At 46.3% G+C, this 144,179-nt stretch overlaps 1 protein-coding gene and 1 long non-coding RNA gene across 2 annotated transcripts; one reads left to right on the top strand and one right to left on the bottom strand.

Annotated features, from left to right (window-relative positions):
- Positions 1 to 5,176: 5,176 nt before the first annotated feature.
- LOC139060420 (uncharacterized) lies at positions 5,177 to 8,975 on the bottom strand. The gene is made up of 3 exons (XR_011514800.1): positions 8,842 to 8,975; positions 6,205 to 6,347; positions 5,177 to 5,247 (listed from the first exon to the last, which is right to left on the bottom strand). It is a non-coding gene; the product is annotated as an uncharacterized lncRNA (long non-coding RNA).
- Positions 8,976 to 32,558: 23,583 nt separating this feature from the next.
- On the top strand, positions 32,559 to 100,431 carry LOC135909528 (decapping and exoribonuclease protein-like). Its single transcript, XM_065441508.2, has 6 exons — positions 32,559 to 33,165; positions 60,061 to 60,290; positions 89,819 to 90,040; positions 97,169 to 97,304; positions 99,016 to 99,101; positions 99,693 to 100,431. The coding sequence occupies exons 1-4, from the start codon at positions 32,747 to 32,749 to the stop codon at positions 97,177 to 97,179; spliced, it is 882 nt and encodes a 293-aa protein (XP_065297580.1). The 5' UTR covers positions 32,559 to 32,746; the 3' UTR covers positions 97,180 to 97,304; positions 99,016 to 99,101; positions 99,693 to 100,431.
- Positions 100,432 to 144,179: the final 43,748 nt, after the last annotated feature.

Raw genomic sequence — 144,179 nt, forward strand, 5'->3', positions numbered from 1 at the left:
GAAGATGCATGGCTAGAAAAGTTCTGTCCCCTCGTACTTGTTAAAAAGGTGTAAGTACGACACGTTCTTTTTTTCCGCAATTATTGCATTAATGGACACCCGGGAACCTCGAACCCACAAAAAAAGAAGATACTGCTGTGTTAATAGTGTTATGAATAATTTTTTGTGAAAGCTTTTTACAGACAAGTTGCAGTCTCGTTTCTGGAGGTTGAGCTGTATCATGCAAAATAACATGGAAAGTGGTCACATGGGAGCATGACACTATGCCATAATGTTCGTTTCAGTTGGCTCTCTTGCCCTACAAGTCACTGCTCACTGTGACCAGTGATGGAACAACAGTGTCTGTGTGATTTTCATCACACTTCTGTCCTATGCCATCCTTACCAGAGTTGGCGGCACATAGATACCCAAATTTCGGTAGTGTTGCTTTCTCAGGTGGTTGTTTTTGATTTGCTCAACATCAGTTGGCACTTCAGCTGCATCAAACTGCTTTTTTACCTCTTCAACGACAACATAAACAACAATCTTATGACACCTGTGTTGTCCTTCTAGTTGCCTACAAAGACCAGTTAATCTAGCTACAACACCGACAGTCTCTACTATCTTTTAATGGGAAAGAGGTGTGTCCCACCATGTGTTCCACATTGTTGTCGCTATGTGGGCTGGCTGGGGAGGCAACAACTGTAATATGTTTGCGTATCATAAAGTGATGCTTGTACTGTGTTATATCACCTAACTTAGTCTTGCACTTGCTGCACAAGAACACTGGCTCACAGTCGTGGTGAAAAGCTTTTGTATGTTGAGCAAATGAGTTGTATGCACTACAAAAAAGTCACAGTGATAGCACACATGTTGCTCTACCAGGCCTGGTGTGGTCCCTTCTCACACTGCTGCTGATGCTGACACACTGCTGCTTGCCTCGTACACTGTTGCAGCTACAGTAGACATGGCCGTCTCTTTATCTATTGCTGCCGTGCCACCTGTCATGGTAACTTCAGGTGGTGTCGGGCTCACTTCTGCAACAGAGATGTTTGCCCCTTGAGGGCTGTCGTCATCAGGGCCAATAATTTCGTAGGCATTGTCTCCTGCATCGAAGAACCAATAAAAACAGCTTGAATTAATAAACATAGCTCTAAAATGTACGGAAATCAAAACTTAACCACAGGCTTTGCACATCAGTGACCAGGCTTAATGAATAATACTTGCAGGAGGAGTTACACAATTGTGTGTGTACATTACACTTAAGCCTCATAGAAGAGATACTCAAGAGGCACGGGAAACATGTCTCTCGAAACCAAAAATTTTAAAACACTGAGGAGCCAGACTAGATGACTTTTTTATGCATCATCACTAAAGTATGTTTAGATATATCTGAAGGAATAATTGCTCAGGGTGGCTTAAAGGGCCCCTAAACCACTCCTCGACATTTTTTGAACATTTCAAGTAAACACGCGCATCAAAATCAGAATGCCGTCACAATTGATGATGCCAAACGCCACAGTGCGTAGCACTATGGGACCACCACAATACGAAGACAAAGACCCCGTGCGCCTCTCTGGACCTATCCTGCACCCCCCCCCCATTTTGTCCTGACATCACCAGGCTGTCTCTGTTGATGTCACCCGTTTCCGGTGCTGTCGATTGTTCGAACGAAAGTGTACGACTGCCGGCAAGGCCTGCAAGCAAATACACACTCCTTCTTCCTCGTCGCGTTGCTCGCGATTCCATTGTGGGCAGCCAATGGGGGCAAAGAACAGAAACGCCAACAGAATGGACTCCCTATGAGGCTCTTCAACTAGAGTCACCATACAGTTCCATTGTATTGGCGAGGTCATTAGCGCCACCCCTCGCCGGACGACGGGCCTGCGCGGCAGCAACAGAGCTCGTTGGCGATGGCCTCTCCCGTAACATTTGGAGGTGTACTAGGCGAGGAAAAGACGATACTGTCCAGATGGCGTGTACCAGATGAAGGAGTAAAATGAGCGGGGACTACTTTTCGATAATCAAACACGTAGCTCCACTATTACTGCACCGTTTCGAAAAATTATCGTGGCTACGTGTTCGTTGACTTAACATGTACAACTGCAACACCGCAACTAAATTTCAACCTCGGTGGTTTAGGGGCCCATTAAAGAAGACATTCACAGCTTTTTAGTGACTGTAGATTGTGTTAGCTTCCTTCCTCACTTCTGGAAGTTAAACACTTCACTTTGCAAGCCTTGTGGCTCGCAGTGCCTTTGAGGTGCTCTTAGACGCTCGTCAGCTTCAACTGTCGACACTTTCTGCCCTGCACTGTCCTCGTTGCCCTCCTTTTCTAGTACATGCTAAGGAGACGTGCGCAATTGACTTGTGTGAGGATTGCGTGATCTTTACGACCTTCGGAGCACACAAGGTGCATGAAGTGAATGCGTCTGGGCTGTGTCCCTTCGAAGTAGTGAATGCTTAAAAAGTCGTTAGTAACAAAGGTGTCTCTTGTGTACAGTGTTGTTAACGTGGCAAACATCGGAAAACCAACCAAACCATTTTCAGATGTCTCTTACAACCAAGTGTATCTTGTAATGAGATTCTACTGTACTGAATATTTTTCATCTATGGATCATCTGCATGTACATATAGTCACAAAGACATGTTGTGTGGAATGGCGAATCAGGAAAAACAACGTACTCCTACTTTTTGTCCCTAACATAAGCAGCTGATAACAATATGATAAAAAGCAGGTAATGAGGCTAGCATGGAACATAATCCTTCAGCTCTAAACAGTTTCTTGGGCCCACATCATTCCCTCATGACATAAGGAAACAACTTGATTGCAGTAATGGCTGCATGTGATCTGAGTTGATTGAAACAAACAATACGTAAGGTTGCCCTGCATGTAATTTTATCAGTGTGCTTTTTAGATGTCCTGCTGGCGATCCTGGCTGCACGATGTTTCTCATGCTTTTTGGCACGATTCCTTTCTTTTCCACTCCACTCTTTTTCCTGGTTTTGTCCCCTTTCCCTTCCCCCTGGCGTAAAATAGCACACCTGAAGTATCAAATCTGTTGAATTATTGTGTGTATCAAACCTGTTAACATGCGGGCTTCTCTGTCGTCTGTGTAGTATTTTTGCGCTGTACAAGTCAATTCAAAATGAAAGATGGAATCTGCCTGCCTTTAGCCTAATTGTATATATATATATATATATATATATATATATATATATATATATATATATATATATATATATATATATATATATATATCATGTTTTGAAATGTATGTACATTCAGGAGTGCCTGCATGCTCTTCTCCCCTGCTCCAGTGACGAAAAGGAGACCCTTTTTATTTACCATAGTACAACATTCACAGGTTTTCACTGTGCCCATTACATCACTTATCATATGGATCTGTCACAATACAGAGTAGCAGTAGTCCATAATACTAACCCATCCCAACATAACTATAAATTAGCACATACCAACATGCTGTGAAACAGCTGTTGGAAAGCCGCTGGTGCTGGCAATTTCCACAGCACTGCAGTGGTACAGCCGAGTGCCACCTGTATAGTGACAAATGCATATGCATGTTAGTAACTCACTAGTTGCTGATGGTTTAATAAGCTTTACACTACACAATAAAGTAATCTAGACAACTTTGTTGGAACAAATACACATAATTAGGACACCATTTAAAGACTAACACGATTAATTGCCCCCAATCTCTCGCTCACTAAGGGATAATACTACTGAAACATCGATGGAGAGCTCAGACTAACACAGCCCATAAAGGACAAGCTTTCTTTGAGGAAAACAGCTATAACAGCGGTTAGGTTTCTTGATCATTTTATGTGCTAGCTTTGATTTAAATGTCATGCAGTACTATAAAATATGAAGTGCCGCATTTCTAGCAGCAGGAGGCATCGTCAGCCTCATGGTACAACTGATTTTTGCACTGTTTGTGTCAGTGAGCCAACCCATACAAAGAAAACCGAATTCACACATACATATACAGTGCCAAGTGCACTCCTCCTTCTGAAAACGCAGCCGCCATTTCCAATGGTGCTGAAAGGAAAGGTTATATAGAGTGCGAGACTGCATGGAACTACCACTTATGACTGTAAATGTATGATCTGCTGATTGGAGAGGTAGTCACATGCTATTTCTAGTCTCTTTTAGTAGCATTACTAAAGGATGAATTAAAATATATTCATAAGTCACAAATTTCGCGCATCCACAGTTTGGTTAAATACCTTGTGAGAAAAAGACATGTTTACCTGGAATAGCAACCTTTTTTCCCGCTGCAAAATTTTCCTTCGAATTAATGAAATAACTTTACAGCGTCATAATATATTGTGTTTCTCGCAACTACTTGCCGGCAGTGGCGAGTTACAGTGTTTATATCTGACTCATTGGGCGACAAACTGCCAAACACAAATGCTTCACGAACACGAGAACTCGTCCCTCGCAGAGAATAGCAACCATATATGCCTCTGTGAGACATGATCGCACCTTTGTGCTCAAAATGTACATTAGAACGACACCACCATCTCATTAAAAAAAATGGCTGTGGCTTAGGTAAGGTTAAGACCAGGATGCGAAGCATACTAGCCTTTATTTTAGTTGTTGAACCACTGTTTAGCCTGGTGAACTGCTGTTGCTTGGCTATATTTGGTTCGGCTAGACGAAGAAACAACTCATGCATTACTTCTTCGCCTTCAAGAGTGGAACGCGACAGCGTTCCCGTCGACCCGCCAAGGAGTGTAAGACAATGGGCTACAGGGCAGCGACTACGCGCCCCGCATTGGACGCGGTGAGCGTCGAGCAAAGCAGCGTTCGGCGCGGCAACGAAATGTGCGCCTGAGCAAGAGACGCACGCCTTAGAAACAGCGCGTTTCTAAGGCAACACCGCATTCACTAGAGGCGCTTTTGTACCGCTTTGAAGCGTTGTACTCGTGGCTCAGTGGTAGCGTCTCCGTCCCACACTCCGGAGACCCTGGTTCGATTCCCACCCAGCCCGTCTTGCAAGAGTTGAGCCAAAGCCACTTCTCCTCTGTCGTGACGTCACGGTGTCACGTGATTTCATGGTCACCGCCGCGCCTGAGGAGCTGGGTTGAGCCCTCGTAATATGCTTCGCATAAAAAGCCTCAGTACAAGGCAGCAGTCAACTTCATAATGTGAAATTGCAACTGATGTCCACTTACTGGTGGCCTGTGTTCGAGTCACTTCTGGCAGTTGACTGGGTGCTGAGAAATGCACGTTCTGGGTTGTCCCTACAAACATACAGGGTTATGTCAAATGTTGAAAATATATATACACCGGCATTTCATAAGTTGCAAAACAAACGAGTAAACTAATAAACTGTAACGTAAACAGAGTACACATGAGGCTGTCAACAGGTAATGCATTACGCAAAAAACCTAATGCATAGGAATGATTTTATGTATACACACGAAGCTGACACACAATTTAATTCGCTCTAGGTTTTTCCGTGCAGTATATTCAAATCATTATGTCTTGTGGTTAGAGCAAAATTAGTGTAAATGACGCACTAAATTATGTACCCTGGAAAGCTTTTCTTCAATATGCGCCTGTGCGCGCTTCGAACGAGTAGCGTTGTAAAATTTACGTACATGGAATTTAACATAGTTGCTGAACACGGATTTCCTTTGCCCTGTGTCGTGTGCAGTGAGCTACATATATCTGAGCCTCCCCCCCCCTTTTTGTGCTAGCCATACTGCGTGCCATTGCACCTATACGCACGTAAATAAACCTCACGACACAGAAATAAAAAAAGTGCCAATCACCCATGCCTGCATGTTGTAGTGGGCCTAAACTAACCAAGCATGGGCTGTTGCTTTTTGTAGTAAACACAGGCACCATGCTCATTGCAAGTATGTATCATGTCACTAAGCAAATATGCAATTTCATTGTACCACTATTTTTTTATCACATGGATGTATCTGTTGAGAGGCAAGACAAAAAGCAGTCGCTTCTCAGAACTAATCAGCTTTTTTGAAACACATTTCTAACTTTTCAATGACACTTGCTGCTATGTGTTTGTCTCCAGAGAGCATACTTGATTTGACTTTCCAATCGGAGACATTACATAAATATACCATGTTAAGATGACTGCCTGGAGCATGTAAGAATTTTCATCTTGGTGTAACAAACTGTATCTTGATTTTGTTTACATTTGGTCAAATGGTACACCCAATATACCCACATACTAGTTTTCTTGTCCAAATTGCATGCCAATGTGTTTTGATTTTTTGGCATTGGCTCCTCTGCACTGGGTGAAGTCGCGCTGCACTGGCTCTTTCACATCCTCGTGTCCTTGCAGCTGCTTTCTTGCCTTATATAAAGCGGGTGCCTGAAAAATATTGTATGCAAAAGTCAACAAAAGGGCATGGTGCAAAACAACATCAAGACAGTCAAGGCCATGGCAATAAAAGAAAGTCTTAGCTCTTATCTTCTTAGTGAAATGCATGCAAAACATCCAAATGACTGCAACAGTCAACTGCTAAATTAACTTCAATTTTAGATTTAAACAAACAAGAAATAACGGACAGTTCATACTCGTTTGGCACGAATGTTAGAATACTCCTGCTAATGAATAGAATATTGGTCATTCTCAGACATCATAGGTCTGTCACGAGTCTGGTGTATCGCAAACACCACCTGTGAGACATCTTAAGCACGTGCCCAGTGTGCCCCCCGCACCATCCCTGGTTGTGCCACTGCTGAAGCCATAATTTGAGGATTATAGCTGCAAACATGATGCTCAGTAGGGATGAAAATATTGTCCTTCAGTTCAATGAATATATGGATGTGCCTATAAAAAAGGGCAACAAGGCTTGTTATGGCAAGCTTACCCACATTTCAATACTAACAAGAAAGCTCACTGCGGCCTGCATCTAAGCTTAGTAAAAGGCATGAACTTATTTTCATGTATGAGGTGTGCAATGGAGTTCATTTTTGACAGACCTGACTACTGCTGCAGTTTGAAATCTAGCATTTTAGATTCTTGAAGGCATGTAAAAGTTGCAGTTAAACCGCAGTTATTGGTTTATTACACCAACCTGTTGTTCTGTGTACGACAGACTGGTAACATGGAATCAAAGCAACATTTTATCTTGATATTATTTCTCTACTAAAAATATTCAAGCGATAAACACATTTTGACCTGCCATGCAATAGCAAAATACACACATTACGCTTGTAACCCCCAGAGGAAGGCTGATTTAGCTATTCATATGACATAACTCTGACACGCCAACTCATATTAGCAAATGCACAGGCATGTCCAAAACAATAAGCGTATGCAAAGCGCCCTTGCAATTGTAATTCCACACAGCAGCCGTTATATTCAATGCCGATGCATAACTAGCTGCTCGACAATTCACCGAGTTCGTAGACATAAGCATCCTTTCAGTTTCGCACCGTGCACGAAAACCGCAACAGGAGACAAAACCAGACCTACCTATAATCACACCATTTCAATACATGAGCAAAAACAGTTCAGTCTTAGGGATAAACACTGTGAGAGCGATTTAGTGCGCGACGGCGACGAGCGACGGCTTCGAGCGACAAAACGGGCCGTCACTTGAACAGATGGCGCGGTTCTGGAAATCTAGAAATCGTCGCTCGTCGCCCGAAAGTGCTATGAGCGACTAGCCAATAGCGCGAAGCCGGAACTGGATGTACAGTCGCCCAAATCTTTAACTGGTGTGCGGGAGCGGCGACTTTTCCGTGCGTCAGCGTCGTTTGACGGGGCGAGGCTGGAAACAGCCTGAGGCTAAGCGCATGCGGACAAAGCGCGCTCAGCTGGGCCCATCGTCTACTAGGCTGTTTCCAGCCTCGCCGCGTCATACGGCGCTGACGCCCGGAAAAGTCGCCGCTCCCGCACACCAGGTAAAGATTTGGGCGACTGTACATCGCTCAAATACTACCGATTGTCGCGCGAAACGAGCGAATAATTCAATTTTTATACTTGTAAGAATAAGAACCTACGGCAAGACCTCCGCAAATATTTTATGGTACTTTTTATAGTAAAATACATCAACGTAAATTACTAAAGCACGCGTCACGCGTGATTGCAGCCCTCATGCCGGCAACACCGGGGAGGCGTCGCTCAATATCGTCGCTCGCACGGAGTACGATTTGTAGGCGACGAGCGAACGCGACAGCCATCTCCATCGCGTCGCTTGTAGCTGCCGCGCGCAAGATCGCTTATATATGGGGTTTATACTTTTTTCAGCATAAAACATGGATTCCTCATGCGTTTGCAGAAAGTTCAAGATAACGCACCTAACTGACCTCTTGCAGCATGCAGCTGAATGCCTGCGGCAAAGTTTCTAACTAGCACTGGTGCTGCACGTAACTTCAGTGGTCGCAGATTCCCCCTGCACGAAACACCGTCAAGCGCGCGGTTTATTTATAAAAAAGCATGCTGCCAGCAAAATGACGCCTTCTGTTATGTGATTCCTTAGTTCAACAGCGTTCCGTACACAGTAGACTGCCAAACTGAATAAATTCAAATACACAAAACGCACGCTAATCACGCTCCGCATAGGCTCGGAATCACGGGCTGGTGAACGAACCATTTTAAGCGTCCTCTCGACTGGCGTCTTATTGAACATACCATAGTTCTGGCAGCGTTTGCGAACTTTAAAGCTCTTACGGACAACGGCAAAGTGATAAAATCACATGCAGTTATCGCGACGACTGGCTTTTTCGATTGACATCGAGAGACACAGCGCGTATGCCTAGTCCTTTGTCAATCGCGTCGGCTAAGCGCAGCGACGACTTCCTGGCGATAGCATGACATATACGGAGAATGTGCACCTAAGTTAGAATTCACTTACCGTGGAGGATTTGTTGTTATATCCAAGGCATGACGAACGACTGTCGTGTTTTCGTGGCAACGCGAGATGGCTGATACACGATCTCCCTTGGCTGCAGGCCTGCGTCGCTGCTCGCTGTACGGATCACCTTTCTCCGGTGCTGTGTTGTTCCGCGATCTTGAGCGCGCGCGCGCGCGGTGGAGAACTCCGAGTGAAAAAGTAGAGCGCTCGCTACGCGTTCCTTTGAACTGCGGCGGCCTGTTCTCTTAGAAGCAAAACGATGTGTTCTTTGCTCAGCGTGCATGAATGATACATTGCCATGTTCGGGGCCAGCCACCTACAATTGAAGCAGAAGATTACGCTACGTTTTGTTCTCTATTGCCGCAAGAGTAGAACTACTCTCTCTCTCTGAAGGGGAGAGTGAAAAGCACATTTCACTCTCTCCTTGGTGAGAGAGCGAACAATGCATTTCACTCTCCTCGACATTTTGCGAGAGTAAAACGACGCTTTGAAGAGTGAACCGGCCGCTTCACTCCTGCGATACCCTTCCTAGTTTTTAGAGTGTACCTTATGCGTGTTGGTTTTATTACTTATTGCGTAGGATCAAAATTAAGGCAAACGTCAGTAAAATAATTTGCTACGGAGTTACTGTGGAAACTTGGTTACGTCATTGAATGATTGGATAGTAAACATCAGCGAAACGAAGGATGTTAGCATTAGGGTGCGCTCCAACAGGCTGGCCTAATATATTATTATGTTTCTCTGGGAAGTTTGGGTTAGCTGCGGGTGGTCTATGGCATGCATTCAGTACACCTGTTTTTGGCGTAGCGCAACATAATAACTATACTATTTCTAGGTCGGACACGGTATTATCAAGGTGGTGCATTCTTTTACCGGTTGACACGAGACGTCAAATTTGTAACGCTTCGATCCGATGAAAAGAGCTTTGAGTCGAAGGGAAAACGAAACAGATTTGGACTTGGCAATTGCAAGAAAGTGTTTTCATGCGATGCGGACGGCACGGGAAAATTCTTCACCCACGCTCTAGTGGGTTCCTTTGAATGTACGACCACGGAAAATGACTGCGCATTTACTTTGATGAAAACCGAAATTAACTTTTATAGGCAGGATTCGATTTTGAGTGAATTCATGGAGGTGGTGTGTCCGATGAATATCTTTCGGGTCTGTGTTGGCATTTGAGCGCTTCCGACAAAGGTCAATAATTCGTTGTTCCGATTGGCCAAAACTTTCTTTTGTGTTGGTCTCAGGAATGCACTAAAATATAAGGTTGTTCCTGAGCTAGTGACTTTCAGTAACATCCTAGTAGGCTTCAAGCTCGAAAACCAAACTAGCTGTTTGGGCAGGATCTCCCCGTAGGCTATCATATTTGTACTAGTTGATAGAAGACTTTGGTAATGATTTTCCAAGTCGATTAGGCGTTGACTTACGGCTGTTAATGTTTTTTGCCGTCAGTAGCTTGTTTCTAGGATCTTTAGCCTCTGAAATCATCTCTGACTGTCGGGTTGTTAGTTATCACGATTCAACCAGTACGGCTGTGACATAGTGACGCGGGCTTTAACCGTGGGTCCAGCAGCGGCACTAAAAAGTAATTGCTCCTCCTGTTAGAAAACAGAGAATACTGTTTTCAGGCCTGTGTGGCGAAGACGAGTGAGTCATCCTCATTGTTGTGGCGCAGCCACCAAAACCACGGGTAGGGGGCTGTAGATGACAATGGCGCCTCCCAAGTTGGACCGAGGTACATGTGCTCGATAGACAGCGTGTTGGCAGGATCAGTCTAGCGCTGCTTAATTCCATGGCGCGTTCAGTGCGCACTAGCGCGCTTGCCCTACAGCGGGTCAGGTAAGTATTCCCAAGAGTAGGGAAGACAATCTGGCTGATTATCGCAACAATCACCTGTGTGACGAAGACGAGTGCGTCATTCGTCATCGTTGAGGCGAAGACGCCAAGCCCACTAGTAAGGAATGTACTTTTTAAATAAAATTTGAAATATGTAATTTTAACCTAATATTCTACCGACCACTCGCAGCTACTCCGAAAATCAGATACATTGAAAGCCTTGATAAGCAAGATGTTGGATGTGGAGAGCTATCAGTTTCTAACCGCTAGACGGTATTTGGCAAAGTTAGGAACGAGGGCAGATGAACTAGTGTGGTGCGGGCGCACGGAAACGACTATCAGCCGTCTTTCTTTCTCATTGACCCTCCTCTACACCTGTCATACACGTGATGATGTGACTTAAGGTCATCGTCTATGTCTTGGGTGTGCTGTGCTGAACTCCCAGAAGCGCTTCTGATTAAACTGATAATTTACAGCGATGACTTCACTGTTTATTTAAATATATCTAAATTACCATAATTCTATGCGATGGGGTACTGACGGCGGATCCGGATCATGAGACGGAAATAATCAGAAGAATAAGAATGGGCTGGGGTGCATTTGGCAGTCATTCTCAGATCATGAACAGCAGGTTGCCATATCCCTCAAGAGAAAAGTGTATAATAGTTGTGTCTTACCAGTACTCACCTACGGGGCAGAAACCTGGAGGCTTACGAAAAAGGTTCTACTCAAATTGAGGACGACGCAACGAGCTATGGAAAGAAGAATGATGGGTGTAACGCTAGGGGATGAGAAAAGAGCAGATTGGGTGAGGGAACAAACGCGAGTTAATGACATCTTAGTTGAAATTAAGAAAAAGAAATGGGCATGGGCAGGACATGTAATGAGGAGGGAAGATAACCGGTGGTCATTGAAGCTCATTGAAGCAATCTGACACATTCACAAGTAGGTTTGAGGAAATGGCGAACAGTGCAACTCAGCTACTGGTGCAAGTAGTAGAAGCCATCGCCTCATCATCAGCAGCAGCAGCAGACTGTTTATGCCCACTGCAGGGCAAAGGCCTCTCCCATACTTCTCCATCAACCCCGGTCATGTACTAATTGTGGCCATGCCGTCCCTGCAAACTTCTTAATCTCATCCACCCACCTAACTTTCTGCCACCCCCTCCTACGCATCCCTTCCCTTGGGATCCAGTCCGTAACCCTTAATGACCATCGGTTATCTTCCCTCCTCATTACATGTCCTGCCCATGCCCATTACTTTTTCTTGATTTCAACTAAGATGTCATTAACTCACGTTTGTTCCCTCACCCAATCTGCTCTTTTCTTATCCCTTAACGTTACACCTATCATTCTTCTTTCCATTGCTCATTGCGTCATCCTCAATTTGAGTAGAACTTTTTCCTTAGCCTCCAGGTTTCTGCCCCGTAGGTGAGGACTGGTAAGACACAGCTAATATATACATTTCTCTTGAGGGATAATGACAACCTGCTGTTCATGATCTGAGAATGCCTGCCAAACGCAGCCCAGCCCATTTTTATTCTTCTGGTTATTTCCGTCTCATGATCCGGATCCACCGTCACTACCTGCCCTAAGTAGGTGTATTCCCTTACGCCTTCCAGTGACAAAGTGCTAGTACGCTGTGAACATGAAAAATTGTCATAGTAAATAGTAAATGCTTTTCGAAAATTTGGGCAATGCACGGTAGGATTGACATATTTCTGGAGCTTCCCCTACACAAAGGTGTAAATGTAGCAGCTTTTATTTAGGTCGCTATTATACCCCTAAATATTATACTGTTCATAACAGCTAGCAGGACACCTTTAGTCAATTCAAAATTTCTGCACAAGTGTGAAACCATCATGTCATTATGACCGCGATATTAGCTACGTTTAAGGCAAAAATAATAAACCATGGTTCACTTTTGGTTACATTAGAGAGGAAAGACAATTCCATCACACTGGGAGGCATAGGTCAGTTGGAAGGTGAAGTGCGATGTAAACCACAAAAGAGAATAACCAGGTTGTTGAAATTGTTTGCTATGCTCTGTCCATCTTTACAAAAAATGTGAGATAAAATTGGTATCATTGTCCCTATCAGCGGTCATTCCTTTAAATCTATTCACCAGCCACTACGTTGTTCTGCTGTTAAAACGCCCATCATTATATTCAGCACGAAAATGGTTGCGCTTAGCCAGCCAAATCATGACATCCACACAATTTCGTGCGTGTTTAAATTTCACTTGTAATTCAGAACAGTTTAGGGCACACTTTGATCTAACGCAAAGTAGATTTTTCGCTCTAATAGCTTTTAGTTATATGGGTGACAGCCACCTGTTGTTTAAATTTAGTTGCTCAAAGAGACCCTGAAACGATTTTGACGATTTTCTAGAAACGTACTGAGTCGTTAGAGTAGGTCCTTCTGATAGGTAATTGACACATCTAAGTGCTCGGCGCAAAGCGTGTAATTTATTATAAGGTTTTAAAAATGCGCATCACTGCCGATAGCAGCACACTGCTCGGCGGAATGTTAAGCCGCCCCTACCCATATGGCGGAAAACGCCCACATCACGTCAGTGGGGCGAGTTATCCGATTGGCTGACCATAATAATAATAATATATGGGGTTTTACGTGCCAAAACCACTTTCTGATTATGAGGCACGCCGTAGTGGGGGACTCCGGAAATTTTGACCAGCTGGGGTACTTTAACGTGCACCTAAATCTAAGTACACGGGTGTTTTCGCATTTCGCCCGATTGGCTGACCAGGGCGCATGATCGATAATTTTTCCAACTTCACGGTAAACAAATGATGCTTGTAATGGTTGGAATGTTAGTTAATTTGTTTCTACAAAAAGGAAGTAACATAAAAAGAATGCACAATAACAATTTTTCAGTGCACTTAAGCACTTCCGGCTCACAGCAAGTGTCGTCTGCTTGTGTTACAACGTGCTCCGTTTTTGACGAGAGCTCCGCAGTCAGTGTCGGTCTGTCTTTTCGTGGGCGCTATGATTCGACTTTGTTGCGTTGTAGACTGCAAACGTAGCGACTGGCAATATGTCAAGCTGCGACATCGTGTCCTTCTGCAAGCCAGTAGACGAGGGGACTGGCTGCAGCGCATTGGACAGCCACTATCCGATGGGCGCCAGGATTTGCTCGATTGCGGCCGTCACTTTACACCAGAAGATTACTAACCCAATAGCGTCTAGCGAGTCCGGTATTAGGGCAAAGGCAAACGCAAGGGGACAGGGCCTGGCCGTGTCCCCTTGCGTGTCGTTTCAGGTGATGAACAGATGCGAAAATGTGAATGGCCTGCACGGTGCACCCACCTGGTGGCATAGAGCTCAACCACGCACAGTAGCAGCAACAAAATGTATTCTTCTTTGCTGCTGGTGTAAATTTTTCGCAGGAGTGTCATCGTTAACACGTTGTTTTTGTAAATGTTTAAAATGTTTTACACTTGGTTAGAGCAATATTAGCTCTTTCTTTAGCCGGTTAAGCTCTACGCCAACGGGTGGCTGGAGCGTGGAGACCGATCAGGCAGCTCACGTATGTCTACGCTAAAGTTTCTTCATCAGGTTGAGTTTATGCCTTCACCGTTCTGTCGAAATGTTCTGCTAGTGTGTGATTACCGGAATACCAGACACGTTCGGCGCTACGACAAAATGCTCGCAACGCACGCTGCTTCGATAGCTCTCGCTTGGGGTTAACGGCCAAGCCGCTAGCGGAGACGTTTCGCGTGGGTAGGGGTGGGCTCCAATACAACCGGACGTGGATGATGTGACGTCGCATCTTGACGCAGAATCAGTGAAGGCGCAACTTGGCCCAAATCGCTCGGCGAAGGAGTTGAGGCGGAAAAGCATGGCTAGGGAGGTAGGGTAACTTGTAATCGCTTATAGTTCCATTAACACGTAACCCTTTACTTAAATTGTGCTCCGAATGTTCTACTTAAGCTGAACCCTACGCGTCTACAAAATTTGTCCGAACAGCTTCAGGGGCCCTTTAATAATAGCATACGAGAAGGCTCAGTTTTGTGTGAACGAACAACTTCGGCGAACCTATTGTCCAAGTCAGCAAGAAACACTTTCTCGACTAAATAATTCCAAATATGCTTTCGTTTTTGCTCATCGAGACACTTATGATCAAGTACCGATATCTTTTGCTGGCTGTGGATAGGTCCCAAGTGGCGAGATCTGTCCCTTATCAAGCAGTAAACGAAAACGTCATCGGCAAGCTTTAGCTCAACCACAGCAGGCCACGAAAGGTTCTGAGAAGGCAAATTTATGTGGTCGATGCAAGACGCGACCAGTTGCCCAGATAAGAAATACTGACGTGTTTGGCTGTGGATTTTGGTCTATAGTTCCCATTTAGATAAAGTGTCCAGATAATCTGCGATCATTACCATTGTGGGTTGATGAAAATCGATATTGATGTCGTCAATTCTGCAGGCGTGCTTTTCTCGGAAGAATGCTGGTAATGCGGAGTAAAGCCTAGCTACAAAGATTCGTTTGTTATAATATGGAGGGCAGTAAATTGTGAGTATCAGTAATGTCAACCAGGGTTAACTTGGCTGCAGCGCAACTACTTCATTTTGAGTAAAAGCGAAACTAATTTCTGCTATGGTCCAGGTATTTTTAGCAAAGACTGCGATTCCTCCTCCTATTTCTTCTGGACGAGTGTAAGAAAAACTTTGGTAACCTGGTAGCGAGAAATGTGCTAACGCATGCGCTGTAATGTTCATTCCCGCGACATCAAATACGCATGAAATTAAGGGAAATGGAGAGCTAGCGCAATAAAATGGTCCCAGTGTTTCTGTATATTGCCAGTATTAACAAGAGTACACTGAAAAGAATAGCGTGTGTGCTGTTGGAAGAACCTTCGGGCTTCATAAATATCCAAGCATTTCATGAAACTAGTATCAGACATCAATATGTTAGTTTTTCTGGGTCCGTAGACCTATTGATGCGATTGATATGTGCGTTTTCAAACTTTTCTTTTTGCTAGAGGGCCTTCACAATTTCGGCCCAGATGAACTTGAATAATTTTCCTTTGCCCCGAGACCTTGTCACTCAGGACAACAATTTCACAACTAGGATTGTTGAGGGACTGAGCAACCATTGAGTAGTTTATCACGTTTTTTTTCCCCAATCAGTGATTACTACATAGACAGTTTGGAACAACCCTGGAGACGCTCTGGCAAAATAAATACTGTGTTAAAAAAATTCAGCCTGATGTTTAGAAGCACCTATCACGCCAGCACAATTAATCAGAATTCCTGGCTTTTTTGTGACAAAATAAAGGATATCGAGTGCGCTTACAAACCAAAGTTAACAATGGAAATAGTGACCATGCTCCTTCGTTCACCGCAAACAAATCTCTAAATAGAAAGAAAATACATATGCCGCAGGGCCAAGCTAACAACCACAGATCATGAGTAGGAAGACTATAAGAGAGCCACGACTAAGGCAGAGGCTTCAATTAGAGCGTCCAATGGTCACTATTTATCAACATTGCCCCAATGTAGTCAAAACTGAACCATCCGAATTTTTCGAAGTGATAAACCTGAACTCCTAATTCACGACGCCTGCGCTGAAGGATGAAGATGATGGTGTCCGTTTTATGGAAGCTTCAAAAAAAATATTTAACAACCATTCCGCGCAAGTAAATACAAAACAGGCTCCACTACACGAGTTATCTGATGACGTTGACTGAATAATATTTTACCTATCCCAAATAAAACTCGATAAGCGATTATGCTGAATTGCGTGCTATGCACGCAAGACCTTTAAGCAAATAAATGGTTCTCTCTCACACATGAATACGTATTTTGGCATGGTAGTTTACTCAGCTGCCCAAAATACATGTGTAACTCCGATATGAATGCGCTATGAACAGTTGCGCGCGTGAATGAGCTATGAACGATTTACTTTTGGTGACGCCGTACGGTGGTGCTTAGAAGCGACAATATCGCGTCCGGTAATGCGCATTTTATTGCCATGAGGACATGGCTAGTGCAGGCTCGTACATATGCAGAATTGCTGTTTTCACATGTGCAGTTGTAATAAACTGAGTACATCTATGTAAAAAGATTTCGTTGCGTTGTAGCAGCCATAGAAGTTAATAGGTGCTTCGCTGGAAGCTTTGTTCTGAATACCTAAAACATTACCAATTATCCTTAACCAACTGGAGTTTTGTTCAATCGATAAACACCGAGGCATTTGTGACGTAAAACTTTGTTTCTTTCCATCATTTCTTTACCCTAATGAATATTTCTATAACCGCTAAGTTAGCATACCCAAAGCATAGCTAGCAGGGCAGACCCTCATTAATAGATTGCTCAGATTATTCTCTCTGCTTAGACATCTCCAGAGAATACCTGCATCGTACAACTTTCGAAGGACCGATGGTTTTGAGAGGGAGTGAGAAAAAATCGGCATATGTACAGGCACTGAAACCACTATTACCGGCAGGATGCTCACACATATTCATAATATAATAATATTTGGGGTTTTGTGTGCCAAAACCGCTTTCTGATTATGAGGCACGCCGTAGTGCAGGACTCCGGAAATTTTGACCACCTGGGGTTCTTTAACGTGCACATAAACCTAAGCACACGGGTGTTTTCGCATTTCGTCTCCATCGAAATACGGCCGCCGTGGCCGGGATTTATCATATTCGTCATCTTGACGGATTACTTACTAATCAGGTGGTAAGAGCTCTTTGGCGTTAAGAACGAAGAGGAAAAATTTCCGCGGAACCCAACTCACAATGAATGTCAATGGTAATGCGAGTACCACTGAAACAGTGTAGCGGCACAACGTACTGTCATCGTCAAAGCACCTTATGGATAAGGGACTCCTCTCTCGGCGTTTGGATGGATAGATGGATGGATGCTATCAATGTCCCCTTTGGAACTGGGCTGTGGGTTGTGCCACCAAGCCCTTGTCATTACGTTGCCTATGTGCTACCCCAAGAGGAATTTTCATCACCAAACTTTCTGAGCCCTTTTTGGGAACTTTGATTTTGTACGCCTGCGTTGTTTGTCGTTTCCTTACTTTTCAGCTGCCAACCTTCCAATCGCCTTACTAATGTTTACTCCAGACATGTTTACTTTCCCCCCGCTCCGACTGAACCCAAGGGCTTCAAGGAGGCCAGAGGTGCCTAATCGACCACTGGGCAGATATCTTCCCATTCTGATAAAACATGCTCCATCGCTTCCACAACTTTACCGCAGCAAGCACATGCTTCTTGTTCCTTGTTGTATCTCGCTCTATAGGGGCGTGTTCTAAGGCATCCTGATCTCGCGTCGAAAAGTCGTGAGCTTGCCTTTGCGTTATGACAAATCTTTTTCTTCCCTGATTTCGTTTTTTCCGCTTTAGTAGTTACTCATGGCAGGTTTCTTTTGCATTGACGCCACTCACGAAATTATTTCAGCCCCTCTGATTTTCCGCTTGACGTTCTTTGTTACAGTGTTGCTCACCCTACTGGCCGCATACTTTCTGGTAAGCTTCCTAGTTCTTTTCCTCCACTGTCAATCAACGTTCTTCCTGTACAAATATATCAGCACTTCCCCAGCCCGTTAACTTTTTTCCATATTCCTCAGTCGTTCTTCATAACCAATTTTTCTGTGAGCTTCCCTCACTTCAAAACATGTCCAGCCGATACCACCCTGCTCAGCCAGCTTCACTTCTAGTCTTCCCTCGAGCGCCCAATGCGAGTCGTCAAAAACCTGCGCCTCCTAGCATCTTCCAGCCATCCTAATATCTGGTAAGCTAGAATAGCTGTTGTGGTTCGCATTTTTTGGCAGTCAGTAACATTTATAAATGAAGAAAGCTGAGTGCATGGGAAAGACCACGTCTTCTTGGTGTCTCATATTGCCTACTTGCCAATTCAAATCGGGCTTCACATGGGAAATAGCTGACGGTGTGCGCCCGTCGTGCTTGCCACCGCTCGTCCTTTCTCTGCTTGCACACCGATACCGCAGATAGCAAGTGACCCACTTTGGCTGTCGTGGTAAGTAAAATATGTAAAAGATAAGAAGCATAGGCTTGATGGGCATAAAGGAAAGGAAGTCCCAGGAAAGCAAGCCAACCAAGCATTTCACGAACATAGATGAATGGACATATCATACGCGCAAGTGCAGTGCGTGTCTCCAACACCACAATTTTGAGTTCTGCAAGGTTTTCAGATTTCCCAATGACGACGAATAATGAGAAGTATTTTATGACTTTTTGGAGCAGCTACTTGTCTTCCATAAGTACAATAACCTTGTAGAGCACTAAATTTCTGCGGGAGCATGAGAGGCATAAGAGCAGTTTGGTTCTTTTCATTCTTTATGACGCTATCTAGTTTTTGTGCTGTCGATGAAGTACTCTTAATCATAGTTTCAGTTCGTGTAGGCAATTTTATTTGTCCACGTATATTGCCAACACTAAAATAGATAAAAGACAACATTGATATATTTCGTCGATGTTTAAGAGGCGTGACGCTGAAATCGTGGGGGGATGTAATTATTAGCTCAATTTGCATGTGCAGCTACTGCGACATTGGTGGAGATACACGCAACCTCTTTTTACCAAATTTTGTACCACCGACTGCTGTAGGAGCCCCCAGAAGAAAGACAGCTTGAGCCATTTTTAAGGGTAGGTGTTTTCTCCCATGGTTGCTTCTTCCGGAGACTAGAAAAGGACCAGAAACTTAGGTGTTAGAAGGGACAATCTGGCAAACTTGCTCGCTTCATATGTACAGGCTCGTCCGCCCTTAAGGCCAAGATATAGTCCGGCGTTCTCGGCGCGCCAGGCCGCGGCAGGCGAAGTCGGATACGCTGCGCTAGCGACGCCAGGGGTGCAAGAAATTTGCTTGCTCTAGAGTTCGGCGTGCGCGCGCAGCTCGAGGCTGGCGCCATCTGTGCGTCCGGGAGCGCAACTTCGCCGCGGCGAACAGCTGTTTACATGGCGCATGCGCGTCGTTCGGGTAGCGCGCGCGCTTCTCGTTCCGCGCGCTGTTTGTGCGCTAAAATGAAAACTTTTGCGGGATGGCGTTAACTTGTCCTAACAGCCAGAAAAAAAAAACAAGGTTTTACGTGCGAAAACCACTTTCTTTCTGACCTGGGCTCTTTAACGTGTACCTAAATCTAAGCACACGGGTGTTTTTCGCATTTCGCCCCCATCGAAATGCGACCGCCATGCCTGACAGCCAGAACATCGCACTCATATTGCTAGTACTTCGGCTACGTCAAAAACGGAAGCGGACCATGTATGTACATGTGAAAGCTATTCGACAAGCGCCCTCAACTCGGCGACTACCACCAGCTAGTACAGGAGCTGCGAAATGCAGCTTACCTGTGGCGAGACCACACTGCTTTCGTATAGCTTCCCACGCGTTGTTCTTGCGCTCTGTGTCGCGGTGGTCCATGCGTTTCACATCGTATACACATGGAAGGTTGCAAATCGCTTCAAGTAGGCGTCCTCACTCGCGCTGTCATCCCACACGGAAGTTCAAAAAACCACAGCCGCACTGTCAGTACGCGCACCGCAGGCCGCCATTCTGCCTTCTGCTCGCTGCCGCTACAGCGCGCAGTGCATTCTGGTCTAGCGGCAGCCGCGTGAAATAGAACACGCTCTATCTCCACGCCGGCGGCGTTGAGTTCGCCAAGCGCGCCTGGGCACGCCGGCTACGCCGTGACGCCGAACTGTAGAGTGCGCGTTTTTCACCGACGTCGCTTTAAGCCTGTTTCACATGATGCGATTTTCGTCGCACCGGAAGTGCGATTTCCGTCGTTTGCGATGAAAATCGCAGTCGCAGTGCCGACCCCCCGATTTTCGGCTGCGACCAACCGGTTGGTCGCACAGTCGCACCGATCGCTGCGATTTTCCGTCGAAATTGCGCGGAGAGCTGTCAACGGAGCTATTTCGCCGGTTTGTTTTGATGGCGTCTCGCACGAGCAGTGCAATCGCGGAGACGTGGATCGTCGAATTAGGTACGTGCGCGAATTAAGGGAGAATAAAAAACTTGTACAGATTGCATTCTCCTATTGCTATGCGTTTGTTGACACGCTACACAGCAAATGAAGTGCATTTTCACCTTTGCTTCGTGCGCCTTTGCGAGTTGTCAGTCCTAGGAGGTGTTCGATCCCCAGCAGACGACGAGGTCGTCACAATTTTCTTTTGTTGAGTAGCATGCAAAAATCGCGCTTACGGAGCAGCTTGAATTATTTCAACCTCGGCAAGGGCAAATGACAAGACAGCAAAGTACCCGAAGTTTCTACGTTGCGCTGAACGCGGTACCGTTCAGTTGCATTTTCTTGTCGGTTTTCAAGCATGAATTTCCCGATTCATCTTGAAAGCTTATCTTGCCTCTTATTAAATTTGACAGAGCAAAAGTGTAGGCTATCGTAATGAATTTGCTACGGTAGTATTAAATCCGTGGCTTGAATAAAATATTACATGTACGCTAAGTTGCACCTCTTCTCTGGAGATTTTTTTTTTCTTGCACAGAAACCAATAAACATAGGCTATGTTGCGGACTTTGTATCCTTACTGCATCTGTATGAACACTTGCTCTGCAAGGTAATCAACTGTACAGCTAGCAGATTAATTAAATTGCTTGCTATAGAGGCAAAGTGACAACGTACCCTCCAGCACAATTATGTAGAACTCGTGCAACAATGCGAAAAGCAGGCAAACGGCCTGTTCTTGTGGGGATAAAACAGTATAAAACGACACGCTGAAGAAAAGTAAATCAAAACTGTGCAGTGAAGTCAGCCAGTACAAGCAGTTCTTGCACATTCACAGCGGATCAAGTGTGCAGAAACATGCCTTCCATGTTTCTAGTAAGTTTCTAATAAGTTTGTGATCACATATATTAGTGTGTAAATCCATATAACGATATCCGCTGCGATTATTATTTTTATAAGTAATGAAATACCATGCTACTTGCAAGAACATATATCACCCAAGGATTTCAGAACAAATTTCTGCATTTCAACTATACACAATATGTGGCTTATTCAATAAAAGACCATAAACTGGGCTTTTTTGCCATGACAAATTTATTCCAAACTTTACTTACATACAGGCAAGAAAAAAAATTATAGACAGAAATATTGTTCTTCAATTTGTTCACCTGCCACTGTGGCTATAGCATTCTCCTGCCAACACAAGGCGAGGGGTTGATTTGCCAGCCATGGAAGTCGCATTTCGATGGGAGTTGTAGGTGAGAAAAAAAGCTCTTGCACTTAGATTTAGTTCATCACCTTTTATTGAACCCTTACACTTCAAAATACTATTGCATAGGGGGGCATGCTTATGCAAAATCTAACACCAATAGAAAGCAAAGGGCAGAATTGTAAACCAACCATCTTTCGTGATAATTCGAGTGTGTAAATATTCATTGCATCGATATGTATTGTTCAACAGCACTGCACAAATAAGCATGAGCAGGTGTAGCAAGTACTCTGTCAGGAAGCTGGTTCTACAGATGTATAAAAGGCATGAATGCTCATACTACGTCGCACACATAGCACAAAGAAAACCTTTTTCGAGAGTTGTCCCTTCTGGCAGATATGAGTGGGACATAAGCAGCAGAAACTTTATTGCAGGACATTGTGTAATACTGCTTATGAAAGAGTGAAGAGAGTGAAAAGGCTTTTAACAGCAGTACCTCATGCTGCTCTAATAAGAGGAACGATAAGCAAAAACATTTCTGGTAGAGCACTTAAACAGCAACTTTCTGAAAGACAGAAAATTTCAGGTGAGAGTTGGAGGTACATTTGGCGCACACACACCAACAACACGGGCATACTACAGGAAACACTACAGCCTATGGTGTATTACAGTCCATGGGAAAGCTATCTTATACAGAAATCAAGAATGATGCAACAAGCCCTCGACAACACTGCAGACTTTCTTGGCCAGTCTGGCCTCTCGCTTTCTGATAAGTCAGCTCATATGGACGTCGGAAAAAAAAGAAAGACTAGAATCAAGAACTACCCAAGATTGCACATTGTGATCCACATAGCTGGACAAATATGCCCGCAAGTCAACATCCACAAATCCTCAGCTAGTGTAAGCCCGTGACGGCAGAGCCAGCACGTGGGTGAAACAATTATGCAATGCCTGGACGCAACTTCCACACCTGGTGAACAGAATAATCTCGAAATAATGGGGGTGGACTAGTGCATACTATAGAAAATTGCAGATGCTGTGCTTGTGTCCAAGGTATGGCACGGTATGAATTACCAGCAGCACACAAAAAAGACAACTCATCGAATACAGGCATCGGGTAGTAATAACAGGTCTTTCCAACTGTACCATGCTTGATGACCTCTATGAAAAAGAGCTGACGAACAAGCTCCTAGACGGAGTAGAGTTGCAGCCTGCAGCACAAATTCTTTGTCTCAAGAGCTCAGAACCTCGTCCCAAGATACTATGCCAGCTAGCATACGAGATGCAAAGATGACTACCCCTCCCTTCAGAAACACAACCTCGGGAGTACCTGAACTTGAAACACAACAGGCCCATACCGTGGAATATGGGGGCAAACAATTAGGGCAGGAGACTATATGCAACTGCCAAACACACAGAGGAGGTTGCTAATCATGAAAATGCAAGCAAACATAAGGCACATATAGTACACTCATCTGGCAATACCAGTGTAACAGTAGTATGACACTACATAAAACTAAACGCCATATAAGTGAGTACCATTCCAGGTCATCCTACACCTAGAAAAGCTGAACTGAAGGCAATCAAAGCAGCACTTGTAGTGCAGATTACACCCTGCATGGATTCACCAGAAACTGTCTGGGCCTGCACATCACACAAGATTGTCGGGAAAATCAGGAGATTGACACGCGACTTGCAAGCACATAGCCAGAAATTAAATTACAGAATACATAGCCATGCAGATATTTCAGGAAACAAGCGGGCTTATAAGCCTGACATAATAACTGAGAACTAGATGAGTTTGTGTATATTCATTATTAACTAAAGTGCTACAGATAGACAACAGACAAGAAAGAAGTACTCGGTGTGTTCACTTCGTTCCTGTCCATCGAATTTCTGTTGCAGTATAGTTAATGAATTCATAAGGCTGCACAGGAGAAGAATGATACCTCTGCCCAAGGGCCCGATCTCACATCCAAATCCACGCGTGTGCACACACACACACAAATGTTGCAAGAGTGGATAGCATGAAGCAGTATCAACAGGATGACACTAGGTATGGATGAGGACGAACTTTCAACTGAGGTTCATTTGTAAAAATGTGGCGAGTTATATAAATTAGCACAAAAAAAAGGACGATGAGCAAAACGAGAACAAGGTGAAAGCAGGAGCCAACGTTTCGACAAGTGGACTTGTCTTCTTCAAGGTCCACGTGTGAAAACGTTGGCTCCTACTTTCACCTTGTTCTCATGTTGCTCATCGTCTTGAATTTCCATCTCCTGCCTTCCCCGAGTTTTCCCCAGAAAAAGAAAGACATCTTTGAAGGATAGATAAAAATTGGTGCTTGATACAGGCAAACATAAATAAAGATGCTACAGAAAGAAAATATAGAAAAATTCCAAGTGCAAGAAGAAAAAAATCATTACAATTGCCAATCCTGCATGCCAGCACCTTTCAAGAAACTTTGTTGTTATTCCAATAGACGGACTGACAGCTTGTTTATGCAAGCACATACTTCCAGTTCCATGCCACTGGGAAAAAAAATGAGTTTCCTGGAAGGTAGCCACATGCACACTTGATGATCACAATGTTCTTTTTTCCCTGGACTTGTATATCTATATGTATTTTCTCCCTTTCCTGCTTTTATGTTTGGTTTCATCAAGCACTAGTCTTTATCAGGTTTTATTGCTGTACTACTTTGTGGTAACCTTTATAGATCACTGCATTTTCACAATAAACCTTTTAATCAGAAGTTAGCATACCCTGTTCTTACTGCTTCACACTGTACATTCTTGCTACATTGGCCAAATAAAAGATTTTATAAGGTATCATGAGGGCCATTAAAGTGACTTGTTGCAGTCTAAAAAAAAAAAAACGAATAGCCTGGCTGCAGATGGCACCAGAGAACACATAGGACAAACAAGAAAACCGGGATGATCTAACAACCAAAAGTTTAATGTACACACCGAGTAAATGCTCGCTGACAAGCAATAGACTGAACATGCACAAAAAGGAGAATCAAAAATTCATGTGTGTTTCCCGAGAGGAAATGCATCCATTTCTAACGGAGGCCGTGCTGACAGGATTAACCCAGCATTTTTAGATCTACAGCTTGCGTAATCTCTCTAGGCAGCTGATCTGCACAGAATGCTAGCTTCTTCCTCTACAATGCACGCTCAGATGTGGAGAGTGCATTGTAGAGGAAGAAGCTAGCATTCTGTGGAGATCGGCTGCCTAGAGAAATTATGGATGTTGTAGATGCAAACACACTGGGAGAATCTTGTGTCAGCATGGCCACTGTTACACTTTCAGAGATGGATGCGTTTCCTGTTGGAATCTGTATGGACACACATCAGATCTTGCTTCTGCTTTTTGTGTAAATTCGGTTTATTGCTTGTCGAACAGCATTTACTCGGCATGTTCAATAAACTTTCATATATTAATACACCTCATGATTGCCTTGGTTTCTAGCAGAAAGGTGTTCATTCTTTTTACAGTGAAGCTGTATATGCCTAGGCGAAACACTCATGGTCCGATCCCAAAAACCCTAGTGTAGGGGTATGAGCCATTGTTTAAGGGGGTGTGAGCCATTGCATTCGTCTTGCATGATGGACGGCGACATTTCTTTTTGGGTAGACAGAAATGCTTATGCATTTCAAACATACATTTATCTGCGTATTATTGCAGGGAAGGGACACAGAGGGGGACGGGGTTAAGACAAGATCATGATGTCATTATTATCTCACAGCAAAGGTGTGGTGGGCCATTGGCTAGACCGATAGTGACGTCGTTTCTCTCTAGCAGCAGAGCACGCGTGCAGCAGTCTCTCTCCGACTTCCCAATGGGTTCGAAAATGTGTCCCTGTATTTAATTAAATGAAATGTGCAGCCCCGGTGTGTCACTTCGTAACTGCAGTGCATAACTGAGTCATAAACATTATGATTAATGCATTAAAAAACACAAGTGTGTAACATAATTCAGAAAGACTTTGATGGACCCGCTGGAATACCACAATGAACCACTCATTGCACTTTCCATGATAGTGATCTTGCAAAGTGCAATGTGTGGCATTCCAAATAAACAATGTGATAAACCCAAGCCAAACATGTGCATAACCTCATTAAGAAACACAGACATAACCAATAATATAGAAAGACTTGAATAAACCATTGAAATTAACCCAGTGATAAACACCGGGGCTGCACATTTCAGCTTTGCTGGTTTACTGTCTGTACAGGGTGCACGGGCAGTAACTTTTTCTGTTATTGTTTGTTAAGTATTGTATAATGTTGTGCCAGTAAAACACGGACTAGTTGGTGCAATGTATTGGCACTGCTTTTTTTGATGTTTTTTTTTATGTTGTGCCCTTCTTCCTTCTGTAGCTACTTTTCTATTCCCCCTCGCATAATACTCCAACCTTGCAGCCTGCGAGGTATATAAATAAATATGTATATAAGCACATGTCATTCATTTATCTGCATATACCTCGCATCATTTCTTGCTCAACAAACGTCACTGCATTGATGTCTCGCAGCGTGCATCTACATTAACTGCCATTTGCGTTTCGGTATGGTTTGTGAACAGTGTAATGCATAAAAATTACATTACATTAAGGTTGTGACCTATGCGGTGCATAAGCAAACCTTGCAAAAGATGACATGTTGGATTGTTGAAAATAAGACAAATTGTATATATCGCAGTTACTTTAACAGTATTTAATTGACCACTTGACAAAAACTTCACTTCGCATAGATTCCAACACGTACACTGAATCTGCAGTTTTCTTCTGTGCTTATTAATGCAGTCCTTACTGCATGGCCACATTGTAGATTTGAAAACAAAGTGAAATAAATTTGTTTGTTGCAATATAACAATATGTGTAGATCACTGCGATTGTAACACAAAAACTTGATACATACATGCACACTATAGGATGCAGATAAATGCTCAGGACAAACTCCAGAATGTTTGCATCCGGATACTTATGAAAGTGAACAGTTTCACTCCATGGCTGTCAATGAGAGGGAGAGAGAAAACTTAATTGTGTTCGTAGAACAAAAATGCATTGATAAGCTTAGACATATAGTCATTGCTTAACACTTTCGAAATGAATAATTATAGCTTGCTATCGACATTGAAGCAGCCTTTCGACAGCAAGAAAAGGAATAAGTTTCTCCAGCTCTGAACATTGAATTGCAGGAAATGCACGCAGGCATAAAATTCTGCCAATACAATCTGTTTAGGAATACCAAATTGGAATAAACACTGAGGCTTGCATTTGTTCTTTCTCTGGCTGAGCAATCTAGTTTTAAATGACTCCCGTAAACACGTCGTAACAATGTTGATCTAATACAGGTTAAATGCATGACTAGCTTAAGAAATCCGGATGATTGCTATAAATTACAGTGAAGAAGCTTTAATATGTAATAACATTAATAATATAATAATAATATTTATTTCCACAAAACAGGCTAACCTTGAGAGGCGTGCGAGGCTGAGCAGAAAGCTGAAAAATTCTACGGCAAGTCCGCCTGCCGTGGGCCTACGATCCTGCGTTATGAATAGCGCGTATTGATATGGTCTTCTTGTTAGAAGTTCCTAGTATACTACCAGCGCGAGACACGGGACAACAAAGTGGACGAGAAGCGTGTCTTTTAGAATGCTATGTTACAACGTACAGGTTTTTACAAAAGTGACGGTAACTGCTCGAAACATTTGATGCGTCGGCTTTTGCGCCTTTAGAAATATTTAGAGAAGGCTCCCATATATACATTCGCAGCGCGAGCGCGGCGATGGACGAACCAGGCTAGCGCTAAGGTTGAATTTCACAACACAATTTTCATTCCACGTCGTAATCACACAGATCGTTTGAGGCTTCGTTCAGGGGCACACGCGGGCGTTCGGGTTGGTGCTTCTTGTTGCGTTTGGCGTAAGAATATGGCTAGGAGCAGGCACCACATATGCGCAATGACGGGCAATATACACGCATCATTTCTCCAGAAGCTGACGCCGAGCACGGGTAGCGCGAGGATCTTGTTGGGCTGACACGACAACTTCGTGGCAGCCGAATTCCGAATACTGCATATACGGTGAGGGTAGCTATATGAACTTGTCGATAGGTCATCTTGTATATTGTTGTAGCGCAGGCAGAACGAAACGGTCATAGAAGGTAGATAAAATAACACACAGCGCTGAACCATAGAATAAAGAATCGCTGAACCACCTGCGAACAGCTGTTTACCATTGTTTACGTGCGCGATGTCGCACTGAACTACAGAAACCGCCGTCGCGCACTCCGAAACAAATGTTAACTTCAACACGTTTTTAAATTACAAAACAAGCATATTATTTGCTCCTAATAAAGAAAAGTCAACAATATTATAAGTTAAACGTTTTATTCATTACAATAAAATAATTGTGCAACGTGTGCCATGAAACCTGGCAGTAAGCAACCCTGGGAATCGCACCAGTCGCATTGTTAAAATCGCAATCATGTGAAATGGGCCCTCTAAAAATCGCTCTGCGACGCGTGCGACAGCACCGATTTTCGTCGTTCCAGTCGCAGCATGTGAAACAGGCATAACCGCGACGCGCGTGGCCGCGCGCGCGCGTTACGCCGGACTATATCTTGCCCTTTAGGGTGAACACGGCTCACCGTGGCCGCGCTCCGCGGGGCGCCAGTGCGTCCGGTACGGCGGCGCATCGCAGCGAAGCGGCGCAGGCGCACACGGACCCAGGGGAGGTGCTTCGCGTCGTCTGCTACAGCGCTGGAGCGTACCGCCTCTTGCTTTGCTGTACACTTCGCTAGTGACTGAGTGACCGAGGCGGCATTGTGGGAAGGCGTACTTCACTAACTGGAGCATTTTCCAGCTGGTTCCGTCTACAGCTTGTGAACAGCCTGCTTAATCAATATACATAAACAGAAACAAGAATCACACCACATAAATCACTTAGCATGTTTTTTATAAGTGATGAGGGTCAAAATACAGTCATTTTCTTCGCGTTCTTAATTAGGCTGGGGCCTAGAGGCGACGCTCGATAGTCGTGTCAGGGACGTCACTCAGCCTGAAGCTGTTCTTAAATTCTCCAATGGTGGAGGTCGGGTTTGCAGCAGCCGCTGCAACAATGGTCACTCTTTGCCGGGTTTACGGGGAGCATCCGCAATTCTTCCATCCTACTTTTAAGCCTGGGCGATTCTATTTACAGTTTTCAGTGGCCTTTTTGTCATCTCCGATATAACGCGTTGAGAATAGTTTTGTAGGCACAGATCTACAGTGCGTCGTCTTTCTTTTTCTAGTACCCGCGACATGGCTAGTTTCCAAAGCACACCGGGGAAATGAAATTATCCTGCACTGTTACAGCGTTTTTATTGCCGAAGTGCCATGGCAACCAGCAACCGAACAAAATGCGATTCATCATGCAAGTCGACGAAAATGCGTTTGATGGAAGCACCTCTGGTGTCTTTCGATTTGGCGAGTCATCCCAGAATCTGTAACTCCTGAGTGGCCAGTCACCCAGTTGAGTAGTCGTTGGCTGCACCGGATCATCGTATTAAGCTAGGATGGGGTAGCATGACCTACGCAAAAAAGAGGGGGGGAGGCTCAGCGGTTGATCGGGCTGACGCCCATGGTCAGATAAAAATTAGACTGGTCTTAACAAAGCAATCTGGCTTCGGCCGGGCTTAGCGTTTACAAACGGCGAGTCCGTTTGCCGACCACCGGCATTCTGTGGGCAGACGACACCATGCCGGCCTCATGACCGTCGGTTTAAATGTCGTGGCCGCCTTCGTCCAACACACGGACCAGCCACTTCCCCACGACGGCAACAGCATCGCTTGTCCGCGGCAAGGGTTCCTGCACCGTATTCATATTTGGGTTTTACCTACTCAGCCCAGCCCACCCCCGCCTACCCCCCCCCCCCCAAAAAAAAGAAATAAATTCCTCCTAATCTCCAAATTTATCCGATGCCCACCTATATGGCGTAACTCGATGTGTCGCTTCGGGACGTATACCGCACAATTAGCAAATTATTATATGCTAGTGAGAATATGCATATGGCCCATTCTGAGGAAGTACTGAAATGATATAGAAGCAAATAACGACTTAATTACCCGGCAAGACGTAATTTAAACCAGAAAACAGACATGTAGATTATAGATTTACTACTTTAATTACCGATTCGAAACGAACGGAAACAGCATTCGCATGCGGCGTGCATTGATTCCAAGGAGGAAAAAAAACAACAAAAAAAAACGTCGGCGCCATATGTTTTACTTCACCTAATCAATGTAATCAAATAATTGACCGACGATTCCTCTAAATGAGAGTGCAACATCTCGCATCAGGTAGCCGTCAGAGGACCGGCACCGCTTCGGTGATTTTACACAAGCTGTGACAGCAAAAATGAATTTAGTTTTTTTATAGGATGTAGAAAGATGAAAAAGGGGAGTAAAATGGGCGCCAAATCAGTTGCTATGCCGGGGAGAGCACTTCTTTACATCGCGTAATCACTCCATGCTCTCCTACCAGCGGCATTATAGGGTCAATAAGAGAGTGCGAAACAGCGGATATCACTTCTTAGTTGTTGTCGAAGTAATAGTATTGCCCTCCTTAATGGTAAAATCCATAGCAAACATGATGATGCGTGATTGAACAATCGCTCTCTAACTTTCTGCGAAATTTATAGCGGGTTTCGGTCGTTTTCTTAAGTCAATTAAGCACATTCGTTCTAGCATCAAGACATGCGCGAAACGGCGCGCCAGGCTCATCACATGATGACTCCAACCAAGAGCGCGCCTAATAGGTTTCTCAGTATGCACTACACCAAGTGCTGTGAAAGTAAAATAAGAGGGCCCCAGCCTAATAAAGAGCGCGAAAAAATGACTATTTTTACCCTCATCACATATGAAAAATATGCTAAGTGTCTTATGTGGTGAGAAGCTTGCTTCTGTTTATGTATATTGATTAAGCAGGCTGTTCACAAGCTGTAGACGGAACCAGCTGGAAAATGCTGAAGTTAGTGAAGTGCGCCTTCCTGCAATGCCGCCTCGGGCACTCAGTCACCTGGGTCTAGCGAAGTGTACAGAAAAGCAAGCGGCGATGCGCTCCAGCGGTGTAGCAGACGACGCGAGGCACCTCCCCTGGGTCCGTGTGCGCCTGCGCCGCTTCGCTTCGATGCGCCGCCGCGCCGGACCCACTGGCGCCCCGCGGAGCGCGGCCAGGGTGAGCCGTGTTCACCCTAAGAGTGGACGAGCCTGTACATGGCTTGAGGAAAATTTGCTTGTGTAGCTTGAGATTTTTACCTTGCGTTGAGTGATGTCACCGTAGCGAACGTGTGAATAAATATGAGAACTTTTAACGCTTAAGTGCGCGCACGTTTGACCGACTGAGATATGAGTAATCGGTATTTACTCCACACTTTTGTGGCGAAGCCGCGCACTGACAAGGACAAGGCGAAGACATACAAGAATGTGCGACACTCGCTGTATTCTTGTCTGCCTTCGCCTTGTCTTTGTCAGTGCGCTGCTTCACCCCCAAGGTTTGAGGATTAATCACCAACTAACCCAACTTTTTACATTACTGAACCTTATTTGCTCCACTTCTAAATGCGTGATGCTAGAAGGATGAAGACGCTGCGGAAGGGGTTTCCTGCTAACATCAGTGAACTTTCTGCATTTTATTAACTAAATTTATCTTACGGAGGGAATCACACACAAGGAAAACAAAATATTCAAGATATGGCACATTGTTCATGCGTACGCAACGGCCGCGCTAGTGACGCTTGTCATGAACGCCCGAAGAAATCACACCCACATGAAGTGGAAAAGAGTGTCTTGCAGGCATGTTCCTCTCCCCTTCCTATTGGACACGTCACGAGTGGCGTCATGAATGCTTCGTTTTATTTTGTATGTGGTTTAGTTCGAATAGCATGCCCGGCAACCATCAATGGCGAAGCCTGAGCTGGCGTGTGACGGCGGCATGCGACCATGGGCAGTTTCGTCTTCACAATGAAGGTATAGAATTACTGGAGGGAACTGTGGCACTAATGCCGATGGAAACTGTAAACACGGTGGTTCAACCAGCATGGAAATGATGGATAGTGCATGGATTTCCATAAACTTAATCCTTCTAGCTTCGAACGGCTTTCTGAAATTGCAAACTCATCAATTCCAACAAAGTGCTCAGTTCTAGATAAGTAGATAAACAATTTTAAAATGGTCCCAGCACAGGATTCGAGCACAAGGCTTGGAGCACACAAGCCCGATAATAAAACTATTAAGCTACGAAAGCCTGCTTCGTGAAGCGGTATAGCGGCTTTATTAATTGCCTCCGGCTAAGCCAGCACCTGGAGACGCTTGGCGCGTTTTGATTTGGCAATTTGGCCACCTGGACAGGCAGCAGTGCTGCAATTAGCAGTGAGCATGCGTGCTCGGAATGTCCTAATTCCTTGCGTATTTAGAAAAATGGTAGAAAATTTAGGCCACTCAAGGTAGATAATTAAGCACAATGCAGAAAGTCACAAAACACCTGATGCCAGAAGGACGAAGATCAGACAAATTCACGCAGCAACAGCAATTGCCATGGTGGCTAAATAATTGCACCCCCCCCCCCCCCCGGAGCCATATTTCCTTCTAGCAATTATTCTCGGAAACAGTGCCCCATAGAGGGTTTCCAACCCGCGTCACTCGCATTCGCAAATCAGATTCCTGGTGGGCCGACGCACGACAGACAGGATTGTCTGATCGCTTTCAGATAAACTGCTTGCCTACTTGCAGGGCGGGCACGCTGCTTGGTCACTGAGCACGCATATCGCGGCGAAGCGTAAGCCACGCAGGTAATGCGTTGAAGAACAAACGCTAGGAGCACAGCGGCCTAGTCTACATAGCGGCTGAAGCGTAGGTGTTTAAGATGATAGGCGGCAATTTTGGAGCTCCCGCAGGTTCGGCAGCGGCAGACACACCTCACCATGGGTTATGGCTCACCGCCGTTGGCGAAACCACCGCGGTCTCAACCGTGTACGACGCACTCTCAGTTTGTACGGAAGACTGTTCCGGATACGACGTGCTCTGCGAGATTGGCAGTTTCTCCGTGGACGGAGTAAGCTGCGCATATGTCGACGGTGCTGTTAAAAAGAGGTACCTGCGGTTTCCCACCTCGTGGTGTCCCCGTTGGGATCTGAAAACAGAAAATGAAGATGCAGTGCTCAGAAATAGGCTATCCTCGCTACCATCACCAGGGCTACTCCACTGGGTTATTCGCAACAAAGACAAAGTGGGGACTCGTTCAACGAATGAGGACGTACCTTCGTCGGTGCAAGGAATGCGCAGGTGAGTGTCGTGTTTTGCGTCGTCGTCTAAAGCGCTCGTCATTACGAAGCGACTCGTTTGTGCTTAACTCACGGTATATACTACCCTGCGTGCGAGGCGCATTGGGTTCAAGGGTGTAGCAAGCGTCGGCTCACAGGGCACGCCTCCGCCCCGCCGCCTCAAAGTTTATCTGTACCAAGTTTTTGAGTTAATGCCACACTTGCCATCGCGGTTGCGCACACGACAGTACCACGCGATGTGATGCAAACGGGCACCCAATCACTGCGACGCGACAGGAGACGTCCCTCGAATCTGCGGGATACCAGGCATAAAATGCAGTGCGACAACACTGACGTGGCATCCCCTCGCCAAAACAAGAAAAAAAAGTGTTGTCTTTTACACAGGTTGCGTTAGCCAGTTTGTTCCCCTTTTCACGTCGCAGGCTGGCTGAAGGGAAAATGTTTGATGAATTATCAGCGTGAATATTTCGGCTATTTGAGTATCAATTACCTTGGGGATACAGAGCAACACATAAACGGGGACGTAGAAAAGATTAGGAAAAGAGTTAACTTGCAACTGGGCTTCTGTACCTAACCTCTAAAAAAATCACATTAAGGATTCATCATTAGACTGTTATCGCATATCAATAATTAGTATACATAGTAAAATAATTGAATGCGTATTATTTTCGGACAGTGCAAGTTGCTTGATTTAACAGTTTTTTTGGGTAATGCGCAACATGGTTCTGGTAACAATTTATCGCGTGAAACAGTCCTTCCCCAAATACTTTCGTGCCATTTTCTGTCCTCCCTAATATTTTAATTGAATGTTCCTTCAGCAGAGCGTTCGATAACATTTGCCGTAAACTGCTTTCTAAAGTTAGTTTGCCAACATGGGACTGCAAGCTAATAACCTTTACAGCGAATAACATTATTCCTTCGTTACGTCGCGTTAACTCTAGATTACGATGAGGATAGATTGCAGGGCCTCATTTTATTAATTTACATTAATAATTTGCCTCCTTGTGCGTCCTGTAACGTTCACTTTTTCCCGGGCGACTGTTCTATATACTCAGAAATAATGGCCATAGCGATGCTAACATTGCGACACGACATTGACGCCATGAACAAATTGCCATCTCTGGCTATTCAAGCTGCACTGGACTAAGCACAAATCTTAGATATTTCGAATGATTCTACAAATAATGCTTCATATTCACCTCACAACTCTTTCTTGGAGTCTGTTATATGCTACCGATACACTGGCACTCATATTACTTCTGAGCTTAACTGATCAGTTCACGTTACCAGCTTCAATGCCAGGGCTAACGGTAGATACATTTGTCGCAACCTGCACTCATCCCCTAGGTGTCATGAATTCATGCTGTATAAAACATTAATCCAGAGTCAACTACCTACCCTGCTGCTATCTTAAATCTTAAAACGCACACACGCATCAGCAGGGGTTTGGTGTGTTGCGACACCACGTACCCGAGCACACGAACGTTGGACCCTTCCGCGTGTAGCCGTGTGCGGTTTAGCCGTGTCCGCGGAAAGGGGGATCCTGGTGGTTCAGCCGATGCCGGGTGTTCAGACCTTTAAGCCCAGTTGAATGTTCAGTTGAATGGCTTTCGATACTGTCGCCGTCACCGTTATATCGCATAAGACCATCACCATCTGTTCACTTTAGATTCCGCCCTCTACTCATTTTACTACTAGACAACTGGAAAATCTAATACAGCAGCTGTCGGAGCCTTTTGATTTAGTAGGAGATTTTAATGCCCATTGTACCCTTAGGGCCAGCGATAGAACATACCAAAGAGGGCCAGTAATCAATCATTTTATTTTGTCTAACAGCATATGTCTTTTACATTTGGATTCACCAACGTAGTTTTCACCAAGCTCAAGCAAATTTAGCTGTCTCGATTTAGCCTTCCTGCTCACAGTCTGTCTTTAGTGATCTTAAGTGGGAAGTCCTCGACACCTCGTATGGAACTGATCATTTACCGGCATTTATCAAGGTAATATCCACATTAGCTACCATAAACTCTAAACTACGTCTCTGTAAAATACATCTAGCCGACTGGCCGCTTTTCGTGAAAAATGCAAAACTCGAAGAAGTGTTGAACTCAGCGGAAATGAAATTATGAAAAGTTCACTGCAATAATAATTTCAGTGACAGAAAAAGCAATACCTCAGGCATCTACCTTTCTGCGCAAAAAATTTACCCCTGGTGGACTCCTGAGCACACAGAGGCAAAAATATTTCAAAGTAGGGCCTGGGGCATATTACGAAGACACCCAACCTATACCAGCCTCTAAAACAGGCCAAAGCGAAAGCACGATTTAGCAGAAGGCAGGCAGAACACTCTCCTTGGAAGAAATACATATCTTTAATAAACAGTTCAATCACATCTAAACAAATGCTGGAAGAGGTTGTGAAGTTTCGGGGAGATTACTCATCTTACACAATACTGTCACTGACAAGTCAAGGCACCCAAACAATCCAAGAACAGGCAGATATACTTGGAGAATATTTTTGTGATGTATCCAGTTCAGTGAATTATACAAAAGAATTTTTACAGTACAGTCTGCTCAAAAACACAAGCTGCCCACTACTAGCGCGTCAAATGAAACACACAATTCCCCCCTCACACAACAAGAAATAAGCAGAGTTCTTTCTTCAGGGAAACATACAGCGCCAGGTGACGACCGTATTCACTACGCCATGCTGGCTGATCTATCTCAAGCACCTGTAGCAGCTCTCCTTAAATTTTGCAACATAATCTGCGAATCTGGTATAATGCCAGAAGAGTAGAAAAAGGCAATATTAGTTCCATTTCTAAAAGCTGGTAAATTCCCAACATCCACAAGCAGCTACAAACCCATTGCCCTCACAAGCTGTTTGGCAAAATCATATGAAGGCCTTCTCAATATAAGACTCTCATTTATTTTATAATCAAGAAACCTTATAGACCCCCTCCAGTATAGATATAAAAAAGGGTTGTTCAGCTACTGACAATTTTGTCCATCTAGAACATGAAATTCAATATGCATTTTTACACAAACAACACTGTCTTGCAGTTTTCTTCAATTTAAAGGAAGCCTATGATACCACATGGAAATATAAGATTTTCAGCGACCTGGCTGACCTCGCATCCGTGGTAAAATGCTAAACTGCCTAGCTGATTTTATGTCACGACATTTCAGGTACATCTGGGCTCGGTACATTCCAAAACATTTATACAGAAATTGGCGTTTCGCAAAGGCTGTGTTCTCAGCACGACACTCTTTATTGTAAAAATGAACTCGGTTAATAAGATAATACCGGCGTCTCTTATGCACACTCTAGACGTAGACGATGTCCAAGTGGCTTGCCGCACCTCAAAATAAACTTACACAATGGGCTAACAAAAATGGTTTCTGGTTCTCCACACTCTCAGAAACGAAGGCTACACAGTGATCCAGTTCTAACATTGAATAACCCCATACTGCCGGTGAAACAAGACTAAGTCTTTAGGAGTTACCTTTCACACCAAAGAAAACTTCTTAGCTGACATAAAAGCAATAAAGATTAAAAAAGATAAAGCGCTAAATATCCTTTATGTTCTGTCTCGTAAGCATCGGGTTCCGACCAAACGTGCCTTTTACGTATCTATCGGTATCTTGTACGCAGCATTCTAGATACGGCTGCGTAGTTTATGGCTCAGCCAGGCAGTCTTACGTTCGACGACTTGATCTAGTACATAACCTGGGACTGCGATTAGCAAGTGGTGCCTACGGAAAATCACCTGTCCAAAGTTTAAACCTTCAGTGTTATGAACCTCCCTTACAGCAGCGCAGAGCGTTACTCACTTTTTCGTATGTGCTGAAAGTTCAGTCCTCACCACAACACATATGCTGCAACATCGTCACACAGCTCAACTCACGATTACACTACACAAATAAACCGAACATTATTAAGCCACTTGTCCTGCGATAGGAGCAATATTTTTGGGGATCCCTCTCGAAGTCCTCCAGATTGCCAAAAAACCACGACGATTGCCCCCGTGGTGTGATTTCACACAGTTATGTGACTGGACATTGACATATTTAAGGAAAAGAGGCAATCCACACCAAAATATACAAGAATTCTGTGCTCTTTAGGACAAATATCAAAATAACATGAATTCTGCACTGATGGCTCTAAAACAGAACATGAGGGTGTTGGGGCCGTAACAGAAAATTGGGAAACAAATATTCGTCTACCAAAATATGCCTCTGCTTTCACTGCTGAAGATTATGCCGTATGGGTTGTAGTTAAAACGATTATCACGGGCGAACACAAAAACAGTCATATACACTGATTCCTTGAGTACGCTGAAGACTCTACGTCTGAAATCTGAGTGTGAACCCGTGCTAGGGGATATACTACACATGGTCGCGCTTAAAAAATACGGGAGATCAATTCATTTCTGCTGGATAATAAGTCATGTCGGATTACAGGGTAACTAAGCAGCTGATAGATGTGCATCGATGGCAGCCTACAAAGACATAATAAACACAACACTTCCATATAAAGATAATATCCGTGCCATTAGCAAGGCCTTAACGTCAAAGTGGCAACACGAATGGGACCATTTTACAAACAAGCTGCATCCCACTAAACCCGTACTTGGCGAGTCGAAGTCGTGTAACCACCAGGAGCAGTTCTTCGAAGTAGTACTATGCCGACTACGCATTGGGCACACACACCTCACAAAAAATTATTTACTTACGAAAGAGGACGCGCCAACCTGCCAAAAATGCCAAGGACCACTAAAAGTCATGTATATAACTCACATGCATACATATTGAAGTACAAAGACGAAACATTTTGCACAACCTATATTAAATACACATACCTTTACATCTTGCTTTATTTTAGATGATTCGATGCTCGCATTACCTGACGTACGTAAATTCCTAGACACTGGCTTTTTATACAAAATATAGATTAACAGAACCTTTCGCCTATTAAATAGTATTATAAAGAACCTCGTGTTTGGCGCAACATAGCCTTAGCCGCTTTTGCGCCACTAATCTACATTGAACTAACTTAACACATACCAATTTTATAGTACTGAAATTGATCAGAATAACTTTTCTCGTTTGGTTCTCAATTACTATCGCCGTACAGCAAGCATAACAGAAAAGAAAACTAGCTGCAACGTACCTCTGCAGCAACTCATCGTAAATTTCCACTTTTATGCTTAATCCATAAAATACACTACCATCCAGCACAGGGCAATCATATAATTAATCTCCTTTCGTAAGTGTCTACCAGCCTCATGAAGTGAGAGCTGTGTTGGGCCAAGCACAATCAATCCCATCAGCAGGCTCTCATCCTGCGTGTTTCATGGAACGCACTGCGGCGTTGCATCGAACGCGGCGCGATAGAGTGCCGTGACTGGGATGGGGAGTGTTTCCCCTGGGCATGTGCAATGCGAGGTGAGAGTTTTCTTAGTTGCTGTGAGGCGGCCTGCAGCTCCAAGAGGAGTTGCAAGGACACCTGCGATGATTTTGCTTTTGTGCGCTCAGTGCGAGGTGAAGTTATTAAATAGTCGCCCGGACAAGGGGGCGGGGGGTGACACGAATGAAATCGCCATTTTCAAAGCGGTCCACTGTTAAAAGTAACACCGGTGTGCGTGGCGTCTGCTCTGCTCCACCACGAGCCGGCGGCGGCAACGAGTTTCGCGCAGGCGCAGTGATCGCAGTGGGTGGTGCTCTTTCGTTGTCTGCTAGGGTGCGATCTTGTACGCGTTCCGAAATAGAACGGAGGCGGTCCGCTCCACCGAGCCGCACACGATTGGTCAATTTGAACCGTGACGAATGCCATGACGTCAATTGTGGCGTGATATCTGCTGTCAATCATTCTGTGTCGTCGGCTATCGGACGAATGCAATGGAACGGACTGCCTATTTCGCGACGTAAAGAACGGACCGCCTCCGTTCTATTTTGGAACGCATACAAGATCGCACCCCTACTGTCTGCCGCCGTGCTTCGGATCGTCTCAAAGGAAACCGTTCACGCGTTGTTAAAGTTGGCCGGAGACTGCCTCGTCACACTTGGATAGCTAGCCCTTGCAAGGCTGAAAGATAATTGGACGGTGCAAAATATTACCTCGGTTATTTTTGCCATTTAAACTCACGAGGCAAACACGAGAACTTTTCCAGCCGTGGTTTAGTGGCGCAACTATAATAGAGAGCATTAAACTGTGTATAGTGGCCATCTCATGCGCTCTACAGCATACTTGCGTCGCTTATGCCTGTAGGCTGAACAAGCGCCTTTAAAGAGCGTTCAATAGAAATCACAGTGGTAAACTTGATGGGGAAACGTATTAGTGTGTGTAATGTGTTAGGCTACCGCAGTTGCAGTAACGCTACCAACTAGTGGATGCTGAAGTATAGCATCATGCTGAATTGTCCTAAAGATTTAGGTTGTTAACGTTTACAAATGGTGCCATTCTGATTGTGGTAGCAATTTTAGGGTATGCATTCAAAATACTGACTGCTATAGGGAAGATGCCCACCCTTCCACGTGATCACCACGAAGTAGTTATCAGACCACGGGACGGCTTGAACGTTGCGACAGTCGGGGTCATCCGCCTCGCTTCGGCACCATATAGTGCAGCAAACGTATCTCCACAAGACGCCACGGAAGACATTGTCTGCCCAAATATGCAGCAAAACATCATCGTTGGGAGTACCTCTCACTCTCCTAATGCAGAACGGTACCGCCGACTCGACAGCTTTGAGCTCAACGGACACGAGTTCGAGATACGGGCATATGAAACTGCGCCCGATTATACAGTCAAGGGAGTCGTCCGCGGCATTTCTCTCGAAGAAGACGCGAAGGACATTCACCTCAATATCGTCAACAAGAGGAACCCGAATGCCTTAGCGGCCAAAAGACTCAGCAAGACCACGTCGGTCATCATCGCCTTCGATGGTGGCCGTGTCCCAATGTGGGTGTACTACAGGGGTGCAACGCTCAGATGCACATTGTACAGAAAGCAGATTGACGTGGGCCACCAGTGCGGACGCGTCAGCCATCGCATGGAGGTCTGCCCGAACCCTCAACACCGTGTGTGTGTGTGTAGAGGCTGCGGAGCCTCGAACCTAGACTCCAAGTACACATGCGCGCCAAGGTGTCACCTTTCTGGGGGAGCGCATCCCACTGCGGACAGGACCTGCAAGGCTAGACTTAAGACTCCCTTTCTTAAGAACGACGCGTGGACCGACAGAGCGCAGGCGAAGGCCGCCCTCGAGCTACAGCAGCAGAACTACGATGAACATTTCCCAACTGCCCCCCGCTCCCGCTCTCGAGGCCGGGCGCGGTCTCGCTCGGCAGTGGGGCCTCAATCCCGCCGCAAAACAAGACTCGGAGGCAGGCGCGCAGCAAAACCCCCGGACGAAGCCATGGCCGTTTGAGATCGAGGCTCCCGAAGCAAGCCGGCCAGCAAGATTCGGACCCACCTGACAAGGTGAGCTGGGCAGATGCGGTTAAGGGCTCGCTGAGGCGCAAGGCTCAAGGAGCTACTGCCTCCGAACCCAGTAATAAGAGGGACCCTAGGGTTGTGGCATTAGAAGCAGTGCAGTGCGAAAACAGTTACGCACGGTCGTGCTACAATTAACCCAAGAAATTCGAGAGATTAAACAGTTGATGGCGCAGACATCTATACCTAAACCTGCTTTAGTCCCGACTCCCGTCACGAACAATAACGACATTGCGGCACCGCCCACAAAGAAACGCGCGGCGGCCAGTTTCGAGTCTCAACAGCATGAGAACCTCGAATCAGCAGTAAGTGATTGGCGCAAAGCACATGTCACGATAAATGACTAACGGAAAGAACAATAAGAATGGAGGAAGCTGCTTTCTGAAATTCAAACCGGGATCCGCAACACCGGCGTTGCGGTCAATAACCTCACTGCTCGAACAAACAGGGTTGAAACCCATATCGGTAAAATCGAGACTCGCATAGGCCTTTGACCAGGCATGGAAATAATGTCCACCATGGGCCCTACAGTCTTTCACCCTAGCCCTATCTCAAGTAACGCACAAGTACAGAACCCCGAAGGTCAGCCCCACTAGCGAGATCATGGTGTGGCAGTGGAATTGTCGGGGCTTCACTAAGAAGCAACCACTGCTGCAACAATACGTGCAACACGCGCAACCCAAAGCCGACGTCATGACACAAGAAACAGTAGGTACCGTTCCAAAGCTGCCAGGTCACACTGCGCATGCCTCAACGATTCCCGTTGATCGCGGACTTGCAATTTTATTCGGAAAGGGATAATAGTGCAAGAACACAGCGTAAGCGGCACACATCCGGGAAACATGCTTGCAGAGCTCCTACCCAATAGAACACGCAACCGCAGTGTATTTTTCCTCAACGTACAAGTAATCCGGCTCACTGAAGGGCTCGTTTCCTCTCTCTATTCCGAGGGGCACTTGCCTGGGTGGGCGCAGGCCCGTTTCTAGTGGGGGGAGACTTTAACGCCCCTAACGAGGCCTGGGGCTATGGCTACACTACCGCCAAAGGTCGATGCCTGTGGCAGGACCTGTATGATGCCGAGTTAACTCTTATTACCGATGCCATGGCACCGACCCGCACGGGCACATCTACGGCACAGGACACGACACCAGACCTGACGGTGGTCCGTAACATCCATCAAGCAACGTGGTGCAATACCTTTGAAGATCTCGGTAGTGACCACATGATCATAGAAACACGAATTCCTCAGACGTGTACGGCCCCTTTTGCTAAGCTATTCAAACGGAACAACTGGGACAAATTTCGAAAGCAGCGAGTTGAACAGAGAGGTGAGGAGAACATCGATGACATCGAGGCATGGATGGAAACGCTCAACGACCACATGAACAAGGCGACGCAGACGCTCGCACCCGAAGTCCAGGTTGACAAGATCTACAGCCGGTTAGGCGACCTCTGGGAAGCCAAGGCGTCACCACACGCAAGATGGAAGAAGCAAAGGCACAACCGAAAGCTTCGTAAGAAGATCGCACATATATATCGCCAGCTGGAACAACATTGCCGGACCTTAAGCCGCCAACAGTGGTATGACATCTGCAACGCAGTCGATGGGCAGCTACACAATGGCAGAACGTGGCGTCTCCATCGTCACCTCTTGGGGGAAAAGCAGAACAAGTCTGCTCAGCGCGCAAACCTGCAATGCCTTTTGCACAAGGAACAGGCTACCACGAGTGATCACCAGCTCGTGACACGCCTGCTAGACAAGTAGTTCCCTCAACGGCCCGATGTTCAACACGGAGATTACACTGGAGAGACAAATGTGACACTCGATGAATAATTTCACGAGTCAGAGATCCGCGCAACTCTCCACAATCTTAATGGCAAATCAGGACCTGTCCCGACAAGGTTACAAACAAGACTTTACGAAACCCCGATGATGCTTCGACAACCGCTCTTACGGCATAAATCAACAAATGCTGGCGAGCAGGTCGCATCCCAAGGCGTGGGAACGCTCCAAGGCAGTCCTGATACCGAAGCCAGGCAAGCCGTCCAGCCTCGATCACTTGCGGCCCATTTCCCTCACATCCTGCGTTGGCAAGATGATGGAGCATGTGTTCCTCTTCCGCGCCAATCACCACCTCGAGGACACTGGAGCCTACCCAAGCACTATGGTGGGCCTCCGGTCACACCTCTCCACTCAAGACATCATGCCCCAACTCTACCACCAGATTATCAGTCACTCAACTAGTGCCAACCGGGCCAACCTCGGCCAACATCTGGAAAAGGCATTTGACAATGTAGCCCATGCAGCAATCCTGGGCCACATAAACAAGCTCAACTTGGGTGAGCGAAGCTACTGCTACGTCAGCGACTTCCGGTCGCGCCGCACAGTCACCCTCGCGGTCGGCAGCATGACATCCGACGAACATGCCCTAGGAAGCACCGGCACTCCTCAAGGGTCGGTCTTGGCACAAGTACAGCGCCACGAAGGTCAGCCCTACTAACGAGATCATGGTGTGGCCGTGGAATTGTCGGGGCTTCACTAAGAAGCCACCAGTGCTGCAGCAATACGTCCAACACGCGCAACCCAAACCCGACGTCATGATACAAGAAACAGTAGGTACCGTACCAAAGCTTCCAGGTTACACTGCGCATGCCTCACCGATTCCCGTTGATCGCGAACTTGCAATTTTAATTCGGAAAGCGATGATAGTGCAAGAACACAGCGTAAGCGGCACACATGCGGGAAACATGTTTGTAGAGCTCCTACCCAATAGAACACGCAACCGCAGTGTATTTCTCCTCAACGTACACAGTAATCTGGCTAATTGACGGGCTCGTTTCCTCTGTCTATTCCGAGGGGCACTTGCCTGGGTGAGCGCAGGCACATTTCTAGTGGGGGGAGACTTTAACGCCCCGAACGAGGCCTGGGGCTATGGCTACACTACCACCAAAGATCGACGCCTGTGGCACGACCGTGATGCCGAATTAACTCTTATTACCGATCCCATGGCGCCGACCCGCACGGGCACATATACGGAACGGGACACGACACCAGACCTGACGGTGGTCCGTAACATCCCTCAAGCAGCTTGGTGCAATACCTTTGAAGATCTCGGTAGTGACCACACGATGTTGAAAAGGAGCGGTACATCCCCACCCCTTTTCAACCTCGTGATGGTGGGTCTCCCAGCCTACCTCGACGAGATCCATGGCCTCCATCACACCTTGTATGCAGATGACATCACCCTGTGGGTCAACAAGGGCAGTGATGGTCAGATAGAATGCATCTTACAAGCAGCGGCCTCTGCAGTCGAAACTTACCTCCAAGACACAGGTCTTCCACTATCTCCACTATGATCGGAGCTGCTCGTCTACCACCCGCGCCACCGGCCCAAGCCTACAGCCGAATCACGCCAATGTGACGACATAATCCTCTACACGCCAAGACGGCTCCTGCATTCCCCGAGTCCCGAAGATACGCATCCTAAGCATGCATAAAACAGCCAACGGGTCAAACATGGAAGCTATTCGCAAAATTGAAGGCATGGTTAGAGCACCTACCCGCCTAATCAAACGCATTACAAAGAAGCACACGGGCACGAAGGAGGACAGTGTCATGTGCCTCATACACACTTTCGCAATCAGTCACATCACTTATGTGGCTGCGTTCGGCAACTGGAATGTCACTGAAAGGGAGAAAATCAGCGCCTTTATACGCAAGGCTTACAAGGATCGCCCTTGGCCTACCGGAGTCCACAAGCAGTGCTCGTCTGGTACAGCTGGGGGTATACAACACGCTTGAGGAAATAGTGGATGCGCAAATTGCCTCTCAACTAGAACGCATGTCTCTGACAGCCAGGGGCGGTACATCCTGCAGAAACTGGGATTCAGCTACCACGTCCAACACGGTCAGAAACAGGTCATTCCCAACGACCTCAGCGACACGCTGATTGTCGCCCCTATCCCTCGAAACATGCACCCCGAATTTAATCGGGGCCGACGCCAGGCCTGTGCCAAGGCACTGCTGTGCTCCTTAGGTGGAAAGAGGACTACGCGCTTTGTAGACTCCGCAGAATACACATGAGAACACCGGTTCCCGGTGGTAGTCGCAGACGTTAGCTCCCGGCTTACGCACGCGTGTAGTGTCGCAACGGAATACCCCGAAACAGCGGAAGAGGCAGCGATTGCACTTTCGCTTACCGACCCCCTCTGCGGAGTAGTTTTTATCGACTCACAATCCGCAGTTCGCAACTACGCGCGGGGGTGCATTTCCTCCGAAGCTCTCTAGATTCTAAGGAAAGCCGGTCGACAGCACTTCGATAGCACCGCGATCATGTGGCTTTCAGCGCACGTCACCACCCCCACCGATGAGGGCTCCCCTAACTTGAACGAGGTAGCACATCGCTCTGTGCGAGAACTGACCCGCCGCGCAGAATCGGAGACAGCCTCTTTGAGTTGAGAACACCTGGTTCAAAACATGCCAGAACGCTTGGTCAGGTACACTGACACCACCAAGCACTACCAGCTAGGCAGGCGGTTGCTGCTCCCACCTCACCCCATGCTGAAACGTCGCCAGGCAGTCGTCTGACGACAACTGCAAACACAAACCTTCCCCAGTCCGGTGCGATTGCAGCACATTTTCCCCGGGCAATACCCGACTGCTCTTTGCAAATTATGTCAAGGAACTAGAGGGTCGCTGTCACACATGTTGTAGGAGTGTCGCAATGGCAGTGGCTCCGGAGGCTCTTGAGTCGGTGTCTGCGCAGCTCCAACCTCAAGACACAAGAGTGGGCTGTCCAGCAAGCCCGTGAGGCGGCGACGAGGCAAGGCCTCGAAGTCCCTCCATGGGAGACCCGAGCCCGGGTCGTCAAATTTTCGGGATTCAAAATAAAGTTGTTTTCATCCATGCATAACCTTTTTATTAGGACTTCACGTCAAAGGTGCTGTTACAAACTTCTGCCGTCTTATTGGGCTTTAAGAAAAAAGGCAAAAGGGTTATCCTCGTGCGTCGCTCAATATCTAGTCACGTCGCCATTTGCCTCCCACACTGCTTTCATTCTTGAAGGAATATTTGCATACAAGGCTTCTCAGAAGGACGCATTTTGGTTTAAACACTCCCATTCAGCCTTGACAGCGCTCCAAAGCCTGTTCGCGGAGAGTCCATGCAGGCACTGACTTGCTAGAGCCTTTTTCCTATTCCACAAAACGTTTTCTATGGGGTTCAAGTCAGGAGGGTGCGATGGCCAGCTCAGAACTTCCACTTGGTGTCGCTGGAGAAAAGTGATAGAGCTTTTTTTGCGGTGTGCACAGGGGAGTTGCCGTGCTGAAATTGGAAGTCATGTGGCTGGGAAGGACCATTTGCAGCATGAGGGAGGGTAACTTGTTCGATGACGTCACAGTATTTGACTGCCCTGAATTTTCCTTCCAGCCTGACGAGAGGCCCGAGGCCATCCTTTGCCATGCAGCCTCACATGCTCACGACTGTCACTTCGCTTGCAGCGAGCCACTGGATGTATTCCGGCCTGTAGCTGAAGTATGAAATAACGGAGGTTCAGTAAACACATCCTATCATCTGCAATGCGCGCAATGAGGCAATGGAAGTCGTAGACCTTTACATTAGACTGGAAGTTCTTGCGTGCTCAATGCTGCATCAAGTTCAGTATCGCTCCACTATATATAAAGTTCAGCTTGTTACACGCAAAGCATTTTACAGAATGGAACTACAAATTGATTCGGAAAATTCTAACCACAAGAAATGACACTGCTCTTCCTGGTTTGTTTCCGGCATAAGAAGCTCCTGGAATTTAATGCAGGGTAATGTGCCATAATTGATGTAATTGCTACATATTAGCCACCACTTCTATTTATTGCGACCAGAAAAAATCGTCCGCGCGTTTTTCAGGCTACTATTCAAATAATTATTTCGGAGCAGTTTGCCCTATTGTCAACCGTGATAGGCGCCGTGTCATATGACAGGTAGGATCCCGTAAATGACACTACATATTATTTTGAAACATCGTTCCCTTTTACAAACGCTTCCAGGAATTCTCAGAACTAGAGAGACGAGTTTACAATATATATTATAATATAAGTTACAATTATAATAGTAAAGGTAAATATTACCGAGGCAGTCAGGGCGTTAATGCGTCTCCTGGGGCCGTATTCTCAAACGCTCACCTTCGGCGATAGTTTCGCCGCCGCGATAGTCGCATTCAATGAATCAAGCGAATGCTTACCCGTGACGTCAGCGTGCACTACCAATACGCGCTGAACAACGCTTCACATCGCATGAGAGAGCGCACCGTGCGAGTCCAGAGCAGTTTGGGTGTTTTCGAGTGTAGTGGCCGCAGTACGGCTTCTGCGCACTGTCTACAATTTGCTGCGGCTGCTTTAGGTAAAATAAATTGTATAAAGAAGTGTAAAATGTTTAATTTTCAATTTATCAACAAATATCGCCGGAGAACAATGCGTGTAAGGCGCCACCAATAAGGCTACTATAAACTACCACCTACGTTATCCCTTATCTCTACTACACTCCGCCACCAACTGAAAGCCAAAAGACGTGTTCTTTAATTCAATATATGCCAAGAGCACCCATCGACACCACGATGTTAAAATGACATAGGCCGGAACTGCTAGATGGCTCTGTTTATTTTCCGGTTTTGCTAAAACTGCAAATCCGGGCACGCTGTTGGCGGAGGCGTGGCCAAGGCGATAGTCTCGCGGAAGGCGTACGTTTCAGAATACGGGCCCTGGTAGCAACAGGTGGTGAAAGTAGACACGCCCGTAAAGACGACCCTCCTCCAATCCTGCGGCGTCCAGCCTGCGGGAAGCTGCGCAAACTGAAGCTGCTTGTCCTTGTTAGCGGTGGGAAGAAGCTTTTGTGCAGCGGTCCTACTTTTTATCCCCGCTTGATACAAGCGGGGTTCAGTTGTTTTGGAAGTGTTTAGTCCAAGGCTTTCTTTGATGTCTTGAACAGAAGCGCGAGGTCTGCAGCCACTGCAGCTACAATGGCGAGGTCTTGCGCATGGCTCGTGGCCCGACGCCGTGGCTTCCTAGGAGCGTCGGTTGCTCTTATAACACTGAACAATTCTATTGACTGTTTTGAGCGTCCGCTCATTTAACCTTAAAATAGCGCGTTGACTGCACTTCCCTAGCCACAGTTCAACAATACGCTTACTTTCATCGTATGGCACTCGATCCATCGTGGAATAGCGGGAGTCGAGTTGCGTGGTATACGTTTTCTGAAGCGGGCATTTATTTTGTATTGATAACGCGAAGAACATACGGCAGTCTCATAGCGGCATTCGGCTGATTCTAGATCAATACCGTCACTTTTATTCCAGCTGCAAAAAGAAAGTGGATGCTTTCATGCAGGAACTACGCGAGCAGTAGCTCGCGTAGTTCCTGTATGAAAGTATCCGCGACGATCAAGCATTCTTCGTGACGATCCGAAGCGCGGCTGCAGATGCTAGCAGAAGACAAAACAGCACCGCCAACTGCGCTCACTGCGTATGCGCAAAGCTCGTGGCCACCGCCGGCCGGTGGTGGAGCAGAGCAGGCGCCCCGTGCTCCGGTGTTCCGTTTCACAGTGGACTGCTGTGCACATATTTGGTACTCGTCGGAAGTCGTGTGCGATACGTACATACATGCCGATCATTTGAGGTCTTTTCTGAAAACAGACAAGAACTCTGACTATGGTGAAACTGATTTGCCGCATGCTGCGGAAGTGCTTCAGCCAAGTTCACCGGAACCACCGGATGCCCCTCTGGTACACAAAGCAGAAGCAGCACCGAGCCCTGACACTTCCGCATCGATAGCCGTCAGAAGGTGCCGAGAGCAATGACCTCCGGACCGTTAGGGTTATAGCCACTCGTAAAATAGGTGGGAAGGAGAGTTGAATCGAACGCGCGGCAGCGTTGCATCGAACGCTTGGTGGCCTTGCATAGAATATGCTGCGGGATGCCTTATATCACGCTTTATAGGTGCGTGTTCTAAGAAGGAAGAAGCATGTGCTTGCTGCGGTAAAGCTAGAAAAACGATGGAGCATGTTTTATTGGAATGTGAACACGTCTACCCAGCGGTCGATTTAGGCACTACTGGGCTCCTTGAGGCCCTTGGGTTCAGCGGGAGCAGTGGTAAAGCAAACATATCTGCAATGGGCATTAGTAAGAGGCGATTGGAGGATTGGTGGCAGAAAGGTGGGGAAACGACAAAAGACGGAGACGTACAACAGCATAGTTCGCAATAGGGATCAGAAAATTTGGGCATCGTAGTTCATAGTGTTTTTTTTTTCTTTTTTCATTGTTTAACCTAGGTAGGTCATTAGGCAGTGTAATAGCAAGAACTTGGTGGCGTCACCCACCGCCCCGTTCCAAAGGGGACGCTCATAGCATCCCTCCATTCGGCGTTGCATAGAAAGCGGCGCGAGAGTGCCGCAGTGCGTTCGATGCAACACCGCGTAGCCGCTATGGTGACGTAGTGACTTTGTGCTGATAAGTCAAAATTTACTGTAATTTAAATCGCGTCAATGCGCGTGCGCATTGAAAGTGCGGGCAAACGAAAGGAGCCTGCAAAATCAAGCATGCGAAAGAATACCTTAAAGGAACACTAAAGTGAAAAATGATTTCTTCTCCATCAGTAAATTACCGTTCTACAACACTCAAAAACACCACTCTTACAAAAATAAGACGTATGGTAAGCCAGAAAAAGCTCAAAAACGAAGTACGGTTGGCGACGCCTGCTTAAGTTCCGGCCCCTGGGGGTGGTGACGTCTTGGATTTTGATGGCATCGTCTAGGGCCTACTAATTATATATAGCGGTACAGATTGACTACATTGTGTTTTAAAGGAACCAAATATTAAACATCGCAAGTTTCGGGAACCTTTATTTAGCCAACGCGGCCCAAACTCGAAAACATAGTTTATAAACCATGCGTCACGCTGACGTACCGGCGCTGGGGTTTCGGCGCGAAATTCAAATACTGATACTTGGATCTTCATTTTCTCATCTAGTAATCAAACTACTTTTTTAAATGAAGGCCTGTAGGGTTCTCAAACAATGCTTCATTAGTCTAAACTGGTTTATTGTTTCGCTTTAGTGTCCGTTTAATATATAGGGTGTTTCACGTAACTTCTGCCAAGCATTTAAAGGAAATGATTAGCTGCAGATGGAGGAAACAAACGGCATGTGGTTTGGCGGCATGTGGCTCTCCTTATAGTACTCTTAAATTTGGCGTAATAAATGACTAATATGAATTATGCAACACCTTTATTCATTTGATGGCCAAGTGCATTTCGTTGGGTGTTACAAGGGCTTCAGAAACGATCGATCCACTTTTTTGTCGCAACGCATACATGCTGTTTCGCGAACTCTTTCTGTGTTTAAAGAAAGCCCGTGAAATAGGACGTAAAGCCACGTGACTGCGCTCGTGCGCTATCGTATTGCAGCGCTCTCAACCAAGTGTCTAGCCTGTCGCTTATCTGGGACGTCGGCGCTTCATTTTGGTGTGCCACCACCAAAGATGCTGACCCACTGTGAAGCCGATGCCTAGAGCCGCGGCCGCTCACTACACTTCAGTCCGCATGCACGGTTCTTCGCACGCGCTATGCGAAGGCGCAGGTCGTTTCCCACCTCCGACAAGTTGCCTTTTCATCCACTTTCACTGCCTATAAAATGTAATTTCTTCAATTCAGTTAGTAAGCGCAATTAACTTACCCTATGTTGTCCATTGGTTTCTTTCTTGGCTTCTTATATGATTAATAAATATCGGGCTCCTTGGTTAACCCCCTTTCTCGTTCACACACACACGCGCATATGCATATATGAATGCACACGCCCGCACGCACGCGCACTACTGACGGTGGTACCCTCCGGACAACTGCCCACTAATATATTCTGTAGAACAATGACGTGGAAATTTCTGTAAAGATAATCGCGAGTGAGTCCTAAGGGGCGCGTTTTATAGTCGGAGTCACTCGATGAGACGCTATCGGCCACTAGATCTGCGTCTAACTCGAGCCTAATAGTCTAAGTAGGACTGAGTCTTGATTAACCTGATTCCAATAAATTTATGCGATGCCAAACTGCCACTGAGGAACTCGCGGTAAGAATGAAAGGCCGTGCATGTCCTTCTAGCAAATAAATGACGATGAGAAAAAAATTATGGACGACCGGTGACGATGCCACCTTGAAGTTAAGATTGAAAAGGCTCAAGCTAGTCAACTGTTTAAGTTCGAGTTGCACCTCATGACATATTGAAAGAACATGATTCAAACTAGAAAGTTCCAAAAATTGCTCGTGCACAGGAGCAGTTTTTGAAACTTTTTGGAGTTTTGAAGCAGTTTTTGGCACGAGCAGCCCATTTGTGCTTATGTAGTGTAATCTGTAACGTGTCATGACGTCGACGTTCTCATATTTAAGGGGAAGCATTGAGCGCAAGTCTGGGGTATTCATTTGCTCCATTGCTGGTAAGGTTTTCCCAGATGAACAAATGAAAATTGTATGTAGTCAAACTATTTTACGGGTTTAATGCTACTTAATAGAAGTATTTGTTTTATATTAAAGCATGCTAGAATATACGGCGGATATACAAGCCAGGCCAGAAATATTGGACAATTTTGTGCAGACCATTTATTTCCCATTATTTTTGCTGTCGTCATTGGCTCGCTAGGAGCTTGACCGCATAGTTGCTGGAAAAAGCTACTCGGTAGCTTAGCTAATAAACTAACGTAATGAAGCAGCAGTTATCGTCAAAAAATGGAGCCTGCGCTCCTTCAAACATATTCGCGCACAATTCAACTTATTTTCTGGAAACCATGCCGATCGCAATAGGAATAACCTTGCGGCCTTTAATAAAACGTGAACAACTTAAACTGGCTAAAATACTAACGTAGCATTGATATTTTCATTCTTAAATATTGGTAGAACAGGAGCAGCAAAAAGAAAATTTACAAAAGAAAACACTGAAAAAACATGAACAACACCGTGCTCTATCGTGTCATCTTTTGTACTTTTTCCAATGAATGCATGAATGAATGAATGATGTTTTTATATCTTTTCACATTGAAAAGGAGGAGACAGGACTAAAAGCTGGGGTACAGCTTGACGAGGGTCCCGCCCCCTTATACGTTTTACAGCAGAGCGCTGCACAAACATCACAAAAGATGCAACACTTGCAACAAAGTAATATTGCAAACAAACGCACTTGTAACGAAAGAAAAATCCTTGTATGAACATTACACAAAATACATACATACTCGTATACACATACAATTTCACATTTATGCATATATACACACATTCAGATACATACTATATGCACAAGCAATGCACACATATGTAGTGGATACACATATGCACATTGTGTAGTGAATACAGAATGTGCACTATTCCTGCTAAAAATATTGAGCTTCAACAAGCCCATCTCTCCTTAGTTGTTGAATGTTTTTTCGGTTTACACATAGCAGGGAGTCCGGTCAAATGTTACTTAGTAGCTGGTTCTACTTCCGATATTATATTGTATTGTCCCTTGCGTATATTATTTGCTTAATAATTCGTATTTCATGTGTGATGTATAATTCTTTATCGCACCCAACCGATAATAAAAGGTACAAGTATGAGGCCTTCCAAAGCTACATGAGGCTTGACTGGCAGTGACGGGCAGGCAGCACGAAATTGCTACGGGTACGAGAGAAGGGGCCGGGTAAACTTATTCTAATGGTGAGACAGAATACGAACGTATAATAAAAGAAAACATAGACAAAGCAATGAATGCGCAGCTTGTAGTGGCTACTAGTACATGTGAACATGCGACTCCGATGTTCGAAGAGGGCGTGGAAAGAAAAGTAATTCTGTCTTAGATAGGTCTTACTGAGCATGTTATATTGTGCTTAGTGCGTGTGTGATAGACGCTTGGGGGCAAAGTGTTGAGAAAGGACGGAACATATGAATCGTGTGTTCTTTCGCCATAATTAGTGATCGGCTAGGAACACGATAGCGTAATTTAGGTCACACGGACCCCGCAGGGGCGTCTGCGTCAGCAGGCGTTTGGTGTGTTGCGACACCACGTACCCGACCATACGAGAGTTGGACCCTCCCGCGTTTAACCGTGCGCGGCTTAGCCGTGTCCGCGGGGAAAGGGGGATCCTGCGGGTTGAGCCGTTGCCGGGTGTTCGGACCTTTAAGGCCCCCCGTCGGAGGCAACACACCTCTTTGGCCTCTGCTTCACGTAGACGGCACCCCCGGATTGACCCACCCGGGGGAAATCGGTAGTTGCCTTTTTCTGTCTCCCACTCTCCCTCGAACTTTCGTCTTTCTCTCACTTTCCATCTTTCCTGTCTTCTCCTCGCTTCTCTTTACTTCCAATTTTTCCAGGCAGCAAGGGTTAAGCTTGTGTGAATAACCAACCTAGGTTATTTCATATTTGGTTATTGTGGTAATGTACAGCTGGCGTTTGCAGGCTGTGTTTCACAGGCCCTGCAGCGTCCCCTTGTAGGACTCCACGAAGGGTGGTTGGCATTACTGCGGAAATTACAATCTCCTATGGCTACTTCCTGTCCCCCACTACCTGATCGCTCCCTGAAGAGGGGGCTCATCGATGATGTCTTAAAATTTTTTGCCTGTCAAAAAGAATTTTTTCCTCGCTTCCGTGTAGTCCACTCCGAAACACCAAACCCATGCGAAGAATCTCTCCATTCCTCGTGTCCAAGTCTCTGACCCATGTTTTTGGCACAGGTTACAAAGCATCCAGAATGGCAAGCGGTGATCTTTTGGAGCTCCGCAACCTAAGCAATATGAAAAGCTGCCCAATCTAGTATCATTTGGCGACGCCAAAATAACAGTAACTCCGCAGCGTACTATGAATGCAACCCGTGGCGTAGTCTCCGATGATGATCTCTTGGAGCTGACTGAGGCTGGGCTCTTGGAGGGTTCAGTGAGCAAAATGTCATTAACGTTGAGCGAATAAAGGTGAGGCGTGATATTAAGGAAATACAGACCAAACATCTGATGCTTACTTTTGGCACAAGTGTTCTGCCCGAGTCCATCGAGGCCGGGTATATCAAACTCCGTGTTCACCCATATGTTCCTAATCCCCTGCGTTGCTTCAAATGTCAGCGTTTCGGTCACAGTTCACAGAGCTGTCGAGGCCGCCAAACCTGCGCGAAATGCAGTGCTCATGAGCACACCTCTGAATCTTGTGAAAACTTTCTCCATTGTGTAAACTGTGAAGGGGAACACGCTGCATATTCGCGGTCGTGCCCATCATGGAAGAAAGAAAAAGAAATAGTTACAATTAAAGTAAAAGAAAACCTAAGTTTCAAAGAGGCGCGCAGGCGGGTATCCTTCCTGCCAAAGAACACCTTTGCCGAAGTGGCGCGTTAGGGGGCAGAGCTCCAATGGTCTCCGGTGGCTGTCCGACCCACAACCAGTAAGCCGGCAGTGACGCCAACCCCCCCCCCTCCCCCCCCCAGCGGATGCAGCTAGTGCTGCTACGCCAACCCAGCAGACGGGGCCATTTACCTCCGGGTAGGTGACCTCAATGGCCTCGTCCAAAGTGCCTAGGCCTTCATGCCAAACAAAGGGCTAGCGCGTGTCCAGCGCCTCGAAAGAGGCGCTGGACACAACCACCAGCAAGACGGCGCCATCAGCGCCTAAAGAGCGGCGAGGCACTCTCCATCGCTCCAAAAGAGACAAAACTCCCGTCACGGCGCCAGAAAAAGGCCCATGAGCTAACCTCAGTCTCCTAAACTCACAGAACTCAACACATACAGCATAATGGATACACAAATACTACAGTGGGGTGTTAGAGAACTTCTCTAAACCTTGCCGACATTAAAGAGCTACTGCACAAACACAATCCCAAGTTGCTGTGTGTTCAAGAGACACATCTAAAACGCACACAAACTTTCTTCCAATACACCATCTTCCGCAAGGACCATGATGAGGCTAATACCTCGTTCGGCAGTGTAGCAATCCTTGTAGACAGGTCCGTAGTTTGTCGCCAGGTAGCATTACAGACACCCCTCGAGACAGTGTCAATTAGATGGATTATTTTCAAGAAGTTAATAACCGTCTGCTCCATTCATATACCTCCAAGCGATCATCTCTAAAAAACCGATTTCTATAACCTGATAAATCAGCTGCCGGAACCCTGAATACTTGTAGGTGATTTTAACGCACATAACACGTTGTGCGGAGACGCGCGTTGCGACGCAAGAGGCCGACTTATTGAAAATTTTATTCTGACCTCTACTGCCTGCCTATTTAATAAGGAACCAGCATATTACAGCCTTCAACACAATTCATATTCGTCCATAGACCTAGCAATAGGCTCTGCTTCCCTTCTGCCTCATCTTGAATCGAATGTGATCACGAATCCTTTAGGAAGTGACCGCTTCCCTATAACTTTAAAATCAATAACGCAACATGACAACCCTCCCCGGTTTCCCATTTAGAAAACAGTACCGACTGACTGGAAGTATATTAAAGAATCTACTCATTTACTACTCGATTTTGTACGCAATTTTGGTATAGATCAAGCCGTCGCATATTTTACCGCTCTTATTATTGATGCTGCTGAAAAGTTTATCGCGCAAACAAATGGTGGTTCACCTAAAAGACGTGTTCCCTGGGGGAATGATGACTGTAAAATGCCCTAAAGCGACAGAATAACAATGGGGAATATTGCGTAGGTCGTCGAATGCAGAAAATCTTATTGAATTTAAACACATAAAGTCACAGGGAAGGCGCATATGGCGTCAGGCGAAGAGAGAGAGCTGCGTGAGGTTCCTTTCAGGTATCAGTTCTTACAGGAGGCGAAAGTGTGGAATGGTGTAAAGAAGCTAAAAAAGAAGCAAATAAATCCGTTGCCTTTGGTGAACGATCAAGTAAATAGCTTAGAAGAACAGGCAGACACCCTAGGGGAGCACTTTGAGCGTGTGTCGAGCTCAATCCACTATTCCCAATCCTTCCTTAAACATAGAGAAATAGAGGAACGAAAGCCAATCACGCGAAATTTAGACAGAATGAACCGTATAACCGGCCTTTTAGTATTGCCGAGCTGAGAGCCGCCTTGAACACATGCAAAAGCTCTGCACCGGGACCTGACAGGCCATGTATGACATAAGAAACTTACACACTGACACACAAGTCACACTACTCGCACTTTTTAATATAATTTGGGCTGCGGGATACCTGGCATCCACATGGAAGGAAGCTGTCATAGTACCTGTTCTGAAGCTAGGAAAAGACCCTTCCTTGGCGGCAAGTTATCGTCCGACAGCTCTAACAAATTGTGTGTGTATGCTTTCTGAAAAAGATTATAAATCGCCGACTTATACATTTCCTTGAGCTCAACAGTATGCTCAATCCTTATCAGTGGGGCTTCAGAGAAGGGCGGTCGACAACCGATCATCTTGCGCGCATTGAAGGAAATATCCGCGATGCATTTATACATCGACAGTTTTTCCTACCGATATTCCTCGACATGGAGAAAGTGTATGACACGGCATGGCGTTACGGGATCGTGCGAGACCTGTCGGAAATGGGTATACGTGGAAATATGCTGAACATAATTGAAACGTATTTGTGAAATCGTATCTTCCGCGTGAAAATCGGAAACGTACTATCGCGTACCCCAGGGAGGAGTACTCAATGGCACTCTCTTTATTGTTGAGATGAACACACTTTGTTCTTCACTGCCACCAGCCATTTTTTGTTGCGTCTACGTAGACGATATACAGATAGGTTTCAAATCCTGCAACCTTACAGTCTGTGAAAGACAGGTACAGTAGGGCTTAATCAATGTGTCCAAGTGGGCAGACCAAAATGTATTTAAAATCAACCCCCAGAAAAGCTCTTGTGTTCTCTTTACGAGAAAGAGAGGTCTAGTCCCAGATCCTTGCGTAGAACTGGGCGGACAACAAATATCTGCGAGCAATGAACACTAATTCCTAGGTGTAATACTTCACTCGAGGCTTACTTTCATCTCACATATAAAATGTCTTGAACCAAAGTGTCTAAAATCAATGAATTTACTTAAAATCCTACCCCACACAACATGTGGTAGCGACAGCAAGTGTTTACTGAATGTTTACAGGGGCCTAGTTTGATCAAGATTAGACTATGGTGCCGTTGTATATCACTCTGCCGCCCCGAGCGCGCTTAAGATTTAAGGCCCCGTTCACCATCTCGGTATCCGCCTGGCCACTGGCGCATTTAGAACAAGCCCTGTAGAAAGTCTATAGGTCCAGTCAGAAGGGTGGTCTCTCCATTTTCAGAGAACATACATCAGCTTAACGTGTTTTCTCAAGGTTCGCTCTAATAAGGAACATCCGTGTTTCACAACCGTTAACGACTTGACGTGTGAAACACTTTTTGGAATGGACTCTCTATATGACTTCCTTTCTCACTGCGTGCAAGAGTACTTAGCACGGAAATGGATGTCCCAGTTCTCGAACATCGCCTAATGCCTCCAGCTAAGTTATTACCACCCTGGGAGTGGCAGGTGGTAGACTGTGACACATCCTTTGTAGAGGTCACAAAGCCTGCTCCAGACCTCGAAATCGCTATGCATTTCCGTGAACTCCAATTAAAGTACTGCTGCTGCAAATCCTACACAGACGCGTCAAAATCATATGGTGGCGTATCTTACGCTGCCCTTGGTCCCTCTTTTTCTGAATGTGACGTGTTCAACCCCCAAACAAGTATCTTCACTGCAGAAGCGTATGCAGTACTGTCTGCGGTAAAACACACAAAGAAACTAAAACTTGACAGAGCAATCATATTCACAGACTCATTAAGCCTTGTAAAGCAGTCATTTCTTCACAAAAAAGATACAAATCATGTCTTCAATGAACTCTACACACACTTATGTAACATGTACTTATCACATAGACATATAGTATTATGTTGGGTTCCTGGCCATAGAGGAGTCGAGGGAAATGTGCTTGCTCACGAGATGGAGAAATCAATGGCATCGCAGGGTATTCGTTCTGCCGCAGTCCCTGCCACAGACATGAAGCCTTTCCTCAAAACAAACTGCGAAGCCACTGGCAACGCTTGTGGGACGCAGAAACGAGTAATAAGCTTCACGTAATTAAGCCTAAGTTAGGTTTCTGGCACCCAACACCGAAAACACGAAGAACAGACGTCCTGTTCACTAGACTAAGAATAGGACACACATTCGGCACTCATAACTTTCTCCTGACCGGTAACGAGCCACCAACCTGGGGTAGATGTGGCGACAGGCTTTCCGTCCTCCACGTCTTCCTGGAGTGCCGGGAAGCCGAAAGAGACAGGAGAAAACATTTTCTTTTGCATACAGCCATCACGTCCCTCTGCATCCGGCCATGTTACTTGGTGTAGAACCCCTTTTAAAGACCAAAGCAGTCCTCGCTTTCTTAAAAGATGTTGTGCTACATGTTACAAGTCCATTCATTTCGTAGCGCATCTTCTTTCCAGAGGATATCGCTAGGATAGATTCTCTGTATAGCACATGCCTCTAGGCCCTTGGGTTTCTGGGCCCCGATGAGGCAGTAGTGCTCTAGACAATTTTTTACATCTAGACAATCACATATTTTATATATTGCATTATTCTTTCTGAATGCATTTTAATATCCATAGTACACGCCAATAGTCATTCCCATAATTTTATTACCCATACATTTTATGGTATTTACATCAACTCTTTTAGGCCCCTTTACAGTCATGGCACATTAAGATCATGGAACCCATCAGGCACTGCGAACTCAAACATTAGCATGGCGCTCTTTGACCACATCTGGCCCTCGCGCCAGTAAACATCAAATATTCATTCATTTCAGGTCACAGGGAGCGGGAAGGACAAAACAATATTTTTTTATGAACTGTGTCAACGATGCTTCAGAACTATGGTTTCCAGTAACAAGCTGTTGAAATCAGGCAAATTCCATGTTTTGAATGTTTATTTTGAAACGAAGGTCATATGAGATGGTCTTTAGCAGCAAGCGAAAAATTGAATTCAGTTGATTTTGACAGCGCGCGGAACAATACTTAAAAACTGTAGTTGCATACCGCAGCGATAACATCAGAAATCGCTTTTCCGACAGAAAATTTCATGTTGTAGTGGATTCTGTAGAGTACCCGAGAAACCAATCAGTTTACAGAAAACCTATTCTGGATGCGAGTTCCAAGCAACTTGTGCCAAAATATTTGAAACGCGTGTAAGTAATGGGGCAACAAGTGCAAGTAGAACAATCGGGCCTGTGTAGGAATAATCCATGACCTGAATGCACTTTCTTTATTGTATTACAAGTCACATGGGCTGCGTTTTCGACATGTTTGCACTGATGAGGTTAGCAGCGAATCATTCTAAACGTCCTCCCAAGTTGAAGCAAAGAAATCGCATCTGAACAGTTGGTTGCCCGGAATACCGGAAGGGTGTCGTCAGCCTAATGAAAAACAATCATTGGTACCGCAGCTCTCAAGTAGTTGACGTAAATAGATAAAAACGGGGTGTATATCCTTGGGGTACTCCAGACTTCATCACTGAAAAGGCCCTTTGAAACGGTCCTAACCAAACACGTTGGCGTCTGTGTTTTAATGAATGCGTAAGCACAGTAGGAAGGAACCTCGCAGTTCTAGCAAAGAAAGTTTCTACGGTCACAGTTGATGGCATTCGCTGTCAAATTCTTTGCAGACGTCGATAAATAAGCACAGGCACTCATTCTCTTCCAGAGAAGAGTTTAAAAAATCTGCAAAATCCTCGAGAGGAAGTTGTGTGCCTGTAGTAGGTATGAAACCATGCTGCTGCAGTGAAATACCCTTGTGCTTGTTTAGGGAGCCCCTCGTAATAGTTCATAGGTAGTTTTCTAGAACTTGGGATTTGCTAGAAATAATGGATAGACCTATAATTCCTTATCGTGTTACGTGCTCCACTTCTGCGCAAGGGGAGAAGAATAGCGGTTTAGTTGAGTGGGAATTGTACCAGAAGAAATTGCATCGCTTAAAAGTGAAGACAGAACATGTTTGCTTACAAAAAAGGGTTCACGAAACTCTCAAATTCATAGCCCATTGGTATTGCCAAGTTTATTGGCTTTTACGTTGCCAAGAATTAACGGAAGTTCCTGTAAACTAATAAGAGGGGGATGAGTGGACATGGCTATCTAAGACTTTAAATACAAGAACTGCGTTCACTTCCAGCCGAAGATAAAAGATAGCTAAAAATTGTTGAAATCGGTTGCGACGTTCTGACAATAGGAGAGAAAATAGGTCGTAAAGTAACCTTCATTTTTTAGCCATGCATTCGTCCTTGGATGACTAACAATCAATGGTATAGTTTTGTAAGTGTCAGCACTAGGATATCTGAATTTTATTGAATGTTGAATTTACTGATATGTTGATGCCGTTTCTTTGTGCACAGCCCACACACGGATTTCGTCTGTGGCCGACACGTCTTGGCAAAGGTTCTGTGCACGCCGTTTGCAGAAAAAGTAGGCTGGTGGCTAGTGGCGTGTCGGCACCTAGGCATCGTGTACATCCATCCCATTCGTCCGAATAAAGAAGCGAAGCAGCCTCTCAATGACAGCCCCAACTGGAAACCGGATCGCATGCGTGACTATGCCAACAGGTTCTATCGCCTCATGACCACGAGTGAGTGCGGAGCATCCGAAGAAATAACGAGCTTGTCTTTGCGCCTTCTTTTGGAGGGGTTTTTCGAATTTTTACCCAATGGTAGAGGAACAAATCAAACCTGTGACGATACAATCCTAGCCGTAGAAAAACCATGGCATGCGGTGAACACATACTGGATATATCTTGAGTGTTCGTCTTCAGAGCTATTGCGTTACCCTTATTACGTCAAAAAAAAAGAACGTGTACCGCACTAATACCGACAATGAATCCCATCGTGCCGCCATTGAGGGAGTGAGCAGAGACACTTGCCCACAACTTTTTGGGAATGCAGAAAGGATTTTCCGCGTCATCTATCATGTTGCCTCCTGTGGCCTACAAAGCACGTGCAAGGACTCCACCACTCGGAGTACGGTTGCGCCGCAAAACCTTGCTTAAGTTACTAATGCTGTGTGGAAGCAGAGTGGTTTGCGTGCACCGTCCCGCCATGATCAAATGCCGGTGTAGGCGCATGCCATGTGCTATAAGACTGTCATCTGCCGGCTTTGCACACGTTTGTTTTGTATCTAACTGGCCGAGAAAAATTCAGAATCTCACGCTTACGTGGAAATTAGTGTCAAGCGAAGTTTTCTTTTTTACTTTACTTGCCTTGTTAACGTACGCTATTGGCGGAAATTTTTGCATGAAGTGGAGCAAATGGAATAGAGTGAACGTACTGCAAATCATTTAGTTCTTTTGCTTTTCTATTTGCGCATATGCCCTGTCGAGCAGATTTTCTGAGGTACTGGCCAAGAATGGTCGCATACGCAAGGTCGCAGTTACATAGAACCGCCACTTGCCGAAATTCTAACTCGCGTGGGAGTTCCCGTTGTCATTGTTTTCCAAACATCCGTACTAAATGTGTGGCTGTGTGTGTGGGTATCGTCCGCTATATAACTAAAGAGGTTCGTGAGTGCGTATGGGTTATAAGCATTTGAATAAAAAAACGTCGTCCTTCCGCTTGCTCAGCACTACTTTCACGAGCACGAATAAGTCCAATAGGAAAACATGCAACAGGAGATTATTAGCGCTAAATTTCAATGACGGAGATGGGTTCCGCGACACAACGCTGTGCGCACTAGTAGGGCACTACTGAGATCTGCATAAAAATCAGTGAACTAGAACTTGCCTTAACTTGACGGGAGTTTAGAACGGTTAGGCAATGAGCACCGGCTTTGTAGTAGGGAAGACCACTGACAAAACCTTTTAACACCATTATCGAAGTAGTACATGATTGTAAGAATACTATGCGTCATCTCCCCCCGTGATAGCGTAGTAGCTTTGGACCGGTCTATGTGACAAAATGTTACTGTGCACCGTGTGACTTAAAATGTAATAGTGAGAGGTTAATGCTGTGTAACACTATGTAGCGCCTTCTCTTACTGTGCGACATCGCCCGTATAAACAGTTCTGTATTGTATGCTTTTCTTTTAGTATTTTTTTCTCATCTATATTATGCCTTTCTCCCTCCCCTGGTACATGGTAGCGAACTGGAGCAAAGCTGGGAAAGTTACTTTGTAAATGAATCATGATGCGACACAGGATACTACTGCAAATATTGTATTCGATACAATACTTTCTATTCGTATCTCAAGATAGTTCAATAGATACGCAAGCTTTTTCTTATAGGTCTATAATAGAATGTAGCGGCAAACGGGTGTGCTTAAAAATGTTTGCTTGGAAACTCCGACAAGCCTTGCTTCATTTCAATAAAAGGTCTGTGAGTATATTGAAATATGCCTTTCTTGCTAAATTTATATTTTTATTAGCTGAGAAACAATTCTTCGGGGTTCCTTTAGCTGCTTAGGATGAAACCTCGCTATAGGCTTTCAGTGCGCTCATTTTTGCTGTCGCTTTTGTAATTGTTGGGAGTCGCTGCACAGCTAGTTGACTAGAAAAAATTAAAATCCCGGGTTTCACGTGCCATAACCACGGTCTGATTACGAGGTGCGCCATAGCGGATGACAGCGGTTTAATATTGATCGCCACCTAGGATTCTTTAACGTGCACCCAATGGACAGCACGCGAGCGTTTCTGCATTTTGCCCTCATCGAAACGCGGCCGCCATGGCCGGGATTTGATGCCGTGACCCCTTGCCGACCAGCTAGCAGGTCACCGTCTAATTACAAGAACGTCAATAAAACGCCTCTGCACGATGGCCCAAATACCGCTGCGGAGTTTTGCCTCGTCCGTAAACGTATTGTTTACGCAACACCTTATCACCGGAAAGATGTGCAGCAACACTGGTAACGGCAGTTTTTGTGACGCATCTTGTACAGAGACAGCTGTTCTGACTTAAGGTGGCGCTATGGCAAGGAATCCACCAAGCCCATTGACTGCTACGTCAGGTTGTACAAAACGAAGGAAAAGGGGTTTACTAGCATAATTACACGGCTCCAGTACGAACGCCCACTCCCGGCATGAGCAAAGTAAACATACGTGTTCACAACAGGACCCTCCGTCCACTGTACGAGAAGTCTGTGCTTTCATTACCGTCGTCTTCTCTAGGCCAGTCGATTAGGAAATATGAAGAATGCCCAGGAGCAAATCACAATCGTCGATTCCGCTGCGATACCACGCCCATACCTCGCAACATTCCGCAGTAACTCCGCATCCGAAGCCCGATGGTATGGATATGTGGCAGGACGGCAACCTGCGCATACAGTGTCACCGTCGTTACTTGATCGCCTTGGATGGGGCCCCTCTTTTCATCCTTAGTTCAGGCTGTCAGGTAATGGTGGGCTTGGTGGCCTCTTGTGGACCCGTTCAGAATCCATGTGCACGCTGCGTTGACCTCAAAGATACGTGTTGACCGATGGGTAGTGGATTGCCTCATGGTAATCGGCTAATCAACTGCTGCTCCGAGGTTGCCGTCATTGTTTGGTACCATTGAATAGGGTCACACTTTCATGCTTAGCTCAGGCTGCTAGGTAATGGTGGGGTTGTGGCCTTTTTTGGGAACCGTCAGGAGTAGGTTTCCACGCTGCGTTGACGTCTGGATAGGAGCTGGTAAACGGGTGGCTGCTTCCCTTGTTGAAAACGGCTTGTTAACGCCTTGTGGTGATGAGAAGCAACGGAGGAAATAAAGCTGCAATGACCTTTCATATACTTCTTATATACGTCTCATATACTTCTCATATGCTTCTCAGCTGGCGTAAAGCGTACTTTAGCGACATATTCATTAAAGTGCGATCCTACTACGACTTTTTTTGTCCGAGACTACTTATGCAGCCCAGGAAAGTTTCATATGTAGTCTAGTGGCACAAAGCGTGGTAGGATATTGTTGCTATTTACGCTACTGCAACTCATAGTTCTTATTAGCTGTTGATTTGTGACGGTAAGAATATTAAGAGTGAGCTAAAAATTAAAAATGCATCCAAGTAAAATAGAAAGGCTGGTACGTATCACACAATCACAGTGAGTACGTAGAAAAACTATACAGGCGGCACTAGCAGTAGCAATGACATTTAAGCAATGAAGTATTCAGTCACCTGTTAAGTCCAGACAATAGAAAATTCACATCTGGAAATTCGGGTGGCTTAGTGACAGGAGTATCAAATTGAGAAACGGAGTTCAGCCACCGTGTATAGTTTCGCACGGTGACGTTACGATAACCGTGTCTTGCATATTCAGATACAAGACTTGGCTGATACATTATTTCATGCATCAGAAATTATGCATGTCTTTCCAGACGTATTATGATAGACAAAGATACCCAAGTAGTATCTGAGATACATGTATCTTCGATACTGCCCAGCAGTAAACTGGAGTTATTTCCTGGTTAACCTAGTTGTAGTTCTTTTGCCTTTCTCGCTCTGTCTTTGGCGTTGATCTGCTAAGGTCATGGTTGCAGCTTCGATCGCAGCTGTGGCGGCTGCGCTTTGTACCGGGTGAAATGCGAAAACACCCGTGTATTTGCACTTAGTTGCCCATATAACGAAACCAAGTAGTGAAAAAATTGTAGGATTCCACACTACAACTTGCTTCCCATAATCGTATGAGATTTGCACTTTTACCCACAGAATTTAGCCGAAATCGCATTACGGTGCACAACTTGCAACTGGTTCCCTCTTAGGCACCTAAAAGCTTATTTATACAATATAACTCAGGGAAGAATTCTAACATCATCGAGGACTTTTACAGAAAAAGAAGTGTAATAGCAGGATCGATTTTTAAAATGCAGATGACAAAGATAATGTTCAGTGGCCTGACAGTCAGTCAGTCAGTCAGTCAGTCAGTCAAGAACTTTATAGAGGTCCCGAGGGGTCTAAGCCGTTGGAGACCGCACGCGGGGAGCTCCTTGGGCCAAAACCGTAGGCGACGCCCAAGTCGGGACGGGAACGTGGTAGCGCTCCGCCAGTTCTTGGGCCTTCTGGACGGCCTTGAGTTGGAGTTTGAGGTCCGGGCTTTTGAGGGCTTCTTCCCATTCGGGCTCACTGGAGAGAGGGCCCTCTGGTAACGCGGTACATTGCGAAAGCATGCGCGAGAGTGAGCAATAGGGTTCTGGGCAGTCTGGGCAATTTGCCGGGATTTCTGAATTGTAGTGGCTTAATAGGCCGCGTGACGGATACGAGTCCGTTTGCAGCATTCGAAACGCGGCCGCCTGCGCACGCTCGAGTTTGGCGTGCGGGAGCGGGTATTTCATTCTGCCTTTTCGATAGTGTGAGGTGATTTCTTGGTAGGTGAGTAGCGGGTCATTAAACTGAATGTCCAGCCCCTCGGAGGCCGTGGGACCGTCGCGGCGGGCAAGTTCTCGCGCACGGTCGTGGCCGTTTCATTAAGGTGGGGTTTTTGCGGGTGGACGTCTTTCCCCATGTGAGCGGGGAACCAGGAGAGGCATCGTTTGCACTGTTTTGAGTTTGCTAGTAGTATATGTGGTAACTCTTTCGATACGTTGCCGCTTTCGTAAGCCCGAATTGCAGCACGCGAATCCGTGAGGACATGGGTAAATGTGGGGTCTGGCATGGCGATGGCTACGGCTATCTGTTTGGCTTTAGCACTGGTGGTCGATTTAACCGGTGCCGATGACCGTAACGTTCCGTTGCCGTCCACAACTGCTATCGCGAAAGTTGATGTATTGCCGTACTGGGCCGCCTCCACAAATGCGGTGGCTTCACGATCCGCGTCGGTGCGGTCGAGAATCGCACGGGCGCGGGCCCGGCGCCTACCCACGTTGTATAGTGGGTGGACGTTTCTGGGAAACGGTGAGACTCTGTAGTTTTCTCTAATTTCACTCGGTAGGGTAACAGCGTGCTCGAGATAGGGAGATGGGGAGACAATAGCTTCGCTTAGAATTAGTCTACCGGCTTTGGACGAGGATAGGCGGAGTATTTGCGCCATAGCCTGAGCCTCGATCACTTCGTCGATGTTGTTGTGCATGCCTAGCTGATCAACCTTTGCTGTACGTGCTCTTTCTGGAATGCCCAAGACCTGTTTGATGCTCTTGCGCATGAGAGTGTTTAGTTTCGTCTTTTTTGTTTTCATCCAATTGTGGGCAGAAGTGACGTAATTAATATGGCTCATAAGGAACGCGTGGTATACGCGCAGAAGGTTATCTTCGCAGAGACCCTTCCTGCGCCCTGAGACTCTGTGGATGAGTCTGATCATGTTTTCGGTTTTCGCGGTTAAGCGTTTCATCGTGTGTCCGTGGCATCCGGTGGCTTCGATTAGGAGCCCAAGAATGCGTATGTGGTCAACTCGCGGAATCTGTTGTCCGTCTCTTGTATGTAGTGCGATTGGAAGTTCGTCTAGAGGAGTTAGGTATCGGACTCCTTGGCAAGACTTGCGATATAGTAAGAGTTCCGATTTCTTGGAGGATAGTTGCATTCCTGTGTCTAGTAGGTACTCCTCCGTGCCATCTAGGGCAGACTGTAATGCCTGCACCATGTGTGCCAGGGAGCCTCCCGGGCTCCAGATGGTGATGTCATCTGCATATAGAGCGCAATTTACGTTCAGGATGTCTCGTAGTTTGTCTGCGAGTCCCTTCATCAGTATGTTAAATAGTAATGGAGAGATGACTGAGCCTTGCGGTGTTCCGACAGAACCCAGCGTGTAGCAGTCCGACTTAAGTTGGGAGACTCGCAGTCGGGCTTCTCTGTCTTTTAGGAAGGAGCGCACGTACTCCTGAAATCTCTGGCCGAGGCCGAGGCTTGCCACAGACTCCAATATGAAGCGGTGCGAGACGGTGTCGAATGCTTTCGTGAGATCGAGGGCGAGGATGCCTCGAACGTCTCTTGTTTTAACGTCAAAGACCTGTCTTCTTAGGAGCAACATGACATCTTGCGTGGAAAGGTGGGGTCGAAACCCTACCGTGTTGTGTGGGAGGAGTTGGTGCTCCTCAATGTAGCGTGACACTCGGTTTTGAATGATGTGCTCGGCTACTTTACTCACGCATGAAGGAAGAGCGATAGGGCGTAAATTGTCGACGTTAAGTGGTTTGCCGGGTTTTGGGATAAGGACCACCGTGGCCGTGCGCCATTGCGTTGGTACCTCTCCTGTTTCCCACACGTGGTTGATGTCTTTAATGAGTAGTGTAATGGCCTGGTCATCTAAGTTACGTAACATTCGGTTGGTTACCCCGTCGGGTCCTGAGGCCGACCTGCTGTTTAGGTTGTGTAGCGCCTCTCGGACTTCTGCTTCCGTGAAGGCAGCGTCTAATTCGGGAGTGGTTTCGCACTTTATGCTCGGGTAATCGTTGGGGTGAGCGTCGCCTAGCGGAAGGTAACGTTTGGCGATTTCTGCCAGGAAGGACTCTTCTGTTCCCCCTTTCTCTTCATGTGAGTGTAAAAGTCGGTCTAGCACGTGGCTTTGATTACCCTTTGCTTGGCTGTCGTCTAACATGCGTTTAAGGAGGTTCCACTTACCTCCGGTTTGCATGCGGCCGTCGACCGCCGAACAAAGTTCGTGACATTGGAGTCTTGTGAGCTCCGTACAGTATTGTTCGATGTCTCGGTAGAGTATCGCGACGGCTTTGCGCAGGCGTCTGTTGAGACTTTGCTTTCTCCATCGCGCAAGTATTGAGGCCTTGGCCTCGAGTAAGTGTGCGAGGTGAGGGTCAACCCTGGGGACCTCCATTTCCGTTTGTATGGTTTTCGTAGCTCTAGTTACGTCGCCCTTTATCGCAGAGAGGAGCTCTGCGAAGGAATCGTACATGTTCGTGTCTTCCTTCCGTAACTGGCGGAAGCTATCCCAGTCTGTGAGGCTGAAAGACCGGGGTAGGGCCGCCGTGTTTGGTATTTCTGTGCGTACGACGAAGTGATCGCTGCCCAGGTTTTCTTGCGTACTCATCCATGTGTAGTTTGCTACATTTCGGAGTAACGTGAGGTCCGGCGTAGTATCGCGTTGGGTCGACGTACCCAATCTGGTGGGGAACCTGTGGTCCGTCACCAGGGTGAGGGACAGGTCGTCGAACGCGCGCGAGAGGTCAATGCCGCTAGGTTTGATTGGGGGGGGGGAACCCCACGACGGGTGGGGGGCGTTTAAGTCCCCTGCGATAACGAGCGATGAGTTTCGTGCCAATGATGTGGCTTTAGTAAGGATCGCGTGGAAAGATTGTTTGTAGTGCGCGGGGGAGCTGTAGACGTTTAGTACAAAAACGCTTTGTTTTAAGAGTCGGTTAGGTACGAGCTCGATTAGGATCGCCTCGATGCGACTGTTTTTCGGTAGAACGTTATGAACGATATGCGCGAATTTTCTATTAACGAGCGTGGCGATGCCTCTCCTGGCGTCCCCTCCTCTTTGGGAGACGGGGCTGTACCCTGAGAGCGTGAGGGTTTCGCATAGGGTTTCTTGTAATAGTATTACGTGCGGCTTTTTGGGTTGAATTTTGAGGTACTATTGCAGTGAGGATTTGCGTTTCGCGTAGCTAGCGCAATGCCACTGCCAAATTTCTAAGGTATCCCGTGTCGTGTTAGCCATGATGGTTTTATGAGGAATTTATTGGCGCCGAAGGGTGCGTAGCCGTGTCCATTTGTTGTGGCTGACTAGCTTTGTTTTTAATTTTTAGGGCGACTTTATTTTCGACCACCTCTACACGATTCGTAAGGATACGAATACTTTCTAGGTTCTCTCACGTGAGGGCAGAATTTCGCCTAGGGTGTCTTGCGGTGCATTACTCTCTTCTTCCGTGTCTGGGAGCGGAGGGGGTTTGCGCTTGGCTGTGCTAACTTTCACGTTTGTCTCCTGGGGTGGTGCTTGTTTGGGAGCTTTCAGGTTTTGAATTTGCTGCTTTGCGTCATTAAGCTGCGCTGTAAGCACTTGTATGGTGGCCCGGAGACCCGCTAGTTCCTGTCGTAGGGCTGTGACTCTCTCGCTCTCATGCTCGGGCAATGAAGACCGCATTACCTGTCTGGTAGATGCAGCGTCGCGTTGCTGCTGCTGGTGATGTCTCCCTCGTACTCAGTCGGCCCACGTCAGTTCGGTGTAGCCGGATGTAGGGCGCCCCCTAGAGCAGGACCGGCTGTTGCGTCGTCCCCTGGAGCGGGAGCGGCTGCTGCGGAGGGCGCTGCGGCGCTCGGGTGTCGGCGTGACCGAGCGACTCCTTGTGGTCGCTACGGGAATACCCGAGGTGGCGCTCGAGTCACTGTGACTGGCGCCGCTCGGTCCTTGGGAGCGGCTACGGCCGCATCGGTTGCGTCTGCGGCGGCGTCTCTGTCGCACGAAGGGACTTGAAACTTGCGCTTGCAGTCCTTATCGGCGGTGGGGTGCGGTCCGCCACACAGGGTGCAGTGAGGGGAACACTGGTGATCGTCCGCTGGAATTTTGAGGCCACACTTCCGGCACCACGTGGTACTGTTGTTAGGGCAGACATCCGCCCGGTGACCGATGTTGCCACAGTTGTAGCAAACTTCCGCGTGTCTGCGAAAGAGTGTGTATCGAACAATGCTTGCTCCGCAGTAGATGTAATTTGGTACTTGTATTCCTTGGAAAAGGATTGTCACGGCTGTGGTGTTCTTGATTCTCTTCACCTCCAAGGCGTTGGGGTTGCGTTTCGTGACGATTAGTTCTCGGAGTTGGGAGTCGTTGAGCTCGAGGTCAATGCCTCCGACTACGCCTTTGCAGGTATCATCGGGTGGCGCCGGGTATACTGCGACCCGATACGTAGTATCTTTCATGCGAATTTGTTGCACCGTGGCATAGGCTCTTGCATTACGTTCGCTGGGGGTGCAGATGATGAAGATATTCTGAGTTACGTTGGGGCAGGTGGAGTCTTCCGTGAGGTCTTGAGGTGCCAGGGCTGCCGCCATTGCCAGGGCTTGCTCAACCTGCACTGGTGTAGATTTGGCCACGTTGAGACCGTCTCGGGGTCTTACGATTATACGGAACGTGTCCCTCGGTAGATGAGGGAGTCTCGAGGTAGCGACGAGGCGCTGGTATGCGCTTTTCGTTCCGGCGGTGCGACCGCCGTCCCTTCGTCTGCCACGAGTACTTGAACTTGCTCCTTGTGGTTGAGTGGCCTTTCCCTTGCGTGATTTGCGGTTATATGCCGCAATCTAGCCCGGGTCATTCGTTTTCCGGCGATATTGTCTCACCGGTGACCATTTCCATGGCGGCAATGACTGACTTGCGGTTTTAGGCCTAGGCCTACCCTCCTTTGAACGCCGAGGTTGAGAATTCGAATGCAGGAAATGTTGAGAAAGAGTCCACCCACCGAAATAAATCCGGTATGCACAGAGTCCGTGTAACTTGCTGCTTTCGTTGGTATGCAATTCACTTCGATTTCGGGTGAATAACCTCGTGAAATCATTGATGATATCGGGAGCCGATGTTTGCACGTCCGCACTAGTCGGCGCCCTACTACACTCTCTGGCCTGACAAAGGAACAAGAATTCATGATCGCCAGTCAGCCTCTGAACTACATGCAGAAAGAAGCACGTGCATTTAGGTTAATTACCCAAAGAAGACCCTGATCATGAGGAGAAAATTGACAGAGCAATAAAAATGTGTTGGCGTGCATACCACAGGCATTTCCAAATTTCTGACTGCGAGCTTACCACAATCGTGGAGAAAAGTAGTCATTGCTGTCAACTGGTCCTAACATAAGTGGCAGAAACTTGGAGGTTAGCAAAGGAGCTACAAAACAACTGAAGAATGAAGCATAGGTCGATTAAAGGAAATAAATAAAATTATGACACAACCAATCTCACGATGACTGTCAACGGTAATTCGATTACTATTTAAGCAATGTAGTGACAAACTGTGTCACTGAAGTCAAGTTTATTAATGCAATCAGCATTCTCTGCCAGCTTCTATGGTCCCACTGGCCCAAGTTGTGTACATATTAGTACAATATACAGGGTGTTTTACGTAGTAACTTGAGCGAAATCCTAAATATATGCATATGCCACGTAGAGGAACCGAACCAAGGTAATGAAGTTTGCCGTCGCTTGGGGATACTCAGATATTACAGCAAAGCTGTTTATGACTAGAGTCCATGCAGTTTTATTCTGCGTGTGGAAAAGCCGCGCGCTGATCCTGGAGATAGTACAATACCGGGCCAACCCGTGGCGGAAGTGAAGCAGACTTCAAGCACTGCACCAAGTTCCCAAAATGTTTGACCTCTTTGGTCTAAATAGAACTCGTATAAGGTAATAAACTGATCGAAACATACACTGCACTTTTCCCGCGTCAGCCATGTCTACATTCGCATGGCCCTCACTTTGTCGGTGCTCTAAGCACGTGCGTATCTACTTTCTTCTCCTTCCGCTCTTCTGTGGTGGGCGTCCTGTCAAAACGTCAAGCGTGTGTACTTTCCTCCGGCTCCTCCGAGCGGCGGTCCCGTCGTCCGAGCAAATGTATATAACAATCGTATTAAATGAGTTCGCACCTTTGTTGAAAATTTTGTCACGTCTGTGTCATGTGCTGAATAACTTCGCTGGTTGTCCACCTTATTAGAGTGGAATGTCTCATGATTTTGCATTCCGCCTAATTACACAATTATTCTTTATTATTCAATCAAATTCTCGAATGTTATATTTAGATGTATTGTGACGATGAGAAAATTGTACAGCTACATAAAAAACTCCCGATAAAGCTTCCTGCTGCTCTATACGTGGTACCTAGGCTTGTTTTTGTGAGCATGTAAGAAGACCGCGAATACCTGCAACATTGACGTGCGACTGACCACTCCAGGCTCTTGGCGTAAATTGGCGGGCTGCTCATGCGCTCGGAAGAACTGTTATGTAGCATGTGTTGAGCAACAGAAAGCTGTCGGCAGTTTTTCGTGTGGCCCTGTAATTTTCTTATTGACATTTTTCGTGTAATTATATGAGTTGAAAAGTTAATGAAATATTTAGGACTTGTTACGTGATTAGGCAGAATGCATAAAATAGTCCGAGTATCTCCGAGCGACGGCAAACACTTTTACCTTGGTTCTGTTCAGCCACGTAGCGGTTGCGTATTCGTAAGGTTTGGCTCAAGTGAAGCACCTTGTATGCTCCAGGCAGCGATGCAGTCGCGATCGTTTCATTGTCATCACTCCAGCTAGGTGATCTTAATATTATGCCACCCTCGTTACGCCTTCTATCGCGACCCACTGGCCAAAGTTCGCGACCCACTGGGACAGTAGGTATAGGCTCATGGTTGTGATGCCGTCGTGGTCACTGCACTGCCGTCATTAGAGCTTTGTGATCCAGTACTAGTCACGCAGAAAGTGGTCGCTTTACCTTCATTACATAGTCGTCATGCATTCGCTGCCTCATAGCCATAGTGGTGTCGTCGTAGTTGTTCAATCGTCGTCATTCCAGCTTCGGGATCTGACTTTTGTCATGCTATCGTCGTCACGCCTTCTACTCCGACCTGCCATAGAATAAAGAACCAACTTAGAGAAGGGAAACTTTACCTTTCGAGGTGGTTCAAAAATAAGCAGCGGCAGCGCATGGAACTTACTTAGGTGCACGCCAGATGACTTAGCTCAATCCGGAAGCGGAAGTACACTTTTATTTAGAACAAAGTCCAATATGGCTGCTTTTCGGCGGTCGCGTACGCTTGCACGCGCCGTGCTTGTCCTGCCGGATATGCGGCATGCCTCAATGCCTTCGCTGGCGCGTAGCTGGTGCGTTCTGATTGCCAAGGGCCTCTACTGACGCCCATGCAAACAAGCCACAAATGAGTGAACAGAACGTGCGACTTTATTGGCAGACGACAAGCAGTGTACATTCTCGTGCAATAGTAGAAATAAAATTTGCATGTCGAGATACGCTGGAATCATTGAAGCGAGCTCGTGAATGGCTCACCGTCGTCGTCACACGTGGTGGTCAGGTTAACGAGCGACAACCAGCAGCGGAAACAGTTTGGACAGTATGCCACCTGTTAGCCGTGACAGTCAACGTTAAAAATGCCCAAATTGCATTGCGAAGCAATCGGGTGACGCAGGCATCTGCTGCCGCAGCCTACACAGCGACATGGACTACCCCGGATTTTAGCCGTTCCCTCTTTTCCAACCTGCACGTTTCTTTTCTTTCGGGGGCCGCTAATGTGTGGCTCACACTTGGTGCCTCACATTGTCTCAATATGGACAAGTCGCTTTCGTGGGCATCGCCTTCATCAGCTACTTTTGCAGGCCTTTCCAACCATGTGGCTGTCAACTTCATACGCATCGGACTATGTAAGCACGTATGCTAGTCTCTGTTCATGCCTAATCGCGGCCGAGAAAGGCCAGAGGCACAATTTGTCCATGGCTGCAGCAAGAAAGGGTGAATGGGGAGCATGAATCACGGTGCAGGAAAATTGGTAGTCTTATGTCGCTGTGCAGGCTGCAGGAGTGAATGCTTACTTCGAGAGACTGCTTCCCAATGCAACTGACCAGGCCGCCACAGTCGAGAAGCATAACATGGCGACCATAACCAAGTAACATAACATCGAAATTAAACAGCAACCAATCACCACATAAGGTTCAGACAATACATTATACATTGGCTACGAACAATATGGCAACAGTGAGCATTCACATACACGGGTCTCTTACGCTACTTTCAGCCACCCACCTACAGGCGTAATGCTTGCCTGCGTCGCACGTGGTGGTCCAGTAACGAGCGACAACCAGCAGCGGAAACAGATTGGACAGCGTGCCACCTCTTTGCAGCAACAGTCACCATTAAATATGCCCAAATTACATTGCGAAGCAATCGGGTGACACAGGCATCTGCTACACAGTGACATGGACTACCCATCATTTTAGCATTTACTCCTTTCCAACCTGCATATATCTTTTCTTTCGGAGGCCGCTAATGCGTGGCTCACACTTGGTGTCCCACATTGTCTCAATATAGACAAGTCGCTTTCGTGGGCATCACCTTCATCAGCCACTTTTGCGGGCCTTTCCACCAAATTTCATGCACGTCCGACCTTGTAAGCACGTATTCTGGTCTCCGTTCGGGCTTAATCGCAGCGGAGAAGGGCCAGAGGCACAATTTGCCCATGGCTGTAGCAGGAAAGGGTGAACGGGGAGCACAAATCACGGTGTTTGTAAATTGGGAGGCTATGCCTCTGTGCAGACTGCAGGAACAAATGCTTACTTCGAGAGACTGCTTCCCAGTGCAACCGACCAGGCCGCAACATTCGAAAAACATAGCACTGCAACCGTAACCAAGTGACATAACAGAAAAATTAAACAGCAATCAGTCACCGCATGAGGTTCCGACAATACGTAATACATTGGCGACGAACCATCTCACAGGCATAATGCTTGCCTTTGTCGTATGTGGTGGTCTGGTAACGGGCGACAACCAGTGGTACAAACAGATTGGACAGAGCCTCGCACCTATTTGAACAAACAGTTGCCGTTGAAGATGAGCAACATCCATTGCGAAGCAATCAGGTGACGCAGGCATCTGCTGCCGCAACCAACGCAGCGACATGGACTACCCGGGATTTTAGCCTTAACTCCTTTCCAACCTGCACATTTATTTTCTTTCGAGGGCCGCTAATCTGTGGCTCACACTTTGTGTCCCGCTTTGTCTCAATGTGGACAAGTCGCATTTGTGGACATCACCTTCGGCAGCCATTTTTGCGGGCCTTTCCACCCATACGGCTATCAACTTCATACACTCCGAACCATGTAAGCACATATGCTGGTCTCCGTTTTGAGCAAATCATGGCCGAGGTAGCCCACAAGCACAATTTGCCCATGGCTGCAGCAGGCAAGACCGAACGGGGAGCACCAGTTACGGTGTGTGTATACAGGGAGTCTATGTCGCTTTGCGGACTGCAGGAGCAAATGCTTACCTTAAGGGACTGCTTACCAATGCAACTGACCAGGCACCCACATCCGAGAAACGTAACAAAGTTACCACAACCAAGTGGGGCAGCAAAACCAGATTCTGCAATCAATCACTTCAGTGTAGCTTGCGCAAAGACCCAGGCTATCAAGTAAGAAGACTAAAAACATCAAGAAAAGTAAAATGGTGCACAGCACATGGTGCATAGCTTAATGCAAGACACATGCCGATGCTACATCAGCTATTTCAGGAGACGAATTGTGCATCATAACGTACACTAGAAGATACTGCTACAGATATGTTAGGCTACTAGACAATGACTGGTATTAAGTATCAGCGAAGAATCGGTTGACCATTATGTTTCGATGAGGATGAATGATCTCTAACAAAAATGGGCAATGAAAAAGCTTGCATTTATAGAAGAAAAATTACACTTGGCACAAACGGAATTGACATGGCTAGGAAGCTGATTAAGGGCAAACTGACGGAATTCGGTCTTTTGGCCAGCGTCGTCCGTGCTTGGTCGGATGTTGCAGGTGCATCTGAAGACGAAGAGTTTCTAGAAAGTCCTTTTTGAGTTACCTGGATGACTCAGCCAAATGTCCGTGCTGGTGGAATGGTGGCCGAAGCTCTTTTTAATCTTAACGCAGTCCTCTGCAGACTTGATATCTCATCCATGTACTTCTACATGCGCTTCTTTGTTCGTGGTGCAAAAGCCTTGCGAATTCGGCTCCAGCCCCTTCCTGTTCGGCTCCAGCCCCTTCCTCTAGTGATGACCAAGATGTGCTTGGCATAGACTCTGTCGGGGCAGAACGGTGACACATGAGATACAGCACAGATTAGCCAAACTCATGTGTATTTTCCTTTATGTTCGAACTAATTATACTGAACCATAAATATTAACAAACATTCATATCTGCTGCTAACAGCAAGCCAATACAGCATATATCAAACATATTTATTTCTGAACCACCTTGTAGTAGTAGCCAACGTCCACACAACGACCTTGTTGTAGCAGGCAGCAGCTTCTGTTTAATGCGTGGAGTGTGTTGCTTTATACTGGTGCCGTCCTTATTACTGCATGTCTGGAACAGAAATTCTAACTGAATCAGAAATTTAAAACGCAAAATTTTGCAATATGAAATGCAAAAAAGTGTGACATATATATGTTGTAATGGTTTGCGATTACAGAACACATGCAGAAGCACACTGTCTGTTCTAGGGTGCTTAAGCAGCATGTCAAATAAATATTGCTATTGTCCATAAAATTGATATCTGCCTAACTACAATGCATGTCAACAGCTTAAGTACTATTAAGATCACAAATGAGAACATTTGTGCGTTCATTTATGCACTAGAAGAGATCACACTGCTGGTTCCACAAGCAAATGCATGAAAGTCATGAAGCTATTAGAATTGATGCATTATTTTTCTGCAAGAACATGATGCACCGCTTCACTACTGCAAAAATAAATGTCCTACGGTAAACCAAACTGAACAGCAAGAACATTTGGAACCAACAAGTACGAAATATTGGTGAATTATCATGCTTGCAACTGTTTAATACATTAAATTCTGTACTTTCACTTCATTTTACCAAAGGATTATTCGGTTTTGTGGACCAAAGAAGTTGCCGGTGGACTCGAAAAAAAAGTTGAATATGTATATTGATAAGGCTACTCAGTCACCTACGACCACGGCTACAGTAAGATGAAAAATGAGACGCGCGTTCCGATATCGCTCTTTATTTCCTGGTTGTGTGTGTATAACGACAGCCTCGCAAGTAAAGGTTTATTTAGGAAACAGCAACTGAGATCCTGACTGCCCATATGTATTGAAGGATCTAGTTCGGTAACTTGTGCCCGCCTGGAAGGTAATGAGACGGATGTTATGTTATATATAAAGTACGAGTTAAAATACACTCATTTATTTACAGGTATCCATCTTGATCACTTCTTTCTCTTCCCCCTTGCTGTTCTTGTCTCTTCTGTCTTCTTCTTCTTCGCCGGAACATCACATCCTCCCGGACTTCGGTTTTCATCCCTCCTGGGATGATAGGGTATGACATTTCCCACTGTTGCTATTTCAGTTTTTCCTTCCGGTCCCAAATAGTGTAGCGATTTCAAGATTCCTTGTTGCTTGACAGTCTTTATCACTGTGTAGGGCCCAGAAAATTTGGACTTCGGTCCATCTAGACTCCTCCGGACTAAAGCTGTATCTCCAGGCTCTATTACAGGCATCTTTGGGCTATGTCGCAGATCGAAGTGTCTCTTCATTGTTGATCTGTAGCGCGAAAGCTCCTCTTCAGTTTTGCGCCTTTCCTGCAGATCTACTTTCCCAACGATTCCAAGGTCGTAGTCGGCCGGTAGCCAAGTTGCTTCGCCTGATGCAGCAAAGTTAGGCGTGCATCCTAATCCCATGGTATGAGAATGATTGTGGTGCCTGACTGCTGCTTCCAAGGCACACTTCCATCCTCCATGGAAATCATGGTAAATTGCGATGAATGTTTTCAAATCCCGAATGAGCCTCTCAGCTAGGCCATTTCCTTCTGGATGGTAGGGTGTGGCAAATCTCAGGACAATTCCTCTATCACGGGCCCATTCTTGAAGCTTCTTACTGCGGAAAGCTGGCCCGTTGTCGGAGACCACTACCTTGGTGTTCTTGAACATATTCCGCTCCAGTAACGTCAAAACAGAATTGCCGTCTTCCTTTCCTGGCTTTGCAGCAGCCATGCGTGTGCATTCATCTATTGCGACAAGGAATGCCTGAGTCTTACTGACTCCCTCTCCTCGCTTTTTTAGTTCGGCAAAATCTAGATGAATTACTTCAAATGGGACTTGGGAATGATTAGCGATGACCATTTGATTCCCTCTTGGACGATACTTGGCCTTGTTAATTTGGCACTGGTGACATGTTTGCACGTAGTTCTTGATATCTTCCTTCATATTTTTCCAGATGAATCGACTTTTTATCTTCCAATAAGTTTTCCAGAATCCATCATGCCCTCCTGACTCTGGGCTGTCATGGTACAGCTTCAAAACCTTTTTCACCAAAGTTCCTGGCACACAAAATTTGCCATTATTGCAAGTCAGATCTTCGGTGCCTTCCCACAAGCTGCAAACATGTTCATGATCAGATGTTCTCACTTCTGTGATATGAAGCCTGGAAAGTGCATCTGCGTCAGGAAGCTTATCACCAGGTCGATGGCTTACATCGAAAGTGAACTGTTGTATTTCACTGATCCAACGCGCCACTCGGCCCTTGGGCTGGGTTAATCCCAAGAGGTAGGTTAACGCTCGGTTGTCAGTGAAAAGCCGGAAATGACGACCCTCTATGTAGCTTCTGAAATACCGGAGTGCCATCACAACAGCCAGAGCCTCTTTTTCTGTCGTCGTATAATGTTCTTGAGCTTTTGAGAACGTAGAAGAATAATAGCCAATCACCTTGAGCTGGCGTCCTTGCTGTTCCGTTGTGTCTCGTTGATATAGAACGGCCCCTGTACCATATTGTGAAGCGTCCGTACACAGCTCGAAAGGCTTGTTGAAGTCAGGTAGCACAAGCACAGGATCCGACGAGATAGCTTCAACAAGGTACTCGTACGCTTTCTCGCACTCTTCACTCCAGATAAATGGCACATCCTTTTGCGTCAGCTTGGTGAGGCATCTTGTCTTTGCAGCGTAATCCTTAATGAACGCACGAAAATGACCGGCGAGTCCGAGGAAAACACGGAGTGAGTGTAGGTCATATGGCTTGACGAGCTTCTTCATCCTTTGTATAGACTCCTCTTTGGTTGTTTTAGTTTTGCCGTCAAAAACTCTTCCTAGAAAGACAACATTTGTCTGAAAAAATTCACTCTTGTTCTTGTTAATCTTTAACTTTGACTTGCTGAGGGCTTCTAACACGCACGAGAGGTGTTTTTCATGTTCTTCTCTTGTACGTGAGTATATGATGATGTCGTCAATGTATACGTTACAAAACTTTCCCAGGAACTCATCAAGAATGCCATTCATCATTTTCTGAAACCAAGCTCCAGAATTCTTCCAACCGAATGGTAAGCGGTTGTACTCGTACACATCGAAAGGTGTTACAAAAGCAGTGTACTGCTTGTAATCTTCTTGTAGTGGCACCTGCCAGTATCCTTTACAGAGGTCGATCCGAGAGAAAACTTTCGATCCACCAGTTTCATTGATGATCTCGTCTATTCGGGGCATGGGAAAAGGAAACAAATCAGTCTGGCCGTTGATCTGCCGGTAATCTGTGCAAAGGCGAAATGAGCCATCGTCTTTCGGTACGATGGTGACTGGTGACGCGAAAGTGGATGTTGATGGCCTTATAATACCGGCATTTAGCGTTTGCTGCAGTTCGGCCTTTAGCCAGGTCTTTTTCTCGAGGGAAAGACTGTACGGCTTTTTACGCACTACTGTGACGTCACGAAGCTTAAACGGTACCTCGAAGACATCTGCTGCTGGCGGGTACGTCTCAACACAAATAAGTTCGGGAAAATTTGTCAGTATCTCATCAGCATTTCTAACTCTTCGATGTGAATTTTCAATTCCACGCAAGTTAGGCTTAAATGATCCGTCAATAGTCACTTCGTCTCTCCAAGAAATATTCATCTTCAATCGCTTCATATCAGGCCGAGATAAAAGAAACAGGAAATCAACACCCTGCATGACAAGGCCATCTACCTTTAGGTGATGTCCACCAAATTCAACCTCTACTTCTGCCCAGTGTTGCAACCTTCTAGTTTTTCCATCATAGCTTTGAACACTAACTATTCTTCCTTCGTAAACCTTGCTCGGTTGGATGATTTCCTGATTTACCAGGCTTACAGATGCTCCAGTATCAACCAGGGAGTCCAGACTTTTTCCATTTACCATCATTTTAACAAATAGGAGATTTGACTTCAGAAGGTATACATTTTCCATCGTGTCACATTGGTCGGACTCGGTATTAAAATATTCTACCGTTTCGCCATGTGCGTCAATGCTCAGTGGTAGAGTACTATGCCTTTTGATGGGACCGTGAATCAGAAAATCACTGGACACATACTTAAGGCAAGCAAGTAAGTCATCCGTGGAGGTTGGACGGTGTACACAAACCTCTCTTTGCGATTCGTTAGTCATGCCTTGAATTATCAGGGGAAGGATTGCAGAGTCCGGTAGATTAGGGTCGGCAATGTAGAGTAAACGTCTCTTCTCGAAAAAGTAATCCATGACTGTCCCTTCTCTGTGTCTGAAAGCTAATGCGTCGTCCCATCTGTCAACCGGATTTCGCTCAAAAGCAGAAAGAAAACTATCTTTCCACTTCTGCCATGAATCACGGCATTGACTTGCGATTCGCATGTCCCACCATTTTCTGGCATTGCCAGATAAAAAACGGCGCATGTTACACACTTTGTCGTCCAATGACGTCCAGTGGTTTTGCGCACATGCATATTCATAAAATCTGAGCCACAAGTTGGCGGCATTAGACACCCCATCGAAACTATCGGGCTTGAACTCTTCTTGATGTGGTTTCTGTGCTCTTAGTGAGTCGCTAACTGCTTCGAAAATCAGTCGCTGTTGCTCATACTGCGTGGTCTGCTGCTGAAACAGCGCTTGCAACAAGGCGTTATGCGAGTGCTCAGTCTCGTTCTTGGAATCTATCCTTGAATGTCCCGGAAACATAACCTCAAATTCAGACATAGAAGCATCGATTCTTACCACACCTTTCTCAACGAGGGCTGCTTCGTTCAGTTGACTCTTCTCAGCGATGATGCGAAGCAGTTCCGATGAAGTCGCTGATTCCTGAAGAAGCACTGGATCTTCGCCGTCAAGCTGGTAGGTCTTCACGGTCGTCTGCCCATCTGTTCTTCTTGCCAACGTTACTTCAAGCCACATGGTCGACTGCGCCAAATATAAAGTACGAGTTAAAATACACTCATTTATTTACAGGTATCCATCTTGATCACTTCTTTCTCTTCCCCCTTGCTGTTCTTGTCTCTTCTGTCTTCTTCTTCTTCGCCGGAACATCACATTATATAACGATTGAAGCAGCGGTGTTAAACGACTCACCATTATTGCCGTTGTCAACCGCAGCAAAATCCACTTCCCGTTTCGATGCAGACGTGTTCCGAATGGCTCACGACCGAAACCCAACTTCCGGGTTTACTTGTCCGCTTGCAAACACGTAACTTCACCCCAAGGTAAATAGCACGAGACATCGAAGCGCAAGAAACTAGTTTTAGAAACAAAGAAGCAACCAGTCTGAGTGTACGAACGAATGAATCCGTGCTGCCGTGCACTCGAAAATACCGGTAAAAATTTTAAATCCAGGCCAGAGGTCACGTGAAAGATCAATGATGCTGAACGCTATTTGCGTTTATAATGACAAAGAAACAATAAAGTTACTAACAAAGAGTACAATAACTAATTAGCAATGATAATTTTGTCGTGTTCTTTATGTAACAAAAACGCTTCCGTAATTGTAAGAGAAAGTTTGTACGATAAATTTGTGCTTATTACGACGTCTCTACCGGGAAATGTTGGAACTAACGAACGCATCCCGAAGTGGTGCTACTACGTCGGCTTTGTTAGCAGCGGCACGCCGTCGATTTTTTCACCCTCTGTGGCCATTTGTTGAACTTGAGAGTGTGCTACCTCTGGACCTGCTGGCAATTAAGAAATTTTGCGACAGGTCATATTCCTGAAACTACGCTGATTTAACACGTACAATGGTAATTCCGACGCTCAGGGCCGCGCATAAGCGTCGCGACATGGTGACGAATGTATGACACTGACGGACTCATCATAAGATGACGAAAAAGAAAAAAAATACTTTCATCGAGCGAGAAAATTAAATACAAACAATAGAATGAAGACAATGAGACGGTGATTCCTAAGTTATTCTGAGGGAATTATGACGACAAGGTGACGGAAACGACATCGGGACAACGAAATGACCGCGAATGTATGACGGCAACCGGGTAAATAAGCGGGAATGACGACGATGGCATCACCAGTATGGTATGACGGTGATGATACGGCAAACATTGCATGACAGCCTATGCGTAACACCCAAAGAATAGTGACGGTAGCATGGCAACGGCATCTAATCACGACCAAATGACGACATGATTACAATGACGAACAGAGAATGATGTCGATGGGTTGATTGAAATGGTATGACGATACTGGGATGACGATGCAGAAACCACAGCACGACGATGATGGCATGACAATAGTATGCGCATGGCGGCATGACGAGATCAGAATGTCCAAGTGAAAATGATACTGTCAGACGACCGCGATGGCATCCCGCCGACGATATGAAGATGACAGTACGACAACGACACAGTGACGACGCTGACTTGACAACGGCATGCAGACCATGACGAGTGTAAAATGGCGTGACGACGACTAGCTATCACAAAACATATATGGTGACGATGGCATGGCAAGAGTCGGATGACAAAGATGCAGTCAGGATAACATGGCCATGACGGCAGTAGGACGACGGCCTGACAATGAAGGAATGATGACTCTCATGAGATGATGAAATAACAAGGGCGGCATAATGACAATTGAGTGGCGAGAACACGATATCAATGCAATGAAGATTGACATCGATGAAACAACGAAGACGCTATGATCATGAAGGCGAGGGTACAATCGATTGACGATATTGACGCGATGAAAATGATAAAAGGACAGCATAACTACAACGGCATGACGACTGTCTGATGAAAATGGTGACAATGATCAAAGTCGTATGATAAAGCTCGGAAGACCATTATGCTATGACTGCGATGGTATCACGACCCCGAACACAAATCTATTATCTATTCGACAACTGGGGCCATTGGGCCAGAGTAGATGGCGGGATGACGGCGGCATGACAAGAGTCGAATGACGAAGCTAGTATGACTATGATTGAATGTCCATAATCGCATGATTATGGTCATGTGATGACGAATGCATAATGGGTCTGTGACGATGATGGCCTCACGAGTGTGTGATGACAGAGGTTGAATTATGATGATAACGCAGTGAGCACGACACCATCAGGAATACGAGCCATATCTAGTGGCCCAAGTTGTTAGACAACTTGGGCCACTGTGTTGGCGTTGAAGACACGACGAAAGGATGATATCGAGAAGCTGCAATGACAATAAAAAAAACAATCACAGCATCACGACCATGAGCCCTAGTGACCATCACCTAGTGGTCCAAGCAGGTAGACAACTTGGACTAGTAGGTCGGCGTAAGAGGCTAGATAGATAAATAATTACTATGGACAGATATGTGGGGAGATACGCTTGCAACGGTTCAAGTAAGTAAAGAATAAAATTCGCATTAAAAGACAAGGCTAAGCTGTTAACCAAGGCGCGTCTAGTTGGCTATCTGCAATAGGGGAAGGATATGGGAATAGGGAATGAGAGGGACTGAATACGACGGCATGACGACTGTCTAATGAAAATGGTGACAATGACCAAAGTCGTATGATAAAGCTCGGAAGACCATTATGCTATGACTGCGACGGTATCACGACCCCGAACACAAATCTATTATCTATTCGACAACTGGGGCCATTGGGCCAGAGTAGATGGCGGGATGACAATAGGGGAAGGGGAAGATGCAAGGGGAAGGAATAGGGGAAGGGGAAGATGCAATAGGGGAAGGATATGGGAATAGGGAATGAGAGGGACTGAATAAGAAAAGATGCCATGATTCGCGCATGCGCGTTATGGGCACCTCTAGTCAGTGGCATTCGCACTGGCCAGTCGTCTTTACGATACACGAGAGAGAGAAAGAATGATAAATAAAACGCATAGAGCTTAACCAGGACTGAGTCCGGTTTGGTACCTTGCTTTGGGGGAAGGCAAAAGGGGAGCGACACTTCACCAGAAAAACCCCGCTGTGGACATCGCCGAAATAGTAAATTTTCTACATATATATATATATATATATATATATATATATATATATATATATATATATATATATATATATATATATATATATATATATTATAGCTTGTCGCGGGAGGCTTAAACAGGTCGGCGCTATATCGTAACGGGGAAGCCAGCACTTCTCGTAGTCTTCTCTTGCACCAGCACACCAGCACCATGCCTAGTGCTTTCAGTACAATAAATATATATATATATATATATATATATATATATATATATATATATATATATATATATATATATATATATATATATATATATATATATATATATATATAATCAGTGATGGTGACTCGGACAAGATCAGAGACGGTAACTCAATCTGGACGCTTGCAAAAACCAAAGTGCCTTCGCAGCATTTCGGCCACCGAATGATGCGGAAGGTGTTCGAGTAACGCCTGCATGGACACTAACCGATTATTCAGCTCTCGCTTTGGGCTTAGGTCGTTGGGATGTCTTTGCTGTAATTTGTTGGTGTAATTCAACCGGGTTCGTAAACGAGGGAGGGCTCGAGGCACCCTCCGTTAGACGATCCGCAGCATGGTGGTGATGAACGATGACTGACCCCCGAGCAGCTGTGCTCGCCGGTGCTTATTGGTGCAGTGACCAATGCTGCCTAGCGAGCCTGGCAGGTCAATGAAGATTATGACCGAGGGGGCGTCACATACTTGTTACAACCCCTTACCCCCAGTTTGTTAATGAAAAGAAACAAACCTCCAAGTTCTGAGCATAAGGGTCTGCCGCCATCACAGCGAAGTTGACGGTGCCTGCTATCCAGGCGAGTAACGGTCCGGCGGCCTCTGCGTTCGAGTGCTCGGCGTGGGCACCGGTGATGACGGGCCGGGTGTGTTAACGCTGGGTGCTGCCTGAGCCAGCCTCACTCCGTCCGGAGGGTCCATGGTGGTCGGCCCTGTGAGTGGTGCTGGACTTGACACCAGCCCAACGTGCTCCGCACCACTGGCAACGCTTGCCGCCTCCGAGTTGGGCGGTGCTCTGCTTGAAGTGACTGTTGTTGCCGCTAGTCATCCTGTGGGCTGGAACTCTGAAGTGGCAGTGGAGGGTGCTAGCCAGGTCCCGAGGTGAGGCTTAACATGGTCGGCGCGTCTGTGCCACGTGGCCCCGTCTGGCATGCGAACGAGCAGCGATGAGGCACTGGCAGGAGACACCACCTGTCCATCAGACCAGGGTGGGCCAGGACAGAAGTTCCTGCGAAAACTGGAGCTCCAAATTCTGGCAAAGGCCTGGGACGGACACCCTCGATCAGCAGCCAGGTTCTGCTTCAGCTGCTTCAGGAGCACTGTCTTGAGCATGCGCCCCAACAGCATCTCACAGAGGGCATGGCCAGTGAAATCGTGGGGTGGGGTCCGGTACTGGAACAGTGTCCGGGCAATCTGCGTCTAGAAATCTCCAGTATGGCACTTCTTGAACTTTTTCTTGATGGTTTGCACCACCCGCTCGGCTGCACCGTTTGAAGCATTGACGCAGGGTGGTACGGCGGAACCATCATTCGGCGGATTCCATTATTTCTCAGCCAGGCCAGGTACTCAATGCTCTCGAAAGCAGAAACATTGTCGGACGCGATGACGTCCGGTAACTCCTGGGCGGCGAAGACCTGTCGTGGTGCTGCGGTGGTCATGCCTGCTGATGGAGCGGTGACAGGTAGAACCTCCTCCCACTCCAAAAAGGCGTCCAACTCCACCAGGAAGTAATAACCCTTGTGGGGCCCCCCGACATCCACTTGTAGGCGGGACCAGGGTCTCTGTGGGAATGGCAAGGGGGTGATTTCCATATGACGTGAGGGCCACTGATGCTCCTGGCAGATTTGGCAGCTCTGCATCATGTGAGCGATGTCCTGGTCCAGGTCAGCCCACCAAACGTGGGACCGGGACACCATCTCGGTCTTTCTTTTCTACGCCTGGATGACCCCCTTGCAGCAAGTCCATGACCCTGGACCGGAGACTTTATCGGATCGCCGCCCTAGAACCCCACAGTAGGCAGCCCTGCGGTAAGCTCAGCGCGGCGGCCTTGGGCTATAGCCCTGCTGAACGAATTCCTACCACGGGACACCAACATGGCCACCTGAGACAGGACTGCATCTCGGCTGGTCGCTTGCGATACCGCAGATCAGTAGAGCATCTCCGGGTATGCGTGCTCCAGCATGAACACTTCAGCAGGTTCTGGAATAGCACCAGGCACCTCTGGCCCAGGCAGGCGGCTCAGGGCATCAGCAGGTCCCAGGTTCTTTCCTGGACGGTAAACCAGCTGGTAACTACAAGGTGCCAGACTCAAGGCCCAGTGTATCACTCGAGGTGATGCCTGCACGGAACGCACCTTGTCAGTCCCCAGCAGCCCCAACAGCGGCTTGTGGTCCGTCACCACCTCGAACTTGCGGCCGCACAGATACTGGTGGCAGCGTTCGACACCAAACATGAGGGCCAGGCGTGCCTTGTCGAGCTGGCTGCAGCGTTGCTCTTCAGCATGAAGCCGACGAGAAGCAGACGACACAGGGTGATCCTGGCCATCCTTGTCCTGGTGCGCCAGCGCGGCTCGCATGCCGTACGGCGACGCATCTACGATCAGGACGACAGGCTTGGCAGGATCGAAGCGTACCAGCACTGGAACCTTGCAGATTAGCTCCTTGCTGTGCTGGAAGACCTGGTCCTGCGTCTTCTAGGCCCATTGCTGACCATCTAGAAGCAGAAGGTGGAGCGGCTGTAGATGCTACGACAGGTTCGGCAAGGAAACTCCTGCATAGGTTGGTGAGGCCATGGTAGCTCTGAAGCTCCTTGTTCTGGGGCTCAGATGCCTTGAGCACAGCATCGACGCTGTGGGGAGCCAGGCCTAGGCCAGCCTGGGAAATGACATCTCCCAAGTGGTCCACACGGGGAGCCAGGAAAATGCACTTTTCCAGCTTCATGCTACAGCTACAGTCACGCCAGGACGCTGTGCAGATTCTGCAGGTGGTCCCTGTCGTCGCTGCCAGCAACCGGGATGTCATCCAAGCCCACCGCCACGTGCCACGTGCCTCATGCCCTTAAACAGGTTTTCCATGTTCCTCTAAAATATGGCTGGGGCTGAGGCCACGCCAAACGGTAAGTGCATGTATTGGAAGAGCCCCAAAGTTGTCGATATTGTGACAAATTCCGGTAGTCATCCTGGAGCACCAGCTGCTGGTAAAGATCTCTGAGGCCACGTTTGGTAAACTTAATAATATTTGGGGTTTTACGTGCCAAAACCACTTTCTGATTATGAGGCACGCCGTAGTGGAGGACTCCGGAAATTTTGACCACCTGGGGTTCTTTAACGTGCACCTAAATCTAAGTACACGGGTGTTTTCGCATTTCGCCCCCATCGAAATGCGGCCGCCTTGGCCAGGATTCGATCCCGCGACCTCGTGCTCAGCAGCCCAACACCATAGCCACTGAGCAACCACGGCGGGTTTTGGTAAACTTCTGTTCACCGGACAATGCTGACCAGAGATCAGTGGCTACTTTCTCGACGAAAGCGACGGGGTTGATCGTAACCTTGAAAACCCCGCTGACCCTGTCATTGCCGTCTCGCTTGAGGACTGGTACGATGGGAGTGGCACATTCAGACGTCTTGTCGGGCACCAGAATGCCCTCTCGCGGTAACCGTTTCAGATCCTGGGTGCCCCCTCCTTCAGGGCGAGTGGCAGTGAGCGAGGCTTGAAAAAACGTGGCCGGGCTCCCTCAGGTACATCGGTGCCAGCCGTCGTGCCGGCAATGTGCCAACCCAATGTTGGAACAGGGACTTGAACTCGGTCAGGAGGCTGGGGACTTAATTCACAACATGCAGGCTGACTTCCTGGTACTCTGGCAGATGGACGCCCAGTGCTTGGATCTAATTTCGGCCCAGGAGTCTCGGCGATGACCCCTTGGTTAAGTAAAGGGGAGGGGTTGCTTGTCTGTCGCCAAAGCGAGCGCTGACCTGGGCCTGACCCCGGATTAAGGAGACCTGCCTGGCGTAGTTGTGCAGCATCCCACCCGTAGCCTCGACGGACACGGCGGGGAAGTACGCTTGAAGAGTTTCCCGGCCATTACTGATACCCTGCCCCTGTGTCCAATTCTATGGAAAGGGGGGGCCCGCATACTTCGACGGTCACCATGTACGGGGGCACAGACGACAGAACAAAGCATGTGTGCCCCATGTCAAAAATCGGCGGGTCCTCGGCCACAGCATGGAGCCTGGCCACGCAAGAACTCGAGCTTGCTGCCACACGCCCCCACTGCGTACCCTTGTGACGGCTACCCTGGCTGCGGGCTCGTCTGATACCTGGGCTTGAACCAGGCTGTTGCTGCTGTTTGCTTTTCGTCCTTCCTCTTTGTCATACTCGTGCTTCGTGCCCAGTTTTCCCGCACATGAATCATTGTGCTTGAGAGAACTAGCACTGTGAGGGGGAATGGGCACCACCACAGCAATCGCAGGTTGTGCCCTTTGTCCTCAACTTGACAGCCGCTTCCGCCGACGGTGAGCTAGTCGTACGGGCAGTCTCGCCAGGCTCCTTCGCGGCAGCTTCTATTGCCTGGCTTTACGGCATCGTCCAGTGAGAGGTCGAGAAGCTGCAGGAGTCATGTATGCATAACGGGGTTGTTGATGCCACAGACGAAACGGTCCTGGAGCAGCGAGTCCAGCTGGTCCCCGAAGGCGAAGGCGCTCGTTAATCCTCGTAGAGCAGCGAAGAAGTGCCCAAGAGTCTCCTTCCCGGTGGCTCCGGTTGTTGAAGCAGAAACGCTCCATTAGTGTGAACGGTTCTGATTTGAAATGCGAGCGCAGTATGGTGAGCAGCTCACCCAGCGTCTTAATATGTGGCGTGGCTCGCTTCAGAAGGTCGAGCAGGAGACTGAAGACGCGGGTTCCGCAGCTGGCCAGGAAAATGTGCCGCTGTTTGGCTACGGGTGTGCCGTTTGCCAGGAAGAACACGTGGACTTGTTCCTTGCAAATTGGCCAGGCGGACCCATCTCCCTCGAACGGCTCGAGCCTTCCATACTGCGGAATGGTGGCAGCAACTGGGGCCGGTGTTTCACTGCCCACGGCGGCATGGAACGATCCTTGGGTACGCATCGTAAGTGTCACGATCCGCCCGGGTTCGTGAACGAGGGAGAGCTCAAGGCACGCTCCGTTAGACGGACGCTCCGCAGCGTGGTGGTGATGAACGATGGCTGATTTACAAGCAGCTGTGCTCACCGGTGTTTATTGGTGCAGTGACCAATGTTGCCTACCGAGCCTTGCAGGCCACCGAGCCTGGCAGGCCAACGAAGATTATGCCCGAAGGGGCGTCTCATGCTTGGTACACTCTTTAAATATTCAACACACATATTGTCACTGTTTACAAAGCCCTATGTACACAAATGCCACAATCCTGAACCGATCCATTTATTTCTGCAGTAAACGTAATGGAATGCAATTCATGCCACTCAGAAGCAAACTGCAGTCACAGTATGGCTTTGTATTACCATAATCTTACAAATGCACTTACAGAAATACAGAAAATTATAAAAAAAAACGTGTTTCTGTCGCCTGCCACCTCTCGAATGCCTTATGCTAGCCTGTAGCCCTATCGCTGCGTTCCACTAGCTGCGCCCTTCTGGTATTTGATTTTTGTTATTTTTTGTTGCCCTATTTTCTTGTTTGTGTCATCGCGAATTTACCTAGGCATTTTAGCATTTGTAGCTGTTATATGCACTCCTAGCTTCTCTTTTTCTGGTACAAGAATATATCTTATTTTGTGAGGAGCATGCTTTTGTGCCTTCCGGAAGAGCTGCCGTCCTGTGCTCTTTCTCCTCGCTGCGTTTTGTGTTTTTTATTAAGAAGCAGAAATACTTGCTAAACATTTTGCGGATACTGTCAATAGATAACTGCAAGTCGCATCTTCTCGGCGTCATATGTGATCAAAATCCGCAACGAAGACGGCAACGTATAAGTTCCTTAAAATATAAGTTCCTTATTGTGGAACATTCGCTATGTGCATAGCAACCTGTTGAGGGTTCAAGTCTATACATTTTCGCATAGGATTGGACTTAAATCCTCTTGTCGGTGCCAGCATGTGCGAGCGTGTCGTTGAAATTATTCGCGAGATATTACGGCATACATATGTGACGTAACGTAAAGGAACCTCCAACGCAACATAGACATCAGAAAACTCATTAATTGCGAGAATTTACCTAATAATCTAGCTTTTCTTTAAGCAACGTCTTATTCAAGGCGTCCTCGATTCCGCATTCAACTAAACAACTTTCTAGGGACCTGCACGTTCATAAATAAAGATATAGGACAGAGAAGCTACTTTGCGCTTTCCGCATATAAATTTTTGTGCGACGCAGGTGAACCAGGAACTTCTGCCGAGGGGGGTGAAGTGTGCAGGGAAGACGATGCATACAACGTCGTCCTCCGCTGCCAGCTTGGATCGCACTCCATCGTGCTAGGCGCCGAAGTTAAAGCGGTGGACCCCGTGTTCAATGCGAGCCGGGCTCTACAGCTGGATACGTGGAGTTCAAGACGAGCCGCAAGCACTACAGTCACACGCAGCGGAACAAGTTCTACAAGTGAGTACAACAATGAACTACTCACACGTAGACAATCTTCTTGCAGAAAACGTAATCAACGCAAGCTCAATTCCGATTGATTTTGGGTTATCGTGAAGCACCTATGTTCAGAAACAAGCATTTAGAAATTAGAGCAGTGGGCCCAAGTAACTTTGAATAGCTGCCTTTGGCAGTATCTTGAATTATTCACAGAAATTGAGGTTTTTGTGGCGTGGGGGTCTCATAGAAGATCTTCGTAATCGCTCTTTCGTTGCAAGCTGTCACAATTAGAAGTGACCCAAGCAAGCACAAATGAAGATGGACTCCACTTACTGGTTTTTATATAGTGTGCAGGCACTTGCTCAAAGGGGGGGATATTTCCGCGTGTAATGAACGTCGTCCGCCCAGCGCATTTTGAAGCGCTCGGCTCACCCTTTCAAAGTAGAATACGTAGGCATGACGACAATGAGATAATGACGGTAGAATCATTAAGGTGAAATGATGATGACGGAACTACTATGATGACATGAGAGCGAAAGAATCAGTAGGGGTATAACGATGGGATTGCGGTCGAGTAGGAGCTATTTGGCAAGTCGGCAAACAGCCATCCGTCAATGGGGGCAGCGATAAAGTTGAAGGAATACGCAAGGAAAGCATCATTATCATAAGTCTTCACACATGAATGCTATACTGAAGACGGATATATCACATGCGACACAGCTCTATAAACGAATTCTCACACTCCGTTGGAAGTACTAGAGGTCTATTGGTAAGCTGACGACCTCGCTTGAACGCAGTCACGGCCGGCAGTTACCAGCGAGGGCTTAACACAGGCGGCATTGCAGCAACATGGCAACCGTGCCGTCAGCCTTCACCGCTTCAGCAGAAGTCTCCTAGTTGAAGGCCACATATTGGCTACTCAGAAGAAAACGCGCTCTGGCACATACCTGGCCTGTTGCGTCACAGGTGTAATCAAGGCGTTTGCGTGCGTCGCACCTCGATGTTGCTTGAAGCGAGACCGACGGAAAACGCTCTGTGTATGTCATTGTCATTGATAAGCATTAAGTAACCTTAACTGTACATTTGCGGTTCCGCCTAATCAGATCATTGTGTGTACACTGAGGTGTTGTATGCACACATGTAATCAGCAGAAACATCAGTGTGGGCGCGCACAACACATACACCAGCCGTGGGAACCAGAGCGCTGCTTTCTCCCGCCTGCACGAACGAGTGCGCGGAAGGTCCCGGTGCGTCGACCGCTACGTTGTCCTTGCAGCCACAGGAGCTGCGCGTCGAGCGCGTGTTTGGAGACTTGCTAACCCTAATCACGCCGGATAGGCATACGACGTTGATACCTTGTCAACATGGTGGAGATGACGAGGACAGTAAATCTTCATCAGCAGCATGCACTGCAGGACGAAGGCCTCTCCCTGCGATCTCCAATTACCCCTGTCCTGCGCTAACCGATCCCAACTAGCGCCTGCCAATAATTTCATCCCCCCACCTAGCCTTCTGCTGTACTCGACTGTGCTTCCCTTCTCTTGGCACCCATTTAAAACCCTAATGGAACACCGGTTATCAAAGCTACGCAATACATGTCCTGCACAGCTCCATTTGTTTCTCTTAATGTCAATTAGAACATCGGCTATCCCTGTTTGCTGTCCGATCCCCAACACTCTCTCTTCTTGTGCCTTAATGTTACGCCTAACATTCTTCGTTCCATTGCTCTTTGCGCTGTCCTTAACTTGTTTTCGAACTTCTCTGTCAGTCTCCAAGTTTCTGCCCCATAGGTTAGCGCATGCAGAATGCATTAATTGTGCACCTGACAATGTATGCCCAATGCGCTCCAACCCATTTTTGTTCTTCTGTAAATTTCCTCTTCATGATCAAGGTCCCCTGTGAGTAATTCACCTAGGTAGACGTACTCCTCCATAGTCTCTAGAGGGTGACTGGCGATCCTGAATTCTCGTTCCCTTGCCTGGTTATTGATCATTATATTTCTCTTCTGCCTATTAGTTTTCAGCCCCACTCTGATACTCTCTCTGTTAAGGTCCTCAATCATTTGTTGTAACTCGTCCCCAGTGTTGCTGCACAGAACAGTGTCATCTGCAAATTGACGGTGGCTGAGATATACCGCCGTAGATCCTTACTCCTAAGCCTTCCCAGTTTAATAACTTGAATATTTTTTCCAAACATGCGGTGAGTAGCATTGGAGCGGTTGTGCCTTGTCTGACCCCACTGACTGTGGAATTTTTGTAGATACTTTCCAAGATGTTTACGTAAGCGTCTTTTTCTCCTGCATTAGCTAATGCCTCTATGACTTCTGGTATCTCTACTGAATGAAATTCATTTAGTAATCTATGAAAGCCATATAGAGAGCCAGATTGTACTCCGCGAATTTTTCGATTACCTTTTTTCAATTCTTTAACGTCTCCCTTTTTGTGTGTTAGTATAATGCTGGCATTCTTCCAGTGTTCTGGGACCCTTGCAGTCGATACACTTCGTATAAAGAGCCGCCAGTTTTCGAAGCATTGTCTCCTCCATCTTTGATTAAATCGACTGTTATTCCATCTTCTCCTGTCAACCTTCCTGGTTTCATTTCTTTGTTGCAAGGCCCTTCTGATCTCCTCGCGAGTTTGTATATTCTGGTCATTACTGTTTTTAATTCAGTTATCCTGACTACTCTGGGTACTGTACAGGTCAGTGTAAGAGTCTTCCGCAGGTTTTACATCTTCGCGATTGCTGATATTACCCCGCTCATCTTTCAGTGCATACATATTGGCTTGTCGTATGCCAATTTATCTTCTTACTTATTGCATGCTGCATTCATTTTTTACTGATTCATCAGTCTTTCTCACGTCATTATTTCGAATGACCTTTATTTTCTCCTTGCTGATTAGATTATACAGTTCCGCAAATTCTGCCTGCTCTCTTGAGTTGGACGCTTTCCTTCTTTGTCGTTTCCTTATTAGGTCCTTTCCAACTTGCGAGAGCTTCCCTATTGGTTGCCTTGGTACCTTACCTCCCACTTCAATTGCTGCTTCTGAAGCCAGCCTAGTTACAGCTTCATTCATTGCCCCTATCTCAACTTCAACTATCTCCTCTAGGGCTGCATATATTTTTGCAAGTGTCAACCTGAATTTGTCCGCTTTTACCCTTAATGCGTCTAGGTTGGCCTGTCCTTTCATGACAAATTTTACTCTTTCTCTCTTGAAAGTGACATTTGTCCTAGTCCTCACTAACCTATGGCCATCACACTTTACCTAGCACTTCTACATCCTGACTATGCTGGGATGGGCAGAAAGTATGAAATAAATTTCATTTCTTGTTTCACCATTAGTGCTTTCGCAGGTCCACTTTTTGTTTCAACGCTTCCTGAAGAAGGTGTTTAATACTCGTCGCTTATTCCTTTTCGCGCATTCTACCAACATCTCTCCTCTAATGTTCCTAGAATCCACACCGTAGTTGCCAATTGCTTGTTCACCAGACTGCTCTTTTCCCAGTTTTGCATTTATGTCGCCCATGACTACACTATACAGGGTTTGCACTTGCATCACTAATTAAACATCTTCATCGCTAATTAAACATCTTCATTAAACATCGTTATTGTAGTCGTGACTAGGTTAGAACGTAGGTTCGTGCTATCTTTTTTTTATATATTCTATTCAGCTTTATTACACGTACTCATCCCCTCTAATTAGTGCTGTAGAATTCCTGGATGTTGCCCGCTATGTGCTTATGGCTTAGGAATCCTACTCCGAACTGCTTCGTATCTGGTAGTCCTGTATAGCAGAGGACGTAGCCGTTTGTCAGCACTGTATAAGCCTCAGCAGTTATTCTAACTTCACTAAGGCCAATGATATCTCAAACAATGCCTGACAGTTACTCAAAGAGTCTTGCTAGGCTAGCTTCACTCGAGCGAGTTCGGGTGTTAAACGTCGTAACGGCCAGGTCCCATTGGCGGTCTGTCCAGTTCCAGAGATGCTTAGCATCCTCTGCTGCGTTAAAGGTCTGACCGCCGCCTCGGCCAGGCGCTCCACAGCGGCTCGGGAGTGAGGGCCACTGGTTAAACGAATGAGTCATTTGGGAGGGAGTGGTGGAATACTGCACCAGGGAGGCCAATTCTTGTTCTGGTGAGGGGGTGTCTTTTGTTGAAGCTTAGTAGGCCTTCCTAATTTGTTTGTAGCTGGATTAGTATAAATTAGTATAGTGCGTACCTTTCGTAATGATGACCACCCTTCAAAAGAATAAATGAGTTCTTACCTTTGTTCAAAATTATGTGCCACCTCCGTGTCTGGCCATAGATGTAACGGAAGAATTTCTTACATGCACCGGTCTCAAGCTGTCACCGACCAAATCCGAACACCTCCTCTACAGACAGTCGAGGCAGGGCGTTAGGAACCTCGAGCCTCTGGCAACGCTGCCAGTCAAAATTACAACACCAGAAGGGCACCCCATTCCGAGGGTGAACTCCATCAAAATTTTAGGACTTTAAATCAACGCCAAACGCTGTAATTCATAAGCTCTAAACAAGCTGGGTGCACAGGCGAAAAATATACAAAGAATCATAACTAGAATTGCAAGCAAAAGGTGGGGGGGGGGGGGACTCAAGGAGGACAACCTACTCAAGGTCTTCCAAGCTTCCTTCATCAGTCACATTACTTACACAGCGCCGTCCCTCAAATGGAGCAAAATTGAAAAGAACAAACTCGACACGCTCATCAGGTCCGGCGTCAAAAGAATACTCGGTATTCCACAATCCGCTAGCACCGTAAAACTACTTGAACTCGGAATTCACAATGCCACAGACGAATTAATTGAAGCACAGATCTCCAGGCTTTCGTCAACTAAGCCGGGAACCAAAATTCTTGATGAAGCTGGTCAACTCCCTATACAGGCACCGCTCGACAGACACCCCCTGTCTAAATTAGCCCGTGACGGTGTAAAGGCTGAGCCCGTTCCGAGGAACATCCACCCAATATATAATGAAGGTCGCAGAAGAGCGCGAGCTAGAACCATCCTTCGACGCATCGATCCTTACCAGGCCGATGCATTCTTCGTCGACGCCGCCAAATATGGCAGCGAAGACAGGTTTGCAATCACGGTCGTTGACGTGCGCGGAACACTTATCAGCGCCGCATCAATCTACGCTAAACACGCGAACGAGGCGGAGGAAACCGCGATAGCCTTGGCTCTTCAAGCGGCAAGAGCCCCAGCGACCATTTTCTTCGACTCACGTACGGCAGTTAGGGCTTTCTCGTCCGCTCTAGTTTGTAAACACGCAGTCGACATCGTCAGCAGATCCTTTCGTACTACTACGCGAGAAGATACAGGAGGTCATACCATAGCGTGGTTCTCGGCGCACGTGAACGATGTAACTAACCAAGTGGGTTGCAACCCTAACGAGTGGGCCAACTGCCTGGTGCGTGAATTCACGAACCACGCCCGAGATAATGGTCCGGCTCTCCCGCAGGATTGCCCCTTCAAAGATAATCTTACGACCATTCACGAAATTACGTCACATTACAGACACAGGAGAAGGAAATTCCCTACCCTCAGCACGAAATTGAACAGGGCTCAGGCTGTTACTTTCAGGCTTTTACAGACGAGATCTTACCTCACCCCGAGAGCGCTTAGTTGGATAGACCCGAACTTCCCGCAATCGTGCTCCGAATGCGGTCACGCGTGTTGCTCCTTCGACCACATACTCTGGCTGTGCCCTTACAACGCGGGCTCCGACTTTCATAGCAAGTCCAAGTGGGACGCCTTGCTGAAGAGCTCGAATTTCACAAACCAACTACAGGCCGTCCAGAGGACCCGCGACGTTGTGTAGAGTCACCACCTCCCTCTCCAGTCGTGGGCAGAGCCACCAGCTTGATCGGGGAGCCTTCGGTTCGCCGCAATTGAGTTCCTCAGGACACTCTATTAAACAAAGTTCTTGCCACTGTCACCTCCGTGTCATGTGGTAAGCATCTTCACTGGTCAACCCCCTTCAGTTGCTCACGATTTCTTTTTAGACTCGCTGAACATTTGGTGGTAATGTGTCAATTGTTGAGAATTCTGTGACATATTATTTGGAGGGATACTTAGGATAAAAGAAGCCTTTTCAAATAAGGAATGCGTTTTACTTTTGTAATTCGCTCTGGTGCGAGCAGACTTCAGTGTTGCCAAATTTCCTGAAACAACAGAACTCTAACGCAATAAACATTTAATAGGCTGAGACGGGACTTCCTCGTTTGCTATACGATTGCTTATTGCTACAAAAACGTAAGTAAGGACTAAGAGCACATTTTGCGGAGTTTAGTTGTTGTCATTCACGGCTTCTCAAGAGTACGGTGACTATGCGATATTACCTAAAATTGGGGACAGCTTAGTTTCACGTGAGAGCTTTGCTTCGGCACTTGCTTACAGTAACGCTATGGCGCTTGCGGAACACCGGTGTATTTCTTTTACATTCGTGATGAATATAAACGTTGCCATATTACCTGCCTTTTCACCAAGCTCGATAGTGTACGTCTGTATGTTGAGCTTCTTTTTTTATTCTTGTTTCCGTTAGCTAGCTTTTTATGGGTTAGTCGAATATTCATAACGCATACATTTATTCTATTACAAGTTTCTTACGTATCAAATTTTTATTTACTTTCTGGTTTCGTTAAATACAGCCATCACCAAAGCATTGTGCTGGCCATGTCCACTTGAATAAATAAACAAACTAATGAATAAATGATTGAAGCGGTTTGGCACATCAGTTCCAGTAAAAACGATTCACCTGCGATCCTTTCATACTTTCCCGAAAACGTATTGATTCGTAAGCAAGTTCAGTGGTGGGCTGTTCGTGATTCCTGCGCACAATATAATAAATTAAAATAATTAAGAGTACTAATTATAACATCTGTTTTGATTTATTTTACAATCACCCAGAGATAAGGGATAGTTGCGCTATAAGAAAAATGTAAATTTTCGTCAAATATAGCTGCCGACGCCGGCTAGTAACTGCTGATCCTGCCGTTCTTGTTGATGGTGGCAAGTCAGACACCAGTGTTTTTGTCGTCAGTTGTGACAAGGTGCCATAGGTCAGTGATATTTTCGTCGATGTTATCGCACTATATGGCGCTATAGCTTATTGATTTTTTGTTGTTGACGTTGCAGGCACAATTTAATACGGTGGTGGGCCCACTGCCGCCTGGCTGGCGTCCCGAGGACATTGTGTGGCTTTCGCGACGGCAACGGGATTGTGCTCTACATCAAGGAGTTCGACGTCATGAAGATGCCGGAGATGGCTAGGGCAAGTTGTCTAACACTTTAGCCGCAATTCTGTATGGTGCGTGCGCGTGTCAGTAAAGACATTAAAATGCCGTATGCAAAATACCTCTTATAAGGTCTCTAATAAGCTGCTTGGTGACACCCACTGAAAAACTGTCATCAGAATTGTTTTTAAAACGGCATGTCAGCTATATTATAAGAAAGGCGATCGGGTGGAGACTGGGAGGTATAATGCCACTCGGGTGCTCTCGGAAGGAAGAAAAAGTTAATAAATGGGAAAAGCAAGCCAACTGTTAACGCATCTTACGCTCATCTTACGCTCATCTTACGCAAAAGTTTAGGTGCAGGTGCGGTGCGGTGTTCGCTTAAAGGGGTACTGATGTGGTATTTTTGACAATGCTGTTTTATCGCTTAATGAAGGTGCTAGACTTCTTAGTCCTAGACAATAATGGCCACGAGCCAGAAAGCGCCCTTAACAATTTAATATGGTAGCCTACGTGCAGCCAGTTTCGCTTTTGTTTCGCAGAATCCTTCTATGTTGCGAAGTCAGGACACAGTATGCTGTCACTATCGAGCAGGACATTGCTACGTTTGAGGCGCGCCGAGGCGTGCTTGGTCGTCTCATATGGTGCCATGTTTTGTGAGGGACGATATAGCAGCATAGCAGGCAACCAAGAAAGAATGCAGTCTTGTTCGTTGTCAGAGAGTTCTACTGCGGTCTGCTGCGTTAGCACATTCAGTGTGCGAGTTGCTGTGCTAACAATCTAGGTTAAATCAGAGGAATCGAACGTAATGAAGCTGTCGTCCGCGTATACGATAAATTGCGCAGTCAGGTACCGCCATGTAACGACGCCCAGTTCTGTTCGAAAACTTGTTTATTTCAGGCATCGCTACCCGAGCATAGTCTCCTAGAAGGCACCGTTGTTCATCTTGCACAATTGCACAGCTAGTCCTGTTGTCTTCGTAGACTTTGCGGTCAGCGTGCAGATGGTGATTCTAAGACAACCACAAGTGCAAAACTACAAACATAGCCACTCCTTTTCCACCTTTTCGTTCTACCTTTCCTATGGTTTACGTCCATCAATGTGAAACGCCGTGGAAGGCGTTCACTGAGAATTAACCCTTAAGAGACAAAATGACTGCATTTGATGTCACGTTGTGAAGGCAACTATTTGAAGTACGACATCACACGTACCTCATATAGTTGTCTTCGCAATGATATCTCATTATAGCAAGCCAGAAAAAAGCAGCATTTCCTAGTTCATAACGTTCGCAGGTGCAAAAGCATAAGGAGTAGCACGCTCAACGTAATTACCATTATTTAATTTATTGCTACAATTTTGTTCGTATGTTAACTGAAATATATTTCTAGCGAGATTTATAATCTAACCGCACGAATCTTAATCAACATTGGCGATTCTCGTAAAGCCAGGGAACAAAATTCTTCTCAATTGAGGTCAACTACGTAAACAAATCGTTTAAGGATAAATCTCCCGGCCTAACTAAAAAGATTGATTGTGCACTCCATACAAAAATAGGCCTTGAAGAAATCGATATTTAATTTTGAAGCTCATCCTACATCAATCTTCCAGAGTAGGTGGAAAAAGTACTTTGTTTCGTATTCAATATGCTTAATTGAATGCAATTTTGAAGTAATTATGTTTATCTTCTCCAAATAAGCTCGTTACTGAAATGCCTGTCGTGCTAAATCTTCTTGTTCCTTTTGGTTACAGGGACAGTGGTCAGATTACGTATGCATGAATTTCTGCAACCACCTGCTTTCCTTTATCAAAGAGAATGTTGAAGGGGATGATGGCAGGTCAGTGAAAATTACTATTGATTTTACCAGATTGCATTGTTCTAATTTCCAGAACACTGATAGTGTTAACGTATTGTAATCATTTGCACAAAATTTTCAGTCGCAGCTAAGTAATAAGTACCCTGCGTAAATGGTTAAAAATCCTTAGTGCCACAAGGCAAGACTTTTAAAGTGAAAATGGTGACCTGAATTCGTTCATTTCACGCGTGATATACAAAGCGATAAGAACCGGCATTTCGCCCTCTATTGAAGACATTCTCGATAGCTTTTATTCCAAAACTTTCGCTACTTCTGACAGATTAGCTGAAGATTCGAGAACAGATTTACTGCTTCAAAAAGGGGTGTACGCCTTGCCTATATAACCAAGAACGGCTTGATTTTGGTCCCCCTGTGCACTGGTGCATATGACCGAATGCATATTATAACCACCGCAGGCGTGCACAAGCACGTCCATGTGTGCGTGCGCAAAAGCAAGGAGGCACGCACCTGCGTATGTTACAGTAGAGAATATTTTTCCTTAGGGGAACATGCACATACATGTGACGCGCTCACTGCTACCCGAGTCACTAGTCTGTGTTTTCCGACCCGCAGGACTGCCTACCTTTTCGAGTATACGCCGTCTTCACGCCAAGTCGCCTGCAAGCGCCTGCCAGATCCCGAGAACATCTACGGCCTCCCAGATTGGTTCATAGAGGCTTTTGAAGACTGCTGATGCGTCCCCGTTCACTGCGCGCCTTATCGCAGATCATGAGAGGGTTTCACAACCATTGTTCTTCTGGCGGCTTCATTCTAGGACAAGGTGTTCCATATTTTTTGGTCACCCCGCAAAACTTCTGCCATTCCTCCAGATGTACTTCTCCTGAACACTGCCTTATGCAGGGGGCAAAGCATGTGGTTTATATTCTTTGTCAAGAATTGTCACTATTTTTATTAATGTTTGCAAAGTTGGCGATTTTAAACTTTAGCGTTTGATGACAGTGCTCTGTCCCCCACGAAATATATTGAATTAGAGTACAAAGTAAATAAATGGGTACAGACATCGGAATACTCGTCGTGGATACATACAGGCATAGAAATAAAATGCACCTATTCTGCAGCTGCGTTACTGTAATTTTCCTAGGTCATATGGTTGTATCAGTTACTTCATGGAAGCCCCTTAATATGCAGTGCGTTATGCTCATGTCTGGTTTATCAGCGCCCTAGCAGAGATCAAGGTGTTTGTAGGAGTCGAATTACCCTCCCTTAGGTGAAGATAACAAAATTCCACACAGATATACACAATAATGAAGCAGTACAAAGAGCATAAATGAGGAATTGCTTCATGTCACGCGACGTAGGTGTAGTAGCTAACAGCTAGTTTGCGGGGCTCAGTCACTTCCACCGCGAACCTTCTCAGCTGCAACGAGTTGTCAACCGTAAATAAAGTAGGTTGTCGGGCTAGTTATTATAGATTATGATATTGTTGCGAAGAAATGGTTTTATTTACAGGAGATGGACGATGGTCGTAGCGTGATCGCAGCGCAGCCCGGCCTCTCAAACTCATCGTGCTCTTCGTCTTCTCTTTCTTCTCTTCTTTTCCGTGCCTTTCGTATCTGTTACAACATTTTGTTTACGCAGATCCTAAGAGCATTGACATGTGATTCGTTTACGCCCTAAGTGCGTAATTTTTGCATGAGTTCAACAATGGTGTCGTTACTAAATCCAACTCCTTTTCGTAATTTTTTTATGGGTTAAGCAGGGTCCATATAATTTGCACTTTCTAGCTCTCTGGATGAATACCTTGTCGTCATTCGTTGTTCTGTTTGCATTCCTACACTCACATTGGCCTATACATGCAATGAATTCAAATAGTGCTTCGACTTCATAAAAATAACTTAGCAGATATTTTGTTAACTACCAAAAACATTCTGCACTGTAGCTCTTGGAATGCATAACGTCTTTTTTATGCGGTAATACTGTCCTCCCTAGAAATCATTGGTACCCCCGCAGGGGCGTCTGCGTCAGCAGGCGTTTGGTGTGTTGCGACACCACATACCCGAGCACACGAGGGTTGAACCCTCCCGCGCGTAGCCGTGCGTGGCTTAGCCGTGTCTGGGGAAAAGGGGATCTTGGGGGTTGAGCCAATGCCGGGTGTTTCGACCTTTACGGCCCCCCGGCGGCGGCAACACACCTCTTTGGCCTCGGCTTCACGTAGACGGCACCCCCGGACTGACCCACCCGGGGGAAATCAGTAGTTGCCTTTTCCTGTCCTCCTCTCCATTTTGCGTCCTTTTTTTCCTGTCTTTCCTGTCTTTTCGTCTCTTCTATTTACTTCCGACTTTCCTGGCAGCGAGGGTTAACCTTGTATAGGTGGCCAACTTTGGGTACTCCAGATTGGGTTATAGTGGCACCGTACAAGTGGCGAGGGCTTGTCTTACTCGTAGGACCTGCTCCGTCCCCATGTTGGGCTCGGTGGTGGGCGGTTGGCACTGCTGCCGAAATCATGACCTGAATATGGCTTCTAGTAAACCACTTTCCCTTGATCACCCTCTAAACAGAGGGCGCACCAATGCAACCTTTCAATTCTTCTTGAAAAACAATGAAGAAAATTTCCCTAAGTACTACGTAATCCATAGTGACAGCAACACAAGCGTACGTAAATTCTCCCCCTTCTTGGTGGCGAAATGCCTTCGCAACACGATAGGACCTGGCTACAAAGCAACAAAAATGTCCAATGGAGGTCTGCTCCTTGAATTGAAAGATAAAATCCAATATGAGAAAATGAATGACTTGAAATGCATAGGCGATGTAGTGGTCACTGTATCCGCACAACGAACCACGAACACGAGCCGTGGAGTAATCTCTGAAAACGACTTCATGGACCTTAGTAATGAAGAGCTGCTTGAAGATTTTCAGAACCAAAATGTCATCAAGGTAGAACGAATTCTATTCCGCAGGAATAACGAACAACTTCGAACAAAGCACATTGTACTAACCTTTGGTACCAGTGTGTTGCCTAGTACAGTGGATGCAGGCTATATCAAAGTACGTGTTAGGCCGTACATTCCAAATCCTCGACGGTGCTTTAAGTGCCAGAGGTATGGACATGGATCCGAGACATGCCGAGGAAGGCAGAGTTGCGCGAAATGCAGCTAGAACGATCATCCAACAGATACTTGCGACTCATCTCCACATTGCGTGAACTGTGATGGAAGCCATCCTGCCTACTCTAGAACGTGCCCTAAATGGAAGAAAGAAAAAGAAATCATTGCATTAAAGGTCAAAGAAAACATTACATTTTACGAAGCAAGGAAACGTCTTTCGTACTTAGATCACACAAGCTTTTCCGAAGTGGCGCGACGGGGGGCAGTGTCACAAATACCTCGGGAGTCTACCGCGGTCACTGATAGGGGTGCGGTAATCACTCCGCCTGCCCCTCTGGTGGCAGCAGCAGATGCTGCTCCATCAACACCGAAGGTGGGCCTGCATACTTCGGTTCCGCAGGCTGCAAAGCTGAACTGAACTCCACGGCCTGGGACGCGAGTTTCAGCGCCTAGTTTACGATCCTCCAGTGTCTCCGAGAAGGTTATGGAGGTCGATCAGGAATCCTTGGCGTCATCGACGCCGAAAGATCAGCGCTCGGAAGAGCGCGCTGAAAGATATAAAATACCTGTAACTGCTCAAAGAAAGGGACCGGTAACCTACACGGTTACCGCCCTTGTATACATATCCATCAATCTTTACCGCGTGCTCTTGAACACAGACAACAAAAATCTTCCTCAATATGGCTACACAAATAATTCAGTGGAATGCCAGGGGCCTATTTCGCAATCTAGATGATGTCAAAGATCTATTAGAGGAATATCAGCCGCGACTGTTCTTTGTTCAAGAAACACATCTAAAGTCCACACACCAGAACTTTTTAAAACAGTACATAATTTTGCGTAAAGATAGAAATAATGGCAATTCTTCTTCAGGTGGTGTGGCAATCATAGCCCAAAAGCTACTTGCATGCCAGCATGTATCACTCCAAAGTTTATTTGAAGCAATGGCTGTTCGGGCTATATTGTTCAACTAACTTATAACTATTTGCTCTATATATTTACCGCCTGATGAAAGGTCTGATATTGCAGAGTTTGAAAAGCCGATTGACCAGCTTCCCGAACGCTATATAATAATCGGAGACTTCAATGTTCACAGCACATCCAGGGGTGACTCAAGATGTGATGCGAGAGGACGGGCAATAGAGAACTTCCTTCTTTCTTCTGGAGCCTGCCTATTTAACAAGGCAGAGCCAACCTTTTACAGTTCCACACAAAACACGTATTCATGAATAGATTTAGCAATAGGGTCAGCGTCAATTCTTCCATGCCTGGAATGGAGAGTTATCAGTAATCCATATGGGAGCGATCATATCCCTACACTCCTAGAAAGAACAAAGTGGCACGATTGACCAGCTAACGCCCAAAAGTGTAAAATTCATAGTGCAGACTGGTCGAAATTCAGAAACACGTGTAAACTGTGCATGGAAGATGTGGACCACCTAGGTGTAGAGGAACTGACCAGCTACATCACTCCACATATCCTCTGTTCTGCTAAAAACTGCATACCTCAGTCCTGCACAGATAAAGTCAATCGCAAAGCCGTGGTGGAACAAAGACTGCGAAACTGCAAAGAAACGCCAGAACAAAGCATGGAGTAGATTTTCACGCTATCCAACCACAGAAAACCTAATAGATTTTAAGCGGTACAAAGCAAATGGACGCCGTAGCCGCCGTATATTCAAAAGGGAAAGCTGGACGCGCTACATATCCTCAATAAACTCATACACGGATGTTAGCAAAGCATATAACAGGGTACGTAAACTAAAAGGGCAACGTCCAAATCCTTTTCCTCTCGTCAATGGGTCTGGTAAGAGCCATTGTAGCCAGATCAAGCTACAGAACAGGTATTCTGCTTTACCTCAGGAAGGGGACCTTAGTGTTGAAGCAATGAACGACAATCTTGTGGGCATCATTAAGGAGTGTGCAATGGAAGTCGGTGGTAACTCCGTTAGGCAGGATACTAGCAAACTATCGCAGGAGACGAAAGATCTGATCAAGAAACGCCAATGTATGAAAGCCTCCAACCCTACAGCTAGAATAGAACTGGCAGAACTTTCGAAGTTAATCAACAAGCCTAAAACAGCTGACATAAGGAAGTAAAGTATGGATAGAATTGAACATGCTCTCAGGAACGGAGGAAGCCTAAAAACAGTGAAGAAGAAACTAGGAATTGGCAAGAATCAGATGTATGCGTTAAGAGACAAAGCCGGCAATATCATTACTAATATGGATGAGATAGTTCAAGTGGCTGAGGAGTTCTATAGAGATTTACGCAGTACCAGTGGCACCCACGATGATAATGGAAGAGAAAATAGTCTAGAGGAATTCGAAATCCCAAAGGTAACGCCGGAAGAAGTAAAGAAAGCCTTGGGAGATATGCAAAGGGGGAAGGCAGCTGGGGAAGATCAGGTAACAGCAGATTTGTTGAAGGATGGTGGACAGATTGTTCTAGAGAAACTGGCCACCCTGTATACGTAATGCCTCATGACCTCGAGCGTACCAGAATCTTGGAAGAATGCTAACATAATCCTAATCCATAAGAAAGGAGAAGCCAAAGACTTGAAAAATTATAGACCGATCAGCTTACTGTTCGTTGCCTACAAAGTATTTACTAAGGTAATTGCAAATAGAATCGGGAACACCTTAGACTTCCGTCAACAAAAAGACCAGGCAGGATTCCGTAAAGGCTACTCAACAACAGCCAATATTCACACTATCAATCAGGTGATAGAAAAATGTGCGGAATATAACCAGCCTTTATATATAGCTTTCTTTGATTACGAGAAAGCGTTTGATTCAGTTGATACCTCAGAAGTCATGGAGGCATTACGGATTTAGGGTGTAGATGAGCCATATGTAAAAATACTGGAATATATATATAGCGGCTCCACAGCCACCGTAGTCCTCCACAAAGAAAGCAACAAAATCCCAATAAAGAAAGGCGTCAGACAGGGAGATATGATCTCTCCAATGCTATTCACAGCATGTTTACAGGAGGTATTCAGGGACCTGGAGTGGGAAAAATTGGGGATAAAAGTTGATGGAGAATACCTTAGCAACTTGCGATTCGCTGATGATATCGCCTTGCTTAGTAACTCAGGGGACCAATTGCAATGCATGCTCACTGACCTGGAGAGGCAAAGTAGAAGAGTGGGTCTGAAAATTAATCTGCAGAAAACTAAAGTAATGTTTAACAGTCTCGGAAGAGAGCAGCAATTTACAATAGGCAGCGAGGCACTGGAAGTCGTGAGGGAATACATCTACTTAGGGCAGGTAGTGACGGCGGATCCGGATCATGAGACGGAAATAATCAGAAGAATAAGAATGGGCTGGGGTGCATTTGGCAGGCATTCTCAGATCATGAACAGCAGGTTGCCATTATCCCTCAAGAGAAAAGTATATAATAGCTGTGTCTTACCAGTACTAACCTACGGGGCAGAAACCTGGAGGCTTGCGAAAAGGTTTGTACTCAAATTGAGGACGACGCAACGAGCTATGGAAAGAAGAATGATAGGTGTAACGTTAAGGGATAAGAAAAGAGCAGATTGGGTGAGGGAACAAACGCGAGTTAATGACATCTTAGGTGAAATCAAGAAAAAGAAGTGGGCATGGGCAGGACATGTAATGAGGAGGGAAGATAACCGATGGTCATTAAGGGTTACGGAGTGGATCCCAAGGGAAGGGAAGCGTAGCAGGAGGCGGCAGAAAGTTAGGTGGGTGGATGAGATTAAGAAGTTTGCAGGGGCGGCATGGCCACAATTAGTACATGACCGGGGCTGTTGGAGAAGTATGGGAGAGGCCTTTGCCCTGCAGTGGGCGTAACCAGGCTGATGATGATGATGATGTTGATGATGAATGGCTCTGGTGAGTCAATAGAAGACGAAGCAAACACTCTTGGCGAGCACTTTGAGAGAGTATCAAGTTCAGAAAACTATTCCGAACCTTTCTTAAAGCATAAAAGAATAGCTGAAAATATTCCTCTGCATCCAAACAAGTCATCAGAAGGGTACAATAGACCGTTAACATTCCATGAACGCAAGCTTGCCGTAGGCTCTTGTGGTAGCTCGGCTCCATGTTCTGACGCAATAACGTGTGAAATAATCAACAATCTGCCTTATGAGACCCTAAACCGCCTTTTAGGCCTTTACAATAAGATATTTTCTACTGGTCATATACCTTCATCTTGGAAAGAATCAATAGTCCTACCAATGCTCAAACACGGCAAACACGATAAGATGATTAACCGACGCCTTGTCTTCTTTTTGGAATATAATGGTATATTGGACCCTCGCCAATCTGGCTTCCGAAGAGCGTGGTCTACTACTGATAATCTAGTTCTCCTTGAATCATATATACGTGATGCATTTGTACATAGCCAATACTATCTATCTGTGTTCTTGGATTGTGAGAAGGCATATGATACTGCCTGGCGACACGGTTTTCTGCAAGACCTGTCTTCCTATGGAATTTGTGGTAGTATGCTGAATATTTTGCAAAATTACTTATCTGAAAGTTCCGCGTTAGAACTGGCAATGTACTATCGCGCACGTTTATTCAAGAAAACGCTGTACCACAGGGAGGAGTGCTAAGTTGCACTTTTTATAATCAGACTGAACTATCTCCGCTCTGTTATACCATCAATGGTGTCTTATTCTGTCCATGAGGACGACATCCAAATCAGCTTTAAAGGCACATTCACGCCGAAAGCGGAGCGTCTAAGCGGCCAAGCGGATTTTCAACGCGGCGAGGCGGTGAGCGCGTACGCCTGTTCAGACCCGACAAGCTTGCCTGGCATCCCGTGTCGCACGGAAGGCGGGGCATCTCGCAATTTCTTTAGCAATGTCAGGGACGTGGCGCCATCTCGCGGCACTTTGGGTTTGTAAGCGCACTTTCGATATGTGTTTCGTCGTGGATTGGCGCGCTCCCGTCTGCTATCTACTTCTGCAAAATGATGAGGTCAGACGAAGAGGACGAGATGGTTGGCATTTCACTCGCCCCTTGTGTAGCGCTGTTACAAATATTGAAAAGCGACAACACAAGACAAGGACAAAAAGAAGTATAAAGCGACGACACGGCGCCGTGTCGTCGTTTTATACCTTCTTTTGTCCTTGCCTTGTGTTGCGCTGTAACCAACCTTACTATGAATCCCAACCAACTGGCCCAACTTGCCGTTTTCATGCTTTTCAAGAACATAGGCGAAAAGCCCAGAGAAACGGATTTGTTTACACTAGTTCACCAGCGCTTCCTCAGTGTCCGGCTCTGATTGGCTGCGGCCAAAGCGGCCAACTTGTCCGCGCGGACAAAATTGGTCCGGGCGCGATCCGGCCAAGCGGCCGCGTATTTTCCGCAAAGCGGAAAATCCGCGGCCGCTTTGCCGGATCCGCTTGTCCGCTTGTCCGCTCCGCCTTCGGTGTGAACGTGCCTTAAATCTTGCAACCTGTCCATATGTGAACGCCACATACAGTTGAGTGTTAATCGGCTCACGAAATGGGGAGACGAAAACGGGTTTAGATTCAATGCAGAAAAGACTTCCTCTGTGCTGTTTTCCAGACGTCGAGGGCTATGTCCTGACCCTTGCATTACGATGCATGGGAAAAGCCTGGTAAATAGGAAAGAACAAAAATTTCTGGGTATGACCTTCAATAGTAAGCTAATCTTCACGCAGCATATAAAACAGTTGAAGCTGAAATTTCTTAAAACCATGAACCTTTTAAAGATTTTATCTCATCAGTCGTGGGGAACAGATAGGTATTGCCTCATATTTTTTTTAAAAGCCTTGTGTTGTCACGCATAGACTACGGATGTGTTGTATACCAGTTTGCTTCAAAGACAACACTTAAGCAATTCGATCCTGTCTACTACTTAGGTATCCGCCTAGCCCTGGGCGCCTTTCGGACGAGCCCCGTCCAAAGTCTATACGCAGAATCGGATCAGTGGCCACGGGATTACCAGCCTACATATCTGGGAGTCACCTATGCAATAAGAATCATGTCACTAAAACAAGATCCATGCAAAGCACTCATAAGTGATCAGTCCACAAATCAGTTGTACTTAAAAAGGCCTTCACATGCCCTGCCGTTCCCGTTGGCAGTAAAATCTGTTACGGAAAAACTTGGCGTACTTTTCACAGATCTACAGGAAAGCGACAATGCTGAACCTATCCCACCTTGGGAACAATGTACAATTACCTTTAGAGAACTGAACAAAGAGTTGTCCCAGTGCACTCATCCAGCAACATTTCTTGGCCCTTGAAGACAAGTATAGGTCGATGGCATTTTCACTTATGCTTCGAAGTCGGCAACTTTGGTATCATGTGCAGCCCATGGCCCAAACTTCTCCAACACTAAAACCTTACATAACCATAGCAGCATTTTTACAGTCGAAGCGTACGGTATCCTGATCACTGCTAAATACATAGTGCAGCATAAGATACAAAAGTCCATGATACACTGATTCCTTAAGTGTTGTCACAGCCCTGTCCTGTGGCAAAACAAGCCGAAACCCTGTATTAAACATGCTCCTTAAACACATTCACGTAGCATATAAACAAAACCTTGGTGTTGTTGTATGCTGGGTGCCAGGAAACTCTGGGATCGCATGCAATGATATGGCAGACAATAATGCTGGACAAGCTCATTGGGATATTATTGATGTAAGCTGGGTACCTGGTGGAGATATGAAACATGCAGTACGAAAGGTGCTTCATAACCATTGGCAAGCTGAGTGGGACAAGCAAGTGGAAAATAAGCTGCACCTGCTTAAACCGCGACTATCCAAACCTTTCCCACTGAAGCTTCATAGGCACAACGAAGTCACCCTAGCGCGACTCAGAATAGGACACACTTATGGCGCACACAAACACCTATTGACTGCAAATGACCCACCGACGTGCACATGCTGCGGTGAGAACTCAACCGTCCTACATGTCCTCATTCAATGTCCCGAACTTCACCGAGAGCGAGCAGCTCATTTTAAGGAACTCTACACACACCATATACCACTCCATCCCTCGATGTTCTTATCAGGAGATGCACTTTTTAACTTTAAAAGAGTGTTTAATTATCTTGCACAAGCTAACTTACTAGATATCATCTCATTCCATGCTAGCCATCAGATTGCGCCTCACAGGTGAAGTACAATATGATGCACAAAAGTATGTCTGAGCTCTCTTGCACTTCTTGCGTGAGCAAGAATTGTACAGCAAGGGACTTGGTCAATCCGCAACAATTTACCATGTGTGCCTATAACCAATGCATTTAAGACTTTATATTTCTCCTCATAATTTTAGATTTCATTCACTAGTATTTATAGGTTTGTCTTACGTGTAGGCCTCAATACAGCCTCTGTTTTAAGTCACAGCTCCAAACCCATAATTTTACTAAACAAAAACACATGTCCTGGCGCTCTTTGGCCTTAGTTGCCCTTGCGCCAATAAACTCCGATCAACATCATCATCATCATCATCATCATCATTATCAGAAATCATTGATACATTCGAAACTGCGCGGCGAGAGCCTCGAAGCAGTCACTGTGAAACTTGCAGCACTCGGGTTACCTATCATTACTGCGTAGGGAGTGCTCAAAGCCATTGGATTACTTTGTGCTCGTCATAACCGCTCAGACAGAAAACAAAAGTGAGAACGAAAGGATAGCTTAAAGCGCTGGCAGCGCTCTCCACCAGGTTCGTGGAATGGGATGTAATGTTAAGGGCCCATCTTGAAATGAATACAGAGCAAATATTAGTGAAGCGGGCGAATAATGGTTAAGCCATTGGCGGTGATGTGCACTTCATCTTACGCCGCGTGTAGTCTCTCGAAATGGTCGCAGTGCCCATGCATAGAGATGTTCACAGCTTTATTATCATTAACTTTTTTCACATAGGCATACGAGCTATGCGAAAGTGCAAAGGCAAAATACCGCTCTTGCACAGTGAAAAACGTCTACGCATGAACATCACAAGGATTGAGGTGATACGAACAAATGCCGAGTGAACATTGTAAGGTTGCATAAGTCACGTGCAATGATGTGTTTACAATTATTGCAAGAGACAACGATTTAGAAACAAGACGCATGTGGAGGCAGATTCCAATTACACACGTCAAAGCGTCTTCTTCTGACTGGCGCCACTCTTGGTTGGGCCGTAACATGACCTCCGCCTGTAATGGCGCCCTCTCGGCGCTAACTACAAGGGAGGGGAACTCGAGGAAAAGTAAGGCTTCAGTCGGGACACATGCACAAAATCAGTGGGGACACGCGAGTCTAGCGGAGCGGTCTCGTACTTGACATCACCAAGCAAACGCAATGTCGTGGGCCCTGTGTAACGTGGCAGCAGCTTTTAAGGCAAGTCGACGCAGCGACATGGTGGTCATAAGAGGTCAACAGATTCAGGAGGGAATCGAACGTCCCAATGGCGGCTGGCATACGGGATCTTCTGTGCGGCCTGAGACTCATTGAGCCCGAAGCAGCCAGTCTGACGTGCCCTTTTAACACGTGCGAAGACGTCTTGAGCACAATCAGTGGGAGCGTTCGTCGAGGAAGGAAGCAGTGTGTCAGGGGGCAAGGAAGGGTGGCGGCCGAACAGAACGTAAAAGGGGGGAAAAGCCAGCGGTCTCGCGACGGGAAGACCTTAGGCGAAGGTCATGAAGGGTAGCGTGCTGTCCCTACCACTGTGGCCGTAAGAAACGTACATAGACAGCATTTCTGTCAGCGTTCAATTGAGCTGCTCCGTCAGTGCGTTTGTCTTAGTGGTAGGTGGTGGAAAGCTTGTGCTCGGCAGAACAGGAGTGAAGCAAGTCTTCAGCTATTCTGAACAAGAAGGTGCGGCGGTGAACAATGAGGAGCTGCCGGGGCACGTCGTGATGTAGTATGACGTCGCATAAAAGAAAATCTGCTACCCCAGTTGTACAGCTTGTGCGCAGAGCTCACGTGATCGCGTACCAGGTCACGTAATCAGTCGCCACGACGACCCAGTGATAGCCAGATTTCGACATGGGAAAGGACCGAGAAGATAGAGACCGACGCGAAAGAATGGTTCTGAGGGCTCGTCGGTGGGGGTGAAGGGGTCCACGGGGCAGCACACCAGGTTTTTTGCGGCGCTGACAGTGCATAGGCTGCAACGTAGCGTAAAACAGAGTGGTACAGGCGTGGCCTCTTTTCAATGCCACGATTACAATTACATGCAAGTATTGTTGCGAACTTCTCATGACTGGTTTCGTTTTGTTTGTGGGGTTTAACGCCGAAAAGCGATTCTGACAATGAAAAGGCTGAGGTGGGCTCCGGATAATTTTGACCACCCAAGACTCTTTAACGTGCACTGACAAGGGCGTTGTTGTATTTTGCCTTCTTTGAAGTCCGGCACCGGCTGCCAGGAATGAGCTTGTGTCTCACGGCTCAGTTATGGGGGCGAGCTCCACCCCTGGAAAAGCTGGCGCCACTGTCGGCATGACGTAACATGAGGGATCACGTGGACACAGCGGCAGCGTCGGCTGCTTCGGAAGCACTGAAGCGAGCTGAAAACGAAAGTTTGAAGTCCCACATCCACTGCGGTTCTGAATAAGTGGTGAGGATTTCCCCCCTTTGGTGCCTGCTTGACAACATTTTAAAGCACTTTAATAGGTAGTGGCTGCCATTGGAGGCGTGCCACATGGCAGTCTACTGCTCAATGCTACAGTGCCGCACGTACGTGATGGAGCCGCAGTGCAGGAAGCTGTGTGAAATTATCTTTGCAAAACGTAGCACCGGCAGACAGCCATCGACTACAACTCGAGTGTGCAGCAAGGACAGATGCGAGGAAGTTTTCTAATACGGCGTTGGGGCTGCGATGTTCGGTGAATAGCAGAAAGCGCGCACTGAGGTGCTCGCCCGCGCGCGCTGCCGGGCTAATGTCATGAAGTTTTGGCCTATGAACTTGTTGATGCTAGATACTGGCAAGTTCACAGTAATGGAAAGGGAGCCGGAAACGGACATATAAAGAGGCATGACATTTGCTCATGCTTGTGTAGCACCAAATAATGATATGTACTGCATTAAATGAACAAATCAGCGGGTAATTGCTCGCTGAGGAGATCGACAAATATGCGGTGCGTGGCAACTTGAGAAATAATGGTATTTAAACATCCAAGACCTTAGAAAAAAAGATTTAATCAACGTGACGGGGCATCCCAAATGCAAGTCATCCTGGTAGGTGTCGAAGTCCGTAGTCATAACAAAATAATTTTTTAACAACTCTGACAGTTTCCACGCAACACTGGTTGCTTAGTGCTGTCAAATGCTCATATGCTGCTGCCTAAAGCTCGCGGCACGATGAGAAAACGCGCTCGCAGATAGAGGGAAACATGCGCGTACATGGATGCAGACGCGCAGTCAGTCATCGCGAACCCATGCGATCGCTGCATTGAGGCTTCTTTCCGTTATACTCCATTTAGTTATACAGACAGCCCACTATAAGAACATATTTCACGTAGTTTGCTCACAGCGTTTGCCTACCTTTCAAGCAAGAAGCCGGTTCGGGAGGCTCCATCGCGGCGACCGCGCGCAGTGGCGTTCACTGTACCTATTCGGTAAAGAGATAGCGTCTGTAAACCATTCTGTGCTTTCAGTTTGCTCAAGATTATGATTTCGACAGTAAAAAATTTCCCTCCCTTTGAGACTACTTAGACAAATGTCTATGAGGGCTTCCACGTGGAGTTTTTATTGAGCGCGGTAAGCCAAACCCGTGAGGCGCCCGCCGCGTGATCTCTCATAATACGTAAGGGAGGGGCTTTCGACAGATGGGGACTCCGTAAATCTTCTCCCCCAATAGCCATGCGCTATAAGTTCAGTACTGCGTGGTTTTGCCTCCAGCACCTATCACAGCCTGCATTCTATTCTGCAGGGCGCTGTAAAGGGACCAACCAATTTTGATGCTTGATCTAAACAGCTCCCCCTCCTCTTGAACATGAGCCCATAGCGCGTCCGCTGAGAGGTCCTGGAGGTGTCGGCTGGCCATAGCAAGCTTCACGTTGCCCCGGACATATTCAGGGATGATGAGGTCCGGCTACTGTGGAGGCAATTCGATGAATGCCACGTCACGACTCTCTAGAAACGAAGCAACTTTTTGGACTTGGGTCCAAAAGTTGCTTCGTTTGGACTTGGATTTGGATCCGCTTGTCCGCTCCGCCTTCGGTGTAACGTGCCTTAAATCTTGCAACCTGTCCATATGTGAACGCCAGATACAGTTGAGTGTTAATCGGCTCACGAAATGAGGAGACGAAAACGGGTTTAGATTCAAAGCAGAAAAGACTTCCTGTGTGCTGTTTTCCAGACGTCGAGGGCTATGTCCTGACCCTTGCATTACGATGCATGGGAAAAGCCTGGTAAAAAGGAAAGAAAAAAAAATTCTGGGTATGACCTTCAATAGTAAGCTAACCTTCACGCAGCATATAAAACATTTGAAGGTGAAATGTCTTAAAACCATGAACCTTTTGAAGATTTTATCTCATCAGTCGTGGGGAACAGATAGGTATTGCCTCATATCTCATTTAAAAGCCTTGTGTTGTCACGCATAGACTACGGATGTGTTGTATACCAGTTAGCTTCAAAGACAACACTTAAGCAACTCGATCCTGTCTATCACTTAGGTATCCGCCTAGCACTTGGCGACTTTCGGACGAGCCCCGTCCAAAGTCTATACGCAGAATCGGATCAGTGGCCGCTGGATTCAAACTCCTGTACTGGCGGCATGGCCTGCTGATGATATTTGTTTGCTCAATGCTCCACTTAAAATGTTCAGCTTGATAAGCACAACGTAAGTTATTATTCTGTTCCATTCTATTGCGTCTCTCTTGCTTCACGTGCAAGCTTGGGATGTTCAGACACCACCACCACCACCACCACCACCACCACCACCACCATCATCATCATCATCATCATCATCATCATCATCATCATCATCATCATTATTATTATTATTATTATTATTATTATTATTATTATTATTATTATTATTATTATTATTATTATTATTATTATTATTATTATTATTATTATTATTCCGTTCTCAGCGCAAACAACCCAGGCAGCACACCAGCATTGGTCCAACCATGGCCCAATGCTGGCAGAAATTGGTACCAATGTTGGACCAATGTTGGCATATTGGCAAAGTGCAACCCAATCCAATGTTGGCCCAGCGTTAAAGCCAAGATTGGACCAATGTTATGCCAATGCAGCAGCCATTGTGCTGCCAGCGTAGGACCAGCGTTAAAGCCAAGATTGGACCAATGTTATGCCAATGCAGCAGCCATCGTAGGACCAGCGTTAAAGCCAAGATTGGGCCAATGTTATGCCAATGCAGCAGCCATCGTGCTGCCAGCGTAGGACCAGCGTTAAAGCCAAGATTGGACCAATGTTATGCCAATGCAGCAGCCATCGTAGGACCAGCGTTAAAGCCAAGATTGGGCCAATGTTATGCCAATGCAGTAGCCATTGTGCTGCCAGCGTAGGACCAGTGTTGAGCCGTATCGTTGCCAATATTGATGCCAGTTTTGAGCCAATGCCCTTTGCATGACGAATATTCTAGATATGCTGGCTTTAGAGCACGCACATATTCTTACCGCAAACATTTTGCTACCGGCATTTTTTGTAGCAATTGTCCCCTTACTCTCTTCCTCAATAGTAGCTAGGAAAGCTCGTCAAAAAGATGTCAAGAAGCAGAAGTCATATATGACTGCAAATAATAATACAAGAATACTGAAATTGACGTTTATGACAGTTTATTTGCGAATAAATTTTCACAAACAGGCATTTTCCGTGGACCTAGATGGGTGACGCTCGGTTATCTTCAAACAGTTTATTTACAGGCACTGCCCTCAGGATAGGAATTGGGCAAGGTGCCGAGGACGGTGGGCTGGCCAGGGGCTTCAGGGCAGGGAGCTGACGTCGGTAGGCAGGTTTGTCAGTGCTTGGATGACAGCGGGCTTATCAGGCCCCCGAGTACCACGATACCGTGGTGGTTTCGTTGATATTGCCACCATATCCGATAGCGACTTCACCATTACTTGGAGGAAATGTTTGCCCTGTAAAATGAAAAGAAACAATGTCAGAGATGTTGGTATGACAAATGTATGATGGAGAGTTTTCATTTGAAAAATCGCCATACTGCAACAATATTATAAGTCTCAGCAGAGAGTTCGAAGGGGTGAATCAAGAAACTTTCTTGCAAGAGATTTGTCAAGTAACACTTCTTAATATTTCAACATATATGGCATACCTTGTACAAGATGTAACGTAATACTTAGAACAGACATAAAATGCGCAGGATCCGTCCGCTTTGTTTACAGCTCACACCTAGTCAGCGTAGCACTTTAAAATTAAAAATTGCAGCAAAACCTGCTGCAGCACAAAAAGCCTAGTTTCAGACTGTGTAGACACAATGCGGCCTTCGTGCGAAATTTTTAATGTGGAAACCGAGAAGTTCCGTCAAGAAACACTAGTAAAAGAAGCATTTATTCGAAAAGAAAGAAATACTGTCAGCTGGAAATGATGCTTGACCTATACCAGTGAGAAGAAGCGTGGTTCCTCGGTATCACTAGCGGGATCAGGCCGCACGCGTGGCTTGATAAAATCATAGTCCTGGAATTTGGGTGAAATTTACAGAGATTTACACGTGGTTCTACTCCAGGCACTATTCAAAGGCTGCAAATAAAAAGAGCTATTTAATTACAGGCATTCTACATTAGCCAGGCCTGTTTCAGTAATACATATACCGTGTGATATTGCTTGGGTGATATAGCTTGGGTGATATTGCTTCTGATAAAACTTATAACATGCGCAAAACAAATGCACTCACCATTGTATGATCCATGCTTCTTTGTATCCGAGTTCATCCCACATCGAAGACGGTGCCCACGAGCGCCGACTTTTTTTTCTAATTGTTGTTTCGCCTATATTAATTCTAACACTCACAAAAATTCGTGGCCACATTGCTGCGTATTTCAAGATGTAGGCTTCTGAGTAGGAATGAAGACAGCAAGCGAGCATTTTTCACGAGAGGAGTGCGCTGGCAAGAACGGACGGCAAGCACTCAGGTGGTGTTGCACCCAGTCGGCGTGCTAGCGACGCATAGAAGGAAAGAGTGAAAGGAAAGGGTGAACGAAGAATACGGCGTAAACGCCACTTTCCCCCGCTGGACCTAGCCCGAACGGGTTTTGGGGTGGCAGCGATGGAGGGCGACAAGGAGGACAATAGTGACCCCGCCGCTCTCCCCCATGCTTCCGAGAGCACCCAATTCGACACAGCAGCTTATGGCTGTCTGAACGCTTGACTGACAGCATTGACCAGGCTCACCTGGGTGCGTGAAGGAGAGGCAAGGGGTGGCTGAAGGACGGAAAGCTAGGCCGAAAAAAAAAATCCGGAATGCGCCGTGCCTACTAAAGGCAAAGACAAGAGGTTGTTGACACGCAAATGCCAAAACGTGCAATAAATTTTTTTCTGTCAGGGGCATTCATACAAGGAGCTTACTACACATGCAAGAACAAACAAATATATTACAATAGGAGCATGATATCGCCGCAACATGCCATGCATGCTAAACAAACAAACAATAGTTTCACTAATGCATATGCGCTCCATCTCGATGCAATATATAACGGTTCCATCAGCTCTGAGGCACTGTAATTCTTGATTCTCCTCAGAATCCTGACCCACTAAAGCCGCGGAGCGTACATGCAAAAAAATACAATGCGCAGGCCAATTCGCAATACCGTTGCTTCTTATGGAAAGCTCAAGTTCTTATTCACGATCAATAAAGCAGCGGCTAAATTTATGCGACTTCCCCTGCTTGCTACGTGGTACACTGGCTTTTCTCTTTAGGGGACACATTTCGGTAAAGGAGAAGTGCAATAATGGCGGTGTACCATTCATGGAGTTGACATGGGAGAACATATTTTTGGTTCCTGCGCAGTGTGCCTGTGATCAGTGCGTTAGTTTGCAAAACACGTTGTTCAATCTCAGCAAGTCGTAGAGCACTAAAAGCCGACAAGGCGAAAATTAGCTTATTACGGGCCAATGTCCTCCAAAGAAAGCCAACTATTAACCCATATTGGCAAATCCATACCAAAGTCGGTCCAATATTTCCCGCCTTTTTGAACGGCAGTGCCAATATTGTTTACTGACTGTGTAAAGTGGACCAACATTGGATCTCTATCAGAATGGCACAGCCAATATTGTTTACTTACTGTGTAAAGTGGGCCAACATTGGATCTCTATCAGAATGGCACAGCCAATATTGTTTACTGACTGTGTAAAGTGGGCCAACATTGGATCTCTATCAGAATGGCACAGCCAATATTGTTTACTGACTGTGTAATGTGGGCCAACGTTGGATCTCTATCAGAATGGCACAGCCAATATTGGCGCCACGCTGTTAACCTTAGGCCAACATTGGGCCAGGAACCAGAATGGCACTGCCAATATTGGAACTACGCTGTTAATCTTAGGCCGTCATTGGGCCAAGAAGTGCCAATATGTTTCCAACGTTGGCCCAACCTGACGTGCCGCCTGGGAACTTATTTATCGCGAGGCCAAGATCGCCTGATTGCGGGTGTTGTGGTTCTTTACAAATATCTCACTACTACTAACTTCGTGGCATGCACTGTGGGGCTGTACTCTGGGTTCAGGAATCTGCACGCTTTACTAAAGGCATACATACGATATGCATTGGTGCAAACACAAGGCGCGGAGTCATAAGTGAGAGGCGGCTAATGGAATGCCTCTCTTTATAACATAAATTTGAATGCGCATTTGGACATCCAATAACATCGAACAAATATAGAAGCAACACTTTCTAAGATATAAAAGAGTTCTGTATATTCTGCTTACCGGCAGATTGAGAGCCGCCAGACTCGCCGCGACTGGTAAAACCTTGTGGCAAAGGAAGATTCGTCCGTAAAAGGAACCTTCGCCGAGTGGCCGTAGTTGCATTGTCGATGCTGGCAGGCAAGTTCGGGGTCCTTTTGCTTGTTGGCCTAACTCATTCCCTTCTGAGCCGCTATTCTCGAGTTGAGTCCCGCTGCATATAGGCGACGCTTCACGGTTCTGTTTGGCAGACCTGTCAGACCTGTCAGACCTGCAATGTTAATTTCGCCAACACTTGCAGCTCTACTCTCCATAGCTACCGCAAGAATGGTGATGTCCTCGGCTTCATTGGTTACTGGTTTTAGACGGGTTTCACGGGGAGCATCTTTAATTCTCCACTCTCTTCGGTACGCTAGGATGATCCGGCTCACCGTTGAAAGCAGCTGATTTTTCATTTTAGGTATCTGTATTTGAGTGTAGGCTGTTAAGCTTAGGTCTACAATTAGTCTTCTTTTCTTTTCTTGAAGGCCTGACAAGGCTGTCTTCCAGAACGTTCGCCGAAAAGTGATGTGGCCTTACCCGGTTGCAGCCGTTTTATTATCGAAACTGTGTTAGAAGCAACGAAAGTAAAAAAGCACTACTCGCAAGACACGTGGTCATAGCATGATGCTTTTTTTTCAGCCAATAAGGTTACGCTGAGTACAACAATATCTGATGGCTTCAGCATTCACAAACAATCCGATAATTTTTGCCTTGCACCGACGAGACAGTTAGCTTGCAAATAATTTGAGGCCCCGTTCAGCGTCGCCAACAGAGAGGGTACCGTGCCTACGCTAGTATGAACCATCTTAGCGCGCTTTCTAGCGACCTTGGGAATCCAGAATGCGAAGGCGGGTTAGACGACACGCTACTTCAGGAGCGGCCACCAGAAATCTGGAGGCTAGTATTCAAGGTTCTCTACGCTCCGGCGTTGAGCGAAGAGAATAATGAATTTAAAGCAGTTGTCTCGCGTCGTACGGTTTTGGATGGGGGAGGTGATGAATGGCAGGGTGAGGTCGCTGTCCTTGGAATTTGACTCCACATTGAGAACATATTGAACATATTGAATTTTCTGTTCATGGCCTTTGGCTAGGCCCTGCGTTAAGGGATCGTGAAGAGAAGAATGCAGAAGTTGCGGATCGCAATAATGGAGAAGCCGCACCGCGACAGCGGCACCTGGAACTGGTTACCAGTTCCACGCGACCAGACGATATATGTATTGCAATACAGCAGACTGGAATAGGACCGGTCCAGACCTATGCTGGAGAGTAGGACGATCGTGCTGGGTGCGTGAGACCCGCTTGCTGGGCGACTGCATGAATCCCCTCGGCGATGCACGATATTTATATATGTTGACGAAAAAAAGGCAACAGACATCGAGAGGAAAGGCCGCGGGATCGAAACCCAGCCCCTGTGGGTGAAATTCCATACAGGCGAAATGGACTGCCGCGTGCTGCGTAATACCAGTGCACATTAAAGAGCCACGGGCGGTCGAAATTATCCGGAGCCCTCCTCTGCAGCGTCCCTCATAGACAGAGGTGCTTTGGGGCGTTAAACCACATACACCAAACCAAATCACTCCAGAGAAGTTTGCAACAATACATCCATATAAATGAGATTGTGGCATTGAAAAGAGACCGCTGAATTGTAGTGCGCGGAAATTACACACTACGCTGCACTGGGTGAAGTGCGCTTTTCCACAACGCCGTCGCGGCGCGCTCAGGTGATAGGGATGTGCAAACAGTTAAGACGCGTCTTTAGTTCATATCCGCGTGCGGTCGTGCTGTGCGGCGAGTCACACTTCAGTGGAGGAAGGAAGAAAAATCGCAGTTTCGCGTGAAAAGCGACACACCGATTGCGATTCCCAATTAGCAAGTAAGGATTGTAGTTTTTTCGGCCTTATAAACTTGTAAACATTCTGTTCCTAACTAAATTATCAAGGATGCAGATGAACACATCTTGCTCGATGACCGAGGACATTCGCTGTCAGAGCGTTGGAGTGAGAAATCGCGGCATAAGCAGCGGCGAGGGAATTGACCTTCGTGCGTCTCGCGCTTCAACGCGAACAAAACGTCGGAAGCACAGCGCATATGATGCTACTGGCACTACGCGCACTTTGCAGACATCACAGGTTGCTTTGAAGATCGCTTTCAAAATACGGCCATACGGCGCCCGCATGGCCCCACCGTAAGCAGCAACGGCTGAAGAAGAACGCGCCCCCACCCCCCCGTCTCTTGCCTCGTCCCCCTGCCTCGCCCGCGACACAGGAGGGCACGCATCTGGCCTGCCCTCCTCGCTCGCGCACGCGAGATTGAGCCGCGTTCCCCGGCCTACCCTCGCAAGCTTTCACTCGCAGATAAAGCCTACGGCACCCGGCGACTATTTTGTTGCCTTTTGACTTTACACGGAACCTCACCGCGACGGCCACTGCGACGGCAGAAATGGCAGATATGCACGTGGAGTGTTTATATTGTTACGTGTAGCTGGAGCCCAATACTATATGCAATTTACTATGTACAAGGAAAGTAACAGAAGGCCAAAATGGCGACGCTATATCCAGCGGGCCCACGTCGTCTTCTTCCTCCTCAGGGCAGCCTCACTGTGGCGGCTGTTTCGTAGCATCACCCCCGGCAGTAGAAGCACCGTCCCGGTGCCTAATGTAAACATCCGTGGTGCAAGGTGTCTGGTATGGCTTTAGTCTCGCCACGTGAACGATGTCACATGCAGCCGACGATGACGCTCACAGGTCAGCAGGGATGACTTCATACGTGACATCGGTTACTTGTCGCACCACACGGTATGGGCCAGTGTAGCGCGACAGCAGCTTTTTGGAAGGGCCCACACGTCGAATGGGTTGCCAGAGAAGCACCGGAGAACCCGGAGTAAAGAGCACGTCGTGATGGTGGCAATCATAGAGGCGTCTCTGATGCTCCTGTGAGGCCTCCAGACGGGTGCGGGCGAGCTGGCGCGCGTGGTCGGCATGTGCGATCGCGTCGCGGGAGTATTCAGTGGTTGAACGTGTGGCCGAGGGCATCAAAGTGTCCAAGGGCAACGCGGGTTCTCGGCCGTATAGGAGATAGAATGGTGAATAGCCCGCGGTGTCGTGACACGATTAATTATACGCGAACTGCACATATGGTAAGTGAAGATCCCAGTCGTGGTGGTCGGTCGCAACGTACTTTGAAAGCATGTCGGTGATGGTCCGGTAGAGGCGCTCCGTGAGGCCTTTGGTCTGTGGGTGGTAGGACGTGCTGAACTTGTGCATTGTTGAGCAGGAGCGGAGGATGTCCTCGACGACTGCCGACTGAAAGCTGCGGCCATGGTCAGTGAGTAATTGGCGCTGAGCACCGTGCACTGAAATGATGCCATAGAGCAGAAAGTCAGCAACGTCAGTAGCACAACTTGTCCGAAGGGCTCTGGTGATAGCGTACCCCGTAGCATATTCAGTAGCGACGGCGACCCATTTATTTCCGGAGCCCGAGAGCGGAAACGGTCCAAGAAGGTCCAGACCAACACGAAAAAAGGGTTCCGGCGGGATGTCGATCGGCTGGAAACATCCAGCTGGAGGTGTGGAGGGCTTCTTCCGGCGCTGACAGGGCTCACAATCGGCAACGTAGCGCCGCACGGAGTGGGCAAGACCTGGCCAGAAGAATCGATGGCTTACATGGTCGTATGTGCGCGAGACGCCCAAGTGTCCAGCCAAGGGAGCGTCGTGAAGTTGTTGGAGGACAGTCGAACGCAGGTGTGATGGAATTACGAGCAGAAGGTCAAGGCCATGTGGATCGAGGCTGCGGCGGTAAAATGTCCCCTCCATAAGGAGAAACATCCGGAGAGATGCGTCACCAGGCGTTGACTCCAGATAGTCGATGAGGGCTCGCATCGAAGGATCGCGTCGTTGCTCGTGGCCGATTTCAAGCGAATGGGACACAGAAAACGCAAGCGATGGCGTCCGCATCAGCCGGTTCGTCGGCGGGGTAGCGGGACAAACAATCGGCATCCTGGTGCAAGCGTCCCGTCTAATATACCACGGAGAAGGTATATTCTTGCAGGCGTAACGCCCAGCGAGCGAGTCGTCCAGGGGGGTCCTTGAGCGAGGATAGCCAGCAGAGCGCATGGTGATCAGTGATGACACAGAAGAGGCGTCCGTACAAGTATGGACGAAACTTTGCAGCAGCCCACACAAGGGCGAGGCACTCGCGCTCTATGATTGAATGATTGCGCACAGCGGGTGATAGACGACGGCTGGCATTGGCTATAACGTGATCATGTCCACGCTGGCGTTGTGCTAACACTGCTCCTAGGCCGTGACCACTGGCTCGAACTTTCGAACTTTCGTTGAGGCAGACGAGTCAAAGTTGGCCAGAATTGGAGGCGTGATAAGGAGAGTAGTGAGCTGCGAAAAAGATGGGGCCTGGTGAGGTCCCCAAGAAAATGGGGCGTCCTTCTTCAAGAGGTCGGTAAGAGGACGTGCGATGGTCGCAAAGTCCTTCACAAAGCGCCGGAAATAAGAGCACAGCCCTACGAAACTACGAACGTCCTTGGTAGACTTCAGAACAGGAAAGTTCGTAACAGCGCGAATTTTGTCCGGATCAGGTTGCACGCCTCTCGCGTCCACGAGGTGTCCAAGGACGGTGATTTGGCGGTGAGCGAAGTGACATTTTGACGAATTCAAGTGGAGACCAGCGTGGCGGAACACGTCAAGTATTGCTGAAAGACGGTCTAGGTGCGTGTCAAATGTGGGCGAATAAACGATGACGTGGTCCAGATAGCACAAAGTGGTGGACCACTTGAACCCCTGAAGCAAAGAATCCATCATTCGTTCGAAGGTGGCGGGTGCGTTGCAAAGACCGAAAGGCACCACCTTGAACTGATAAAGGCCGTCAGGTGTAATAAATGCAGTCTTCTCTCGGTCCATGTCGTCGACGGATATCTGCCAGTAGCCGGACCGTAATTCGATAGAAGATGAATAGGTGGCACCGTACAAGCAGTCTAGAGCGTCATCAATATGTGGCACAGGGTAAAAGCCCTTTTTGGAGATTTTGTTCAGGTGGCGATAATCTACACAAAAATGCCGCGCTCCATCCTTCTTTTTGACAAGTAGGACGGGAGAAGCCCAGGGACTACAGGAAGGCTCGATAATGTCCTTTGCAAGCATATTTTTGACTTCCTGATGGATAACAGCCCGTTGGGACGCAGAGACACGATATGGACGTCGGTGAATAGGGTTCGCATCGGCAGTGTTTATGCGATGGGTCACGACGGACGTTTGACCTAAGTGTCGATTGTCAAAGTAAAAAATGTCGCGATAGCCGTCAAGAACATGGCAAAGGGCTTCAGCTTGAACACGTGTAAGGTCAGAAGAAACCATCTTCTCAATGTCGACGTCAGTACCGTGGGATGCCGTCACGGTATAGGCTGAGCTGTGACGATCTTCCACTGTGAATGGCTCGATCTCATCATCGTGCAAAGCGCTAATTATAGCCAATGAAATCCCCTGAGGCCGAACTTGCGCGGTTAGCACGAAATTGACAAGGGGAAGGCAGGTGCGGTTACCAGTAATTGTCAGCACAGTGTGCGGCACGGTAACACCATGTGTAAGTGTAACTGCCGGAATTGGTGCGACCACGTAACTACCGTCAGGGACAGCTGGTGAGGGCAACAAGTCGACGTGCGTCACAGATTGAGGCGGTAGGTGAATAAAATCTGTGCAGCTCAAACGGCTTGGAGGCGAATCCACAGGGTCGGCAAGAAGAGGCAAGTCAAGGCGAAATGAGCTGGCCGAACAGTAATGAGGGCCGAATGATTGGCAAAGAAATCTAGACCGAGAATGAGTTCATGAGGGCAATGCTCGATGACGGTGAAGAGAACGACGGTGTGTCTCTCAGCAATGCTGAGTCGGGCAGAGCACGTGCCAACAATAGCGACAGTCCCTCCATCGGCGACTTGTACAAATCGTTTCGGGGCGGGCCTCAGAACTTTGTTGAGCCGACGGCGAAGAGCAGCACTCATTATGGACACATGCGCCCCGGTGTCAATCAACGCGCGCACAGGAACATTGTCGACGAGAACGTCCAAAAGATTCTTGTTCGTGAGTAAGGTGAAGCGAGGATTTTGAGCCAATGTCGTCTTTGCAGCTTCACCTCCAGAAGCTGCACTGTCTAGTTTTCCGGTCGGGGGTGCGGCGAGTAGGTCGGAGAAGGAGCACGGCGTGATGGGGGCGAACGAGATTGACGACGCGAGGGAGAAGGCGAGCGGGAGTAGCGGGGTCGTGTCAAAAGTGTCGCAGGGTCAGATGATGAAGCGGCCATAGAAGGGGCGAAGGAAAAGGACAAGCTAGAGGGGCGAGGGTGGTAATTAGGAGAATAGCGTATCAGAGAAGTCCAGCGGCTGCGGCAATGGCGAATGACATGTCCAATGCGTCGGCAGTTAAAACAGATTGGCTTGTCATCCATGGCTGGCCATTCGGAGGGGTTGCGCTGTCCGTAAGAGGAGTAAGAAGAACGCGGTGGGGACGTGCGTGGAGAAAGAGGTTCCGAGCGTATGGAACGACCCTATTGAAAAATTTGTGTGAGAAATTGAACGAGATGTATGCATGTCGCACAGATTTGACGAGAAATGAACGATATGAAATGCATATTGAACGAACTCTCATAGACAACGGGCGAGATCTGTATGATGTGCTACGCAGACTTTTATGAAGTGCACGAGATTTATGCGATGTGCGATAAGAATGCATAGAACTTGTATGACATGTGTGCGATGAGTTGTGTAGACCTGACGAGATTATGTATGACGTGTGTGAGGTGGTGTGTGATGTGTACGCACTGTAGTCGTATGAGCAACTTGATCTTTGAAGATGACTATGAATTGCATAAATTGTGTGCACTTAAGTCGTAGTGCATACAAAAGCTCATTAATGACAGTCAGATTTATGAGTTGTTCGTAGTAAATGCAAGAGCGTGATCAATGTGCTGTATGATCACATTGAATTATTGTGACACATATATACCAGCATAAACTACAGAGCAAATAAGACGTTCAGAGCTCAACTTCTGGAATTTCATCCCCATCAAAGCTGGTGTCGCTACTTTTGATGCAATGATTTTCACTTGGGGACATATTCTCAGATGAACACTTATGGCGATACTACTGCCTTTGCATGACGCATTCATCGACCAGCCAGTAAGCACAGGATAGCACAATGATATTGTCAAAAGCTATCAGCAGAGTTTGAATCCTTGTTCAGAGTAGATCTGCCTAAGATTTTATTGCAATATAGGAGTCAGGTACCATAAATGTTTCATAATAAAATGGTACATGTTTGTTTGTGCACGCAATAAAATAATCTGGCAATTTGATTATAGCACATTGGAGATGCTTCAAACAAGGACGAGTTGGCAAAGTTTATTGCAAGCAGTTTGATCAGTGATAAGTTATGTATGCACTTTGTCACATCCTAATAATATTGCTTGCATCAGAGATATCCGTCAGAGGTAGTATAAGGGCGAACTTGAACCTGCATATTTTCCAAATAGCCAAGTGCGTGAATCACAATACTGTCAAATACAAATCTGCTAAGAGCATGCTAGTGCCTGTTTATGTCCAATTGTAGAAGGCAGGCATGCGATTGGCCATGCATGCCCACATATAAAAATACAAAGCAGAACCACAAGACAGTGTAAAAAGGTTCAAGATCCATCGCACTTTGTCACAAATAAATAAATATTGTAATTAAAGAACAATCCTTAAACATGCCATGTGATCAATTGTGGTAATGATCACAGTTACTGCTGTGAAAAATTATTTGCACTAAGTGTTTCCCAACTTGCTGAGAGAGCATGACGTAGTAAATAATCCTCATATGTGCACAGCAGTGGCAAAAAACGAGATGAGCGTCGCATCTTGGTGACCATTATCTCCCTACATACTACACAAAACTGAATTTGAATTTAAAGGAGAAATGACAAAGCAGTTCGTGCGCCAATGATGGTTAAGTGCACTGTAATGCCTTGCCATGCGTTGAAAGCTGGCGTCCAAGCAACCAAAATGTAAGTGACCCTACACTGAAGCAGCGTCTCTAAATGACGAACGTGTATCACATCCTGGCATTCGCGAACGCAGTCACCAAGTGAAAAACACCTTTGCAAATCGCAATAACGACGAATGTCACACGCGTGCGCACAGAGACACAATGCGAGCAGTTTCCGAAAGCACTCGCGAAAGACTGTACGGACGTTCCTACGCGTTCCACGCATATCAGAAGCGCGCGCGCGCGCACACACACACACACACACACACACGCACAAAACGCGAGCAGTTTCCGGAAGCACTCGCCAAAGACGGCACGGATGTTTTTACAAAAAAGCAAATCCCGACGGCGTGGCACCATTTCCCGATGCACAAACAGCACCACTCATTAACAGTACACATCCGTAGAACGGCGCACAAGCCGGAACAAAGCCCACACCACTCGACGCCAAATCCGTCATCGATTACGCCGCTGAGAAACACGAACACCTTCTAACATTCACAAACCAAACGACGATGTGCTGCGAACTTCAAACAGATTTTACGCCCCTGTCCGGTTGACAGGGCTGCTCCACAGGCTGTCCTCGCTGTTGAAAGCAATGTCAGCAAAGTTGTTGAAAAAGGCCGCCTAAAACACGCAAAAACATGGAAATAATACGCCTCTGCTACCCACGCTACCCATGCGATCACAGTTACCAGAACCACAGACGGCGAAGTAAACAAAAGGCGTCATTTCCCTTCATTTCGGACCGAGACTTAAAGTAGTTTCTCAGTTACGCGACTCTTCCTTTAGAGCAGGGCGCAACTTGTTCCGGGGACTGTGAGGGCGCTGTGGTCGAGCTCTGCACCAAGTGAGCGGCGCTGCTCTGCTGACATGTGCACGTTACTTGCGGGTGTTTGCGCTTCTTGTGCTGTAGCCGATTTTATTTTCTCATTGCGTGTGCCTTGTCACTGTCCTCGGGCACGTGGCTGGCGGTCGAGGTCTTTTGCGTCCGGTCCAAGTTTTGCGCTCATGGAGACGCCAGTACCGGCGACGTGTGGGTCACCAAGCGTTAACATTGCGTGTGCACTTTGGTTTGTAGGCCCACCTTTTTTTCCATCTCACTCCTTTCTTCGGACGTGCACCCTCAGGTATGGTGTCTGTCATCTCTCCGACGCTTTTTAACCTTGCGCTAGCCGGCCTAGGCAAGAAATTGGATCAAATCGAGAACGTCAAATACACGATATACGCCGATGACGTAACGCTCTGGGTCCCCGGAGGTAGCCTGGGATCAATTGAAAGCGTTCTGCAGGAAACGATCGACGTGATCGAGGAATACCTCGCTCCCACTGGCCTGCGATGTTCACCTGCGAAGTCGGAGCTCCTCGTCTACAAACCATCGAGGAGCGGTCCCAAACCAAAGAACGAAATCAGAGACACACACGTCGTTACTCTAAGAACAAAAGACGGAGGAACCATTCCACACGTCAGCAAAATCAGAGTCCTTGGGATGTTCATTGAGAGCAACGGCTCTAACACCGCTACAGTGGAGAAGATCGTGACAAAGTCGAATAATGCCTTGAATCTCATACGACGCGTAGCCAACAGACAACACGGCCTTAAGGAAGAAAATCTCCTCAAGCTAGCACACGCGTTTGCGTTATGCCACTTCACCTACGAGGCGGCCATGTACAGATGGAAGGTAGCGGAGAAGGACAAACTCAATGTACAACTGAGGAAGCTAGTCAAACTAGCACTGGGAATCCCCAAGAACACCGAGACAGAGCTCCTGCTGCAACTGGGGGTACACGACACACTTGAAGAAATTGCCGAAGCTCAAGAATGGGCTCAATGGACAAGACTCTCTGGAACCAAACCGGGTAGAGAAATCCTAGCCAAACTAGGCCATGACACCACAGCAATCGAGAATCTATATCAAAGCGTTCCGAAGGACACACGCAACTCCTACACGGTTCGCCCACTGCCGCGGAACATGAATCCCACGCACCATCAACCCAGAAGGCTGGCACGCGGATCGTTCATCCTGCGCGAAATACGTGATAAGAAAATCCTAGCCAGTTTCATTGCCACGGCACAGTACCCAACTAGGAAGGCCTTCGTTGCCACCACGATCAATAAGCAAGGTCAAGTGAGAAACGCTCTCACAGTCAAGACCCACAAGTCCGAGATAGCAGAACAGGTTGCCATGGCACTCACGCTCACAGACCCGACCACCACCCACGTCTACAGCGATTGACGCTCGGCCGTCAAAGCCTTTCAGAAAGGAACAGTTGCAAGACAAGCACTACAAATAATCAATCGATCCGCACCGCTGCAGCATCAAACCATCTGCTGGTTCCCGGCACACCTCGGAGAGATCGAGGACGCCCCTCGCAATCTCAATGAGATGGCTCACAGGAGCGCGCGAGACCTAACCTTCCGCGACGCCACCTATTCTGGTCGTGACCATCCCAGCGAGAATCGGGACCCTCCCTCCACATATAACGAGATCATAAAGCACTTTTATCTAGACCGCAGAATATACAGCGCACCTCACAATACGCTCACCAGGCCTCAAGCCCTGACGTTCACAATGCTTCAAACAAACACGTACCCCACGCAGAACAGACTACATCACTACATGCCTGACATATACAAAACATCATATTGCGAAAATTGCCATAGCACACTAGACGTACATCACTTGCTCTGGCCGTGTGGTCGGACCCACGGAAACAAGGACCAAGACTCCGCCAGACTACAAGACGAATTACGCAGCACGGACCTGGCGGAGCAGCTCTGGGCCGTCCAGCGAGCCCACGATGCGGCCAGGGAGTTACAACTCCCGGTCCCAACGTGGGAGTAGTCCGCTCTATGGGACCTTGCGCCCCGTAGCTCGCAGGACCTTTCTATAAAGTTACTCCATCCATCCATCCATGTAAATGCCGAGTGCCGCGACTAACAACCATAACTGTGCCAGGCTATAGCAGACGACGCTCGGAGGCTTGGCGCGGAGGTCGATGGCAGTGCTGCGGTGGCGGGAACGGCAGCGGGCTGCATGGTGCGCATAGGCGAGGAATTGGGGTACTTAAAGATGATCTATAGACGTTGTTGCACCGGGTGGCCGATGTGATGCTGATCGTTTGATGATATTTACGCGGTGCTTAGAGAACATGTGCTCCTTTTTTGTGTGAATTAACGATCACTAAGCCCTGGGGCCTGTGCAACGCTATTAGCTCGCTGTATGTTTCTTGCAGTGCGCCGTTGTTGATCATCGTAGTGCGGTCAATTCGCGCTTCTTTGTCCCCGGCTCATGAGAAGCTGTTGTACTATCGCCGATCCCGCATCGGGTCACAGTGCAGGGAAGAATGTGTTGATAGTTGTGCTATCGCGTGCTGTAGTTCACCGCAATTCAACACTACGTTGGACGGACTGTTGGTGGAGTCGATGCGGCGTGAACGGACACGAAGGAGCGCTCGCCTCGGAAGGTAAGTCCGGCGCCTGGCGCATTCTTATGGTTCATGTAGTGTACCTTGTCATGCGCAGCAGAAGATGATTAGTACAGCTACAAGAACAATAACAGTGATTCCCTAATGTTCGTTCGATATCAGAGTGCACATTTAGGAAAAGGTTTCACGAAAATTACCCCGAGAAAAATGTTGCTAAGAGCTTCATCTATTGTTTATTTTGTTTTTGTTATGAAGTATGCTAGCGCCGGGTCATTGCTTGGTCTGAACGGGCACGAAAATTCAAGCAGGAAATTTCAATGCTTCTGTACGTAATTTCTCAGCAAGAAATCGTACAGACAATTCTAGAAGTACGTTGATGTGTTGCGCAAATGTTTTCACAGCTAACGTTAACGCGCGACGGCATCCAAATGATCTGACTCGTGAGAAGATTTTAGCTTGTATGCAAACTTTGATGCTTACAGATTGTCGCCATGGCAACCTGTATTTCTTGTGTTTAGTGTTATATTTGTTTTCGTGCCTTTGACACGTTGAATAACCGCCTGTGATGCAAGAATGAAATATTTAATTTCTCTAAGCGGATGCTGCTTCATGTAGCTGGCTGTACGAGAGCTTTCCACAATTTGACGCGATGTTGTCAGATCACAAGTTTGCAGTTTCAGCAGTGATTACAATAAGCTGAACATTTATTGTTTAGGGATGTCACGATTTCCTGAGAGAGAGGCATCTCTGCACCACATACTCTGCGACACTATGCAGCTTGAACAGCACGACAAAGTATCTGATCTGCCTGCTTTGACAAGGTGCGTACTAAACGGTCACAGCCATTTATGTGTTCTAGGTTCTGTTTATGTATTTGGTACCTGTCAACTTTTGTGAGTCTCTCATGCAATTTATAAATTCTTGCTATTCTACAATTTTACTAATGTTCCATTAAGTAATGAGAATGAAGTTCTATTAGTGGAGATGTTCTAAAGCTGTTGAGAAAGGGGGGGGGGCATAGGATTGCGAAAATGCGCGAAAAAAAATGGTCCTGGCGCTTTGCTTTCTTAATTGCTAGCAATGAAAAATCCCTAATAAAAATAGCAGAGGGACACTTGCTTTAGGTAAGTTTGTTAAGATACGTTCCAGAAGCAGGCTAAGTTTGCAGCAACAAAAGCACTGAGAAAAACTCACTGATCTAAAAACATGTTAGTTTCAGCTTTTCCAAGTGTGCTGCTTGTGTGCAGCGTGTCAAGGTAAATAATGGTTAATAATGTATGCATAGAAAAGTGTGGATGCTGAGAGAAAGCTTTAGGAAAGTGCGTGCTGTCTTTCCAACACAGGATTTCTGTCTAGAATTTTTGTAAAATATGAAGTGCACAGGCTGGCAAACGATGTTCAACACTTTTGCTTTAGATTTAATGTAGCCAGTTCATTATGTGTCCCTACTATAGCTTGGCGTCAAGCTTGAAGCTGATCTCTGATGTCACATCAGTTGCAGGATGCAATAACGTGGTATCACAAACTGCTTGTTACGCATGTCAGTCAACCTGGTGCAGTTGTCACAGGTGAGAGTATAACTGAAAGCTGCGCATTCTTTGCTCTTCTGCACATGATGTGGGATAGAGTTTGAACTATGCTATAGTGGCACCATCTCCCTCACCTTCTATTCGTCATTATTCTGTCAACTTGCAATAGTATGCACAACTTCTAGAGGCTTGATTATGGTGTTGTCTGCTGAACTTGGCTGATGTGAATTTCAGTAGTTTGGGGTACCCTCAAAGCTATGCTGTACTTTTCATGCATTTTAACATGGTCAATTTGACATATGTGATTGGCTGTGGCATTCTGAGAGAAACAAGGCCTTTTGTGAATAATGCATATATGCATTATTAGCATTTTCTAATACTCCTTCATGAAGCAGCCTATGGGCTGCTCCCCGAAGAAGTGACCACCTTTGCTTACGCTACGTGGCAGTCTGGTCCAGTTTACTTAACCTGTCTGCCATCTATGCACGAGGAGGAGGAGAGAAGCGAAAAAAGCTACCTTCGATTTATGTTTTTGCACAGATGCCTCATACATTGCACTTTTCTTATCTCGCGGGCTTTGTTAACTCAAAGCTTTCTATGGGCGAATATCAGCATTTCATTTCTATTTATACCTAATAAGAATTACTTTGTTCACAGTGTCACTTTTTATATTATACTTTTGTGAGACTAAGCTCACTTGTTTTATTGCAAGTGTGGCTGGGCCTGCAGAAAGAGTAAACAGACTACTGTGTTGCTGATCAGTGCTGATCTCCACGTCCGAGCTGGTCCCACAACATCCAGGCACCACAGTGCTTTGCTTCATTGACAAGGCAATATGATATAGACACCTTGCACCTCAGTATCAGTTTTGAGAAATATGCTAAGACACAAGGGTTGGCCTTGGTGATAAATACACTCGTGTTCTTTTTTTTAACCGTTCTTCTTGCAGTGTTCCTCATGTACATGTTTTCAGAGGATGCTTAAATGCAAACTGCCATGGAACTTGTTTATGCCTTAAAGTAGCACTCTTTCACCAAGAAAAAAGCCTTATTTAATGCACAATTGAAAAGAAAGGTGAGGAGGTGACAGGACATAACATTCTAACAGACATCCAATTTTACTGCTTGGACAGCAATATAAAGTGAGAAGTGAAAGGGCAAGAAAAGATAAATCGACAATGCATGTTGCTCACACAGCTGCAAAAAGGAGCATGGCTACTATGACACTTGTTTTACAATGATAAATAAGCAGTCTTGCTATCTGATAATCCACTGGAGGGCGAGCCAACTTGCAGATTCTCTGTCACACATATACGGAAAGGCTCACAAATCTTGCCAGCCCTATGCTTGTAACACATTGCCACAGTTGCATAGTTTTCAAACAAAATGATGCCAGTGAGCTTTGCACTACCCAGTGACCACCAAATGACCTGAGCATTCAGTTAACATGGTTCCAGATCCAGTCATTTATACATTGGCCTGTTTTGCTGACGTGGTGTCTACTGCACGACAGTGGTATTTAATATCCAACAACACCCTTGTGCTCTACGTACTCTTTCTTGCATGCTTTTTTTCACAGGTAGTGGAAGATTACTAGATTCCAGAACAATTTGGTTTGTTCTGCACATGATAGTGAACTTTCCAGTCTTATATTAAACGTGGAATTAGGTAGGAAAATGCGGTATTTGTTATAGTGCCCTGGTGCATTCAGATTGTGCAGAGGCTTCAAGCTTGTATTGACAAAAATTTTGATGAAGCCATAAGAGGAGAATTGTAAAAGTGTAACGAAAGCCTCCTGATAGATATGCTGAGTTGTGCTGCTGTGGACATTTATTGGTTATCCCTACTGGGTAACGCTGTTAGGGTTATGGATGCTTTTACACTGTAGGGCCTACAAGATGGCTAGCATTACGGAACACATTAAAACAACTGTAGGGATGCATGTCGTGCTATGGTATCATGATTGGCCCACAAAGTGACCACCTTTGCTTACACTATGTGGCAATCTGGTCCAGTTTACTTAACCTGACTGCCATCTATGCATGAGGAGGAGGAGTGACTAAAAATGAAGGGACCTTTGATTAATGTTCTTGTACAGATCGCCCATACATTGCATTTTTCTTATCTTGCAGGCATTGTTATTTAAAGCTTTCTACGGGCGAATATCAGCATTTCATACCTAATAAGTATTGCTTTGTTCACAGTGTCACTTTCTATATTTACCGTATTTACTCTCATAATGATCGCACTCACGTAATGATCGCAACCCTGAATTTTGTCGTCCAAATTCGATTTTTTTTATTTCCTGTGTAATGATTGCACCCATAACTTGCTGCAGCGATATGTCATGTGCCAAGTCTAGCTATTGATGATCCCGTTTACCATCTGTAGAATGCTACGTGAACAACTCGTCAAGATAAACCAAGCGGTCTGCACGCACTAAACATTTTTAACCAGATGCTCGTTTTCATTCCTTTCATCACTTTCCGCACTTCCATGACAAAAAAGCTACAACCAAAATTGCCTTTATTATGTGTAGGCTTTGTAATGGTTGTGGTCAACAACAACAAAAAAGATGCCTTTCGATTCTTCTCATCTGCACTCGTGGGCACGCAACAAATCACGAGCGGCAACGATAGCAGCCACGTTTACACTGATACGTTAGAAGTGTACCCTATTCATACGCCGACACTTGTAACGCAGCTAAGATATTTGCCCACCCTTAGCAGAAACGTGCTGTATTAGGATAGTAGTGAAGACAAATGCCGCAGTTTCCGCAGCATGCCCGCCGTGTCTTTTTATGTCACTGGCAGCTAAGCGTGCCCATCTGTTTCTGCCCCCCCATAGTGGACATGGCGACGTTATTGCCACAAACTTACCGATATTAACGATATTATTCATTACTGATATGGAAGAAACTTTCAATGCAAGTAATGTACTCGAGAGAAAAAAAAATCGCCTTCGGCGCATTTGCCCAGGCAGCACGCCAGCATTGGACCAACCATGGCCCAATGCTGGCGAAAATTGGTGCCAATGTTGGCCCAATCTTGGCATTTTGGCAAAGTGCAACCCGATCCAAGGTCCAGCCAATGTTCAAGCCAACATTGGCCCTACATTTTGCCATTGTAGTATCCGATGTATTTCCAGCATAGAGCCAGTGCTCAGCCCTCTTGTACCCAATGTTTTTCCAGCATAGCCGGTGCTCAGCCGTCTTGTATCCAATGTTTTACCAGCATAGCCGGTGCTCAGCCATCTTGTACCCAATGTTTTTCCAGCATAGCCGGTGCTCAGCCGTCTTGTATCCAATGTTTTTCCAGCATAGCCGGTGCTTAGCCGTCTTGTATCCAATGTTTTTCCAGCGTAGCCGGTGCTCAGCCGTCTTGTATCCAATGTTTTTCCAGCATAGCCGGTGCTCAGCCGTCTTGTATCCAATGTTTTACCAGCATAGCCAGTGTTTAGCCATTTTGTACCCAATGTTCTTCCAGCATAGCCGGTGCTCAGCCGTCTTGTATCCAATGTTTTACCAGCATAGCCAGTGTTTAGCCATTTTGTACCCAATGTTCTTCCAGCATAGCCGGTGCTCAGCCATGTTGTATCTAATGTTTTACCAGCATAGCCAGTGCTCAGCCATTTTGTACCCAATGTTTTTCCAGCATAGCCAGTGTTTAGCCATTTTGTACCCAATGTTCTTCCAGCATAGCCGGTGCTCAGCCGTTTTGTATCCAATGTTTTTCCAGCATAGCCGGTGCTCAGCCATCTTGTATCCAATGTTTTACCAGCATAGCCAGTGTTTAGCAATTTTGTACCCAATGTTCTTCCAGCATAGCCGGTGCTCAGCCGTCTTGTATCCAATGTTTTACCAGCATAGCCAGTGTTTAGCCATTTTGTATCCAATATTTTTCCAGCATAGCCGGTGCTCAGCCATTTTGTATCCAATGTTTTTCCAGCATAACCGGTGCTCAGCCATATTGTATCCAATGTTTTTCCAGCATAGCCAGTGCTCAGCCATTTTGTTACTTGTGTGCGGGCTTACTGCCTATACTATTACCTGAACGGCCATGCTATAGCATGCTTCCAAACGCAAATTTTTTCTAGACGCGACCAGTGCATGTAGTCTCAACACTTGTGCTGTGCTTGCGATTGTGTGTACCGCGAGTCTTCATAGCCCCGGAATATGGAGTGCCGTGCCAAGATATACCTAATAAGTGCTGCGTGCCCAATTGCCGGAGCAATTACATGTACAAATCTGGGCAGAAAAATAATATCTTTAAGTTTCTGCAATATGAAGCCCAGAGTGGCTGCATTAGGGCACTACCACGCGCAGACTTCATTGTATTAGCGCACTCAAGGGTAAGATGTTCAGAACTTCTGTGCATAATTACTTTTGAAAAATACGGAAAGGTTAATTGCTCAATTACAGCAACTGCCTTTACATAAAGTGACGATTCCTCAGAGTTCGACGCCTGCGAGGATAGACATAAATATGAATTTGTGTTAAGGCACCTTTTGTGGTGTAGCACGAATATTTTATTGAAGAACTACTGCTGCGAGATGAATGACAAAATATTGGATGCCAATGCTAAGGCAAGGAAGAGAAAAGCTGAAACTCAGCGCAATAAGGCAGCTGTTTCTGCATAAATAGCTGCACAAATGTTTTATATCCCATTTGTAAACTCATTTGAGTTGTTGCAAATTTGTGGACTGCGGTAATTAGTGCATCGAAAGCGAAATCATTCGTTTGACCATAATCTAGATTGGAATAAATACATGTGTCCCCAATAAAATTGTTCATACGCAATTGTGAAGCTAATCGAGTGCTTTACATTCATCATTGCCGTGCCATAAAAACCATAAGTACAAAATACAGGAGAGGTTTTTATGAATTCAATTTATTTGAAGTAATAGGTATAAAGTATGGGGTATAATAAATAATAATAATAATAATTCACAAGAAATGCACATTACAAGGACGACAAAGCGCGACACTATAAAAGCTCCTGGCATCAATACCTGCACAAGCTTTACATAGCTGCTTTGTACCTGTGCCTCTAGTGTCTGCTGCCCATTCCGCAGTTCAGACTTAAGAAAAAATGTGGAGTGGTCACGCTAGGTGAACAACCCGCATCCCCAATTGCGCCGCTGGCCTCTTCTCCATGACGTCACTCGCCGAGGGCCTTCTAGTCTGGGAGGTGTTGGCTGGGGTCGGACGGGCCTGGGCTCCGAGGGCAAGGCTGGGGTAGGGAGAGGGCAGCAGTGGTCAAGCAATGATCCCTGTCCCGAGGGCAGGGATCATTGGGCTCCTCTGCTGCAAACGTTTCGGCGAAACGCCTCTTCCTGCCGCCACCCCTGTCCACAGACCCCGGCAACCACTTCTTCAGGAAGCTCTGCGCCTCCACGACGTCTACCTGGCCCTTCTCGCAGACAACATCTGCACACAAACATAAAGACCACAAATAGTACATACAACATACAGTGTGCTTGAGACGTTCAACATCCTTCATCCTAAGTAACTTCACTGCAAATATCATGCACCATAAAGATCACCCAGAACAGAGGAGGGCAGACGTATTAGACGAAAACCTTCATTATGAACTCAAGAGACTTAGTGATAAGTTGTCAAGTCTTTAGCGCACACTTCATGCGAGAGAATGAGCAACTCCAGCGAACCTTATTGAATTGAGGTTCACAGCATGTTCTGCGGCAAAATGCAGGAGCTATGCAAAGTAAAGCTGCAGACCATCAAATGCTGCTAGCACCTTCCTCGCCATCAAAATTCTTGATCCATTTACAGGATATTCATCCCTGTTGTCTTTGTTGGCATTCCTGCTTTTCCACCCTAACATAGCATTGATGTCATCAGTGATCATTATACCATGTTTTTACCAACCGAGACATATTCATCAACCGTCTCGCCCGCTGATGTATTACAACAGAGCGTACTAGTTTAGCAATCGATCGGCATGCTTGTCAAGCAATTCACCTACGCTGCCATTGGCACTAGCACCAGATCACATCTTGGTTACATCTGCGATGGCCATGGTGGATGCGCTATGTGGATTTCATAGTAAATAATGAAACCAGCTCACAGGGACGCCTAAATTCGTTCACTGTAGAGGTTCACAATTCGTATGAAACATAGGATTTTCGCCAGGATATAATCTTTTGCTATGCAAGTCATTCAATGGAAAGTTTCGCTGTATACACAAGACTTCAACAATGCAAGAAGATGGCCAAGGAAACCTTACCTGTGACTATACGGCAAAGCTTCAAGTTGATGAACGCTCGTTTGCCTTTTCTGCCATGAAGGCTGTAAAGCACCTGCACTGGATGTGCCATTACAGCCTTCATGGCATTCGATGCCACCTCGCGCAGAGACGTCCCTCCTATCTGTAGGAGGTGCTTGCGCTGGAAAAAAAATGTCAGATATGTGGAAATGAGCACTTATGTGGCAGTGTCTTCATGTTGAAAAAAGCCCAATACTGCTAGAATATAATGTTTAGCCAAGTGCAAAGCAAGACATTTTCGCTACAAGAGGGTTGCTAGGCAGTGCTCTTTAATTGTAAATGTGCTCCACAACACCTGTGTTACTGGAAGACAAACACGAAGTGTATCAGATCTGTCTGTTCAATACATTTCATGCTTGCATTTGATCATCCTTAGTACTGTAACCATGTTTCATAGTAACTACCTTGCCAAGCTTTCACCATCATTAAAATTACTGTAAGCGCACCAATTCTATTTGCATGCAAATTTGCAGTGCATAATTAGGAGATGTAATATCAGTGTGCAGGAAAGACAAATACACACACATTTATGGCACAAAACAGCTACTGACATACCAACATATTTCCAGATTTTTCATATTTTTGTTAAATGGACTGACAATCTTTTAGGGACTTAATTTCTTTAAACTGTAACGAAACGCTCACTCTCAGCAATGTTACTGTGGATATTTTGTAAAGAATATTTCTATTTGAGCAGCCTCTAAAAAAGAAGAGTCCCTCCTCTAGCAACACAACACCGAGAAGTGAGAGCAATGCAAATAGCCCACTTTGCAAATTATGAAAGCAGCCCATTTATTCTACTTTCACAGGAGTCAGCGCAACTGTGATCAACCATCTACATTTTGACCTTGTCAACCACTTTGGAAAATAAAAAGTTGGTACAGTAACTTAGCGTTGCCAAACTTTACACCTGCGTCATGGCTGGCTGGCTCCCGCTGTCGTTATTTTGTTGATATACTTGCCAAACCAACTACCGCATTTACTCGCATAATGACTGCACTTTCTTGTCAAAAAAGGTGTAGCAAATTCAGGGGTGCAATCATTACGCGGGTTAAATTTCTCACGAAACTAATTTTGCTGCGGGATTACAACAGGTCAACAAGCAGGCGGCTGCCGCTGTAACAGTGTGGGACTCCAAAATAAATATGGCGGCTGGCGGAGCAAGCCGAACACACCGAATGAGATTTTTGTTCTTTTTGCGAGTCTATTACGTGCATTGAAACAGTTTCTGCTCTATCAGTAATGAACAGCATCGTTAATATCTGCAAGTTTGCGACAATAACATAGCCATATTTACTTTGAGGGCACACAAACAGATGGGTGCGTGCGTAGCCGTCAGTGATATAGAAACACATGGCAGGCATGCTGCGGAAACTTCTGCATTTGTCTTCACTATCCTAATACGGCATGTTTCCGTTAAGGGTAGGCGAATATCTCAGCGTCGGCGTGTGAATAGGGTACATTTTTAATGTATTGGTTTAAACATGGCCACTATAGTTGCCGCTCGAGACTAGTTGCGGTTGCCTGCCCACGAGTAAACGAGAAGAATCGAAAGGCGCCTTTTTTGTTGGTGGTAAACCATAATGAAGTCTCCAAATAACAAAGCCAAGGCAAGTTTGGTTGTACCTTTTCTTTTCATGGAAGTGCGGAAAGTGATGAAAGGAATGGTATGGGGCATCTGCTTAAGGATTTTTGGTGTGTGCAGACCGCTTGGTATGTCTTCAAGAGTCGTTTGCATAGCATTTGACAGCATTCGACAGATGGTAAGCATGATCATCATTAGCTAGACAAAACAATCTAATTTTGACGACAGATTCAGATGTGCGATCATTACGTGAGCGCGATTATTATGCGAGTATATACGGTAACTCATCGAAAATAAAGGCAGCGCCACTTTTATACTCACGACTAACAAAGGTTTGTCTGCACATTCTAAATGTAAGCAATAACAGAAAAAGTGGACTGCACTTCAGTACTAATAAACATATTATGAACCATGTACACTAATGGAAAGTCACGCGATAGTTCTCCGATTCATGGTAAATAAGGAACAGCCCACTGAAAACGAAGGGAGGCATAAACACATCACAAACTGGAAAATTCAAGTGGAAAATTAATTGAACAAATAGGTTAATACACACGTGAATTGGACATGTGCCTGCAAGGCAGTGAACAATTTGTGACGTGCATTAGGGGTTAGCTTACATGATACCAAACACCAATGAATTACCAAAAATCAAAACCAGCGTGCTGCTCTGCTATCAACAATTTGCTTGGTTTAAAAAGAAACTTTTTTTTTCTTTTCAGCAAAGGAAAAGGAAGAAGGTAGCCATTATGCCACACTTCCCCCAGCTTTTGCAAAGGTTGCAAAAGGTGGGATCTTGGCATGGCCTAGATGTGGTCTTTTATAGCAAAAAAAGTGGGTAGTGTCTGCGCAGTGTAAGAAAACATGTGAAAATAGGTGCAAATGCAAAAGATGTCTGCCCTGTTAGGCAAACTGATATGTTTATGCCCTGCACCATTGCAATCATGTACAGCATCCCCCTCAGGTGTGGCCAAGTGTACGTGGGACAATTAGTGCAGTGTGTAAACGTGCCCATGAGGGAGCACCAAAATGTATTGAAAGGCACTGTTTGCTCCTCGCACTTGGCAATGCATTGCCATGACTATGGGTGCACTGCAGAATTCACCATGACCTAGATTCTTTTTCGCCACCCAGACCAATTGACATGTCAAATTTGTGAGGCTTATAGAATACAGAAAGCAGGACCAGAATGCATTAGCTAGCCTTCAATAGCACTCCAACAAAAAGCAATTTCCACTGTAGACCACGCAAATTGTTGATAGCCAAGCAACAAACTGGCTTTTTGTTAATTCATTATTGTTTAGTGTCACCTAATCTAACCACAAATGCATGTCATGCATTGTTCAGTGCCTTGCAGGTGAATATGCAGTTCAAGTGTATATTAACTTGTTCATTCAATAAATATTCCAGTTGAAATTGAAGTTGTGGTGTGTCTACGTTTCCTTTCACCTTCTGTTTTCAGTGCGCTGTTCCTCATTTATCATAAATTAATATTAACACGACCCGTGTTTTCCATCCTCTTCAGGGCTGTTATGAACATGTTCTTGCTGCATGAGGAGTCAAAGGTCATTTTCCACGACTTTTTGCAAAGATGGCTCGTTTTACCCAGTAGGATAGGAAATATTTTCACAAGTGTGGTTTTCTCAATTCATGTTCTGTGCAGTTGTCTATCCCTTTAAGTAAAAGTGCGGGACTCTAAAACCCCAGAATTATGCTGGCAAACCCCAGAGCGCGCTAAATAATTTATTACAACACATGTTCTACAGCCAGGTTTGGCTCGGCTTTCTCCCCCATCACATCATGGCACAGAAGGTAGCCACTTACGACCTTGGAAGGTTTGACACTTGCTTTGACTTGCTTGTCAAAAGGATTAGACGTTTCGGCTTCTACACAGAAGCCAGAACATCTAACCCCTTCGACAACATTATTTTGGTCAAGGTTACATTTATTGCAGGTCTAACATGATGAGGAAGGAGGATGGTGAAAAACAACAGATGGCAACCAAGGTGAAAAAATACTTGGAACAATGTTTTGACCCCTTTGTGGGAGCCTTGTTCACTATGGTTGGCATTTGTTTTCACCATGAATGTTCATATGCAATGGTTCGAGCTGTTTGCAAGTTGACCGACTTTCCCACCTAACCTTTGGCATTCAGGCATGAAAAATAAGCCCATAATGAATACTCATACATAATGTAGCATAGAAGCAGATAAAACAAGGTGCTGAAAAATGCAAGTAGCGGAACAAAAAGTAACAGTGGCTGCAGTGTATGTGTGTTTACATCCCTAAAGTAATTGCTAGTGTTTTGGAAAATGCTTTGAATCACTGCATGAAACTACATAGTTGAGGAGTTTGTTTCATGGACTTGTAGCAGAAGAAAAAAATGTGATAGTGCTGGTTAATATGCAAGCAATGGGGTAATTCAACAGCCTGCACAGTAGACTCTGCAAATGCTGTTTTGATCACATATCCAATTGTAACGCAATTTTCAAAACATTTTTTTTCAGGAAACTGCACATTAAAATGATTTCAATACAGTTACCGCCCCTTTTTTTCTGTGCCGTGTCCCACTTGTTTGTACTGATATTTATCATTCACAAAATGGATCAACTAGTACAACAAAAATAATTTATTCACAAGTGTTCTGCATTGCGTCCTTTTACAGAAAGCTGGCACAGTTTGCCCTTTGTGTCAGCAATGCTTTTTATCATCTCAACAACCTATTCTTTAGTCATAAATGTATCTCTACAAAGAGAGCAAGCCACTAAGGTAGCTTAGTGGTTATGGCGTTGGTGAGCTCACACATTTGATCCTGGCAGCCACTGGCATACTGCTATACTAGTGTACAGTTACATTTAGATGGACGCTAAAGAATGTAGGCGCAGTCCAGATATGCCATTAGAAGCTATACAGCAGGGAAAAAGAATTATTTCTATAAAATCTTCAGTGTGTGCAACGCTTAATAGGTAGTTAACATAGAACCCACAGCATGGTTCATGAAACAGCACAGAACATCTACATGTTACATAGCCTTACAATTAAAAATAAATGGGCAGTACAAACCAAGGTGGCAGCCACAGTCTCATCGCCTACCGCTGCCTCGGCTGCCTCTAGTTCCTCCAAGCTGTTGGCCGGCAGCCGAGGAAGACTCACAGGCACCGTACGCTGGCCAGGTTGAGGCATGGTACGGGTCCTGTCAAGAGACTCAATTTCATGAAGCCTCTCAGACATGACCCGTACCTCGTGCATCAGCTGCTGCAGCTCGTGATGAAGCTCCCTATTTTGCTGCCTCACCTCTAGCTGCACCCGCAGCACCCGCAGCATCACCGCTGAAACACAAGAAGATTTATTTCATAGCAGAAGGAATGCATTTGTGGCGCATTTGATTGGTTGTTCCAGAGCACTCTGATAAATGTAACAGTACCAGGATTCGTACAGGTCTCAGCGACAAAAGTTCACAGGTATTCAAAGACTTTCAAGGCCAAGCCAAAGCCTTTTCAGGTTGCAGAAGAGCATCACATGGGCCACTTTTTACTATAACACTTCCAAAACTCTTTAGGTAGCTTTACTGCACCATAAATACAAGAAGTTATATTCAAAATGTCCAGCCTTGATCACTCGCAACTTCCTTAAGGTACTTCTAGCTTCTAACGAGGCGTGATAAAAGCACCATAAACATGGGATGGGAGCCAACACCAAGTGCCGGTGTCTTGCTCTTGCCCAGTGTGGGGTTTTCCAGTTCTATGGAAGTCATACGAAACGAAATCCCGAGCACTCGCGGTGGTGTCAGCTTTTTATGCTATTGTTTTTAACGTGGGAAGTTTGCCAGGTCCACATTGATTCACCATAGAAAGTGAGTCGCATAATTGATTTTAGATTGTATCACTCATGAAATTCAAAGGCTTTTCAAGGGCCTTGAAAACACATTTCAATTTCAAAGGCTTCAAGGACCTGTGCAAATGCTAAACTGTAGGTGTGAATCTGTTTAAAGATGTCACAAAAAAAGTAGGACCAATAAGAATAAGGCTTTGTTCTTGCTTTTCATGAGAATAGTGAAGTAGTTGCTATTTTCCACAAGTTACATTATCAAAGTGCTTTGAAAGAACGAGTTCTATGTGCTTGATCTACAGTCAAAAATTCTATTGTTATAAACTGAAGGTATGAAGGGAGAAAATTTAGTTATAAAGTAGTAAAGCAACAGAGCAAAGTACTGAGACAGCTGGTGAACTAAAGCACAAGTAAACATACTAACAAGATGCATAAACAAGACTAAGCGTGCAGCTGTATGCATCATAGTATGCCGAGTTAAACTGCTACGTGTTTAGATGTGCCAGGTTGTTTTTTTTATGCTAAAATTTCTTGCCTGTTGCATAAAGTAACGACATCTCAAAGGCCGTAAACTACATTTTATTGCATTCCAAAAATGCGTTTGAAGTTAAAATAAACTATTTCAGAAATACTTTGCCGTAAGAAGTACAATACATTCAGCAGAAGCAATCAAAGATCGCCCTGATCCCCTCCGCGGGGCTCCTGGTCCTTCAATGCCTTTGCACTGCGAAAGCTACGGCAGAGCGGGGCATACCTACAACCTTCCATGTATTAAATGTCACCATGGTGGGCAGTTTAAATTTGAATTTGTGTGCTCACGAAGATACCACTACTTCCGATTTTGGCACCTACAATGCACCAAAACTCTGAGGCTGTTCCTAAACTTACAGTGGAGTACAGTGTCGCATACCTTTGCTCTCCTAGTCTACCAGATAGCTACATGCAGCTTTGACACACAAAGCAACAAGCCACATTTTTTTCACACTTATTATGGCAATGGTACAATTTCTGACAAGTGAACGAAACATTGTATTTATGTTCACTCATAAAGAGCTCCGGCCATGATCGTGGCACACCTCAAAGATATCCAACTTCAGAAGCAGACGACCTGTTCCAGTAGGATATTTGCATTTAGGCAGGCATTTGTGAAATGTGCGGGCATTTGCGCCTTGAATATCTCGCTGCCTAGGCACTAAGGAGAAGTTTCCTTGCTTGTGTTGTATGCATCTGTCCCTGGGTGTGGCTACATTGTCGAGTGGGGTCAAGCTTACGCCCGGATGCTGGCGCGGTGAAACAGGTGACGCAGTGGGTACCAATGCCAAATTTGAAAATCACTGTGCCGGACAACTCTCTTGTGCTTGCAGTGCTCATGCTGAGTCGGTCGTGCTGGATGATATCTTTCTCGCGCCAGCCTTCAATATAATATCACCGATTTTCCCAGGG

This window comes from Dermacentor albipictus, chromosome 5 (assembly GCF_038994185.2).
Source record: "Dermacentor albipictus isolate Rhodes 1998 colony chromosome 5, USDA_Dalb.pri_finalv2, whole genome shotgun sequence".
NCBI classification, from domain to species: Eukaryota; Metazoa; Arthropoda; class Arachnida; order Ixodida; family Ixodidae; genus Dermacentor; species Dermacentor albipictus.

Bases quoted from the DNA above. Each gene is read 5' to 3' on its own strand.
- LOC135909528 (XM_065441508.2), top strand. From the start codon at position 32,747: ATGATAGGCGGCAATTTTGGAGCTCCCGCAGGTTCGGCAGCGGCAGAC. The intron at 33,166-60,060 runs GTGAGTGTCGTG...CTTTGTGCACAG, and splicing joins TCGGTGCAAGGAATGCGCAG to CCCACACACGGATTTCGTCT. The intron at 60,291-89,818 runs GTGAGTGCGGAG...TGTGCGACGCAG, and splicing joins CTATCGCCTCATGACCACGA to GTGAACCAGGAACTTCTGCC.